The sequence below is a fragment of the Thermobia domestica genome, chromosome 3 (assembly GCF_964235325.1).
Source record: "Thermobia domestica chromosome 3, izTheDome1.hap1.1, whole genome shotgun sequence".
Classification (NCBI taxonomy): Eukaryota; Metazoa; Arthropoda; class Insecta; order Zygentoma; family Lepismatidae; genus Thermobia; species Thermobia domestica.
This window is the reverse complement of record NC_137456.1, coordinates 78455124-78599302: the sequence shown is the minus strand read 5'-3', so window position 1 is coordinate 78599302 and position 144179 is coordinate 78455124. Positions and strand designations below refer to the sequence as shown.

The 144179-nt window shown below is 35.3% G+C and overlaps 2 protein-coding genes across 2 annotated transcripts; one reads left to right on the top strand and one right to left on the bottom strand.

Moving 5' to 3' along the window:
* The first annotated feature begins 21619 nt into the window (after nucleotides 1–21619).
* LOC145681842 (uncharacterized) lies at nucleotides 21620–22447 on the top strand. The gene has a single exon (XM_081753451.1). It carries the CDS (start codon nucleotides 21620–21622, stop codon nucleotides 22445–22447), a length of 828 nt encoding a protein of 275 aa, XP_081609577.1.
* A 30345-nt stretch (nucleotides 22448–52792) lies between these two features.
* On the bottom strand, nucleotides 52793–100215 carry hfw (leucine-rich repeat domain-containing protein hfw). The gene is made up of 7 exons (XM_081751154.1): nucleotides 99631–100215; nucleotides 95397–95554; nucleotides 87284–87475; nucleotides 85636–85794; nucleotides 58100–58213; nucleotides 55151–55222; nucleotides 52793–53386 (listed from the first exon to the last, which is right to left on the bottom strand). The coding sequence occupies exons 1-7, from the start codon at nucleotides 100178–100180 to the stop codon at nucleotides 53177–53179; spliced, it is 1455 nt and encodes a 484-aa protein (XP_081607280.1). The 5' UTR covers nucleotides 100181–100215; the 3' UTR covers nucleotides 52793–53176.
* Between the last annotated feature and the right edge of the window lie 43964 nt (nucleotides 100216–144179).

Here is a 144179-nt window from a genome sequence, read left to right as displayed (position 1 = left end):
ATAGATGCGTTTTAATTAAGATAGGTTTGTGATCACTACCAAAATGGGTCAAAATGAATGTCCAGTCTGCTTGGATAAGATATTGAATTTTACATATACTAATATCAAGTACACTATTGCCTTCTAACTAAGGTAATTCTAGTGGCCGTTCTATTATTCAATGTTTGATGTGATGATTCTAATAAAATATTATTTAGTGTGTTTCCAGCCTTATTATTATGTGTAGCTCCCTAACAAAAGATTGAGTATTACAATCGCCCATAATGTAATCTATATCGTTTTCCAAGATTAGTTGAGACCAAAACCGGCAATCAGGTACAGTGGATGGCGGAATATAAATATTTACAAATTTGGTGCCATTTATTTCAAAACCATATAGTTGTATGTCTGTAAAATTATGATTAATATTGAGATTTAATGATTTAAAATTTGTTCTTTTTAATACAAGGCTAATCCTCCGTAACCATTCTCTCTTAGGTGTTCTATATTATAGTTATTTAATGTTAGTGGAAATTTTATTTCCCCCGACGTTTCCTGTAGTACGATAACATCCGGTGAAAAACTGTTAATTAAATGTAATATGGCATACTTTTTTGTATAATAACATTGACAGTTCCATTGCAATATCTTTAAACTATACTTCTTATCCATCATCAATAATGCGTAAATAAGAAAAAATGGATTTTTTCTTCTCTCTCCCTTTATTGGTGGATTTCATGTACGGAAGTAAATATAATGTAAAATTGTTTGAAAATTTTCTCGATGTATTTAGATGTTTCATTACAATTTAAAGAGATTAAGAAGCTGCCAAGTAATTGTTTGATTGCAAACATAGTTTTAGTTACTAAAATTCAACTTTCATTATCAATGATATTTTTATCTATTTCAGAATTATTATTTGAATTGCTACCACTATATATTGCTGTATTCTTTAGTTGTAGAGGTTGTTCTACACATGTCATGGTTTATTGTTTGTTGTTGCTATATCCTTTTTTAATTTCCTGATTGAATACGGATTTATTATTTGGAGAGATTTTATTGTAATCAAAGCCTTTACTATTTTGTTCATGCAAGGTTATCCTGTTTGTGGACCGAACATTCGATTGTTGAAAGCTGGTGCTAGGAAAATTGAATTCAAGCCCATTATTATTTGTATTACGAACACTATCATTTAGGTTAGAGTGAATATTATCTGTATTTCTTCTTCTTTTCCAAGGTGGAGATTCTTCTAATTGAATCACCTTTTTTTTCTATTAGTTGCAACGTTAGTATTATCCGTTGATTTAAATGTGTGCAAAGTAGTACTTATTTTGCTTTGCGATTGGGTAAGCGTATTTTCTGCTGCTTTTGATGTGCAGTTGAGAATTTCCCATTTATTATTTTGAGAATGTAATTTACCCACTTGCATGTTTGCTTTGTTAAAGGATAAATGTTCTCTAGCCATGACTATTAGTTTTCTTTGCCTGGCTCTTTCTGGACAGTCTTTATAGTCTGCTTCATGACCCATGCCACAACAAAAGCATTTAATAGTGTTAGTGCATTGTGTATTATTATGTAAGAAAGCACAATTTTTGCATGTTGAAGTTTTTGCTTTGCAAGTACGCTGTGTGTGTCCGTATCGTAGGCATATATTACTTTGCCTTATTGCGGTACGTATGTTTCAACTGGTAGTCTTAGATAAAATAATCTTTACATGCAGGGCCGGCCTTAAGCCGATTGGACCGATTGCTTCCAATCGGGCCCCGCGCCTCAGGGGGCCCCGCGCTATTGTGCCGTCTACTCTACTCTCCAGTGCTGTTTTAACAGTCTATTAGGTCCTAGAGCAAACAAGCGTTTTGTTGTCCCTATGACTAAATTTTGCACCTAATACATGTAATTAATACATGCCATTCCGCTCGCGGGGGTCCCAGGTCAAGTGTTATAGTACCGTACTCTCGGCTCTGCTACTCTCGGTTGTCAAGTACACACAACAACACACTGCAAACAGGTACATCAATGGATTTTACAAGGGAGGGTATGGCCTCTCCCTAACCAGTAAATGAATAGTTTGTATTAAGTTTCCGGGGATAATCAAGTATTTTCTGAATTTAATGCTGTAGTTTCTTTCTTTCTGTCTTTTTTTTTGGGGGGGGGAAGGGGGAATCAAAAAATCCAATAGGCCCTACATAAACTCAGGTAAAAAAAAATCTTGTAGGCCTTTTTACTACCACTTAACTCAGTATGATGTACATATTCCGCAAAAGAAAAAAAAAAACACGAAAACTCGATTTACGAGCCATCCAGAAGTTTTGTGGCTCCTGATCCAAAAAGTGAAATATATTTCATTCAATCAAACATTTTCTTGTACGCTCCATATATGGAGAACCACATATAGTGTACCCAAACCCGAACTTTCACTTAACTCAGCATGATGTGCTTATTCCGTTAAAAGAATATGAAAACTCGATTTAGGGGCCGTTCAAAAATGTTGTGGCCCCTGATCCAAAAAAACATTCAATGAAACATTTTCTTGTACTTCCCTTTTATGGAGAACTAAAAATACAGTGTAGTCAAACCCAAACTTTCACTCAATTTAGTGCCGATGATGTGCTTATGCCGTAAAAAAATTTTAAAAAACGAAAACTTGATTTAGGTGCCGTTCAAAAATTTTGTGGCCCCTGATCTAAAAAAAATCCAATATATTTCACTCAATCAAAATTTTTTGTCCGCCCCGTATATGAAGAACTACATATAATGTAGTCAAATCAAAACTATCACTTTACTTAGTGTGACATTCTTATTCCGTAAAAAATACGAAAGCTTGATTTAGGGGACGTTCAAAAATTTTGTGGCCCCTAATCTAAAAAATCCAATATATTTCATTCAATCAAACATTTTCTTGTATGCCCCCATATCTGGATAACTACATATAATGTAGCCAAACCCAAACTATCACTTAACTCAGTATAATGTACTTATTCTGTAGAAAAAAAAAAAAAAAACTGGATTTTGGGGAAGTTCAAAAACTTTGGTGGCCCCTTGATCCAAAAAAAAAACCAATAGGTTTCATTCAATCAAAAATTTTCTTATACGCCTTATATGTGGATAACTTCATATAGTGTAGCCAAACCCGAACTATCATTTAACTGAGTATGATGTGCTTATTCCGTAAAAAATGAGAAAACTCGATTTAGGCGCTGTTCCTCCTGATCCAAAAACTAATAATTGGCTCAGATCGCAATTTCTTGATGCATTGTTTTGGATCATTCCTAAAATTATTGGCCAAGATCGCAAGCTTTTGATTATTTTTTTTTGATCATTCCTAAAATTCTTGTTACAACTTCTACTGTAAAATAAGATATTATATCCAGAAAGTATTCTGCACACCCCCAACACCCCTAACATTTTCCCCTATGATGAATTCATTTTCTCATTCATTCATTCATTTTCAAGTATGCCTTTAGTAATGGGCGACTTTTCAGAAGAAATTACATGCAGATGTTATGTTTCGTTCAGTCAAATTAACACACAGTGCAAGTAGGGCCTATTATTTTAACCTTAAATTGCAAAAGGCCAAATTGAGGAAGAAATTATGGTTTATAGTTATTATGACACATTTAAGGCGTCATTCTGTTTTATTTTCCACAATATAAGGAATGTTGGTCACTTTTGCTAAATTTTTAAAACATGTCTTAAAGTCTAATTATTGTTGTATACATGGCCGCCCGCAGGATGAGGCAAGGGGCCAGTTATATAAACTATATTTTCGAAAAGTGTTCAATTTCTTCGAAATACATGTCAAAACTTGTTAGATTGGCTCGATGACACACTGGTGTATTTAATGGATTAGTACGAAATTCTATAGTACTATAGATATTTACTATATTTAATGCTACTACACAATGGCGTAGTCAGGATTTGATTTCGGGGTGAGTGAGGGGGTACTTCCCCAGAAAGTTTTCAGCAATGGAGAAACTAAAACGCAATTTTAGGGTTTCATTTAACAACTTTAAAATTTTCGAGGGTTCAATAAAACAAGTAGTATTATAACTATGTTCTTTTCAGATATGATATATTATTAATATTGCTGGTTGTAGATCTACATATATATACAGACGTATTCAAATTATTAGACTCAACGTTCAGTTTCTGAATATTTTACTGTTCTTACAATATTACGTGAGAAAATACGTTCGACCTTAGTATAAATTACTACTTTGTAACTCTGTCCTACTTTCTAGTGGATGTGGCTTATGCTTTTCAATATCAATAAAACAAATGCGCACGTAACATTCAAATATAATTACTATAAAGTGTGTATATCCAAATTGGAAACAAAAAAAAAAAAAAAAAAAAAAATGGAATACTCTTACAAGAAAATTATCTCTCACACAAATATTAATATTTTTTATGAAATCCCTTGTTCTTTATTAAATCTTTTATCCTTTGTGGCATCCTATGTACGAGTTTTAGCATATTTTGCCTTCAATTCAGCACCGTGATACCACAAATTGTTGATATTGATCAATTGAAGTTTGGTTCTAATGTACTTCTTCTCTAGCTTTTCTTTCATGAAGCTCCAGAAGTTTTCAATCGGGTTCATATCAGGACAAGTGCCTGGCCACGGAAGAACACTAATTTCGTTGTCCCCGAAAAATTTTGTCACAGCTTTGGCCCGGTAGCATGAGGCTCCATCATACATAAAAAGGAATTGTACGTCACCAAACCAGAGTACAGTCTGGGAAAGCAGTTCATCTTGAAGAACTTGTAGGTATTAGCCGTGCTTCATTGTCCTCTCTACGATATACAGTCTTCCCGGCCCGAAGACAGATCAGACCCCACACCATGACAGAAGTAGGATGCTTCACGATTTATTAAAGACATTCCAACTTGAATTTCTCCCAGGTCAACGTCGCACATATTGTCAACATTCATCAGACACAAAGATACATGATTCATCACTGAAACACACTATTATCCAATCGTCAGTAGTCCAATATTCTAGGCCGCGTGCCCATTCGAGGCGGTTCTTTGCCATGATTGGAGTATACTCTAATTTTTGTTTTCATTCTTGACCGTGTGCTTTTATTCCCTCGGCACAAAGAATCCTTCGAACACTTTCAGGTCAAATGTCTGCGCCATACTCAGCCATTTTTATGTTTAAGTCTATTAGAAGTTGCACTTCTGTTTCCCAGAGCCAATCTTTTTAGTTTTCTGATACCTCTTAGCGTTAGCTTTGGTTTTCGTCCACACTTCCCAACCCTATTTTGGCTCTTGTTCATTTCAACAGAGATTCTACTCACAGAGTTTTGTTTTCTATCCCAACTCTACTAGCAATGTATTGCCGTGTATATCTTATTTCCACCAGAAGTATTTTGTTAACTTTCATTTTACGCGAAGAAAGGTATTTTGCTTTTCTCATTATGCTGCGATTACAGAACTATACAGAATAAAAGATTGATACACGAAACACGTCACGATCATTTTAAACTGGCCCATTCGAACTGTGGAACGCTTTGAATGTCGTTAATTTCTTACGACAGCAACCACAACACTTCAGACTAACTTGTTGATAGGAATCACAATAGCTATCTACAACTGAAACAACACTTTCAGAGATCCCCCCCCTCTCACTAATACTATCTGCTGTTCAACGGTGATATCACCACTTCAACTGTGCAGTAAACAATTGAAGGATCGTATTTAGTGGTTTAACCATTAAAGTGTTTTAAAACTCTGAAATTAGGACTCCTACATCAATTTTGCATTTTTTGAGCGTGAGTCTAATAATTTGAAGGTCTGTATATAATTTTATATTGTAGTGTATCTTATATACACTGGCGTATTTAAGAAGAAGGGCTTTCAGGCTTAACCCCCCAGAAATTTTATTTACTATAATAAAGTAAATGAAATATCTTGCAGAATTTTCAATTTCCAGGACTAAAGTTAGCGAAGCCCTCCGAAACAAAATCGTAAATACGCTACTGCTTATATATGTTTAGTCTATTAATTTTCACGCACCATTTAAGCGCACATTTTGATTGTCATCCATTCTGACTGTAAAATCTCTGTTAAACTTTTGAAATGAAATGAAAAATATTTTTGTATGACGTCCCAAGATTTGTTCTTAGGAAGTGGATGATTAATGAAAGGGAGTGGATTATACAATTAAATTTTGTGTGCTTTCCCACCGGGAATCAAGGTCGAGACTATGTACATCACAGGAGCACGCACTAACCACTAGACCAGCAGAGAGAGCGCCATGCAGGGCTTGAAAAATCTACTCGCCAGTGACGAGTACTTTTTTCACATTTGGCGTGTAAAATCCGACATAAACACTGTGACTGCAAAATGGTCTGGGTAGTAGATTTTTTGGCTGGCTAGTACTTGCAAGCAAGATTTTTCAAGCCCTATATATATAGGTTCTACAGACCTTTGTGCAAGTTGTAAACCTGGGGCCCCGCAAAATGTTCCCAATCGGGCCCCGTAACACCTAAGGCCGGCCCTGTTTACATGTATTGGAAGCTGTTGTCCATTGAAAGTTACAATAATAGTGGAAGTAGGTATTTTTTCCCTTCTTGCATACGATAAATCCTTTTGATTGATACTATGGAAATTTCACTGTCTATTTCTTGAAGAAGTTCCTCTACAGGGACTTCTGGACCAACATTTTTTATTACCCCTGTCGTGTTAACAGCAAAGTTTGGAATGAATGTTATCCAATTTTGGCTTTTTAGGATTGGGTGTGTTAGGAAAGCATTAGCTGCTTTACCACTATCAAAGTATATTTTTATTAGATTCTTACCAATTTTGAAATTAGTAATACCTGCGATATCTGCTAAATATAATTTTCTGCTTACAGACATTAGGTATTTTGAGCCAAGCTCTTCTTCGTTAGATTTAAGGAATATATAGTATGGAGCTGTGTATTTCTCGCTAAAACGGTTTTCAAGTGAAGGGTTTGCATCCTTGATTTCAATTATGTTGGGTAATTTAGCTAACTTATTTTCTGTGAGTCTGTCATTTTCTACCGTTACTTTACTTGAATGAGTTTGATTATTTTAATCTGCTTGTATTTTCATATCTGATACTTCATTAGTCTCATTTTCGACCTCTGTAGGCCCTACTGATTTGATCTAATGATTCTTTATTGAACTGAATACTTTCCACCATATTCTTGTTGATAAAAAATGTTTGATTATTAGCTTAAAAAGAACATCTAACCTAAATTCACACAGTAAATAAACCACCTTAACACTTAAATCTTAACCACTAATACTATTTACACTAATTACAAAAGGTTCTGCATAAAATTTATTTGATCTCACCCAATCTGCCACTCAACCGACTTTTATAGTTTCTTATTCGTTAGGCCTATGAACTGTTTTGGGGGTTACACTAGAAAGTGTCACTGTGCCTTCACTATCACACTTTTGCACTTGTCAATAAGTAACACTTATTATTCAAAGAGATTTTCAGTATATCACTAATGATAATTATTTGTATAATTAGAAGAAGATGTCACTTTCGATTCATATGCTTATATCATTACAAGCTGCATCATCCTCTTTGCCCGTCATAATTTTTTTCCAACTCAATTTTCCACCCCCCACCTATTTACAAATTACCGTCAACCACAATCACGAGCCAGTACGGTACTTCAAATTCAGGGTTAAGTTTCAAAGTTGGGCATCCGTTTCCAGCAAAATTTTTAAAATTTACAGGAAAGATATGGATAATTTGATCGTTTGTGTGTTTGATAATATATGAGTCTCGAAAAATCTGTATATTTGTTATATATATGAGGTTATAAACATGGGACTATACGGCGAGCGGAGGGAACTACTTGGCGCAAGGTAACCAAACAGTTGCATTGTGGGAAAGAAACGAGCATTTATGTTATCAACATGGCGAAAGTACAAGGGCAATGAACTAACAGTTTTAACATTTGTGAAGCAATACGTTGATAACGAACAAAATCTTTTAAAAGTTTGTGAAGAGTACGGACTAATGAACCCAGTAACACATTCCAGAAAGTGTGCAAAGGAGATAACAGCGAAAAAAAACGTGGCGAAAGCGGACGCCCAACTTCGGAATAAATGCCTAAGTTCATATTTATATTAAAATCTTTTCTTTTTTTAGTTTGTTTATTATTCAACAAAAGAATAATTTATAACATCTATTTTTTAGGTCTTAGTTACTTTCTTCTTTTTTGTATGTTAGAATTTTATGGTGCAGAATTGTACATTTTTCGCCAATACTTGGAATGATTGTAGCTTTAACAACATTACGTTGAAACTTCAGAATAAAATTAAAAACTCAACTTAGTCATGATTATTGTAAACAAATAAAAACATGTTGAGTAATCATACAGCTATCTAGGAGTTTGTAATGCCATCACGAAACGTTGGCACAATATTATACTATAGAAACTGTCAACACCTGATTTCAAGGAAAATATTGTTTTCTTAAATTTCATATTTTTTTTCATTTTCTAAAATAATAAGATTATACCTAGTTATAAGTTTATTCTGAAAATAAACTGTAGAAGCTGTGCACATAATATTTTCTTTTAAGTAGAGTTGGGAATCTAGCCTATAGTTTTATGTAACTAAAGTACATTAAAGGATATAAATATGTTAAGGATTCAGAAAGTGAATAGAGCAATTATGAAATATTTTCAGTTTATAATGAAAGATTACAACTGTAAAATATCCAAAGGTTTTCTTAGTGCAACGGGAATTAGAGACAACCGAATCCTGAAGAAAACTTCGTCCTTTTAGTTTTCAAAATTCTAAGTTTGAGATTTTTTACATTGAACTAAAATTCTGGTTAAAACTTATTGTGATTTTTTTTTCTGGTGGGGCCATTACATATACAGTGCGGTACAAGAAATGATCCACCATCTTTTTGTTTTTTATCGTTTCAGGGGAACAAAAAATCGCAATGTACACTTTTACAGCAGTAGCAGTACAGTTTGGAGAAACAGTTGAAGAAAAAATTGATACCTAACACCCTGCCCCTCCCCCTAGAAGGCTAGTTTTCAAGATGACTGACAAGAGCAGACTGACCACAGAGCAGCGCTCAACAATCGTGCTTTTGTTCCATGAATCTAAAAGTGTTATTGTTGCTCAAAGGCGGATTCGAGAGACGTTTAATACCCGATGGGCTCCCTCCAACAAAACCATCCACAAACTGTATGAAAACTTTCAGAGGGAAGGAACAATATTGGAGCCGAAGCGTCCTCGACAGAAGCCTGTGTGTTCGCCTCAGAATATTGAAGCCGTTATAGTGTAGCGCCCCAGAGGAAGGCCCGGAACTTGTGAGCGCTTCAGAGCGGAAGGCATCTAACGTACTTAGAACGCAGACTAAAGAAATCCAGAAAACTGAGTATCAAGGGGTCGCCAGTCTGTGAAAGATGATATGGCAATGAAGTATAGGGCGCACAGACAACGTCCAACAACACGAGGCTTGCCCACACCAGCTCTACGAGAAGGCATGAACAAACCCCCCTTCCTCTCCTTGCTCCTGCATATACTATAATTCAGAAATAGCTAACCTTAAATTAAACTTATCTAGCTACTAGGGACTTGCACTTGAACAACAACACTAAAAATGGAGAAGATTATTTATTATTCGATCAAAAGCTGGTATTAGGGCCATGGAAGCCTGATATAGAACAGGTACTTCATAACAGATACATATACTATCATGCACGAGAACATATATTCGTATATTTATAAAAACTATAAAAAAAAGAAGTCATTCGTGAAGATATTCAGTTACTGATGCATGATTACATCAAAATTCTTGCAGCTATAAACAATTGAGGAGGGACAACCATCTTCACCTCCCTCGTATAATGATTGAAACATTAACACACTTCATAATAATATGCAAGTTAGATTCTTACCAAATTCCAGAAGAATTGTCACTTCTGAAGATGATGAATGAAATCGTTTAAATTTGTTATGCAAAAGATAATATCGTATCATAATTGTTAATTGTTATACATTGCAACTAGACTTCCAGAATAATAATATAGCTATAAGGTGCCAGCCAGCGTATACTCACCATCGGGTGCGCGCCGGCAAGTGCACTATCCAAACATAAGTGCAAAACTCGGTATTAAAATTGTTACCACTAAGAAAAGGTATGCAATAAAATTATACACATTCATCTAATACCCATTGAGACTGATTACCTGTCACTATGAGATTTACATTCCACATATGGGCATTCTGTGCCCTTTTCTTGATTGAACTGGCAATATTATGCTCCACCCCGGTGAGAGTGAAGCTGCCGTGAACACATATAGCGTTAAGTTTGTTTATTCAACATTGTGATTCTTACCTGAGGATATGCACAAAGCATACTCACTAATGAATGATGCATGTATTCAGGATTGATGCTCAATAAGATAATATAAGATAGAGACACTTTTGTGTAAACAACACAACTACACTAAACTGCGAGTGGCCAACATTATATGGAGATAATAAGGGACACCTAGCACCAGTGAGAACCCAAAACAGCTATTCTTGAAGTAGCACTGACAAAACGTAGAGGATACAGCTTACTGCAGCTAAGAAGCAGCATAGAAACAAGATAATTAAGTAGTACACCACACTGGTAAACACAGTTCTTCAAGGAACACCATTGAAATGAGCTCGGAGAGATAGCCGGAGGATTCACTATTATTATGAGAAAGCACTAGCTGATATGCCACTTTCACTCAACTCAGAGAGCACTGAACATTATAAACACTAAAGAGGGCTTAGAAAAAGTGAGCTTTCGAAGAGCTTAACTGGGCCTGATAAATTAACAGGCTATATCAAAGATGAGCTTTAATACGCACAAACATGCTCAAACATAATTGAACATAACTAAAATAACGTACTCGTCAAAAATGACTAATGTGGTTGCTACGAAGGCAACCTTTATCGGGAAAACACCTTTAAACTGCTCATCTTCATATACGAAACACTAACACCACGGCATCTCATCTCACCACCAGTTGATCCTGAGCCAAGGCTGGGCGGAGCTAAACCAAAGGGGGCTCCAAGGTAACTACTTAATAATGGAAAGGAGTATGAAAAACTCTGGAGAAATGTATTGTGGTGTAAAATAACATGTTCCAGAACTGCATTGTCGCTCTACTAAACACTGAGCGAGCGGCGGCGAAAATAACGGGTAAATTCTTCATGCTGCTCATTCACCTGGGCTATGGGCCACTAAAATGCCTCTAAATTATTCCAACTGAATTTATGCATTTGGCATAAATTCTGCACCACTCTACAAGCTGCTTGTTAACAGACTAACACTGCTCACTTAAGAGACTGCACTGGTTCACAACAACACATATGAAAGGATATTAGTTTGACATATTGCTACTAAAATGCCATAAGTAGCTATAGAATCCAATACTTGGTGCAGTAACAAGCACACCAGAATGTAAAGAAGCTATATTTTGTTGAAGTACATGTTTAAGTTCAAGGAAGTAGTGTTGTAGCAAATATATGAATAGGAATCAGCATGTAAGTCGTTTGCACGTGAAAACCAAGTTACTTCCTGGGAAGGTATATTGCTGATTCGTTGCAATCCTTGTAAAGATCTGGACTCTTGATAATTCTGTGCTAGAGGTTGAATACATTGCTTCCTTCACTGATATGATACCGGACAGAGCGTGCATGGGGCGGGTTCCCACAGAAGTTTTTAGTGCTTCATTATGATTTCATACATTATCACAACTAAGAAAGACTTCACGAAAATTGCTCTTATAGTATTAAGTGGAGAATGTCACTAGGACGATCACAGAAGCTTAAAATATAATTAATGGTGAGGCACACACTGACAGACAAAACTTGTAGCTGTAACAGAACACGTGGGAGACCACTTGCTCTTCTTTATAAATTCCTCTTGGAAATTGCACACCAAAATTATGATGAAAAAGCAATCGTAAAGCTTCCCTTACACTCAATGTTGCCCTGTCAAATCTGTTGATTACTAATGAAAGGAGGATGGCTACGAGAGGCCTAAATTAACTATAATTTTAGGCTTCATTTTTACAGATATCGAGAAGCCATGCGGTATCAATCTCTTTCTTCGTAGTACTCCAGAAGTCACCCGCTCGTCTTCCCTCCACCGAAGCGGAAGCATCAATGTTGCCAGATCTTACAAAAGAGAGTTAACAATATTACTTAAAAATATTACCATTATAAAATAACACAATTACTAAGGGCACTACATCCTCGCCCTAGTTGAATAAAAAAAAACTTTGCTGTCAAAGTTTGTTTTTTTTTTACAGGTAAGTGTTTACCAGCAATTCCTGTCTTTTCTGTAACGAACAGTTAAATAATTTTACATTATCTAAGTTTTGAGTACCAACCCATTCATTATTTAAATTTACTAGATCTACGGTATTGCTTTCCACACCAATTACCAAAAAGGGTCCAAGGTATTTAACAAAAAACTTACTGATGGTTTTATCTAACAATGAGCTATGCTTACGATTTTTAACAAATACGAGGTCACCGATTTTAATCTCAGTGCCTGTTTGTTTTACCTTGGTTTCATTCCTCTTATGACTTTTCTTAGTATTCAATAACACATGTTGATGCTGAAAGGCATGGTCTACATTACCAAATTCAGGAGGCCAATTTAGCTCCTTTTTAAAATTTTCCAAAGCTGAATGATTTAGAAAAAGTTCTGAAGGTGCGTACCCTGTGGTAAGTGACACAGAGTTGTTCAAGAGCGTTTGCACCTCAGATAAGTGTTGACTCCATTGAGTGTGATCATGACTTATAAATACCCTTAGTAACCTAGATATCTCTGAATGATAACGTTCCACCGGATTAGCTTTGGGGTTGTACGGACTCAAAAGTAAGTGATGTATACCATTCCTGCGACAAAAACGTCGCCAGAGGGACGAGAGGAACTGGGCGCCTCTGTCAGTTATGATTTCCTGAGGGATTGGAAAATGATAAAAGTATCTCCTAGGGATTATAGAAGTGATTTCCTTGGTGCTAGCATTCCTAACAGGGTATAATACAAGAAATTTACTGTAAACATCTAAGATAGATAATATATAATAATAACCATTACTTTTTGGTAACCTGCCAACGAGGTCCACACTCAGCTTGGCATGTGGGCTGTCAGCATCCACATGGCAAATTTGATGTACAAGGATTTGAGATTTACTTTTAGTTCTAGCACAAGTTTCACAATCATTAATGAACCTAGCTATATCTCGTTTCATATTCGGCCAGTGAAATAACTTTTTACAATGTAGATAACATTTGCGTGAGCCGAAATGAGCTTCCTTGTGAATTTCATCTATAACAATGTTTACTAGACTCTTAGGAATTATTAATTTCCAAGTATCATCTTGCTTAATATACACTAAATCTAAATGTTTACAAAAGTTAGGATTACCCTTTTCCAGTTTAGCAGAACATCTAGCTACAAACTCATCAGAGGTTTGTTCTTCCAATAACAGCTTAACAAAAGAAGATTGACTTAAATTTCGGAATACAGCGTTTACCATGAAAGTAGAATTAATCGTATTCTCCTCGTCAGGAGGATTGCGTGAAATAATGTCTGCAATACGGTTCTCTGCTGAGGAGAGCTGTTCAAACTTAAGGTTAAAATCTTGCAACTTTAATAATAGTCTAGTTGTTCTAACATCCAAATTTCTAATAGTTTTCAGATGAGTAATAGCTTTGTTATCTGTGTTAACAATTACCTCTCTTCCTAGAATGTAATCAGCAAAACGCTCGCATAAAAACACTACTGCTAATAGTTCAGTTTGAAAGATGGACAGAGATCTTTCCGTAGGTTTAATGCGCCTGCTGGCATACGAGATAACCTGAAAATCATCTCCTTCATACTGCCCTATATAGCCTCCAATGGCAATTATGGAGGAATCTGAGAACAAATGAAATGCCTTATTCATATCGGGGAGCACTAAAGCTGGCGGAGAAACCAACGCTTTCTTTAACAGTTCAAACGAATACATCTGTTCAGGACCAAAGTGAAACTTTACGCCCTTACGCAATAAAGATACCAAACTTTCGGTGAGGTCTGCATAATTGTGAATAAATTTCCTTCTCCAATTCGCTAGACCTAAAAATTGTCTCCATTGCTTACAATTCTTGGGAATTGGAAATCTCTGTATAGTTTCATTAAGTTTAGGATTAACTTTAACTTCTTTACCTGATATAATGTGACCTAAGAACAATAATTCGGAAAACATGAACTTACATTTCTGAAAATTTAAGGAAAAGTTTGTTATTCAAAGTATATAACACGAATTCCAAATGCTCAAAATGCTTACTGATAGAATCGGAAAAGCAAAGTAAGTCATCTAGATAACAAGAAACAAAATGCTTAGTGCTTAAATCGAAAATGCTATTCATTACAAATTGAAATAGACTAGTGGCAGATTTAAGTCCCATGACTAAATATTTGAAACAATATTGCCTACCTTCGAATAGAAATGCTGTTTTTTCATATGAATCTTCCTCTAAAGGCAAACAGTAGTAACCGTCTCGGCAATCAAAAGAAGAGAAAACTACTGAACCTTTGAGACGTGCTAATATGTCTTGAATTGGCTCTACCTTAACATTAAAAGATACCACTTTAGTATTTAGATGTCTTAAATCTAAGGTGGGTCTGACTGATTGTTTGTCAGCTTTATAAACACAATGAATTGGATTGAGATAAGGAGATAACCTTTCTTCGATTACTCCCCACTCAAGCCATTTTTGGATGAGCTTTCTGAAAGGTTCCCGCATAGCATATGGTATGGGGTACGGGTTACATACAACAGGTTCGTTGTCTGTTAATTCTATCTTTAAAGGCTTAACCTTAGCAGGCCTAGGGCGTTCAGAAAACAATGATCTATAACGAAGAAGTAGTTCCACTAATTTACTCTTAACTTCAGATGTTAACTCTGTTCTTTGGAAAATTGTATTTCGAATTTCACTTTCAGATACTAAGTAGTCTTCCTCTTTACTAACTTCCTGTATCAGAGGTTCAGATTCTACCGAACTAACCCAGAGAGAATTTAAATTTAATTTAACAGGTTTACCATCCAAATCATCCAACGTTAAGATTTGCTTTGAAAAATCAACTACACAATTATATCTGGTTAGGAAAGGAGTTCCTAACAAGACGTCCGACTTCATTCCTTCTACAATAAAGAAAGGAATTTCTAAAACATGATTTGAAAATTCTAAATATAGTATTTTCTGTCCTTTGACATTATACTTTTCATCACCTACAAAAGATTGCAATGTTACATTTCTAGCCGGAGATAACTTAGCATTAGGCAACGTTTCTACAATTCTTTTCCAAACACTAAAGTTTAATAAATTAGCTTCACAACCACTATCTATTATACATGAAAGAAAGATACCGGCTACTTTACCTGATAAGAATGGGGATTTGATAAAAGAACCAACGTCATCATTATCCAAAGATTCACTCTCTTTCAAAATGAAAAACACATTCATGGGCTTTTGGGTATACCAAGTGCCATTACATCTATTGGAAAAATTACCTTCTGGCCGCTGAGTTTCAGTTTGGCGGACTCCAGGCGACCATTCGGGAGCCTGCCTCACTGGTTTAACGCAGTGCTGCATTGAGCATAAGGCTCGGAAGAGGTGGAAGTGGTTGCACCAACCTCAGTATAGCTGCTTCTAAGGTTAGGACAATGAGCGCAAGCACAAGGTGCTACTCTGGATTCAAATTGATCACATGAATTAACTAAACATTGAGCCACAGAGCTATCAGTATGGTCAGAGTGAACATTGTTCTGATTCTGATTTCTTACATTTGCTCGTCTTACATTACCATTATTTGGCCTACCCCTAGGGCGATTGTTATTATTATTAGCAAAATTATTAGTATTTGGCCTAAAATTATTATTATTGCTTCGTTTGTTAAACCAAAACTTTTTCTTATTACTGTTGTAATTGGTATTAGGTTGCTTATTATCAATATATTCTTTGACACTAGGGTAACTAGTTTGAACCCATTTGTCCTTGGTTTGCGCCTTGCCTTGCTTATCATTAACTTGAACCGAACTAACCTGATCATCACCCGGTTCCTTGTCTACAACTGTAGCCAAGTTTACGTCAAAATGAACATTACGTTTCTTATTTTTGCTAGGATAATTATCTGAGTCCAATCCAACCTTACGCTTGGTACCTACAGATTCTAGTGAGATCAATGGACAATTCAATAACTTGGACTTGTCAGGAATTTCAAGTCTCATTAACCGTGCAGCTAATTCTGACACAGAGGAAATATCGACTTGGCTCAGAGTAAACTGATATTCCTGAGGTAAGGTATCAATGAGGTAGTCTACCAACTCTTCTTGAGGAATATTCCCTTTAAGCATTCTAATACCTTTGGACAGCTTCCACACGAACTCTGAAGCCTTACCGTGAACATTAGGATTGTACTTTGTAGACAATAGATATCGCAACTGGGCCCTACACACCTTAGGATTAAGGTACTGTGCAAGAAACAAACGTTTGAAATCATCGTATGAAAAGATTTGATCTTTAACCTGAGAAATCCAGCAAGCCGCTGACTCTTTCATAGACCTAACTGCAACCAAAATCTGGTACTCAGGGGACAAATTGGCTAACTTAAAGTGTTGCTCTAATTGCTGAAGGAAATCTAAAGGCGAAGTTTCTAACACATTTCCTGTAAATTCGGGAAAGTGACTAAGATCGGATAATTTCAATGACTTTTGACATTTATTGGACGAATCAGAAACAGCCAGTATGTGACAATTATCAGCCCCTAGAGAGGAACTGGGCATGTTCTCTCTCAACATTCCACCACAACCAGGATTAACATTATTCGCATTAGCAAATCACACACCAGGAACCTTATTCACACCTACTGTGCACGAGGAGACTACAGGATTTATAGAAATGCGACTGCTAATTCCAGAAAAGTTCCTATCCCCACTGTCTGACTGACCTCTATTCTGCGGAAAGCATAAATGAGTACAACAAGCGTGGCTTGGAGCATGAGAGAATGAAGTGTGAGTGTTATTACCACTATTAATCCTGTACGTATCCGTAACAACATCTAAACAAGAGGCTGGAAAACAAGATGTGGTAACAAATGAAGTGGTTCCCATTAATGGAGTGAAAACAACCACCGGGACCTTTGGAATGGTGTCATAAGAGTTACTTCTAGTATGAGAAATTCCCAAAAAACGGTCCACATCTTCAAAATGCCTAGGTTCCACATTTATAACTGAACCAGACTGTTCACCACTTTCTTCTTCTTCATCTTCACCTTGTTCAAATAAACCATCCAATTTCTGTTTCAACACCTCAAGGTCTTCCCTCATATTAAGACATGAATTAGTATTACGCTGAATTTCCTGCATCTGATTAGCCAAACTATTTAATTGACGCTTACTAGCACTGTTGTCCTTCAAGACATTTAGTAATGCTTCTTCTTGAGAGGCTAAATTTTCATTAACAATTTCAATTTGATGAGTAAGTTCTACAGTATTATTCTCCAAACGATTACTTAGAGAAGTAATTCTGTCATCCTGTTCCTTGAGATGACGATCAACAGTTTCTTTTAAACTAGACACTTCTTTATTTATAGCTACCTTTACTTGGGAAACCTCTTTATTTACCATCTCAGACATTTCACCAATGACCACTGTTTTTACCCGCGAGACTTCTTCAGTCACAGTGGCTTTCATCACTGAGACTTCTTCAGTTACGGCCACCTTTATTGAGTCTATTTGACTAGAAAGCTGAGACATCAATTCAGCAAAGTTGGAGGTATCACTACCTTTTTCACTAATAGTATCATCCTGATTCCTAGTAACTACGACTATAACATTTGAATCTCCATTCTCAGTGGAATCATTTATTGACCTACTGGGTTGTGCTACACATTTATTACAATCCCAGAGGACTTCAGGTTTACTTCTCTCACTAAATTCCTCTTCTGTTAACTCGGTGCAATGTCTACAGTACCAAGTGTTACAGGAGGTACACTCTAACAATGTGCCGGCATGGCCGCATTGTCGCGTTTTCTTTTTATTCTTATTCATTGTGACACTAATAGTTCAACACAATCAAAAAAAAAAAAGAAATAAAGTTCACTATATTAGCACTACACAATATTGTTTATATATATATATATATATATATATATATATATATATATATATATATATGTATATATATGTATGAACACCAATTCATGAAAATGGGGAACCCGTAACCCTTGCACTCCTGTTCCGTCTCAACAGCGATTAAGCAGCCTTGTTTTTTTTTGGGAATCACATTACTACATCAAACCAGAAATGATATTCAGAGGAATCTCAAAGAATATTTAACTATAAAGTATGACGCGTTGACGTAGAGAATGTTTACCTGCTTTCCATGGCCAACACAACTAAATAAACCCACTAATAACACGTGATAATTGACTCATAAACACAAGAAAAGAATCAAGACTTCCAGGCACCTCACCGCAAGTTATGACTAATAGGAACCATACCAATGAAAAAGAACGATCCAGCAAAGAACCTAGCTAAGGGGAGCCAGAGCAATGGTATGAGAAAGGGATCAGAAGATTTCAGCTGAAATCCTGGGTGAAGGTCGCCAAAAAACTTACACACCCTGTAGCGCCCCAGAGGATGGCCCGGAACTTGTGAGCGCTTCAGAGCGGAAGGCATCTAACGTACTTAGAACGCAGACTAAAGAAATCCAGAAAACTGAGTATCAAGGGGTCGCCAGTCTGTGAAAGATGATATGGCAATGAAGTATAGGGCGCACAGACAACGTCCAACAACACGAGGCTTGCCCACACCAGCTCTACGAGAAGGCATGAACAAACCCCCCTTCCTCTCCTTGCTCCTGCATATACTATAATTCAGAAATAGCTAACCTTAAATTAAACTTATCTAGCTACTAGGGACTTGCACTTGAACAACAACACTAAAAATGGAGAAGATTATTTATTATTCGATCAAAAGCTGGTATTAGGGCCATGGAAGCCTGATATAGAACAGGTACTTCATAACAGATACATATACTATCATGCACGAGAACATATATTCGTATATTTATAAAAACTATAAAAAAAAGAAGTCATTCGTGAAGATATTCAGTTACTGATGCATGATTACATCAAAATTCTTGCAGCTATAAACAATTGAGGAGGGACAACCATCTTCACCTCCCTCGTATAATGATTGAAACATTAACACACTTCATAATAATATGCAAGTTAGATTCTTACCAAATTCCAGAAGAATTGTCACTTCTGAAGATGATGAATGAAATCGTTTAAATTTGTTATGCAAAAGATAATATCGTATCATAATTGTTAATTGTTATACATTGCAACTAGACTTCCAGAATAATAATATAGCTATAAGGTGCCAGCCAGCGTATACTCACCATCGGGTGCGCGCCGGCAAGTGCACTATCCAAACATAAGTGCAAAACTCGGTATTAAAATTGTTACCACTAAGAAAAGGTATGCAATAAAATTATACACATTCATCTAATACCCATTGAGACTGATTACCTGTCACTATGAGATTTACATTCCACATATGGGCATTCTGTGCCCTTTTCTTGATTGAACTGGCAATATTATGCTCCACCCCGGTGAGAGTGAAGCTGCCGTGAACACATATAGCGTTAAGTTTGTTTATTCAACATTGTGATTCTTACCTGAGGATATGCACAAAGCATACTCACTAATGAATGATGCATGTATTCAGGATTGATGCTCAATAAGATAATATAAGATAGAGACACTTTTGTGTAAACAACACAACTGCACTAAACTGCGAGTGGCCAACATTATATGGAGATAATAAGGGACACCTAGCACCAGTGAGAATCCAAAACAGCTATTCTTGAAGTAGCACTGACAAAACGTAGAGGATACAGCTTACTGCAGCTAAGAAGCAGCATAGAAACAAGATAATTAAGTAGTACACCACACTGGTAAACACAGTTCTTCAAGGAACACCATTGAAATGAGCTCGGAGAGATAGCCGGAGGATTCACTATTATTATGAGAAAGCACTAGCTGATATGCCACTTTCACTCAACTCAGAGAGCACTGAACATTATAAACACTAAAGAGGGCTTAGAAAAAGTGAGCTTTCGAAGAGCTTAACTGGGCCTGATAAATTAACAGGCTATATCAAAGATGAGCTTTAATACGCACAAACATGCTCAAACATAATTGAACATAACTAAAATAACGTACTCGTCAAAAATGACTAATGTGGTTGCTACGAAGGCAACCTTTATCGGGAAAACACCTTTAAACTGCTCATCTTCATATACGAAACACTAACACCACGGCATCTCATCTCACCACCAGTTGATCCTGAGCCAAGGCTGGGCGGAGCTAAACCAAAGGGGGCTCCAAGGTAACTACTTAATAATGGAAAGGAGTATGAAAAACTCTGGAGAAATGTATTGTGGTGTAAAATAACATGTTCCAGAACTGCATTGTCGCTCTACTAAACACTGAGCGAGCGGCGGCGAAAATAACGGGTAAATTCTTCATGCTGCTCATTCACCTGGGCTATGGGCCACTAAAATGCCTCTAAATTATTCCAACTGAATTTATGCATTTGGCATAAATTCTGCACCACTCTACAAGCTGCTTGTTAACAGACTAACACTGCTCACTTAAGAGACTGCACTGGTTCACAACAACACATATGAAAGGATATTAGTTTGACATATTGCTACTAAAATGCCATAAGTAGCTATAGAATCCAATACTTGGTGCAGTAACAAGCACACCAGAATGTAAAGAAGCTATATTTTGTTGAAGTACATGTTTAAGTTCAAGGAAGTAGTGTTGTAGCAAATATATGAATAGGAATCAGCATGTAAGTCGTTTGCACGTGAAAACCAAGTTACTTCCTGGGAAGGTATATTGCTGATTCGTTGCAATCCTTGTAAAGATCTGGACTCTTGATAATTCTGTGCTAGAGGTTGAATACATTGCTTCCTTCACTGATATGATACCGGACAGAGCGTGCATGGGGCGGGTTCCCACAGAAGTTTTTAGTGCTTCATTATGATTTCATACATTATCACAACTAAGAAAGACTTCACGAAAATTGCTCTTATAGTATTAAGTGGAGAATGTCACTAGGACGATCACAGAAGCTTAAAATATAATTAATGGTGAGGCACACACTGACAGACAAAACTTGTAGCTGTAACAGAACACGTGGGAGACCACTTGCTCTTCTTTATAAATTCCTCTTGGAAATTGCACACCAAAATTATGATGAAAAAGCAATCGTAAAGCTTCCCTTACACTCAATGTTGCCCTGTCAAATCTGTTGATTACTAATGAAAGGAGGATGGCTACGAGAGGCCTAAATTAACTATAATTTTAGGCTTCATTTTTACAGATATCGAGAAGCCATGCGGTATCAATCTCTTTCTTCGTAGTACTCCAGAAGTCACCCGCTCGTCTTCCCTCCACCGAAGCGGAAGCATCAATGTTGCCAGATCTTACAAAAGAGAGTTAACAATATTACTTAAAAATATTACCATTATAAAATAACACAATTACTAAGGGCACTACAATAGTTCCAATGGAGAGGAGTCCCGGGAAGTTGACAAGAAAGGCAGCAGTGCAACTTGGCATATCAACATGTTCGGTTCAACGAATTCCGAAGAGTGACCTCCATTTTTATCAATACAAGATGTCCGTTGTGCAACGACTCACAAATGATCACAAGCAACAGAGATTAGTGTTCGCGCAATGGGCAGAGGGTAAGCAACGAATACTTCACAACGTTTGGTTTTCTGACGAGGCGCATTTCCATTTGGACGGAGTGGTCAACAAACAAAATGTGCGTTTTGGGGCCAATGAAAATCCACGGTTGATTAATGAAAAACAACACCACGCTCCCAGGATTACAGTGTGGGTTGCAATTTCCAGCCATGGGCTGATTGGGCCATTCTTTTTCAAAGAAACAGTAAACAGTGAGCGGTACTTGACTGTGCTCCGGAATAACTTTGTCTCGCAGTTATTTGCTACTGCTTCACCCATCAACACGCAGTGGTTCATGCAAGATGGAGCCAAACCGCACACTGCAAATTTGTCTTGGATTTCTTACCCAAAAATTTTTCACATTCGCGTTATTTCTGATCGATTTCCAGACCACTTTCATGCTGGACAATCTTGGCCACCTCATAGTCCTGATCTTAAGCCATGTGATTACTTTCTGTGGAAGTATTTGAAGGAAAAGATTTTTCCGAAACATCCCAACAGTTTGGTAGAGCTCAGACGACATCTTGTTCAGACTTGCAGTGAAATTGATGAAAACATGTGTCGTCGAGTAGTAAATAACCTCAGTGTTCGATTAAATGCAGTTCAGATCAACAATGGCGGCCACATTGAACATGTTTTGAATTAGAATATTTCTCCACAGTACACTCTTTCTTGTGGCATGCATTTCTTTCTGTTCTGATTGTGAATAAAGTTTTTATTTAGAAAGAAAATGGTGGATCATTTCGTGCGCCACCCTGTACATTCAGTTTCAGTAGTCATCATTGCCAACTTAACTGGGAGGTTGACATTCTGTGTCGGTGGTTTGGTGTCTGCAACCTTTCTCATGACGGGTTACTGACAACAGACTGCAGGCCTGAATGCTGAGCTTCGAGTTGTGATAGAAGATGCTCTGGAAAATCTTCTTTGGGCTAAATTTTAGTTCTATTTTCCGAGGACATATGGCCAGACGAATGTTTTATTAATTGCTGGTAGCACACCTCTCGGGTCCAGTAGGTATCGCGACCATCAGCCAACAATACATTTGGAGCGTCCATAGTCTTAAAAAAAATAAACATCGAAATACACAATAATACAAACATATTTATTTTATTTCTTTATATACATTATTACTTATATATTTTTAAGACATTCTTTTATTTTGTAATATTAAAAACTGAAGTATTTTCTTAATCTCTCGGGGAAACCAAAGAATAAACAAGTAAAAGTGAAATATTTTAAATAAAGTATCGAAAAACATCCTGGCAAAAATAGTGAAAGTTAAAAACAAATATTATAAACACGGAAGACTTTCACAAGGGAAAATAAACAATCCTATTTTCTCAAATCCCAAATAGAAAACGAAAGTATGGAAAATAAATATATATACTTTAGAAATCTTACAAAAATCATCACATTACAATCACAACTCAACCTCAACGCATTCGCACAACATCGTTTACAGTGGCGCTCTACAATCTTAGCGTTGGTGGTGTGCAGACTCAGCTGTCAATTGACTGTGCCTGATCATGGACTTCAGCCAAGTGTAAGTACGCAACCGTGAACTCTGTCCGTTATTATAATGAAATATGCATATGGCAGTCTTAACATAAGAACGAGAATATGTAACCCTGTGTAAATCGAATTATTATTTATTATCTTCTCCATACCCTCATTTACTTTAAATGTTAATCATTTCTCTCTTAACGTTTTGGTGACGGTCATACATTATGTACGCATATGCAATAAAGTCACGTTTTGTATTATTCTTTTAAGAATCTATTTGTCTCCTTTCAAGAACTATACTATCTGCCCTATGGCAATCAATCATGTTTTTTTACGTCTTATTTTTTATATTTTGTAAAATATTTTCACTTTCCTTTTAACACTTTGATTTTACATTTCGTCACTGCACCTCGAACAAACGCTATGTGACATTTTTGTCGAAAATGAATTATGAGGTGCAAATAAACCTGAAAGCTGTCAGGTAGCGTCCCATATAATCTGATAAGTGAATATTCAATTGTTTCGCCGCAACAATGAAAAAAACAATAGATTGAAATTAAAGGCTTTAGGTCCTCATCCCGTACGTATTGATTAATATATACAAATACTCTGTGTGCTTATAAAGGCACAACAGTAGTGCCCCCCCTTATGTCCATGACGCATCCCCCGCAATTGTCTATCCATAGGTGTTCTTCCATGAAAAAATCTTTTCTATGAATTTTTACACCTCCTCAAACATATTTATATAGATTTTTAACCCCCCCCAAATATTTCAATGACGCAGTTTGCGTCTGGGCACCCCTGTAATAGTCACAAAACAGTAATATAATATTGTTGAAGCAAGCTACAACAATGTCCAGTACATAATATACGCAGAACCAATTTTATTACGTTTTCCAAGTGTTTCCGTGTATTCGGCAAAATTTTAAGTTTGGAATGTTTTTTGCTTCTCCTAAAAAGTTGTGGTTTTAACACACAGCGATTCTTCAAGCCACAGCACGATTTTTCGTTTTTATTTATCTATCTTTACTCTTTCTGTTTTATTTTTTTAAAAAATTATTTGTCTTAACTTTCTTTTTTAAAATTTCTCTGGTCTAACATTTTTCTGTTCTACTTTCTTATTTTATTTTTGTTTTATCTTTTTATTTTAACTTTTTTGTTTTAACAATTTGTTTTCATTTTTCCTTTTATGTTTTACTTTTTCATTTTAAATTTTTGTGTTTTATCTTTCTATTTTAACATTTTCCTGTTTTACCTTTTAATTTTAACTCTTTTAACTTTTTACAATATTTTCTGTTCATTTTTTATTTTTCTGATTTTACTTTTTGGTTTAACATTTTTCTATTTTCACTTTTTCTTTAATTTTCTGTTTTAACTTTTATATTTTAAATTTTTCTATTTTAATTTTTTATAACAGTATAGGCTACTTTATTTTTCCTGTCTTAAGGACATTGTCAAAACAATTATTAATATTATTATTATTATTATTATTATTATTATTATTATTATTATTATTATTATTAATAATAATAATAATAATAATAATAATAATAATAATAATATCAGTGGCGTATTTACGATTTTGTTTCGGGAGGCTTTGCTAAATTTTGGGGGGCTTTGCCTGAAAATGTGAAAATTCTGCAAGATATTCATATACTTTACTATAGTAAGATTTCAGGGGGGCTTAAGCCCAGAAGTCCCCTAAATACGCTACTGATTATTATTATTATTATTATTATTATTATTATTATTATTATTATTATTATTATTATTATTATTATTATTATTATTATTATTATTATATCGAGAATGTACTTCTGGGTTTCCTCCTTAAAAAAAAAATACACACACTATTTCCAACTATGGTTATCTTACTTTTTACAAATTTGTCTAATTCAATATTGGTTTAAATAGTAGTTTTCAAGCTACGAGTTCTTTGGCTAACTGAATAGTGCACGCCCCTTCTGGCTCACTAGCCACTATTTAACATTAAATTTCAGATGTCTCGATATATTTGCATAAGTTTATTATTTCTAAAACAAACATTACGTACAAGGTCTATTCAAATTAATATCAAGTTTTTCTGACATGTGTATATTACGCATATCTTTCTTAATTTGCATTACTCACATTACCCCAGAGAACGAACAAATTTTAGAGTTCTGGTTTGAACTTCTCTTACAATAATAAGTAAATATACGAGGAACAAATTTACCATTATTGACGATGCCGAGGGGAGGAGATTTTCTGGACTAGAAAGGAATGTGTGCGGGTGCAGAGCAGAGGTCTGCACGGGCCGGAATTTTCAGCCCGGGCCCGGCCCGTGAATTTACAATGTGAGGCCCGACTCCAGTCCAAAATATGTCTTCGTATTTAGGCCCGAGCCCGGACTGAGCTCTGTGATAATCAAATGAGCCCGAAATAAGTCCTGTAACTTTTGCTGTTACAATGTTTGCAACAATTAGCTTTTTCTTTCGTTTTTGTAGAAAAATTTACAGTCCGAACCCAGGGGCGTCATTTAGGGGGCAGGGAGGGGCATTTGCCCCTCTGAGTTTGAGATTTATATATATTTTATCAATAGAATAGTAGTAAGTCAGTGAAAAACGCGAAATTTTACATATATCAAGGGGTCTTGCCCCCCCAAGCCAAATCTGAAATGACGCTACTGCCCGAACCCCTCCCGGGCCCCAAGTGATGCATGCTTTGTAGGCCCGAGCACGTGCAGACCTCTAGTGCAGAGGCGTTTCAAGTGGTGAGCGACTGCCCACGGCCTTGCATCTTTAGGGACCTCGCAAAGACCAACGAGCCTAAAACGATTTGGCACTCACTTTTGTCGATGCAACAATAGAAACAAATATGAATTCGGACTTATTTACAGAAGAACAATACATAAGGCTTCAAACTAACTTTTCATCTATTCGTATATATTAGATCGCTAGCATACGCGACAGGCGGCGAGTTTATTTTAAGATTGCAATAATGAATGTGTATAAGTCTTTATCGTTGAGATGAATTGTTTTCGATAAATTTTATTATAATTAGCAATTTTTAAAAAGGGGGGCAGGAAGGACTCGTAAACCTTACTCGCCTTGCTGTGCAGATGGTATGGTCAAAATCAATACTGGATAGTGAAAGTGTAAGTGTAAAGGCTAATATGGAACAGAGAAACAAAAGAGAACTTCTTCAGAAGGGAATTGAGAGGGGAGGGGAGGAGAGTACAATACTGTAACACTTGAAATGCGTCTTGATTTGTATATTTCAACAAACTTTTCTTATTAGATTACGCAATTTCTAATTTCTTACTCCGATTATTCAAAGTATTCAAATGTTCTCGGAGGGAGTGACCGCCCCTCCCTTTAATCCGTTCGTGGTGTCATTCAGTTTTGCTTTTTGCTACTAATTCAAAATGCTTTCCAAAACAAGTTGTCTTCTTATGACTGCAGGGGGTGGAAGAAAAAACAAACCGTGAAAGGAAGAAAGAAGTGGTTTTGGGCTCTTACAGTCCAGACCATTCTAACCACTGCAAAGTGAGAATCACAACGTGATTTTTCTGGTAAGAGCGTCCTTTTAAAAGCAGCTAACAAGCAAACAGATGGTCAGCCCTCTCCCCTCTGCAGCATACTTTTTATTCTCTGTTGCCAAACTTACTGAAGAATATATTACAATTAATCTAACTCATGTAACGTAAATTGGAGACCATGGTTAGATTTATATGGGTCTTGTGTATTTGTATTAAAAATTTCAAGTCATTACCTGCAATACTTTGTTAGAAATTACCATATTAAATTTTACATGTTATCAAATGGAGAGTTAGAAACCTAAGCGAAGAGGTATCAGATCCCCTTAACGTTTGTTATATAGTTCATATTAAGTTATAGTTTGTTTATGTTAAACTGTTTACGTTCTGTTTTTTTTTAAGTTCAATAATCTTTTACTGATAACTTTTAATTAATAGTTAAAAGTTCTAAAGTTTACATTTCCTAATTTAAATTTAATTTGAATTTGTACGATCTTTTTCTACAATTGAATAATACAATATTTATAATTAATCGAAAGTTTTCTCAGAAAACAAACACTTTAAAGAATAATTTGAACACAAACTTTGTGTTTATATAAACGTATAAAGTAATTTCAAAGTACGCTGTTAAAATGAAATAAGGTATGCTAAAAACTGTTTAGGAATTTTGCAAATAATGTCTGTCTACTGTACATCTTTATTGTGCACATCAAAATTTCCTTTACGAGAACATGCACTTGTAATTTTTTGGCAACTACGGACCCGTTTCCCGATACTTTCCGTATTTTCGGTAGACTTCAAAAATTTTGATAAGCTTTGTGATTGGAAATTAATACCTTCGATAACAACTTTCTTAGTTGAAATTTACGATCTTCACTTCGGTAATATTCAAGTCTTCGGAAATGTTTGGATTTTAACTTCTGGAATGTTTGATTATTTTCTAGATCTTGTTAGGGTATAAAAGAGACACATCTCTGTGATAATTTGAGAATATGTGTGCGCTTCAAAGTGGTATTTATGCTTTCTAGTTCTTGTGATAATTTGTAATTCACCGAACGTTGCAGTTATCATTCATCGGCTACTACACGAGCATTTCCCAATGCTTTGGTTATCTTCGGTAAATACTATGAATTGAGTTACATTATCTTTACTGACACACTTTGTCAATGTACAAAATTGTTACATTTTGAAAATATGAAATTATTAGTAAATATTAAAGCAATACTTCAGTGAAATTTCAAATTATATTAAATATAAAATTGGGCCAAAGGTAACAATTTGATGAATGATATGATCTCTTTTAGAAATGAATTTTAAGAAAGTCTGGAAAATTTAACTACAGCAAGTGAAGTATTTGTTTTACTTGTAATATCTAGAATGACAAGCTCTTTACCAGAGGTTACTACTGCGTACGTTTTGTTCCTGATATTATCTGTGACAGTTGCCTCTGCTGGAAGATCATTTTCAAAGTTAAAAATAATCAAGTCGTTTTTACGGTCTACTATGTCTCAAGAAAGGCTTGATGACTTGGCCATTATTTCAATAGAAAATGAGACTGCTATACTGGTGGATAAAGAAAAGTTAGTTGACAACTTTGCGACAATGAAAGCCCGTAAGTGTTCATTTTAATTCCCAGTGTAAACATAGAGGAGAATGCAGGAGTAAACTTGAAGAACACAGAGGACATACAAGACGTGGAGTTCGTCAGTGACTAACGTCTTATGTTCTTTTTCAAACTCTTCCACGTTTTATGATGTCTTTTTTTGTGCTTTTCAAACGTACTCCTGCCCGCCGGATCAAGTGATAGAAAATTAACGTTATCATCAACTATTGTGTGTCTTTTCTCAAAAATGTAAATTTTATTAAGAAGGATGTCCATTCCTTAAGGTTCGAGTATCTCTAGTTTATTCAGCTATTCTGTAACAAAGAGATAAATAAAACTATATATAGTAAATAAGCAAGTCGAGTTCAGTAGTTATTTAACAAAAGTATTCCATTATTTTAGTGTTTATCTCAAAATCTTTATTTGTTAAATACAACTCTTAAAACTGAGTCCTGATACCACTAAGATTCTTTGTACTTACCACCTAAGATAAGGGCTCACCACCTATATTGTCCACGGGCCTCACCTGTTCTTGTTACGTCACTGGTATGAGCTCCTCCTTGAGAGTCTGGGTGCGACATTGATTTGCAGCATCATCGAAAGTACAGTCTATAACTAGTGATGTTGAAAGTCCATACTTGTCATGACAATTGTCTTTCCAGCATCAACCAATTCCAGAAATCGAACTTTCAGTTCGCCATTCAATAGGTACATAACGAACATTTAGTGCTATCTTATGTTAGTGCTATCTTGCGTACAATCAATCTCAACACTGAATAAGCCTGCATCTTTTATTTCATTAAGAATATCAGTTTGGTGTAGAGATGCAAAAAAGCCGGCTTTTTTGAATCGATGGTTTTTTCACATATAAAGCCAGCTTTTTTGGAAATTTTGGCTTTTTTCATTTTCATGATTTTTCTATCCAAATAGCTTTCTGATAGTATATTCTAAAGTTAGATAAGAATTCCACGACCTAAATGCCGTATTTAGCTCTGTAATTCACCATCAAGATGGATGGAGCACATGTTTTACGAATTAAAGCTAACATGAAGAATGTAGTATTTGAGGGCAATTTTACAGGCTATTTAACTTTATTTTAACTTTTGAATTGTCGACATTTTTTCTTCTCTAGATCATTTTAGTTTGTCATCCGTGTTTCATTTCTAAGAGCTTAGTACCTTAGCTTCTAGCACAAAAGTTAAACTTACGTTTTTCTATATATCCGTCAAAGCATACGTTTTTCAATATGTCCGTCAAACCGTACTTCCACATTTCTGTTATACTGTAGTTGTGCAATGATTTAGCAATAATTTTCCGGATACAACCTTGAATACCAATTTATACAAATAATCAGTAGCGGATTTAAAAAAAGTACTTTGGGAGGGGTTTCTCTGATTGTTTCGTTTTCTAAAAAGTCCTAATTTTATTTGGGAGGTGCTTGAAGTTTATGAGTACAGCCATAACTAATATTTCGTTTCGTTTATATTTTTAGCAATAATTTTCCGGATACAACCTTGAAAATTATTTTATACTGAGAATCAGTGGCGAATTTAGAAAAGTATTTTGGGAGGGGTTTTCTTACTACTAATGTTTAGTTTTTCTAAACATTCGTGATTTTTATTTGACGGGAGCTTAAAGTTTATGACTAAAGGCATAACTAATAGATATATCGTTCGTTTTAGACATTCCGCAACTTTGGGGAACAAGCTTCAGTCCGGAAGACCGACCCCCTAACCTTCGCAAAACCGTCACTGCTGGTAATTAGTAATAATAACGATTTAAAAACAATAAGAAAGGAAGTCGGCCAACTCCTACACTCCTAGTCGGCCAGTACACGCACTATTTCTACATTCACAGATGGAATGAAGGAAAGCTTTGTCAGAATGGTCGAATGCTGGGTGGAATCCCGGACTTCCCGATAGAAGCGCAAAAGCCAACCACTCAGTCATGTTTGTTGTGCAGTTGTATTTAGCTTAACTTAAATATATTCCATCCGTAGCCCTTTTTGGGGGGGGTAGTTCCGTAATATGTTGAATCCCTCTTGTTCAGAAAACTTGAGGACTGGGTAAACCGTGATGGTGGTCAAGGGCGCCCATGTTGTGGTTTCCAAGGGGGGAGCAAGTATAAGCGACGTTTCAAAAATAGTTTCAAATTTTGCTGTAACTAATGTAAAAATTCTATTGGATTTTCGATATTCTGAAGTACATTTTCCTCTAGGGGGGCGAGCGCCCCCTTGCCCCCCTGATGGGCGCCTTTGATGGTGGTTATAAAAAAACTTAACTGTAGAATTTCAAGAATATACAGAACCAAAAGTTCCAGATGTGCAGTCTTTAATTGTATCATATAAATCAAAGTATTTATCTTATGATTTATTTTAATTTTATTTTGTTTCAAAAAGAGGGTATGGAATATTTTGAAGTAAAAATACTACATACAATTTTGCTAGTTATTTGTATATTTTTTAAAAAGAAGTTTTTACTTTTAGGGTTGGCTCGTTTACACCAGCTTTTTTTAAAAAAATAACTGATTTAAACCAAAATAATAATAATAATAATAATAATAATAATAATAATAATAATAATAATAATAAGAACAAAAATGCGAATCGTGTGAACTTCATGGTGACGTTTCCACATGTCAAACCATCTGCATTAGTCTTATTTCCTTTTCACCTTTTAATCAAGGTGTCCCATGTTCAATTCTCCGTCGAGCCAAGTAGTTGTGGGCAAACTACTCGCCCAAATGAATATTCATGAGTGTGTACTTTTTTGACATTTTAGCACTTCCTAATGCACGTTTAAAAAAATGGATACACCCTTTTACGCATACTAATGACACATAATGTATGCAGGTGCATCCGGAGGTAACATGACATATAATAAATGTTTCCGGTTAAAAGAAATGTTAATGGGACAAGCAGAATACAGAAAAGACCTTTTCGGAAATAAAATATGCAGATCACACACGTAGAACAAGGTAATTCATTAATATTCAGCACATGTAACGCGACAGCTGCTGCTGGAGAACATTCTAGAAATTTGGATCGTTGGTATGGGATATCACGTGATGGACGAAGCATATTAAATAGCCGGTGTTTTAGTGAAAAGGAGTTATAGATTGGTTTTAAAGCATGGATTCAATGAAACCGTTGGATCTTAGTACAAGAGGTGAAAGCGATCTCGCAGAATCATCATCTTTGCCGGGGACAGAGGTTTTATCCCAACCGGTGGTGAGCCCGCATTTTCCGCCATTGGAAACAGAAGCTACTCCGTCTAACTTGGATGTATTACCGGGAACAGAAGTTTTATCCCAACCGGTGGTGAACCCGCAACCTCCGCCACTGGAAACAGAAGTTACCCCGGCCAACTTGGATGTATTACCGGGAACAGAATTTTTATCCCAACCGGTGGTGAGCCCGCAACCTCCGCCACTGGAAACAGAAGTTTTCCCGTTACTTGATATTGAAAACGAAATAGAAGAATATCCCCCTACACCTTCACCAACAGTGAGTAATTCCCCGGTGGAGAATTGGGAGTTGGAAGAATTTTTGAATTTGCCATGTGAGTGTACTGTGGAACGTACATCATTGGATTGTATAAAGACTGTATAATATACTGGAAACCAGACGATATTTGTATTTGTTTTGCTTGCGGGTTCGGAGACGGCAGTCAATGGACACATGATTGTTTGGTGTTGGATACGGAATCTCTTGAACGGAAAGCTATAGAAGCTGTAACGAAATTTGAAGTTCGTGAAGAATTATTATCAATTTACAGAAAAAAGCATGGACAGCCTTTTGCGATGATATGGAATTTCATTGAACGTTTCCGAGATCTTGTGTGGGACTTTGAATACAGACCCATTCTATTAAAAATTTTACTAGAAAAAGATTATGGGAAATACGTGGACATATGTTAAATTGTGTATTGTTTGATTTCCTTTTATTAGTAATCATGTATTGTGATAGTGAGAATTGTGGACAAAACATTAGTGAAAATTGTGTGTTAGAAACGATAAGTGTATACTTACGCTCAAATGGAATAAGTGGTATGCAGCATAATCCTGGAACTTTTCTTGAAAAGCACTTGTTGAATGATAAGACTTTAGTAGAACTCTTTGAAATTTTTCATGAACGGCATCGTGAAATTTCAATCACAAACTTTATGTTAAAAACTGGTGAATGTTTAAAAAATACTGAATTTATTGGACAACTTATTCCAGTTGTCATGGAACGTTCGTGTGAAATTTCAGTTTGCCATAAAATGTATATTGTAGACATACAGGGATTTAAGATTTCCCCGAATGAATTTGTGATACGTGAATTTTGTCTTACTGCGTGTGATGATACTTTAAATTTTCATTGTTTAGTAAAAGTACCATGCGAATTTAACGATTTACCAATAGGTTGCCAAAAACAAATCGATTGGCTTACAAACCACTTGCATGGCTTGTCATGGTCTAGTAAGACTGGCTATCTCGTATCACATATTCGGAATATTATATATGAATTTTGTGCATCAGATGCAACTTTCCTTTGTAAAGGTGGGGAAAAATCCATTTGGATAAAGAAAATCTTTGCGTTAGCAAACGTTGTGGATCTGGAAAGAAAAGGTTGTCCACCATTAGCAGAATTACAAGGTACCGTTTGTAATGAAATTTGTTCATTTCATAAGCAAGTAGAATCAAAATCGGCATGTGCATATCGAAATGCACAACAATTGAATTATTGGTGGAAAAATGAGCGATCCACAACCCTTACTAAGGGCATAGCAAGTTTAATGTTTTCATTGTAATCTTAAAACTATTGTAAGGAAGATATATTTTATGGAGAAATAAAAATATAAAAGTTTAAAAAATTGGTATTTATTTATTTCTAAAAAAATCTACAAACATCTACTTTTTTTCTTTTTCATTATGTTTTCTACATGTTTTTTGACAAGCTTATCATTATTTTTTAATTTTTCATGATTAAACATTGCAATACATTTGTCAAATGAAACACCACGTATCATATAATACAGAAAATATAATACAAAATATCCACACATGATAGAATGATTATCTTGAACTTGTACACTATTTACAAAATAGAGTTTACAATTCCTTTGTAGGAACTGTTGAATTAGTTTAGGCACACCCTGTGCTAGAGAATCAAAATAGTATCCATGTTTATTGTTATTGATATAGATCGCTACCCAATGGCTACCAGGTAAATCAGACTTGTCCAAATTAATAATCAGTCCTACAGGGTGTTGAACAAGTATAGGTAAACGATCAATGGGATAAATTCCAGTCACATTTGCACCGGTAATACAGTCCTTTAGTAACACTTGTAATACTTGATCACTATACATGTTTATTAGTCTATTTCATCCTTACTTTCCTCCTCTTGTTTTATTTTTGATGGAACATACGTTGCACTATTTGGATTTACGTATAAAACATAACCATAGACTTTTAAGTATTCGGCATATAATAAAGCTTCACGCACACAACACTTAAATTGTCCAAATCTATGTTTTAAATAAGCACAAGAGTAAACATGAAATCCCAAGGAAGACGCTTTTGGGCACTGTAAATCTTCTAAATTCACAACAGTCCGTTCCAATAGTTGCTGCAGATAGTCCTGACGTGTTTTACCATAAGTATACAAGGTACAGGTATTAGCACAATATTGTTTCAATATAGTAGGTAACAATGAGTAATCTACATCGCCATTGTACCAGTCAATACCATAATCATGTTGTACTAGATGTTTATTCGAAAGTATGAGCGGCACACGTAATTCATGTAATGGATATGGTGGTTTAAAAATCCAGCTTTGTACAAAGGGGATATCCGGATTTACAATTGCAAGTTCTTTAATAATAATATGATCATCATTATCGTTGAACGCGGAGAAGTGAACAATAACCCTCATGGCACTCAAATGACGAAATTTTACATTGTATGATCAGTATATACATTCCTGTCTTTATCGATTTGAATGAGAGAGTCAAATTGAGCGTACACAATACATGTAATGGAATTTTGTAGAGGTTGAGAAAATGATAATTTTAAATTGACAGGGGAATCACGTATAACATCCCACGTAGAATCATCTAATGTTCCTGTTGGAGATAGAATGAACGGGTACAAAGTGTATCCATGTCGAAATTCTTCACGGGAAATTGTATGTGAATGATCTTGATAATATATACCGGTACCGGAAAACAGAGTGGAATATGTTTGAACATATAATCCATTTTCAAAATTAGGAGTGAGGGGTGTCGGTGGAAATGATTTTGAACCAACTTGTAATTGCAGTTTGTTAACGTTAAAATGTTGAAATTCAAAAGGATTTACATGTGGTTGACCATTAAATGCAGCGTTTGATACAAAACCTATAACAACACCTTTTGGTACTTTACCCAAAAATAAATTATCGAGATTATATGAACTTACTTCTGCGGGAATGGTATAGGTACGAGTTTCAACACGAGTAAGAGGTATGCTGGCCGGAGTGTGTTCCATGCCAGCATTGATTTGCATAGCTAAGTCGGCAGCAATATCTAGACGCCGCACGTGAAGTGTTACGTCTTCAAGTTTGACTTTATATGCTGTATTTTCAGCAGACATTAAACAAAACGTATCTTTTGTACGATGTAATTTTACACGTAAGCTTACTTTATTAGGAAGCATACATCCCACACCGGCAATATCAGCATGGATACGGCCATACATATCGAATGATGCACTATTTCTAACATACTGGGCACGATTTGTAAATCCAGTATTTGCATTACCTAATACATTAAATTGGTTTGCAGTATCTTTATACCATAATCCCCCAGTTAAATGGGTTCGAGCGGCATCACTACCATAATTTAATAATGTTTCGATATAAGCACGGTACGGATATGAACCAGATGATGAACTAATTAATTTATCGTTTAATAAAACATCAACTTGACTAAATAACGAATGAAGAAAATTATTTACAGGTGCAACAATATCCGCCGCAACTAAATTTGTATTATCGTTTTTTGTAATTTTACATTTTACATAGAGATACAAGTATGCAGTGTGAATAAAATCACCAGTTTCACCAGGTACAACAAATTCAATTGGTCCTTCTGACGATAAAGTAGAAACCGGACGATATTCAACAGCGGAAGATGACTCAATAGCAGTTTGAGTCATTGGAATAGTAAACAAATCAAGTTCACTTGTACAACATTCAGGACTACTTCCACTGAGTAAAGCCATGATTAACTAAATATATCACCGGAATATTTTCGATTACGTTTGACCGGAGGACCGAATTGTACAATAGCAGGAGCCTTACGTTTTCGTGGACGTCTCTTACCACTACCGGTTAACAACTGACTAAGTTTATTTGCAGCTTTAGTTTTTAATGTTTCTCCAGCTTCTTCTACGCGAGCACGAACGGATTCTTTAAATGGACGGTCTTCTAGTACATCACCTGCAACTTGTATACCGGTTTGTAACGCTTGCCGGCCTACAGCTTTGGCACCTTGTTTTAATAAAGGCAATGCAAAACGAAATAAACCTTTAAAGAAACTACCAATCCCATGACCCCGTTGATAAACTGGACCTGAAAAGAAGGGAAGGCCACGTCCCCGCTGATAATACGTATGTTGCTTTTTCATTTTCCAGGAGAACGTTTAAAATGAAGTGTCACTGTCAATGTCCCGGAACGAAATGGTAAATTTCGTCCTGCGTGGTCCTTTAGTAGTATTTCAACACTGTTAAAGCAAAATTTAGAGAGTGGTATATAGTGAATATCTTGATATCGTAACGTTTGAACTTTTCCATAAGTCATATTGCCAACAGTTGCAATACGTAGTAAGGGAGCTTGCGTATCTCCCACCAATTGATATTCAATAAGATCAGTATACACAAAAATTTGAAAAGGATATCCAATATCTAAGTATGGTTGTTTAAATCCCTGTTTTTGAATAATGAGGTCATTTTTTTCATGAAAACCTAGTTGTATAGCCAAAGTAGGTGAATGTGTTATAAATTCAACGTTTGGTTCAGAAGTAACATGAATAATATTGGAAGCGTTAAATCGTATAAATTCTGAAACTTTATTTAATTCTTCCAGTATGTGTTCAATGTTTGCATAATATCCAGGAGTAATTTTACTTTTCATAATTTCATGACCTTGTAATTTGTACCAAACGATATTTTCATCTTCGGTGACATTATGACACGTTAAAGGAATATGTATTTCACTTAATCCGACACACCAATCCGTATCTGTTAAACGTACAGTATTTTTCAAATTATTAATGAAATGAGTTGGACTATTTTTAGGATAAACATCTGTACTTGCATTTGAAACCAGTGTAATGTAGAAGCTGTCTTCAATGCTTTCAGAAATCATTTTCGTTTAAAGTGAAGTGTCAAGTTCGAAGTTCCAAAACGAAATGGTAAGTTTATACCGAGTTCATCTTTTAAGTTTACTTCTATCGTATCAAAATATTTCTTTTCAACTTTCACGTACTGCGGGTTATGAAATAAAATATTTTTGATTCGTCCATACCGCTCGTAAAATATACTAATTTTACGAAGTAAAGGTCCAATTTCTTCTTGTTGTTTTACAATATCCACACATACGTTAACTTCTGTTGGAATATTATAATCAAGGTTACAGGGATATTTTCCCTGAGGAGCCAAAAATTGTTCCCTATGATGATCTTTTATATACACCACTGAATTATAAAAATTTGAATTTTCATTCATAAAACCGAGTATATGTTGTAAACCTTTTGTTATGTCTAGAATACACCGATCACGTGACCGGAAGGAATGTTGAATATACACTTGATTCTTAAAATAATTATATTTTATTATACGTACTTTCTCGGGAATTAGATTTAAGATGGCTTTAATGGATGCATAATATCCCTCCGTTACTTTAACAGGATATCGAATATATTCACCATCAATAAATGTATCGATTGTAATTTGTTCACCCGGACCAACATTATAAAAACTCCACGGTATATTAATTTGTGTTAAGCCCACAACCCACTCTCCGTCCGTTAAATCTATGGCCCTTGCAAGTTTTACTCGAAATGAGGATGTTGTATTATCAAAAAGTGTACTACTTGCATTGGAAGGTAACGTCACGTAAAAACCGTGTTTCAATGACGAATTCATTATGCAGACTGAATACTAGATACTCGAATCCACGAATTCATACTTTCTGGGTAGCCTAACCATTTTACGAAAACCCACCCCTTCTTACGTTGAAGAACTTTTTCAATTAAATAGGTTTTGTTTGAGCTTAGAAATATTTTTTGTAATTCTTCAGCATAAAATATTCCTTTAATTTCATCACCATTCCAGTCTTTTAATTTATAAGTTACAGGATTTGATTTTATACATTTATCAACGAGAAATATTTCTCGAGACCAATTGGGCAAATATCCTTTTTCAAGCTTATGTTTATATTTAGTAATACGAACATAATCTCCTGCTTGAAATTTACAAGTTAATTTCTTCTTATGTACAGTCTTTCCGTACAGCGTATTCCACACTTGATTGATATTTGAATCATTTACTTCTGCGGGTGCCATTTTAATAGTTGAATGATAACTATGATTATAATTGTGTACAATTTGATCCAAGACATCAATGTACCGATACGTATTTTCTGCAGTAAAATAACGATATATTTTACTTTTAATGGTACGAATTACTCTTTCTACTAACGCACATTTCATTTCCGAATGTACACTATAATGATTAATCCCAAAATCTTTAAACACTTTCTTTACATGGCGATTATAAAATTCTGACCCTAAATCAGTTTGAACGTGAACCAGTAATGGCACTTGATTTAAAATTGAAGTTATTGCATTAGCCATTTCAGGCCCTTTCTTTGTTTTCACAGGAATGCATACAAGTACCGCGAAAAAATGTCAATTGCACATAAAATATAGCGATATCCGTCATTATACTTTGCAATATTTTGCATGTCCGCCAAATCGCATTGTAATGTTTCATTAGGACCACTAACATAATATTGTTTCCGTGGAAATGTTTTTCGTATTGGAGCGTGCATTGTATATGCATCTTGTGATGCTAACCATTTTTTAATTTTCTCTCGGGATAATTTTGTTTTACGTTCTAATGTACTAACACTGGATAAAGATGCAGGATCTGAATACTTGTAATAGATTTTTGATAATTTTGTCATTTCTTATTTACATTTTATATTCTTTCCAATACCGAAATACGTTAGCTGCAATTGCGGGAGATACTGCAGTCGAAGAAGAATGCCGTTTTCGAATTTTACTGCCAGTCACTTTCGGGGTTGTAAAAGCAGGTGAAGGCGGTCCTGGTGTACGTGAACTAATAAATTCCCGAGGAACATTAATATCATCCAATAACGTTTTAAATGGCTGTAATCCTACTGGTTGTGTTGAATATTTTCGTGTACGAACGACATCATTTACTAAATCGATAATATTGGAACCGGGAATGATATTTCCATCGATAGCTACTGTACCTGTTTGATCCCACGAGATTTTCTGTGAATTAATGAGTTGTTTAAGTAATAAATCCGTTTTCCTTCGAAGTGTTTTTGGTACTGATTGTAATATATCGGGTACAAGAGTTAAAATACCACTATCTGTACGACTACTTGCATTTTCTGAGTCAACAATGGGTAAGGCAATAGGATTTTCCGGTGTGGGACCCGATTTATAATGTAAATATTGATGTAATACTTGCTGATACAATTTCCATTTTTGTTCTCTACTCAAATCTGTACGATGTAAGATTTCGCTCATATCTTTATCTAGTCTTGATTGATGTGCTTCATGCGTCTTTAAATTAGATTGTATTCTATGAAGTGCATTTTCTGGAACTAATAGCATTTTACGTAATTCCGACATGTTATCTTCCAAAAATTGTTGAGGCTAAGGCACCAATGAGTGGCCCGAGAATTAATGGAAGTAATGCACCACCTTTCTGTAGTAATAATTTCTTTTTCTTTTTAAGAGAAAGTTTTGAGGAGAGAGCACGTAAGATCTTCTTATGTCTACGGAGCCTTTGCTTCTGAATTAATGATATGGGGATATTTCCTTTTATAGTATTTTTTGCTACTTGTGATATGGTACGAATCAAATCACCCGGTGCGTTTTGAAGAATAACTTTCCGATCGGATGGCTTGCATTTCGCAAGCGTGCAGAGCGTATTGTAATGATGTTTTACCTTCAACATCTTGATGCCAACTAAACATAAAACGGTGTGGCCGCGTTTTTAACACTACTGTACACATGCATTATTTCTCCGGGAAATATATTTGTTCTCAGTCGTAGGGCATCATGTGTTTGTTGTGTAAGATCAAACAATAAATACGTGTGTGGTTTTTGTGTAATTTCCTCAAAGACATTTACGAGTTGTTTGCTTTCACGAGGCATAATTTGTCTTGCTAAATATTCAATTTGTAACTTATCACGTGGATTCTTAAATACCACTATATAATGTGCATTTAAACTAATATCTCGAGCATGCCGGTTTTTTGGAAATAAATTTTGAACAATAAATATTACGGTTAATTTCTTGTGGTGAGCGTACTTGGTAAATAATTTGGCCACATCATCATTTGTTTCTGACATTAAATCATCTAATATGAGTAATGAATTTTCACTTATATCAAAAGTATTTATATCGGGGATTCCTTCCAGAAAACGTATTTTTGCATCAACGTCCAAGTTTGGTATAACTGCGCCATAACACCATACAATTTCTTTAAAGGAAACATTAAACATATCATTTCTTTCTTTGATTAATCGATTCACAAAGTGAGTTTTACCAGCACGGGAAGGGCCGGCTATGAGAATAGTGCACGGATGTTTAAAACGTAACATCTTCGTTGCAAATGACACAATGTGATAGAAACTCTGCTTTTTATTCCCCAAAAAACGAGTCTCTGGCCAATCATTTATGAGATCTATAGCCATACGGAACAGTAACACTTTTTGGTACGTCAGTCACAATGTCAGCGTCTATTCGTCTGCGTTTACTGGTCACCATTTGATGTGTCTTTAGTTCTCTTCGAGAAAAGATGCGCAAATCTGGTTTCCGAACAATTTTGGATGGCATTTCGATTACAGTTGCCTCCCGATTCCCCGTCACTAAATCATAAAAACTATCAAAATTAATTTTATCACTTGTTCTGTGATTTAATGTTATTCCACGTATTTTATAGACATATTTCATTTCCCCACTAGCATTGCGTAAAGCGTAGGCGTAATTCTTTGCACCTAATGCTATTACTTTACGTATTTCCCAACCTTCGGGAACTTCATTTGTTAACCCACCCAAATACGAACTTAATTTTAATGGGAGTTGCTCATCTTTTCTTTGTATAAACATGATACTGTCCGTATCGCAATAGATTACATTCTGTTCTCCAACACTTGTTAGTAGATCATACAGCCACAGTCGTGCCCATGAGGTTATAAATGCTGCCAGCACAACATTTGAAAATGCTAATGGGATATTTTCACTCTCACAGTCTTTATATTGAACAATTAAATGAGTTTCACCAACTGGTGTTACAGCTTGAATTTCATATTTAGGATCTGTTAAAATTTTTAAAAAATCTTCTGCTGTATCAACCATTGTGCACTGTGAAAGGTCTGTTCTTTGTCCCCATTTCCCGTACAGCGAATTCAAAAACAGTTTCGCTGTACTGCGCAGGCCTGGATTATATTCTATGTTCTCATAATTTAACTGTATCCCCTCATGCCTGAAATATTCTTGAATGTACTTTTCCTGCTCTTCTTTTGTAGTGCATTCTGCAGGAAAGCCTGAAGCTTCTTGTTTCATTTGTAAAAAGGATTTCACATATGACCCAAATAATCCTTCACAAACATCTTTTTCCGGGACTAATAAATCAAACTCCCATATTTCATGAATTTCAATTAGCTCATACCCATTGTCTAATGCTTTGTGCAGTTCGGGGGTACAAAACGTACCGGTAATGATACGTTCAAGATCTATGTGCGTACATTCATCATCATTTTGTTCATCCATGCATGATTTACACAATCCAAAGATTAATCTTCCTCCCGCAACATAAGGTAGGATTGGAAAATATAAATCGGAGGGTGGAAGAACACTGCATTTTACAAGTCCATGAATGTTTCGCACATTGGGGAAATTGGGGCCATTGTGTACTTTAGGTACATTCACAGGCATGCCTCGTTTACACATTGTTGCGGGATAAAGCGAAGTGACATCTACGTAAACTACGTATTCGTCCTCTGCACAGTCTACATATAACTTAAAATTTTCTGTTCTACCTCCTTGATAGGCAGATTTCGGAATGAGAGGATCACGAATATGTTTGCACCGTTGTTCGAGGATCTTCTGTATATGTTTATCACGTTTTACCATTGCATCCCATTCACATTCCCAAATTTCTATTAAATTATAACCTAATTTTTTCAAATAGTTGCGGCAGTGCACTGTTTGTTCGTATCTCTTTTCAAAAGTGTTGTACGCACCATTTTCTTTGCATAAAATGCTATTTCTATTATCTTTATAACAGCTTTTACAGGAATGCCAGTAACATCCCATGAACTGATATATAGTGTTTGTTTTAGCGTCAAAACCATCGACTTTATATCTGCCAAACCGTTCCTCCAACGCATTATTCGAAGTAACAATAGATCTCTTTGTTATATGTTCCATATACTTCAACCATTTTAATGCTTTAATACTCTGTTGTTGAGTAAGTTGGAACCCGTTTGGAGGAATAACTGGAATTGTGTTTTCAATCAGGTGATGACACCGGTACGTCAACATTGCTAGACTAGCGATCGTTGTGCTGGAAATAAAACATTGAATACCATTTGTTTTCTCTTCAATCATTGAGGTAAATTTAATTACTGCCTCCGCCAATATACGCACATCGTTCCGGCAGTACTCCATCAATTCTTTCTGAAAATCAAAAATATCACCATTCCGTACTCGCTCTTCATGCCACAGCATAAGTTCTGCCCGGTCTGCCGTACTACGTGAGTCTGGGTCATAATAATGCAATGCCGGCCATTCTCCAACATAATTTTGATGTTCCTCTGTATTAAAGAGGTATGGAAAATCTCCTTTTTTCAATTCCACATTCAATCCTAAGGTTTTCGGTAATTTGGATAATTTTACACCAAGATAAAGAAAAGTGTCCCGAAAATAAAAACGATTACTAATACTAATTTGAAATATCTTTTGACCGTGCATAAGAACATGTGGAGTTATTTTTTGTTTCTCAATAAGTGTCCGCACACAAAATAGACCATCATATCGCGAATTATTGTGAGCAAGTGCCACAATAATCTGATACTCTGGTCTTTCCATAAGCACATGTTCAATAAACGCCTCCATGGTTGTGAAAGAAAACATACGGTCCCCGGATATTTTATCTCCGCACTTGAAACACAAACTATCTACTCCAGTATTTATACAGTGAAAACATACATTCAAACAACAACATAAATTTACGGCATGCTCCCGTTCACCTTTCTCATTTGGTGCTAATAGCATGGTTTCCACATCAAATATAATATACAAAAACCGTTCAGTGCGTTTTAGTTTACACTTTTGAACGAAACATCGATGGCCAACAGTTACGTGCACTTTACAAAGACTACAATAGTAGTCGCCGCATACATGAGCTGATTTTCTTTTTCTCACATCATAAATTACACCACATGCGTTACACAATTTTACGTAATCACATGTGGATTTCTTTACTTTATTTAGTGTTAAATGGTTATTAAAGCAAATGCCTTCAGCAAAGTTTCTATTACATTGTGTACAATGTACCAATTTCGCGTTAGTTTCTTTACTATGAAAATGTTCACAGTACGAACATCTCATCTGACATTGGTGAGCACTACGATCTGATCTAAATCCTTCCAAGCACGAAAAGCAGAAATTTCTCTTACCCATAAACGAAGTAATATTCTTAATGGGCTGGAAATGGCCCACAGTATCCCCTCTTTGATACAGAATAAATATCTTTTTCTCAGCATTTATTCCTGGGTAGCGTACCACAGGTGTTCTGGAATTTTCCGGTAATTCATATACTACAATTTGATAATTCTTTTCACTAAATAATTTTGAAAAGCAACTACATCTTCTAAATCAAATCCCTGTTTCCGTTCAACGTACATTTTCGCATCGTTACACAATTGTTGTGCTTTATTAACCCATGTTTTCTTCGTAGGCAAGGTCATATTGTATAGTGCATCCTTACTTTGTTCATGTTTCGTAATCCAATATACTATGGATTTTGGCAGACAAAGAAAATCGCTAGCCTTTGTGGCCACCACATGATCCTTGAAAAAAATACTCATTTCTGCATATTTTCTTACCGCTGCGCGTTTAGATATACCCTGTCCGTGTAATCCATCAACGATGTCAAACCGGAATTCTAATTGATTCCCTAAAAGAAATGATTCATTGCTATTTAATACGTTTTCCACCGTTCTAAGAACCACATCGGTATTCAAATTTTGACGTTTTCGCCATGGAACAAACACTTCTTTATTCAAGAGATTTCTGTCGGAATTTATTCTTAAACCGACAAAATCGTGGGGACGTGTATCCCTCAGAACGGTAGAAAGCGCATAATCCATCATGGACGTAATATAATCCATGGGATTTGTAATTATATGTTGTACAGTTGGTTTTACAATAATTTCCACCCCTTTCATATTGAAACGCGGGTACTCTCTCACATTTCTCCCCACAATTTCAAACATATTACACTCTCTTTCATTTCCTCCATACCCTCGCAATGGAGGGTGCTGAGAAGTTGTGGGCCGCATATCTTCTGAATAATGTGCATTATTCAGACGATCAACACGCGCATTTTCTTCCTCAATTTCTTGTAATTTTTGCCACAACATCTCTGTAAAGTCAGTTTCGGAATTTTGAATTTCTACTGGTTCATCCAAATTAATTTCATTTAATAGTGCCCAATCAATATGTAATAAGTCATCTTCATCATTATGTTCTGATTGAACATTTTCTCGATTTCCCGTAAATGAAAAGAACGCGGATACACTTTTGTCACTCACTCGCTCTAACTGCCCCTTCTCAGAGGCCATATAATTTAAATATGACATAAATGCCACATCATACAGTCGATCTTCACGGAAAAATCCGTGGTCAAAAAGCTCTATAATATCCGCTGCTGAGCGAACATTATTCAGAATGATATATTGATTATTTTTATAATATAGGTACAAAAGCGATAGTAGATCACTTACAATTTCAGACGATCCAACATACCCTGCTGCTTGCAGGTCCACTACTTGTTGCCAAGTCTGTAAAACACGTTCAGCACTATCCAAGCCTCTCAGTCTTCCCTGGAAAATGGTTTCATCAATCACGTTAAATTCCTCAAAGTAAAACTCCATTTTTTTCTGTAAAATACAAGACAAAAAAAGTGCAATCAATATATGTATACAATGACTAAAAAACCTGAAAACAAACAAAATTTTGAAAATAATAATAATAATAATAATAATAATAATAATAATAATAATAATAATAATAATAATAATAATAATAATAATAATAATAATAATACTTACCGAATAATAGTTTATCTCTGTTTAAGTGATAATCCAATTGAAATCCACGTCTTTCGTGCTCTCTGCTTTTTCTCGATTCTATCACTTATTTGCTTCAGCACCTAAAACAAAAAAAGAAAAAAAGTGTACTTAGTTACCGTATTACGACTTTTCAAATTACAAAATATGATATTCAACGTAACACTAACGCTCAACCATATTGGCTTTGCATGTAAGAGAGCCATGGTTCGATTCGCGATGCAGATTCTGTTAACTACCTATCCAATATAAGATAGCCCTGGTTCGAGTTCCGGCAGTATCATGGCTCCCTGCTCAATAAAATTTCCCATATACTTTCTAAATACCTGTTATATCTTACACAATTCATAGTTACATACAAGTAACAACACCTGCTAAGCAAAATGTTTGTCGTACGGCTTTTCACGTGGTAAAGCTCTGGTTCGATTCCCGGGGGCGCATTCTGCTAACTTTCTATACAATATAATTTATATATACCTGTTATGTCATACACAATTCGTAGCTATATATAAGTAACAAGTTCACACTGCAAGCATAAAAATTAGCGTACGGTTCTCCACTTGGGAAAATACTCATTCGAGTCCCGGGGGGCGCATTCTGCTAACTTTCTGTACAATATAATTTATATATACCTGAATGTGTTTAAACACAATAAATAGCTATGTATAAGTAACAAGTTCGCACTGCAAGCAAAAATATTTAGCGTACGGTTCTCCACGTGGGAGAATACTCATTCGAGTCCCGGTGCTATCATTAATGATGATTCCCTACATATTACATTATACTATATCTTAGTCACGTTATAATTCCATAAAAGTACACCGAGTCATATCATTTTTCAATGCCGGAAAATCCGCAATCAATTTCCGATAAAACCAAACAGTTCCGTCCCCCTTATACTCCAAACAATTACAATATGTCCCTTTCCCATATAAAAAATGAACAAGTATAATACAAGAAAACTACAACGTTAGTACTTACCAATCTTCCAATCTCTCCTAGTAATAAAATATCTTCTTCGCAAAGTTAACACTTGATGTTCTTGGTGCCCTCTTCTTTCTAAATGTACACATCATGCAAATGCATCAGTATTTATATGCCCTTCAATCTTTCCAGAAGTTTCGAGTGTGTTCTTTCCCCTATTCCAACAATAATAAATTAAAAAAGAGATCTGGAAGTTTCCAGTGCTTTCTTTCACTCATACCAACGACCCAAATTTCTAGCATATTCTCCAGCAGCAGCTGTCGCGTTACATGTGCTGAATATTAATGAATTACCTTGTTCTACGTGTGTGATCTGCATATTTTATTTCCGAAAAGGTTTTTTCTGTATTCTGCTTGTCCAATTAACATTTCTTTTGACCGGAAACCATTTATTATATGTCATGTTACCTCCGGCTGCACCTGCATACATTATGTGTCATTAGTATGCGGAAAAAAAGGGTGTATCCATTTTTCACACTGTCAACCGAGTGTGTATTACGAAGTGCTAAAATGTCAGAAAAGTAAACACTCATGAATATTCATGAGTGTTTACTAGTTTTCCCATAACTACTGAGCCACAACCCTACTTTCATGTGTAAACCAAGTAGCGGTTCGGATGTCACTTTCACTGAAAGTCTTCTCCTTGATAACCTTACGTAAGGATGTTAAGCCTAAACATACAAAACGAAAGCAATATTTCTGCATGCCTGTTGTTTTATAAAGAAGCTAAGATTGCTTAAATATATTGATTGAAATTGGTAAAATTTATCGATTGCCTACGTAGCTTCCAACATTAGCTTGGATTGGACTTCCAATGATATCTACATACTAAATTTGTAATTTAATACCTCAATTTAGCGTACTGATTATAATACGTTGACCTTTAAATTTTACATGGAAAACAATAACAGGATTTTCCCGTTATTGTTTTACATTTAAAATAATGACGGGATTTTCCCGATGGTTAGGGCGGGAGTTTCTCAATTTAAGAAATTTGCTGACCGGACTTCTTTAAGCTTATGGGACCTCTTCCAGCACAACCCCGTTGTTGCATAATGACACCAAGGCGAAACAAACTTATTTCTGTGAATATGTAATATAAATACATAAAGCAAAATATCTAAATTAAAAAACCTGGTTTAAACTGCCCCCCAAAAACAGGTTTTTGGCATTTTCAGAATCAACTATGATTTTTGCCAACTCTGCTTACTTTTGTATATAGGAGGTTATTTTTTTTTATTATATACATTGGTTAATCCTTTGGAATTCATAATGTAAAAATGTTGAAGTAAAATTGTTTAAAATATCTTTTCGAAATTCATGGTTTATTTTCGAGTTTTTATATTATTATCGGCATCAACCACTAATTAAATGACTTTTTGTGTTATAGAGAAGCGAAACAAAGTCTGCTTTATCAATTTAAAGCAGAAGTTTGAAAAAAGCCCAAAATTTCCCAAACAAAAAAGCGAAGCAGAAAAAAACCGAGTTTTTTCCAAAAAAGCCGGTTTTTTTCCGAGCCCTTGCATCTCTAGTTTGGTGAGCGAGACGAGGTTATATACGCTCGTATACATATATGAATTGGGTAAATATGCCTAATTTCGCAGTATCACATAATGTGAAGAATTTGGAACTTTGGAAAGGTTATGAAAGTAGTTCTCCGCATGTATAATATATGGCAGGTAATCCTTTATGATAAGAAATGTTGTCCTGCTTTGCCACCTGCCGGGTTTCTCAGAAACTAGATGAAATAGAAAAAGCAGTGGGATTTTTCGTGCTCGTTTGGACGTGAAGTACAGCTACTCATTCACGAGGGGTTTGTAGCATATATATACCTACGTAAATGTGTAGAGGAAATCACAAGGAATGTAATGATATATTCAAAATATATAGCCATCGTATAAAGTTTAGTACAGGCTTCAGTTTCGTGTCGGTATGGCTATTTGTAGCTCCGGTACACGAGCAAACAAAGGCAAGTAGACTTTGTTGTAACAAGCTCTCTAGAAGGCAACGTTGTCAAACCTAACACATAGCATTGTGGGATATTTTGTTGTAGAAACGTTACTGCTGTAAACGCTTGTTGCCATTTAAAATGATTATTCCGACATTTTAGAATTTTGCTGAGGGGAAGGGGGGAGGATGCGACATAGACAGACACCTGCTCCGAAGGCTCGAAAATTCTGTGAAAGACCTAAATCAGCAAGATAAATGCCACAGGGAACATTCAGAATAGAAGCTACTCCTAAGCGTGCCCCAACCAGAAGAATTGCAGAAGTGAGAAACAATAACATCTGCCAGTCATGTGGAGGACATTCTAAACATGGCAAAGAAGGTGTGAAATGGACCCAGTGTCTCCATTGCTTGGATTAGTTCCATGAATTTTGTCAAGGCTTAACGTGCTATCCGCCTGATTTCATGTGCGTTGGTTCCAGGGAGAAAGATGTCTTGTGCTTTGAAAATTTGGTTCTCTTTCACTTGATCTTACCTAAGCCTGGTTTGTTTATAGCCTTACTGGAGCACTCAATTCTCTTGGTGTTCTATTGTTTTATATTGTAGCTCTTTCATCAACTTCAATGTTTTTGAATTTGTTTCAGTAGTAGCTTTTGTTTAGTTAAATTAATTTGATTTCTTGTATTTTGACCATTTGAAATTCTAACGTTTGCTCTGTCATGTGGGTTAGATAATGTTTAGCTACGTAAGTCTGTTTTGTTTCTAGCTTTGCTGTATTTAATATTACAACTGAACCCTATGTCATCATGTGTAATATTTCTGAATTGGTTTCAGTAGTCGTTTTATTTTTTGTTTAGCTTAGCTAATTTACATAAAATGATTAACGTTTTTACTTAATAATAATAATGATCAATACCTAGGTAAAATGTAGCTATTATGAAAAAATATCGGTGTGTTCATATATATAAATCAGACCCTATCAGTTGGTAACACATATGTCAAATAAGCTTATAGGATAGTGAAAGTAGTAACAAACAGGCAGTACTGCGAAATTAGGTACACCTATTGCGAAATTAGGACATATAACTAGACTTCGGATTTTTGCATATTTGCATGTTTTTTTCCTGATGTGATATTGATATGCTCTTTAAACAGAAATTCGTTTCAGCTGTTTTGGGGTAAAATAGTAGAGTTTTATAGTGCATATATTTGCATATTTCGGAGGTTAGTGCATGTTTATGTCGTTATTGCATATAAATGCATATTTAAAGAAACGACCAAATTCATAATTTTTAACGTGCAATAACTTTCGTCATAAATGGAATTCAAAGTTTCTAAAATAAATAAACTCAAGATCTTGAAATGGTTCTTTGTTATCGGCTTCGAATATCTTCCAAGGTCATGTAAAAGGAGAATAAGAAAGGGGCGAGTGATTCATCCTCCCGGCAGTGATGCATGCTTGTCATCTTTTATATATGATATATATAAGATATAAATAACGGTGCCAAATCACCTAGAACATAATTTCCACGTCATCCATCTCGGAAGTTAAAGTTACTACTGTTGTGTGTGTGTGTGTGTGTGTGTAGATTTGAAATTGTGTGGTCCTGTGGCAGTATAAAAATACCGAAAGAAAAATCTTCTAGAAATTATCTCCTGAAACAGGGTACATTTAGTTGAAGTGTCCATTCTTGTCCGATGAAAAACTTCACGTAAAATTCAAGTAAAAGAGGGAGGGCCATTTCAAAATTTGGCCACTTCGATCACCTGTAGTGACAGATCTTCAAATTCGAAATTTAACTAGCTCACAATTTTGTCCAATTTTCGTCCATTTTAGTTCACAGAAAAAAAAATTTGTACCATTCAAATAAACGAGGGAGGGCCACTTCAAGATTTGCCCACTTCAATCACCTGTAATGCAACAAGTTCAAAATCTGAATTTTAAATAGCTCATAATTTTGTCCGATTTTTGTACATTTTTGTACTACCAAGAAAAAATATGTACCATTGAAACAAACGAGAGAGGGCCATTTGAAATTTTGGCCACATCGATCAGTGTAACATGCTCAAATTCGCATTTTAACAAGCTTAGAAGTTTGTCCAATCTTTGTACCACATACAAAACATTGTGTACCATCCAAATAAACGAGGAGGGTCGTATCAAAACTTGACTAAGGTGATCGATGTGGCCAAAATTTTAAATGGCTCTCTGTCGTTTGTTTCGATTATAAAAAAAAAATCTTCGTGGTTCATCAATGTACAAAAACGGGACAAAATTATGATCTAATTAAAATTCGAACTTGAAGATGTCGCACTAAAAGTGATGCAACTGGCCAAATTTTGAAATGGGCCTACTTTGTTAATTTAAATGGGGCAAAATTTTTTCTTGAATTGAAAAAAAGGATAATAATTGGACAAAATTCTGAACTAGTTAAAATTCGAATTTGGAGATGTCGGCCGACAGGTGATCGAAGTGGCCCAAATTTTGAAATGGCCGTCCGTCGTTTATTTAAATGATACAAAATTTTTCTTGGGTGGAAAAAAATGGACACAATTCTGCTCTAGTTAAAATTGAAATTTGAAGGTGTAGCACTACAATTATTGGACCTTCTGAAACAATGAATTGAAGTCGAGAGACGTTAACAATTCAAGAAGATATATTTTGCAAAGTGTATGCTAAACAAGTAATATTTTCAAAGTAAGTATGCTTGTTTTTAGAAGAGGACATTTCCATTTTGTTCGATAGCAAAAGCTTAAACTTCAGCAGCGCCCTATTTTTTGGCCTTCTTATATAGCAGTTTCAAGTCTGGTAATGAGTTCTACAAGTATGAAACAACCCACGTGTGGATTTTTATTTATTTATTTATTTATTTTATTTTATTTTTATTTTTTAATTTATTTATTTATTTTTGCATACTCGACAGAGTTCATCCCAAAAAAACCCTTTAAAATGTATTTCGGGACGAAATGAACAACCCTTTTGAAAATAAACTCTGTAATTAATTTAAATATTTGCTTTACAAAATCTAAAACTTGTCGCAGCAGTTACTTTTTGAGATAAGTTTCCGAGTTTTCCTTTAAGGAGTTTATGAGATTATTTAAATATAAGGTTGTGTTGCTTTGATAACCCCAGTCTTTCGAAACGTAACTTACCTACTAAGTCTTCTGTTATGTTTTCGGCGATGACTAGGACTTTGTAGTGATTTGAGCTGTTTGATTCAATAACGAAACAGGCTCCGCCAAGACCAATCGGACAAACATATTTTCAAAAACCACAGTCAATAGACGAGAAAAATCCTGGCATAAAATTCTAGTCTAATGCAAATAAAGTGTTCCTGGGAACAACGACGCACGAATTGCAGATTTATCGGCAAGAAACATTGCTTCTTTGAAATACTGTCCCTTAACGACCTGTAACACGGAAGGAACATTTTCGATGTACAGTAATGTTTTGACTGACAAATGCAGGCTTTTGCCAGAAAATACCGAAAACTACATAGTTGTCTATTGTAGCGTGAATGCATCATAGTTGTACACCAAGTATATGTAGTTCAAATAATACAACTTTTTTCTTTAAAAATAAACAAATTTCTCATTTAACTTTAGTTTTTGATTGGTGCATATTTATCCTTTTCAGTGCATATTTGCATATTTTCAGTGCATATTTTCGTGATTTTTAGCGCATATTTGCATGCATATATTGCCGTTTTTTAGTGCATATCGATCCGAAGTCTACATATAACTGCGAAATTGATACCAATTGTATTTTGTAGTTCGACGGAACATTACTAAATATCTAAACACAGCAAGAAAGTATCAACATATATATTTAGTCAGGTTAATATGTACCTCCAAACTGTCAAGTCTGCTGTTATTTGCAAATTATATATTTGGTAATATGTATGAAAATATGGAATTTATTGCGAAATTAGGCATACTTGCCCTATTTCAACGAACATTTAATTAATGAACATCTTTCCTATGATCATGTTTTTCAGTTGGTTTTCATTCTACATACTTTGATGTTATCTTTCTTCTGTGATGCTGTTGATGCTTTTGTACAGCCACCATTACATGACTTTAGAATTTGATTATATTTCCTCACCAACAAGACTAATTCAAAGAAATTACTATGATGAACACTTCTATTGTTCACATCTACAACGGCTTCCTCTTGCTTTCCTCTATAAGCCAAAGCTTGTCTTTTGAGAAACCAATAATATCAATTGTGAGCATTAAAACTTTCCCAAAAGAGTTCTGAAGAGCTCAAGAATGTTCAAATGTCATATTATTACATTTTTTTTTTAAAAAATATTTTATTCTATCTTTAAATTGTAAAAAAAAGTGCAAAATACAGGAAAGCGGATAAAAAAAATAAAGTGGTAGCATTTCCGATAATCAAACCGCTCCCTCCTCCGATTTTTAAAACCCTATTCATGGGAGAATTGTACACAGCCTAGCACTATATGTTGAATGCATCTATCTAGCACTAATAATTAGGGTAAAAATATTCGAATAAAATATTTTTCCTAGAAGTAGGCACATTCGTCTTAATCGTGTTGGCTTATCCAACTGTACTCCTGTGTAAAACTCTGCTTTCTATAATAATAATAATAATAATAATAATAATAATAATAATAATAATAATAATAATAATAATAATAATAATAATAATAATAATAATAATAATGTAGTCAATGTGCATTCGTGCCTCACATGAGACACGTTGGTTCAACAGGTATATATAGGTCTATATATGACAATATAATTATATGTGACAATAAAATAAAAATTTCAGAAAAGAAAAAGAAACATGTATTGTCATGTTTAGAGCTCTAAATACAGTACAAATATAATTTATTTACAATACAAATTATTATCACAGATCAGGTCCCAATTTGACACACTTACTCATTATGTTACGTCGAGTTCATCTTGAATAACACAGACGAAAGCAAAACGTATTTATACCCAACCTAAATTTGTTGAGTTTCAGTTCAATAAAAAGAATGCCACCAAGAATAGAAATGCACCAGTCATTTTTGGTTATGCTTTCTCCATACACTGGGCTGTTGAACTTCATACATACACAGAAAGACACAGACACGTTGTCATGAGAAATAAATATGACACAAAGAGACAGAAATACTGAATTTTTAAAGAAAGTCGTACTTTTTCAGGCTTCGAAAACCCAGTCACAAGGTAACTTTGGCATTCTAGAAGCTGGCCATGGCAAATAACCAGCGGTTTTAAATACCCAATAATCATACGACACTTTCACAACTAGAAACACAAGAAGTCCCACTTCCGCTGCAATGATGTAGTAAATATAGTCTGTCCAATCAGAGGGATGAACACATACTAAGTTTGGATCCAGTAGCTCAATCTAAACAAAATAATAATAAATATAATTAGTGTTTAAAATCCATAGCCAAAGTATCTATATATAGACATAGTGTGCAGTCATAAAGACGAATTAAATGGTTATTATGTAATTAAATTTATATTTCATATGAATAATAATATAGCATTAAAATATCGCTACTATGAACCACGGACGCCGATCCTGGGGCTGAGGTGGCCCGCCCCTTCAAGTTTGCTGGGGCTTCCTTAGTTATATTAAAATTTTCATTAATTTCTTAGGTATCAGATAATGAAACACTAACTGAATGCCGTCCACCGACCATAATGTTATACAGAAATCGGTGCCATTGAAGAACCAACTTCGACTATCCACGTTGCGCTGTAGCAAACACTTCCCAAAGTAAATTGTAATACTAAACGGTAAACTCTAAGACTGCGCGTTACGCTAATTCTAATATTACAGTCACACTAATGGATGTTGTTACATGCGCTATCAGGTGTTGAACTTCGCAGGCAATTTGCATATTTAAAACTATTGCGACGATTTATTTGCATAGCTTGAAAGCTTGCATTGTTTGAATTGAATTAATTCAAAGTAGGGCAAGGACCGTAGCCATATTTAAATTTGAGGATTAATATTTATGTAACGCATGTTTGGCCACTTAATATCCTGTATTTGATACATATTTTGATTTGTTGCTCTTTGATGAGCAGTGGAAGTTGGGTGCAGGCAGAACAACTAATTTATGTAGTAGGATAACTCCCTATGCTGTGCATGGTTTCAAAATATTGGTGCTGCAGCCTAGACGCTTGTTTTGCTACTATGATTTAGTCATGTGAGTCGAAAAAGAGCATCATTGGAAACTAAAAGAACAAATTTAGTTTGCTCGATTTAGCAATGGAGTGCGTTTTACTCATTTTTTTTTTTTTTAAAAATCTAAAATATTACATGTACTTGAACGAATTGTAACGACATGTACTTGAATCAGGTTGCAACAGAATGATTTTTCTTAACTTTTCCCCTTGGCTCTATATTTAAAAGCACCCAGTAGGAATTCACATATCTGGCCCAAAGCTACTAGATACACAAAAACAAAGTAATGGAAGATGACAGTAATCAAAATATGGAGCATACCAAACATGAGGTATTCAAGAAGTTAATCCAGAACGTGTGACTACCCCGAGTGGCCATATAATCACCTGTTCGGTCAGATAACTGGTCGTGCAAATCCTGAACATGTCTGCAGTATACTATCCCACGGTTGATGTAAATCTTAGTGCAGCTATGCGATGGTTATTGCCAGAATCTGGTTGACGTTAAGATGTTTAGGTCCGGAGATCTAGCAGGTCCGATGGAAGATCGCTTTTCTGTCGACTAGGGTGTTCCGAGAGATCCTTTGCCTAGATTTTTCCAGGTGCGTCAAGAGAGCACTGAGATGACCACATCAGTTGTGTGGGAACCATGTGTTTCTCATCGTCGGTATAGTGTATTACTATGCTATACAATATATAGCGATGGACGATTAACACATCACGAATCACATAATTCTGCGGCATCAAGCAATTAACGCGATGTTAACTAGCATTTAAGTGTGTATTAATTTTAACAATTGTTGGTGACACTGGAAATATAGTATTTTCAGACATTCCTTGTATATGAATTTGTTAAAAATACATTCTTTATTTATTTAACATAGCCAAGATGTTAGAGTATCAATTGATTATATTAGCATTAGGAGATAAAATGTTTTATATTTCTAAAGAATAGAACCCAACAGATACTTACAGGTTCATTTATATCATCACAGATAATATCCTGATAATCTTGAATTTTTTTCGAGTTCTGCTTCAGCCATACCTGGAAAAAGAATTACAAAGTAGCAGCAAAAATATCGATAGAGCTAAATCTAAAGTCATTGGGCCGTATGCAGAGTTGTTTTGACGTATGATTAGCGTCATACTAAAGACCTGACTACTGCAGAAAACATATGTTAGTTGAACTCTTTAGTGTGGCACTAATCACGCGTCAGGACGACTCTGCATAAGGCCCATTATTGTTTAATAATACTAAGTAGACTATACTATTGTTTAATAATACTAGTATTTATTATCTTTTAACCTGCTGTAAACAATATGATTTATCTTTTATATATAATTTAACTCTTTATTTTAATATTAGACAAATACAATCCTGATGATTAAGGCTATTTTAGTACTTTTGTCTAACCTACGATATTTTAATATTCCACTTACGTACCGTACTTAACATAAAATTGGATACTTTATATTAGTTTTGGGCAGCAATGTATTATCTTGTATATCACAATGCTATACTTAGCTGATACTGTTCTTAGCACTTCAAGCGTGTAATTAATATTATTATTACAATGTTTTATCCGTGCACAGTACTTCGCTCCTTACAAACTCAATCTTTACGAAGTAGACTTAGGCTGACACATGACAGGGAAAGAGGTATGGCCAAATTCCCACCCCTTTAAGTTCTCCGTAAATACTTTGCCGTCTCTTCTGTACAGAAGGGATTAGTATTTTGTATTTTATCACATCGTAAGTGCTTTATGATATTTATGTTGACTTTTCTGTGTAGGTAGGACTCAATCAAGAATGCGGAATATATACCGCAACTAACCCAAATTTGGAGAAAACTAACCGCAACTAACCCTATACTCTAACCCAAATTTGGAGAAAATATCTTTTTAGAACTTAGAAAGCACAAACTAGAGTAGTAAGAATTTTCGAAACGACACGAGAATTCTACGAAAATTTACAAGACGAGACGAGCAAATTTTACTTCTTGTCTCGTTTCAACCCCTAAAAAACAATAAATACATTTTAGAAGATAACTACACAGGTAAAGGAAAATGAATCTACCGTTGACAGTAAGTTATGTTGTAATGATTAGCGACATTGCTGAATTCTGAGAATAAGTGGTGGGTAGGGAAGCAGAACAAATTACCTATTTTCATAAGAAACCAATGACGAAATTTCGAGAACAGCTGAAGGTGGGGCTAGTAGAATGGCCAGCTGTATTTGTTGTGAAAAAAGTTGATTGAAAATCTATGGATGGAAAACAAGTTACAGAAGAGGAAACACATCATCGTAACTGATTCTTCACGAAGAACTAAAATTCTGAAATACATTCACAAACTGCAGATCGAAATATTTTCCTCTGAATGTTGTTTTCGTGTGTGTGTGTATGTGTGTGTGTGTGTGTGTGTGTGTATGCTCGTGTTTATTACTGTGTGTGCTACTGTTCAAATGTTTAGTATTTAAAGATCTGCTAAAGCAGTACATTCATTATAAACTGCATTGTAATTGCCAATTCAAGATAATATGTTTCTATATGAAGATACTGCAAAAGTATTCAACAATACCAACACGATATGTAAGTATGTTCTGCATATAATATAGTGTATTGATACATGTCTTAGTATTGTATTATTTGTTATGTAACATGGCTATGACACAAACCTCTATCTCTTTATCTTGGACACTCCTCTAACTTGAGCAGTTTTTGAAGGAACGGCAGGTGTCCAATTAAGTTCGCTGTAGTATTTTAAATAATTGAAGACTATTAACAATACTAAATAATAATACATTAGAATAATAAACTATTAGAATCCATGTAATCTTCGCCTTATTAAACTGTATGATCTACTAATAATAATGTACTTAAAATTGTATAATATGTAATATTATTTATATAATCTACACATGTTAAAGATTCTCAACTAAAGTGTGATTCGCAATTAACTGGGATTTAATTTCTCTGTCGTTTTAGGATTATTGTTCAATTTAAGAGAGACATAAGTAGGCATGTACGCAGGAATTTATTTCGGAAGGGGTCCAAAATCAATATGAGGATAAATTATATTAAAATTTGTAAAATTACCCCTAAAATTAGACCAAATTTACAGAAAAATCAGGATTTAGGGGAGTGAAGTCGACCTTCTGTGTACGTTCCTGGGCATAACTCAAGGACCGCAGCTTCAGAAATGCTGTCTTAAATTATTTACAAAGTAGTATACGGTATAATTGAAGGTTCCAAAGAATTTCAAATAAAGAGTTTGTAATTTCTTCTTTTATGCGTTCCAATATTTGAATTTGTTGTAATGAAATTAGCCCACGTGAAATTCTAAAGATTAAACAGCCCCAATTAGCTCGCATGAATTATCCGACACGAGATGAATCCTTCGTTATATCTTCCGAATTTGGATGACGTAGATATTATGGAGTATTAGGTAATCGAACAATATTTGGTATTATCAACCTTTGGCTTCTCCCAGGATCTTACGTTACATTGATTATTATCAACGGGTGTTATGCAGAAATAATCGAAAACGACCGATAAGAATTATTAGTGCCTCAGGGTCACTGAGATAAATAGTGGCACTCCTGATGTCGTTTAAGTTCAACATCCATTGGTGGGATGGGGTGGAAAGGGATACATTATGGATTTTTAATACACTTCCATTGAAATGCTTATACTAAGGGGGGAGGAGTTCAAATATTTTCCATACCCTTTTTTTTTCCTTGCAAAGAATGTGCTTTCAGCTAGTACATAAACATATATTTTTAACTAGTATGTTTTTGTTCAACCTTTTGACATTGCTCAATTACAAAACTTCTTTACTTAATTATTTCAAACATCAATCAATTGGAAAATTAATTATTTCAGAACTTATATAACTTATTTTCGATTTGTGATAGGTCTTACCTTGGTCATTTGAGCATCAACACAATCGCACCTTAAGCGATTTTGGCCCAGAAGAACTTTTTCTATGTTGCTTTTCTCAAGTACTTTCGACAGAATATGGCGGAATGTATGAAGCTGTAAAAACAAGGATGGGTATTAATATTGTTTGTACGAGTAGCTACGCATTATAAATACACTTAATAAAATAATAATAATAATAATAATAATAATAATAATAATAATAATAATAATAATAATAATAATAAACACTCCAGCTATATGTTGCTCAATGATTTGTTACATTTACATAGACCAAGGTATATATATATCGGGTGTTCTAAAAATGGCGCCCACGGACCACAGAGCACTATTCTACAAGTCAAAATAAAGCAAAAAATTATATATATTTATATACCTTTCGAGCCTTCGTCTGGAGACACAAATTGCACTATGTGGCAACGTCGCAAATAAAGAACCATAGATTAGATTTACCAATCTATCAAAAAATTACATCGATTCTTTCCAGATGGCAGCTAAAGTCGATATTGATTGACACTAGCATCACTTATTAGTGAAGCAATCGATTTAACTGCTTGTTGTATTCGTAGAGTAATGCTAATGGCTGCAAATTAATCTGCGACGTTGCCACATTGTGAAATTTTGATTCCCCATAGTGGCTGAAGTAGGCCCCGGAGGGCAAATCATCATATAAAATTTTCGCTTCATTTTGGTCTGTAGAATAGTGCTCTGTGGTCCGTGGACGCACTTTTAGAACACTCGATATATATATATATATATATATATATATATATATATATATATATATATATATTACATGTAAGCCGCAAGTCAAAAACTATACAAGTCTCAGTGATCAAATTTTAACCAGTTGTTATTACAAAAATAAGGATTGTTTTGTACAAAATTCAGATTATTCAAGGTGTCCGTTTTGAGATGTTTCTGCTTGAACACAGCCCGGATTTCGAAATATTGGGATGTTTAAAGATATATATATATATATATATATATATATATATATATATATATATATATATATATATATGTGTGTGTGTGTGTGTGTGTGAGTGTGTGCGTGTGTGTAAAAAGGGTGAACCGTAAAAAGATGAGGTTCTTAGGTATCAACTTTTCTTACTCTTTCCATGAAACTTAAGTCTAGAAAAGTAATTGATTTTTAGTCTTATTTTTCCTTAAAATTTTAAACTTCAAATATGACAATTTGCGTTTTTCAAACTTTCAAAATATTTTTAAAGGTATTTATAGTGTAGTACTTTAAATGCACTGAACATAAAATATGCATTTAGTTCTCTTTCAAATAGTTTCACTTTGAAATTAATACTTTTAAAAATAAGAGGTGTAGCATTTCTTAATTATTTTTTTTTAAGTAGTAGTTGCATTCTTGGATGCTCTGGGTTTGGATTCACTTTAGAAAGGCTTAACCGTTATAGATATAACATAAATACAGCGTTTGGACGTATGCCATAAGAACTACAGTGCAAGAAACAAACCAACCTGTGTTCATTAGAAAGTACAAATGATATCTAACCGAGTTTGGATAGAGAGAAGCTTGTGAGCCCGCGCCGGGGTGCGTTCGTAGGGAGCAGGCTCATCAGCAACGGTGAATATATATGTAAGCTATTTTATGAAATAACACTGTGTTCCTCATGTTGCTAGATGCCTTACCTGTCGGACAATTGTATCGTTATGGATTATAACGAAAAACATTGAATTCACATACAAATTCAATCCATCGTGGCTTTCTTATAGAATATTACGTGGTTAAAAATGTATACTTTAACATTATTAGGGATGTCAGAGGATATGACACACATTTATTTTGATTAGTTACGTATTCCTCTTTTGATATAATAGCTATTTCCTCTGTGAATTTTACGATAAACATCCGACCATGTTACCAGTAAAAAAGGTCCACGTTTGGGTAACTTTCTAATTGTGCTTTTTATACTAATTTGAGGACGCTGCATCCAAAAGAACTATTTTTATACTTCTCTGTTCATGATGTCACAAGAAAAATGACCTCAAAGTGGTTTTTGAAATACCACTTACGCCATTAGTAAAGTACCCACGTTTCAATACATTTCTAATTTAATTTTTATTTTTTTTTTATATATTGAGGATGCTGAATACAATGAAACTACTTTTAAACTTGTCCCTCTATGAAGGTCTAGCGAAAAGGACCTCAAAATCGGGATCTTTGAAGTACCGCTTAAGCCAACGATAAAAGTAAAAGTAGTTTCTTCGAATTCAGTGTTCTGAAATTAATATGAAAAACGCAAGTAGAAAATTATCCAAGCGTGGGCACTTTTTACTAGTGGCATGATCGGATGTTGTATAGTAGGCTATTCGTAAACTGGGATAGCACCTTAATTGCTCTTGTTTAATTAATAAGTAGGGCAACCCAAAAGCATAAAAAGCATAATAGCAATTTACACATACGTTTGGTACCTTGAGCATGGTTGTGGTTGTCTAAGGGTCCAGAAGAACCTAATTTTGAACGCATAATAAAGCATAATTTCAGAAAATCTATATATATAAAAGAGAACGCACAAAATCCTTTGTCCGCTCATCACGCTAATACGGCTGAACCGATTTCTTTCATTTTTGGGGGGTTGTTAGGATTTGGACCCTAGATGGTTTTTATCATATCACTTTAATTTTCAATTAGCAGTGTCTTGAGATAATTGACCAATCAGGTGTTCATACGTAGAAAAAATCCTTTGTCCGCTCATCACGCTAATACGGTTGAACCGATTTCTTTCATTTTTGGGGGGTTGTTAGGATTTGGACCCTAGATGGTTTTTATCATATCACTTTAATTTTCAATTACCAGTGTCTTGAGATAATTGACCATTCAGGTGTCCATACGTACAAATCCTTTGTTATTAGTTCATCATATAAAAATAAACGTACTTATATGCAACCCGCATGACCCTGTGACTCGGCGGGTTAACATAAATGACAGGCGCTATAAATCACTTGAAAGCGAAAAAGTAAAAATTATCTAAGTAACAAAGTTTATTGCGTTCCGGGATGACCGCAGCGAAGCGGGGCGGGTTGGGGTGACCGCAGCGAAGCGGGGCGGGTTAACATAAATGACAGGCGATATAATGTTAACATTAGTGCAATCTTCTATGGTTTTTATCATATCACTTGAAAGCGAAAAAGTAAAAATTATCTAAGTAACAAAGTTTATTGCGTTCCGGGGTGACCGCAGCGAAGCGGGGTGAACGCTGCTAGTCTATATTATAAAAGAGAACGTACAAATCCTTTGTTCCCTCATCACGCTAATACGGCTGAACCAATTTCTTTTATTTTTGGGGGGTTATTAGGATTTGGACCCTAGATGGTTTTTATCATATCACTTTAATTTTTAATTACCAGTGTCTTCAGATAATTGACCATTCAAGTGTCCATAACGTACAAATCCTTTGTTAGTTCATCATAGGTAAAAATAAACGTATTTATATGCAACCCGTATGACCGTGTCACTCGGCGGGTTAACATAAATGACAGGCGCTATAATGTTAACATTTACTGCAATTTGAAAGCGAAAAAGTAAAAATTATCTAAGTAACAAAGTTTATTGCGTTCCGGGGTGACCGCAGCGAAGCGGGGTGAACGCTGCTAGTAAAACATAAAGCATAATCTAAAATATATATGTAGTACAATTCTTGGAAAATTCTATTAGAACAATTCTTGGAAAATTCTGCTTAACTACAAGTTTAACATACTGTATTAATGTTTTTTAAAACCAATATTTACAATTCAAAATCTTTGAGAACATAACAATGCAACAAAATGAAAAGCTTATTTTTATTTCTGTAAATTTTTCAGTGTAATCCTTTAAAATGGAGAAAAGAAACAAGGAAAAGAAGAAGAGAACTTTCCGCCAACAATGAATAAACAATAGTTTTCTTCTAGGTGTAACTGCAGTTATGTAAGATGATTCGAAATGTATATACAAAAAGTGTACAAGAACTCTATACTATATTGTTATGTATACCTCTTGAACTTGACCACTTTCTGTACTTTTTGGTGGCATCTTTTACTTTCCCTTTCTGTATATATGTACCTCTAAGGCGCACACAAGTGATAGAGAAAACTGACTCGATTAAAGCATATCTCTATGCAGTGCATTAAGTAGAAAGTTCATTAACTGGTTGCATAAAATATTAATAAATAGATCAAGATATTTAACATATTTAATGTATAGTAAATATTATACATTATACACGATTAATGTAAAACAATGATTGAAATTAACAATAAAGCATAATTTGAAAAAAAATAAAGCATAATGTGGATTGCTCTATTAATAAGTATAACCAGTAATCCGTAAGGAATGCAGTACACTTGGTACCCACGTAATCATTTGTATGGAAGTATTTGCCCACCTCTTTATCCCAAAAATGGGTGAACAGCTTTGAAGTGCCTATCTGCTAATAGTCATAAAGTTTTGATGATTAGGGATGCGCACGAGTCCGAGACATACTTTGTAAAATTCGAGACGAGTCGAGACAAACGTATTTCTCGACTCGAATTTTCGAGTCGACACACGAGTCGAATCGAGACAGCTCCTAAAAATCTCGGCTCGACTCGAATGTCTCGAAAATCTTTCTATAACTTTTAATATTATTTTGAAGGAATTACCGTACTCATTCAGAAACACTCGGCACGAGAATTTCGGAAACTGCAGGACTTGTCAGGTGTTCGAGGATTGTTGTGGTGAGTGTCTTCAACAAGTGGCGAAACTAAGGGGAAACGACGTCCAAACGTCGAGGGGTTGGGCGCCCCCCACCTCATTACATTTGTCCGACGTCGTAGGCTGGGCAGACTGGTAAAACAGGACAGGCAGCGAACTGCGTCGGAACCAACATCAGAGTTTAATGCTGGGCAAAGTACAAGTATGTCTGAACTAACTAATTAACTCTATGGCCTATGGAACCCGGAGGTTCAATGCCGCGTTCACAAAAGCTCTCCACTGACTTCTATCCTTAGCCAATTGGATCCAGTTTCTACTTTGTATTCCTATCTCTGCGAGATTCATCTTAATATTGTCCTCAGTAGTAGTGGTCCGCGTGTGGCTCGCCGAGTCAGCAAAAATTTTCGTGACGTCATAGGTCAAAGGTCAATGACCTTGGCCCGGGGTCAATGACCGAGGGGTACCTAGGACCACCCCCTCTAAATTTTGGCAGGGGTACCATGGCCCACCCCCTAAATTTTGGCAGGGGTACATAGGACCACCCCCCTTAAATTTTGGAAATTGTCAAATCTAAAAATTGGGTGTGGTAGCCTAGGACCATAGTATGTACCTCTATCAGTATTGGGTGTCTATGTCGTTCCCTTTCATGGGTAAAAAATTGCCAAAAAAGTCAAATTTCGGGGGTTTTTGATCTAATTTATCCCCTTGGATGAGGTATTATTACCCTATATAGTTATATGGGCGTATACAGGGGTCCATTCCCTTTCATAAGACATGGGTATATTAATGCACCCCTTGAAAAATTTGGGAGGGGTACCATGGCCCACCCCTTAAATTTTGGAAATTGACCAATTTAAACATTGGGTATTTTAGTACTGGACCCTAATATCTATTAGGTTAAATTTGGGTGGTCCACCTCGTTCCCTTCTAGGGGTACAAAATTGCCAAAAATATAAACGTAAGGAATACGTAGTACCAGGTGTTTGGTTTTTGGTCGATTTTATCCCCTTTGATGACGTGTTATTATCCTATATAGTTATATGGTCATGTATAGGGGTCCATTACCTTTCATAAGATATGGGTATATTTGTGCACTCCTTTAAAAATTTGGGAGGGGTACTTTGGCCCACCCCTTAAATTTTGGAAATTGCTCATTTTATATATTTGGTATTATAGTACTGGACCCTAACATGTATTATAATAAATTTGGGTGGTCCACTTCGTTCCCTTTTAGGGGTACAAAATTGCCAAAATATAAACGTAAGCAATACGTTGTACCACGTGTTTGGTTTCGACCCAAGTTATCCCCTTGGATGAGGTCCTATTACCTTATATGGTTATATGGTCATGTATAGGGGTCCATTCCCTATCATAAGACATAGGTACATTTGTGCACCCCTTTAAAAATTTGGGAGGGGTACATTGGCCCACCCCTTAAATTTTAGAAATTGACCATTTTACATATTTGGTATAATAGTATAGGACCCTAATATATAAATATTACTATAAATTTGGGTGGTCCACCTCGTTCCCTTTCATGGGTACGAAATTGCCAAATTGTTAGTACAACCACGTGTTTCGTTTTTGACCTAATTTATTCCCTTGGATGAGGTCCTATTACCTTATATGGTTATATGGTCATGTATAGGGGTCTATTACCTATCATAAGACATAGGTACATTTGTGCACCCCTTTAAATTTTTGGGAGGGGTACCTTGGCCCACCCCTTTAATTTTGGAAATTACCCATTTAATATATTTGGTATTATAGTATAGGACCCTAATAGAGATTACTATAAATTTGGTTGTTCCACCTCGTTCCCTTCTAGGGGTACAAAATTGCCAAAATATAAACGTAAGCAATACGTTATACCACGTGTTTGGTTTTTGGTTGATTTTATTCTCTTTGATGAGGTGTTATTACCTTATATGTTCACATGAGCGTATACAGGAGTCTATTACCTTTCATAAGACATGGGTATATTGATGCACCCCTTGAAAAATTTGGGAGGGGTACCTTGGCCCAACCCTTTAATTTTAAAAATTGCTTAATTTCATCATGTGGTGTCATAGTACTGGATCCTAATATGTATCATGATAAATTTGGATGGTCCACCTCGTTCCCTTTTAGGGGTATAAAATTGCCAAATTTTAGTACAACCACGTGTTTGATTTTGACCTAATTTATTTCCTTGATCAGGTCCTATTACATCATATAGTTATATGGTCACGTATGGGGATTCATTTCCTATCATAAGACATAGGTACATTTGTGCACCCCTTTAATTTTGGAAATTGTCCCTTTTATATGTTTGGTATTATAGTATAGGACCCTAATATAAATTACTACAAATTTTGGTGGTTCACCTCGTTTCCTTTCATGGGTACGAAATTGCCAAATTTTAGTACAACCACTTGTTTGGTTTTGGCTCAATTTATCCCCTTGGATGAGGTCGTATTACCTTATATGGTTATATGGTCATGTATATATTGGTCCATTTCCTATTATAAGACATGGGTACATTGATGCACCCTTTAAATTTTTGGAAGGGGTACCATGGCCAACCCCCTTAAATTTTGGAAATTTTCCAATTTGAGCATTTGGTATCATAGTACATGCCTCAACATGTATCATGATAAATTTGGGTGGTCCATCTTGTTCCCTTTCATGGGTAAAAATTGCCAAAATATAAACATAAGCAATATGTTGTACCATGTGTTTGGTTTTTGGCCCAATTTCTTCCCTTTGATGAGGTTCTATTACCTTATATGGTTATATGGTAATGTATATGGGTTCATTTCCTATCATAAGACATGGGTACATTGACGCACCCTTTAAAAATTTGGGAGGGGTATCTTGGCTCATTCACTCGGTTTTAGAAATTGTTTAATATAAGCATTTGGTATTATAGTACAGGACTCCAATATGGACCACTATAAAATTGGATGGTCCACATCGTTACCTTTTCATAGGTAAAGAACTACCAAAAAATCAAATTTTGGAGGTTATTGACCCCTATTTAGCATGTTATATGGGTATGTACAGAGGTTTATTACCTTTATATGTTTATGTTCCCTTTTAAATTTGGGAATTATCAAATAACAAAATTCGGTAAACGTTTTCTAGGACCCATTGGTGTTCCTCTTATGGCCAAATATTCAAAATTTAAAGGTTATTGACCGGCTTTATTATTGAATAAGTACAGGATTTATTACTTTTTCATAAGACACATGCGTATTTGTGTACCAATCTTAAATTTTGGGAGGGGTACATTTCTTATTGTCATATCAATAATTGGTAATTGGATAGTATCTCATTCATTGGGTAAATCATTATGATCACGTGATCAGTTATTAACCTATGATGGGATTAGGAGTCCAGGACATTGGTACATTGAAACTTTGTAGGATAATTTGAGAATGTGTCATTGGTTTTGATTATTCCCGCCAAATATAAACGTAAGCAAGACGTTGTACCACGTGATTGTCCTTGATGAGGTAGTGTACAGGGATTCATTTCCTTTGTTGTGGTACTTCTTAAGTTTGAGTACACACTTAAACAGTTGGTTCTACTCAGGTAAACAATTGACGGACATTATTGACCTTATTGAACATATAATGATATGATTAACTCTAAGACTTAGGTATATCAAGAGAAGTATTCTTTCAATTTGGGAATGGTGATAAACAGAATTTTAACATAAGGTGCGAAATTTGAAACAATACATTGAACTTTAGTCACAGCTCATAGTCTAAGATCATTGGTGGTGATTGATTTGAAATCTGATAGCTAACCTTATTGAATCTTATGACTCATAGACGAAAGGCAATACATGCTACAACAGTTTGAAATTTAATCATAAGGTGATGTAATCTGACACTAGCAAAGTTATTGTTAATGCAATTTGATTGGATGATCACTATCTTTCCTGCAATCTGATTGGTTGATCACTATCTTTCGTGCAATCTGATTGGTTGATGATTTTCAAATCTTTGCTGTATTCAGTTTTAAGTTTTGTTTAACATTTAAAAATCTTGGTTTCGTTCAACATTTTGCACTCACTGAAACCGTTTATTTGTTAATCGAATAGTTAAAAACCGGATAAAGTTTGACGGTTAACCGTGAAACGTAAAATTTTTTTAGTTTGAAATTTTTTTGTTTGAAACTTTTTGTTTCGAAATTTTGTTTGAAATTTTTTTTGACAACTTTTGTTTCAAAATTTTTTTGTTTGAAATTTTTTTCGTTTCAAATTTTTGTTTAAAATTTTTGTTTGAAATTTTTCGTTTCCAAATTTTGTTTGAAATTTTTTGTTTCAAAATTTTGTTTGAAATTTTTTTTTGTTTCAAAATTTTGTTTGAATTTCTTTCGTTTGAAATTTTTTTTGTTTGAATGTTTTTCGTTTCAAAATTTTGTTTCAAAGATTTTTGTTTGAAATTTTTTGTTTCAAAGTTTGGTTTGACATTTTTAAAAGTTTGTGCACTCATTAGTAAAGAACCGGAACTGTTTAGAACTAAAACCTCTGGCAACATTGTGGTGCAATAGTACACGTTAGAACATGGTGCAATAGTACACGTCAGAATATGGGGTTGTACTTGAAATGAAAAAAACACAATTCATTGAAATGGATCATTTTATTACACTCCACATACATCCATACCAGATAGTGGTTCTGGATATTGTCGATACAATGTATTTTGAACTTCTTGCACTAGTTTGTCTTTAGCATATAATTTTAATTCCAGTTGAAGTCTTTTAAGGTCTATTGCGATATCAATTGGTGGAAACTCAATGTCCATTTGATCACAAATAAACTGTTTATCAATACAATTATGCACCCACGAACGATGTCGACAACCATCACAATATCTAGATACATGTTGTACAATATGCATAAATAGTACTTTTTCAGGAATATACTAGTTTTGTTGCACACTTCCACTGCATGTTTCACACACTGAAATACGCTGATGAATTTGTTCCATTCCGTTTGCGTTAGATACACCATGTTGCGAGGGGCATGAAATGTACTCTTTTTACGTAACAACACCATCTTCTCTTCGAGGACTGTACGCAGCACCACTTCATGATTTGAGCCTAATGATTTGACTATGGTCACATTTAGCTCATCATGAAAATAATCGTTCATTTGGTCGATTCGTGAACATAATATTTGCCATTCTTCACAGGTCAGTTGTACACCAAATTGTTCTGCTTTGCCCAATCGAATCAGTGGTTCAAATGTTCTAGCACTGATACCAATCATCACATGTTTTGTTTATTGGATAATAGCTTGCGAAGATGAACTCTTTATCGTTAGAAGTACACATCTTTCCTGCTGAAACGCACTTGCTCAAATGATTTCGTGGGATGACACTGTATTGGTTGATTTATAGAACTACGGCTGACGTCATGTGCTGACGTTTGAATTCATGGTTTCATCACACTTGCTGACGTCATGCTGACCAACCACATTCATACAACTATGCCTGATGTGCTGACGTTTGAATTCATGATTTGCTGACGAATCCGGCTGTGTACTAAATTCAAGTTGATGACTTCGACCCAAGAGTCTTTTATAGCATAAAGATACAGATCCAGTATTTAAGAAACGCAGCAGTTCTTCTTGTTTTGATGCTTCCATGGGTAAATATCTTGCTGGTAAAATTATATTCTTATCATTTTCAAGCTTCACTACGATTCTTAATCCAAACTCTGTAGGGATCATTTGGCTAGCTAAGATTCTATAAGGTACATTCTGTTGTAAATCAGTAATCTTGGTAAATGATTTCATCACATCACGCGTGTTTAGAAACTGCAGACAAGTAGCCATGATGATGTTATCATGAATACTAACTCGAACGATACTTATATATGATGCAAAACTGATGACGTTGCGTTATCATGCTCTGACGTGTACTATTGCACCACAATGTTGCCAGAGGTTTTAGTTCTAAACAGTTTCGGTTCTTTACCAATGAGTGCACAAACTTTTAAAAATGTCAAACCAAAATTTTGAAACAAACATTTCAAACAAAAATCTTTGAAACAAAATTTTGAAACGAAAAAAATTCAAACAAAAAATTTCAAACGAAAAAATTCAAACAAAATTTTGAAACGAAAAAAAATTTCAAACAAAATTTTGAAACAAAAAATTTCAAACAAAAAAATTTGGAAACGAAAAATTTCAAACAAAAACTTTAAACAAAATTTTGAAACGAAAAATTTTTAAACAAAAAATTTTGAAACAAAAGTTGTCAAAAAAAATTTCAAACAAAATTTCGAAACAAAAAGTTTCAAACAAAAAAATTTCAAACTAAAAAAATTTTACGTTTCACGGTTAACCGTCAAACTTTATCCGGTTTTTAACTATTCGATTAACAAATAAACGGTTTCAGTGAGTGCAAAATGTTGAACGAAACCAAGATTTTTAAATGTTAAACAAAACTTAAAACTGAATACAGCAAAGATTTGAAAATCATCAACCAATCAGATTGCACGAAAGATAGTGATCAACCAATCAGATTGCAGGAAAGATAGTGATCATCCAATCAAATTGCATTAACAATAACTTTGCTAGTGTCAGATTACATCACCTTATGATTAAATTTCAAACTGTTGTAGCATGTATTGCCTTTCGTCTATGAGTCATAAGATTCAATAAGGTTAGCTATCAGATTTCAAATCAATCACCACCAATGATCTTAGACTATGAGCTGTGACTAAAGTTCAATGTATTGTTTCAAATTTCGCACCTTATGTTAAAATTCTGTTTATCACCATTCCCAAATTGAAAGAATACTTCTCTTGATATACCTAAGTCTTAGAGTTAATCATATCATTATATGTTCAATAAGGTCAATAATGTCCGTCAATTGTTTACCTGAGTAGAACCAACTGTTTAAGTGTGTACTCAAACTTAAGAAGTACCACAACAAAGGAACTGAATCCCTGTACACTACCTCATCAAGGACAATCACGTGGTACAACGTCTTGCTTACGTTTATATTTGGCGGGAATAATCAAAACCAATGACACATTCTCAAATTATCCTACAAAGTTTCAATGTACCAATGTCCTGGACTCCTAATCCCATCATAGGTTAATAACTGATCACGTGATCATAATGATTTACCCAATGAATGAGATACTATCCAATTACCAATTATTGATATGACAATAAGAAATGTACCCCTCCCAAAATTTAAGATTGGTACACAAATACGCATGTGTCTTATGAAAAAGTAATAAATCCTGTACTTATTCAATAATAAAGCCGGTCAATAACCTTTAAATTTTGAATATTTGGCCATAAGAGGAACACCAATGGGTCCTAGAAAACGTTTACCGAATTTTGTTATTTGATAATTCCCAAATTTAAAAGGGAACATAAACATATAAAGGTAATAAACCTCTGTACATACCCATATAACATGCTAAATAGGGGTCAATAACCTCCAAAATTTGATTTTTTGGTAGTTCTTTACCTATGAAAAGGTAACGATGTGGACCATCCAATTTTATAGTGGTCCATATTGGAGTCCTGTACTATAATACCAAATGCTTATATTAAACAATTTCTAAAACCGAGTGAATGAGCCAAGATACCCCTCCCAAATTTTTAAAGGGTGCGTCAATGTACCCATGTCTTATGATAGGAAATGAACCCATATACATTACCATATAACCATATAAGGTAATAGAACCTCATCAAAGGGAAGAAATTGGGCCAAAAACCAAACACATGGTACAACATATTGCTTATGTTTATATTTTGGCAATTTTTACCCATGAAAGGGAACAAGATGGACCACCCAAATTTATCATGATACATGTTGAGGCATGTACTATGATACCAAATGCTCAAATTGGAAAATTTCCAAAATTTAAGGGGGTTGGCCATGGTACCCCTTCCAAAAATTTAAAGGGTGCATCAATGTACCCATGTCTTATAATAGGAAATGGACCAATATATACATGACCATATAACCATATAAGGTAATACGACCTCATCCAAGGGGATAAATTGAGCCAAAACCAAACACGTGGTTGTACTAAAATTTGGCAATTTCGTACCATGAAAGGAAACGAGGTGAACCACCAAAATTTATAGTAATTTATATTAGGGTCCTATACTATAATACCAAACATATAAATGGGACAATTTCCAAAATTAAAGGGGTGCACAAATGTACCTATGTCTTATGATAGGAAATGAATCCCCATACGTGACCATATAACTATATGATGTAATAGGACCTGATCAAGGAAATAAATTAGGTCAAAATCAAACACGTGGTTGTACTAAAATTTGGCAATTTTGTACCCCTAAAAGGGAACGAGGTGGACCACCCAAATTTATCATGATACATATTAGGATCCAGTACTATGACACCACATGATGAAATTAAGCAATTTCCAAAATTAAAGGGGTGGGCCAAGATACCCCTCCTGGGGGTGCGTCAATGTACCCATGTCTTATGAAAGGTAATAGACTCCTGTATACGCTCATTAAACATATAAGGTAATAACACCTCATCAAATGGAATAAAATCGACCAAAAACCAAACACGTGGTATAACGTATTGCTTACGTTTATATTTTGGCAATTTTGTACCCCTAAAAGGGAACGAGGTGGACCACCCAAATTTATCATAATACATGTTAGGGTCCAGTACTATAATACCAAATATATAAAATGAGCAATTTCTAAAATTTAAGGGGTGGGCCAAGGTACCCCTCCCAAAAATTTAAAGGAGTGCATCAATATACCCATGTCTTATGAAAGGTAATAGACTCGTATACATAACCATATAACCATATAAGGTAATAACACCTCATCCAAGGGGATAAATTGGGCCAAAAGACCAAACACGTGGTACAACGTATTGCTTACGTTTATATTTTGACAATTTGGTACCCCTAGAAGAAAATGAGGTGGACCACCCAAATTTATCATAATACATGTTAGGGTCCGGTACTATAATACCAAATGTTTAAATTGGGCAATTTCCAAAATTTAAGGGGTGGGCCAAGGTACCCCTCCCAAATTTTTAAAGGAGTGCACAAATATATCCATATCTTGTGAAAGGTAATGAACCCCTATACATGACCATATAACTATATAGGATAATAACACGTCATCAACGGGGATAAAATCGACCAAAAAACCAAGCACGTGGTACTACGTATTGCTTACGTTTATATTTTTGGCAATTTTGTACCCCTAGAAGGGAATGAGGTGGACCACCCAAATTTATCATGATACATATTAGGGTCCTGTACTATAATACCCAATGTTGAAATTGGTCAATTTCCAAAATTTAAGGGGTGGGCCAAAGTACCCCTCCCAAATTTTTGAAGGGGTGCAATAATATACCCATATCTTATGATAGGAAATGGACCCCTATACATGACCATATAACTATATAGGATAATAACACCTCATCAAAGGGGATAAAATCGACCAAAAACCAAACACGTGGTATAATATACGTACGTGTTTGGTTTTTGGTCGAATTTTGTACCCCTAGAAGGGAATGAGGTGGACCGCCCAAATTTATCACGATACATATTAGGGTCCTGTGCTATAATACCCAATGTTTAAATTGGTCAATTTCCAAAATTTAAGGGGTGGGCCAAGGTACCCCTCCCAAATTTTTAAAGGAGTGCACAAATATACCCATATCTTATGAAAGGTAATGGACCCCTGTATACGCCCATATAACTATATAAGGTAATAACACCTCATCCAAGGGGATAAATTAGGTCAAAAAACCCCGAAATTTGAATTTTTGGCAATTTTTTACCCATGAAAGGGAACGACATAGACACCCAATACTGATAGAGGTACATACTATGGTCCTAGGCTACCATACCAAATTTTTAGATTTGGCAATTTCCAAAATTTAAGGGGGGGTGGTCCTATGTACCCCTGCCAAAATTTAGGGGGTGGGCCATCCAAAAATTTAAAGGGGTGCACAAATGTACCTATGTCTTATGAAAGGAATGGACCCCTATACATGACCATATAATCATATAAGGTAATAGGACCTCATCCAAGGAGATAAATTAGGTCGAAAACCAAACACGTGGTACAACGTATTGCTTACGTTTATATTTTGGCAATTTTGTATCCCTAGAAGGGAATGAGGTGGACCACCCAAATTTATCATGATACATATTAGGGTCCTGTACTATAATACCCAATGTTGAAATTGGTCAATTTCCAAAATTTAAGGGGTGGGCCATGGTACCCCTCCCAAATTTTTCAAGGGGTGCATTAATATACCCATGTCTTATAAAAGGTAATGAACCCCTGTATACGCCCATATAACTATATAAGGTAATAACACCTCATCCAAGGGGATAAATTAGGTCAAAAACCCCCGAAATTTGAATTTTTGGCAATTTTTTACCCATAAAAGGGAACGACATAGACACCCAATACTGATAGAGGTACATACTATGGTCCTACCCTACCATACCAAATTTTTAGATTTGGCAATTTCCAAAATTTAAGGGGGGTGGTCCTATGTACCCCTGCCAAAATTTAGGGGGTGGGGCATGGTACCCCTGCCAAAATTTAGAGGGGGTGGTCCTAGGTACCCCTAGGTCATTGACCCCTGGCCAAGGTCATTGACCTTTGACCTATGACGTCACAAAAATTTTTGCTGACTCGGCGAGCCATACGCGGACCACTACTACTTCCTCCCATCTGCGCCTAGGTCTTCCTAATGGTCGTTTTCCGATTGGTCTTCCAGTCAAGACTTTGAAAGCGTTTCTACTTTCTTCCATTCTAGCTACATGACCTGCCCACCTAAGCCTCCTAGAGTTGACGACCCTAACAATGTTGGGTAAACCGTATAAATTATGTAGTTCCTCGTTATGAAGTTTCCGCCATTCCCCATTCCCGTTCCTCTTGGGTTCGAGTATGTCTGAACTAGTGTTGTAAAATTTCCGGACAATTTGAACATGTTGGTAAAAAAACGTTTTTTTTCAATTTATTTTTTGAAAAATTGGAAAAAATGAATAAATTAAAATATTTGTATTAGGTTAATGATTACTAGTAATCATATATTTTTTCTTCAAACGCGTGAAAAATATAAGTTCAAAAATTTCAATATTGCCAATATTAAAAAATAGCACTCGAAAATAAAACTATTCCAATCATTATCCATATATTAAAATACTAGATTTACGCGTATATATGTTTGTCTCCAGTTCTTCCGACAATGAGATCTTGAACCCACAAGTGCTAGAAACATGAAGTTGTCATTGGTCGATTCCAAATTTTGTGTAAATTGTCCAGTTCTAATTGAATATTTAAAAAAAAAAAACAAAAAAAAACATGGCCATTAGTTCTTTATTACATTTTTAGGAGTACCGTTGGAAGTACTGAAATTTTTGAAAAAGTAAAGCATCATACCCTATGAGTTTATAACAAAATACTTTGGCTTGTGTAATATTTACCTGTACCTTGGGCAGAAAGTACTCATACATATGCACTATACTTAGTAGAACGTTAATTTCCTATTAACGTAAGAAGAATGTTTTTAATATATGTATGAGATTATTATGGAATAGTTGTTGATATGGACATGTTTTATGGTTACCTAGTCAGTGAATTTGTGTACTTAACAGTTTTAAGAAAAGGATATTTAAGTTATATCAAATAATAAACCAGTTTAACACTGTTTATAGACATTGTCATTTTTATTAAAAAGGTGAGATTAATGGTATTAAAATATCGAAGCTAATATTTTTATGCCAAAGAATTACTACCACTTCGGATTTTTATCTCAGCAAACGAACCAGGTTTACGACTATCTTATTGATAAGTCGTTATAAAAATTTGGTTTACCTCACCCGGGACTTTGTAAATTCAGTTCCCGAAGAAGAAGAGTAAGGTTGAATTTACTTTTATATTACAGTTAATGAATACGAACTTAACCATATTGCGAAGTGGTAAAGTAATCATAAGAAAAATGGACAACGAAACAATGCAGCAGGAATCAAATACTAGTGACCAAGGTGAAACTAGTGTAACGCCCGGTTTGTCATCAGAGGATCGACTCTTGTTAGCTGTACAGCGACAATTAATGCAGATGTCTACCGAGATAAAGAAGCAAAATGAAGAATTAAAGCAGACCATGGAACAGAAATTCAACGAATCTAACAAGACCATGGAACAGAAGATAGAACTGAAGTTTGACGAAATGGAACAGAAGTTCGACCAAGCTAACAAGCAATATGAAGAATTAAGTAGACGGATAGAACAGAAATCAGATGAAACAAAACAGACAATTGTCCAGGTGGTGAACGACATATCCTCACAGTTCGAGGAAAAGTTAAAAAGGATATCCGATGATTGTCAAGAAAAGCACAATCACCAAAATCAAGAAATCTGTGCTGTAAAAAAAGATTTAGAAGTAATAGAATCTTCCATTAAACAGCAAAAGATCCAGGTCAGCAACAACTCTAATAACATACGTGTAAATACACAGTTGTTAGCTACTATTCAAGAAGAGATTAGAACGTTACAGGCGAAAGACAACATTTACCGTAATAACTTGGGTAGTGATCGCTTTGAATTTCCCCACTCACCAGAGATGAACTCGCCTTCGCCGGGGTCTGATGAAGATATTATACTAGAAGAAAGTTGTCCGAAGAGTACTGATGAGCGAAACATAGATGGTGTGACGACACAGCATGCCACGGATAGGAACTATCACTCAACAAGAACAAGGAATGAGAAAAAGAAGGTCAAATTAAGTGTTAAAATGAGTGAAATTCGAGCTATGAGCAAATTCAGTGGTAAGTGTAATGAGAATGCTACTTCTTTCTTAGAGAAATTCCAAGACGAATGCAATATAATGTCTATCGATCGATCACAATATATGAAATTAATACCCCATGTATTACTCCCACCTTGTTCCTTATGGTTTAAGGCAATACGTGATCACATTAGTACATATGAGGAATTCAAAGCGGCCTTAATCTCAAATTATGAAAATGACTTTTTGCTGGCAAATAGAGATGCCACCCTTAGAAATCAACACTTCAATCCTCGATTGCACAAATCTGTTGTAGAATTTGTTGTAAATGTCTACAACGAATTAAAGGTCGTTAATCCTTTGCAATCGGAATCGAGAATAATAGCATCGATTCGAAATTTGCTTCCATTTAAATTGCAACAGATCTTATTTTCCACACAGTGTATGAGTTTCAGCCATTTATTGATGCTTGTCCAATGCTACGAAACTCAATACCATGCCATGAATCCACAATCAGGAATAGGTAAAAATAAGAATAATTCAGATCATTTGGTGCCTGTTCGGAATTTAAATATTCGGAGTGTGAATAATACAGAACCTAACCTAAGCCGAGTATACTCTAGCAATCAAAATGCGCAAAATAGACAAGGTTATGTAGAGAATCCGCCTAACCTAATTAATCGTAGCAATTCATATGTTAGACCATATAGTCAAAATAGATTTAAAAATCGACGTAATGTATGGCGAAATTCCAGAAATACAGCGAACTACGCGGATAGACGTAATGGAAGGACAAGAGATGGCACTTCGCATCAAGATCCAGGCATTGAAGTAATTTCTGTACAGAACAATAATACAGGACATAATCACGATTGTGCTGTACAGTGTACCTTATTGGAACCATACACGAGTATGAATTTAAACTAATCGCGGCTGATGTGGTAGGGGTTAAATCCATGTCAGCTGTAGATTCTCATGAACATTTATCTAAAAATTTAAACAATAATTCTTACGAACATTTATCTTCCAATTTACATGTTCATGCTAATTATGAAAATGATTTTGGCTTAAGTTTAGAGTTGCCCCTCCAGTCTGAAGTTGCCCTTGGACTTTGTAACATACAAAAAACAGTGCTTAAAGTATTAAAAATTGTTACATTTCACTTAACTTCAGTACTCCGTGTGTTTCACAATAATTTAAAAGGTTTTCTTCATTATTTTTGCGCATCCGTTACACCTCTTCACCATATTCGCCATATTTTACAACTACCATGCTGCTGAAACCTTCCGCAGTGCTTCCGCATTCGGCAAATAGTACTAACCTCCACATATATTTTCTCGTATTATACATAACTCTCCTGCCGAACTTACATTTCTATACATCAAATAAAAACTTCAAATTATCATTTCTTACCTCATTTCTCCTGTAAATTTTACTGATTTTTATAAAAAGCGGAGGGGTAACTCTAAACTTAACCCATGATTTTTCACATGACGTCACTGTAAATAATTATTCTGAAATAGCAATTAATAGGTGTCAGTACCAATTTATACCGGTTGTAAATCGTTGTTGGTTTGAAGATGATACTGTCAATGATGGTTTTAATATTGAAGAAAATTTTGTATTTTTAAAGTCATATAGTACAGCTAAAATACCTATTAAAGTCAATGGGTTAAGTACCGAAGCTCTACTTGATACAGGAGCAAATGCCTCTCTATTATCGTATTCATTGTGGAAAGCAATTACTAGTAATTATTCGAATCCTAAGTTACAAAAGGCTGAGAATCTTATTATAGTTGATTTTACCGGTAAACATAAAAAGAGAGTAGCAGGAATTACTCGTGTGACAATATCTATTCAAGATTTTGAAATATCAATCCCTATTCTGGTAATAAAGGATCTTAACGAGAAATTAATTATGGGCTTAGATTTATTATCCCAATTACGTGTCATGCTTGATTTTAAAAACCAAACGTTGACGATACCAGGTATACCGCAGGAAATCGTTCAGAAACTGCTTCCTAAATTAGATAATCTTGCTTGCCAATATAATGATATGTCTTCTGTAGTGAATAATGTTTCTATTAGTGCAAAAAGTGATAAATTAAATGATCAACGATTGGAAAAGACACAAAATTTGATGAATGTAAAGGATGACGTATTATTTTCTGAACATGTTAAATCACTCGAAAGCAGCCTTGATTTTGCTGATAATACAGTAATAGCCGACTTTAAGAACATCTTATATAAACATAGAAATGTCTTTTCAGAACGTCCTGGACGTTGCAAGGATTTTGTTTATTCTTTTAAAGTTAAAACAGACAAACCCATAGTAACCAAGCCCTATATAATTCCATATAGGTACAGGGAGAATGTACGGCAGCAAATTGCAAATATGTTAAGAGATGGGATCATTAGGCCTTCAAGAAGCGTCCACCTTAATCCATTACATGTTGTTCCCAAGAAAAATGGTTCTCTACGTGTGGTATTAGATTTGAGACGCACTAACAGTCACATTGATCTGGAACAAGTGAGGTATCCTCCAGTAGAAGAAATACTAGCTTCTTTACAAGGGAACACTGTATTCGGAAATCTAGATCTAGTGATGGCGTATAATCAGGTCGAGTTACATGAAGATTCAAAACCATACACAGCATTTAGTTTTGAAGGTCACTTGTACGAATACAATCGTGTAGTCTTTGGGCCTATCAATGGTAGTGCAGCATTAGCATCCTGCTTGAACAAAGTTCTAGGTCAAGACTTACGTAGCAACGTGATAACGTATGCTGATGACATCTTAATCATGGGGAAAAATCCACATGAATACCTGAAGTACTTAGATATAGTTTTAAACAGATTGGAAAGTTCAGGCCTTACTATCAATCTACAGAAATCCAAATTTCTGCAGAATTCTATAGAATTTCTTGGGTATCAAATTGATGCCTCTGGTTTACAATTCAGTCAATCTAAAGTTCAAGCCATAGAAGATCTACCTGCGCCAGTAAATGTGAAACAGACACGACAAATATTAGGACTCTTTAATTGGTTTCGCAAAGCCATCCCGCGATTCGCTGAGATAGCCCAGCCTTTATTTATGATCATAAAGAAAGGAGTACCATGGCAATGGGGTCCGATTCAGGAACACAGTTTTAATAAGTTGAAGGAGTGCGTAAAACGAAACATCCATTTGAATCACCCCAGATATGACGTTCCTTTCTATGTACAGTGTGACGGTTCTCAACTTGGAATCTCTGCAGTACTCTGGCAACCTAACCCAACTATTCAGGAACCAGCTGTTATACATTGCGCTAGCCGTACTCTAAAGAAAGCTGAAAAGGGATACACCACGACAGAAATTGAACTTTTGGCTATACGTTTTGCAATACAAAAATTCGCTCCATATCTTAGCGGATGTCATTTTATAGTACTTACCGACCATAATTCATTGCGATATCTTAATAGCGTACAAGGATATAACAACAGATTACTTCGCTGGTCGTTAGATCTTCAAGCTTATGATTTCGAAGTACAACACATTAAAGGGGTAGATAATGGGCCCGTAGATACCTTATCACGTCTGTTCCCTGGAGAAGAGCAACATATTTTGTCCATTAACGAATTTAAGATCTTACAGGATGAAATAGCTACCATTTCAATAGAAGATTTGAGAGAACATCAAATGAAGTATCATGAATATAAACAAATCATGGAACATTTATCTTCATGTGACGAGGGATGTAGTTGTCCCAAACACTGGAATTCCAGATTTAAATTAAACAACGGGATTTTACTTATTAAAGATTTCAAATTCAAATCTAGGAATAAAATTTGCATTCCACCTACATTAACAACACGCATACTAAAGGCCTACCATGATGATTTCGGACATTTTGGGTATGTGAAGGTATGTGCCTTAGTTAATAAATCTTTTTACTGGAAGGGAATGAGAGCTCAGGTCAAAAATTATATCAATGACTGCATTGAGTGTATGTAAATTAAGCATAATTATCAGGCTATACAAAAACCAATGCTCTCAATAACACCTGAGAGACCACATTCATTTCTATCGATTGATTTATATGGACCGTTACCCAGAGCAGCTACTGGAGAAGTTTATTTGTTAACAACTATGGATATCTTTTCACGATATGTGGTAGCCTATCCCTTGCGTAAAGCAACCTCCGCTGCTATCGTGAATAAAATTCTGAATGTATACATTCCACATTGTGGCCCTATCGAGCATATATTATGCGATAACGGTTCACAATTCAAAAGTGATGTGTTTCTCAAAGCCATGAACAAGGCGAACATTAAAATTCATTTTGTGACTCCGTACCATCCAAGTAGCTCCGTGGTAGAAAATGTACATCGCAATTTTGGTATGTTGTTTCGGCACTTTTGTAAGGATAAACATACTGAATGGATTAAGCATGTCATCCAAATTACGTACCTTTTGAACCATTCTATATCAGACACTTTAGGTGTGTCTCCTGCTAATGTTCATAATGGCTCTGATTTGATTGACATGCTTAATCCATTCAGTATGTTTATCCTTACAAAAGTGCCGAAACAACATACCAAAATTGCGATGTACATTTTCTACCACGGAGCTACTTGGATGGTACGGAGTCACAAAATGAATTTTAATGTTCGCCTTGTTCATGGCTTTGAGAAACACATCACTTTTGAATTGTGAACCGTTATCGCATAATATATGCTCGATAGGGCCACAATGTGGAATGTATACATTCAGAATTTTATTCACGATAGCAGCGGAGGTTGCTTTACGCAAGGGATAGGCTACCACATATCGTGAAAAGATATCCATAGTTGTTAACAAATAAACTTCTCCAGTAGCTGCTCTGGGTAACGGTCCATATAAATCAATCGATAGAAATGAATGTGGTCTCTCAGGTGTTATTGAGAGCATTGGTTTTTGTATAGCCTGATAATTATGCTTAATTTGCATACACTCAATGCAGTCATTGATATAATTTTTGACCTGAGCTCTCATTCCCTTCCAGTAAAAAGATTTATTAACTAAGGCACATACCTTCACATACCCAAAATGTCCGAAATCATCATGGTAGGCCTTTAGTATGCGTGTTGTTAATGTAGGTGGAATGCAAATTTTATTCCTAGATTTGAATTTGAAATCTTTAATAAGTAAAATCCCGTTGTTTAATTTAAATCTGGAATTCCAGTGTTTGGGACAACTACATCCCTCGTCACATGAAGATAAATGTTCCATGATTTGTTTATATTCATGATACTTCATTTGATGTTCTCTCAAATCTTCTATTGAAATGGTAGCTATTTCATCCTGTAAGATCTTAAATTCGTTAATGGACAAAATATGTTGCTCTTCTCCAGGGAACAGACGTGATAAGGTATCTACGGGCCCATTATCTACCCCTTTAATGTGTTGTACTTCGAAATCATAAGCTTGAAGATCTAACGACCAGCGAAGTAATCTGTTGTTATATCCTTGTACGCTATTAAGATATCGCAATGAATTATGGTCGGTAAGTACTATAAAATGACATCCGCTAAGATATGGAGCGAATTTTTGTATTGCAAAACGTATAGCCAAAAGTTCAATTTCTGTCGTGGTGTATCCCTTTTCAGCTTTCTTTAGAGTACGGCTAGCGCAATGTATAACAGCTGGTTCCTGAATAGTTGGGTTAGGTTGCCAGAGTACTTTCTGCCCAAGGTACAGGTAAATATTACACAAGCCAAAGTATTTTGTTATATAAAAAGTAAGGATAAACATACTGAATGGATTAAGCATGTCAACCAAATTACGTACCTTTTGAACCATTCTATATCAGACACTTTAGGTGTGTCTCCTGCTAATGTTCATAATGGCTCTGATTTGATTTTCCCTGTGGAACAACATTTTGATGTCAAATTGGAAGATTCGACAATTATAGATTCATCCAATCTAGTGAATATGGTAAAGATCCGAAGACATAACAAGTTTTTGAAACGTAATTCGCAAGTAGAGTCTTTGCAGGAAGGAAAATATCGGATCAAGGTCAATGACTTAGTTTTTGTTAAACAACATCCGCAAAGTAATATGTTGCTAAAGAAGATTTACAAATTTTGTGACATTTTCTCAGGTCCTTATTTATGTTTTAAGGAAATAAATCCTAAAGTTTTCGAATTGTTGAACGCTAAAACGGGGATGTCAATTGGACTTCGCAATATAGATGAGTTAAAGGTTTGGAAACCTACTCCGTATACAAAGGAAAAATGGATGCATCTAGTGAAAGAATTAGTAGCACCTGACATTCTTGCTCAAATAAATAGGAATGAAAAATAATAATAATAATAATAAAAATGTATTTATATAATAACAAAAGGGTGTCTTTTGTTTCTGTAAAAAAAATAGATTTATTTACTTACATGTGCTTATTCAAACGTAGATTGTGTTTGATTTTTGATCTTTGTTCAATTATGTTTTCTTCGATTTTTATTCATCAACGATAAGTTTACAATGACTTGAATTCTTTCTTATTAACGTGAAGGATTATAATTTAATTCATGATTAATCAAGCACAAAAATTGTTTTCATTATATTAATTTGTGTTAAAACTTTATTGTTAAAAATAGGTATTGATGAAGTGTAAGATTTGTTTAATGTATATGTGAAATGTAATGAATAGATATACAAGGTGCGATTAAAATATGTTGGACACAAGCTATGTAAGAACATTAATGTAAACGGACCAGTGGTTCTTGAAGATAAAAGCCAAGCCTACTCATGACTTTTATATTCAGTCCCTTTGTCGAGCGACATTTTTATATAACAAAATACTTTGGCTTGTGTAATATTTACCTGTACCTTGGGCAGAAAGTACTCATACATATGCACTATACTTAGTAGAACGTTAATTTCCTATTAACGTAAGAAGAATGTTTTTAATATATGTATGAGATTATTATGGAATAGTTGTTGATATGGACATGTTTTATGGTTACCTAGTCAGTGAATTTGTGTACTTAACAGTTTTAAGAAAAGGATATTTAAGTTATATCAAATAATAAACCAGTTTAACACTGTTTATAGACATTGTCATTTTTATTAAAAAGGTGAGATTAATGGTATTAAAATATCGAAGCTAATATTTTTATGCCAAAGAATTACTACCACTTCGGATTTTTATCTCAGCAAACGAACCAGGTTTACGACTATCTTATTGATAAGTCGTTATAAGTTCTATATTCCAACATCGCATAGTTGTATATCCTCAGGCGTTTGTTTTATGGCCAAATTATAAGAAAACGAAGGATAACCATTTCTCCAGTCTAAGATGAATCTTCATTGTTTGGGGAGTTTTTTCTTTCACAATGAACTCCGTATATCTCTGACATAATTATATATGTGTGTAATTTATTTACTTATTACATAATGCATGCAAAAAGAAAGGAAGCATTGTTCATATGTGAATTAGAAATTCCAACTACAAGTGGGCTCAAATCTTGCGAACGGTGCGAAATATTGAAAAAAAAATAATCGAAAAAAATTCCCGTTTATGAAACTCCTTGCCGATTTTTATGAAGGCGTCCTTCACTTGTATCTGTACAGTGACATGTACAGATATGAGGAATGAGAAGGAGATTCATGCTCATAATGTATGTGAATGATGCGCTGTGTAGAGAGCGCAGGTTCAGCTAGATGAAAATTAATAGTCTGCACTTATTTCTATTGTCATTTATTCGTGAATGTGCATTAATTACAAAACTTTTACAGTTACATACAAGCCTACCAACATGAAGTGTTTCTGTTGCAACAAGTAGGTCTCTTGAATGAAACTATGCTCTTTGATCTAGGGAAGTTTTGTTATTTTAACCAAATCACTTCTTAAGAGAAAGAGCACTAGGCAAACTTCACTAATACTCATGCACTAAAACATAATTTCTATTATTTAATATTTTAATATAGACACTTATATAAACTTTAGGATGTACAAAATCCTGTATGTAAACAAACACATGTTTTCTAGGTAGACAGATTATATACTACAATCAAAATGAAAGTGACTATGTTTCTAACTTAATGACTCCTGAATCATCAGACCGACCTCCATAAAATTTTCAACATAGATGAGGTTCGGGATGATTTTTATCACTTCACTAAGAAGGTGCACCTTTAGGGAAGGGGAGAGGATAGTGTCGAATCCATAATTTTCGGGGTCGCTGAGATGAACAGTGACTCTTCCGGCCGTTTAAATCCAAATTCACACACACACACACACACACACACACACATATATATATATATATATATATATATATATATATATATATATATATGTGTGTGTGTGTGTGTGTGTGTGTAGAGAGAGAGAGAGAGACATGATCGAAAATGGCCGTCGAATCCATACTTTTCGGGGTCTCTGAGATGAACAGAAGATGCCGTTTAAATCCACAAATTCAGCCCCACTAGTACTCCTAAGGGGAGACGGGAACATGTAAAGGTAATTGAAAATTATCGACAGTAGTGTCGAATTCATAATTTTGGGGCTCTATAAGTTCATTGGTGACACTTTTGGTGCCCTTTATGTTCAAAATGAAACGTATTCTCCCCATGCAAGTTATTCGGCTAGTCTGTAATAATAACGAACGGAAGTTTCACATATTCAATCCTTTGATATATTTGTCGCTGCTTAAATTTACTCACTTGTGCGGTATGTGTGTATATGTGTAAATAAGATCATTTCCTATTCTAATACAAGAAACATAAGTACTCAATTATCTTAACTATAAACTAGTAAATACAAAACACTTTTAATTTTGAAAGCATAATATAATAAAATATTCAAAAATTTCAATTTTACCCAAATTTTCCAGTTTTTTCCAAGTTCGGTAAAACCGTAAAAAACATTTTTTACCCAAAATTTCCGTTCTTTTTTCAGGTCTTCACAACACTAGTCTGAACACACATTGCACCGAACACTCCTAACGATAGACCTCCGCAGTCGATGACCCATTTATGTGGGAATGTTAACACCACGACATCGGCAACTACGACTGAAATGAACACGTGACCATCTCCAATAGACCTTGACACAGTGGCAGAGCGTTGCATTGTCTGATGAATCCCGATACCTCCTTCATCTTGGCGATGGGAGGGTGCGAATCCGTCGTATTCCAAGGGAACACTCCTTGACACTTGTACTGCGAGACGGAGACAAGCGGGCTACGAATTAATTATTATCTGGGGAACATTCACGTGAGCATCCATGTGTCTAGTGGAGCTCGAGCAAGGCAGCTTGACGGCCGAGGCGTATCGCACACTGCTTGCAGACTACGGACACTCCTTCATGACGATCATGTTTCCCAACGGTAGTAGTATTTTTCGACAAGATAATGCACCATGTCACAAGGCCAGGAATGTGATGGGGTGGTTCTAGGAACACAGGAGCGAGTTCCAAGTGATGTGCTGGCCCCCGACTCGCCGGATCTGAACCCAATCGCACACATCTGGAATGTGATTGAACGTGACGTCACGGCACATCGCCCCCTTCCCGGAATTTACGGGAATTAGGTGACCTGTGTGTGCATATGTGGTGTCAACTCTCTCCGGCGACCTACCACGGATCATTGCGTCCATGCCAAGACACGTCACCGTTGTTATCCGTTCCAAAGGTCGACATACTGATAATTAGGTAGGTAGTCATAATGGTCTGGCTGATGTGTCCGTATATTTTAACTCGTACAATTTGTCTCGACTCGAATTCGAGTCGAGTCGAGACAGAGAGTGTCGAGTCGAGACAGAAACATATTTTCGAGTCGAGACAACATTTTCTCGAGACGAGTCGAGACAACATTTTCTCGAGACGAGTCGAGACAGGCTTAAATCTCGACTCGACTCGACTCGTGCGCATCCCTATTGATGATAAACAAGCAATATTAGATTATAAAATACCTACTGTGTATTTTCACTTGAACCTATGGTTAATTTACTTTTATTGCAAATTTCTGTCTGTAGAATCTATAGTAGTCTATTTTGAGTAGCCTCTCTATAATGTACTTACCGTCGTAATGTTGTTAGACTTCAAACTCAGGCGATTGAATTCATTAATGAATTTTGATCCTTCCAAAGGTTGAATCGAGGATATATTGTTGTGGTCGGCAACGAATACTAACACGTGTGAATAATTAGGATTCGTTGCCAATGGAGTAAGGTCACTTATCTGAAATTAAGGAACGAGAAATTAGTATTTATAATCTGATATGGAATTAAATGCATGCCTGATCTGAATATCTTAGATTGGCGTTTCTCAGACTTTCTCAAGTGGAAACCACTTTTATTTATAAGAATGTTCTACGGACCATTCTACTCATGTTCCTTCTTGTACCTTAAAGCAAATTTATCTTTAAAAAAAAAAAAAAAAATTGAGCATTATCAGGATACTTATATTTTTCAATTAGCACTATTAATTAGAACTATCTTAATTTTATATTGATATTAAAGAAGAAAATAAATATAAAAAAACAATTAATTTGGTTTCCCAAAAGTCTTCTGTATATTTACTCTGTTCGTGTGCCCCTCCGGGACACCAAAAATCGCAAGAACCACTTGATGATCAGGATGTACAGGTCCAGAAGTTAAAAAATGAGTCCGTTGATGGGGATAGTATTCAAACTCAGATAGTTTGAAAACAATAATTTCTGGTTTTAACATTTATTATTATACAGCAGAAACATAATACATAACAAGTGATTTCCTGCAATGGATTAAGAGCCCCAAGAGATCTTCCATATCCACTCTAATCTCTGCACTACAACTGGAAAATTATAGAAATCTACTACTACTTTCAGTTTCAATACTAAGAAAATATCACGTCATATACAAACCAAACTCCTTCCCGTTATGTACATGCCACTGCTACTTATTGAAAGTTATCAAGAAATACATCTACATAAACTATTAAAATTTGCATAATGTTTACCTTAATAAATAGAAAACCTGTTATCTATATAATCTATAGAAATGCCTATTTAAGATTCTCACTATAGTGTGTGATACGCAATTTACTTGAATTGTAAGTTTTTCCGTCTTTTTAAGACTAATGTTCAATATAAGAGATCACAAGGGTACACCTTAAGGACTACTTGTGGTTCGCGAATCACAGTTTGAGAAGCGCTGTCCTAGATGACAAAATACTTTGAAATGCGCAGTAAAAGTTGGAGTAAAAGTTCGTGTTTGGAAGGCTTCGTTTTGTCTAATATTCTGACTATAGGCAGTTTTATCCCACAAGCAAATATATTCGAAATCTTGTCAAAAATTAGCTTCTAATGATATCACTAGCTCTAAGTAAAATCTTCAGGAAACACTTTGCTCGTCATTCCGTTCTCAAAAACAAATTAAACTTTTTACGAAAACAACTAAAAATTTGTGGATTTCTTATGCATCAAAACTCAGATACGAAAATCATTAAGATGTTTATCATCTGTAAGTCATAGGCCAGTCATTACCATATGGTCAATGTATAACGTAGGAGCAAGCTTTTGCAATCATAGAGATATTCTGAGAAGCTAATCAAAGGAGGGCGATAGATGAAGTACGAAAATAGAATAAGCAAGTGTTATAACTGTAGGAATAATCATGGCTTCACGAGTAATGTAACTTAACGATTACGGTACCGATCCCTGAAAAATTAATAATATTTAGTTACTTACATTGTTATATGAAACATCTAAGTAAGCAGTATTTTCTGGAATATCTGGAGGTAGATGGTCGAGTCCTTGTCTGGAGCAATCAACTATGGCCATTAATTTTCCCATGTGACCCATGCCTTCCTTATAAAAGAATCGAGACTCACACTTGCATTTGAATTTGTTTTCTTCTTGTGGGCATGATTTTACAATTTCCTTTAAAAAAAAGAAAGAGAAGAAAAATATTGTCAAAAAACACTCTAAAAACGATTTTGTTAATATTATTAATTTAGCGACAACTACCTAAAGTACACCAAAAATACCAAAAAACATTGCAAAAGCAACAAAACTGTAAGCTAACCAAATGCATTGCAAAAGTAAAAAAGTATAAGCTAATTTTTCTCAATACCCCAACATTCATGTAGTATGGTTAAGACAATAGCATTGTTAATATAATAACTATATTCATATAGTTGTCCAAGTCACACTAAATCTTTAGTATTGCATAAAACTAACGAAGTGTAAGCTAACCAAAGATATTGCAAAAGTAGCAAACTGTAAGCTAACCAAACGTATTGCAAAAGTTTTTAAAAACTGTAATCCAACAACACATTTCAGGAATAGTGTACGAGACGTGAAGACACTGCCAGGAACGAACATTCATTCGGATCACAATCTACTGGTGGCGGAAGTGCAAACCTGGTAATAATCGATCAAGAAAAATCAAGAATGGAACTTAGAGCGACTACGAAATATCGATGATGATATGAAAGAAGAGATTGAAGAAAAATTCTGTGCAATGGGCGATATGGTCGACAATATAGAAAATAGTTGGGGAAAAGTTAAACAGATCCTACTTGACACACTCCACAATAACATTGGCAGGATAGAAAGAGCACCAAGAAAAATATGTATAACTGAAGCAATGCTTAAGAAGATGCACAGGAGAGCGAACATACGGACATCAAGGAATACAGAAGGTTGAATAATGAATTGAGAAGAGGAACGGACAAAGGCAAAGAAAAATACATGGAACAGACATGTGAAGAAATAATGGAACTTCAACAGCACGGCAGATATTATTTGATGTACCAGAAAGCACAAGAATTAGGAGAGAAAGCTAACAAAAGTATACGAACGTTTGGCATCGAAGATTAACAAGGTAATGTAATCACTGATCATTAAAAAATCCTTAGAATTCGGGAGGAATACATAAAAGATCTGTATGATCAGAAGAACCGTCAAACAGATATTGCGATCGAAGCAGAGGAAGAGGTGGATGATGATGAAAAAGGACCCAGTATATTGAAAAATGATGTAGACAAGCAATCACAGACATGTGAAGGAGACGACATACCAATAGATTTGCTTGGCCAAAGTATATTCTTGATGTTACAATGATTGCATTGCCCAAGGAAAACAAAGCAAAGAAGTGCAGCGATCACAGAACCATTACCCTGATTTCCCACACGGGAAAAATTATTGCACACATACTGCACAGGCGGCTGGAAAGTAAGATAGATGAGAGGATAGAAGAAGATCAATTTAGATTCCGGAAAGGAAAAGGCACCAGAGATGCTATTGGATTGAAGAATTCTTGATGTAAAGGAAGAGTTGTGTTTGTGCTTCATCGACTGGCGATAAGCTTTCGACCGAGTCAATTGGACGAAACTTCTGAAAATACTTAAAGAAATCGGAGTCAACTGGAGAGATCGACGACTCATTCAAAACCTGTACATAGGACAACGAGTGAAGTTTCGCTTGGATGAAGGAGAAATCAATAGTGTGGAGCAGGGCCTAAAATTGAGTAGAGTACTCCACACTTTGTGGAACTAAAGGAAAGGAGTGTGGAGCTATAATTCTTGAAGTGTGGAGTGGTGTTAATGTGAGTACCTTACTTTTCTCGGATTATGCATTTAAACGCGTTTAGTGTGTCAAACTAAGTCTTACTGGTTCAATACATTCATTATGCAATGGGTTACTCAATTCCATGTAACTGCCAGGATATGACACTAAGCCAGAGTTAATACGTATAGGTGTCTCCTAGATGGTAGGGAAACCATTGCCAATTTTGAGGTGAAGGAACCTTTTAACTTTATTTAGTTTTCAAACGTTTTCGGTTGCATTCATATAGTTTTAAAATATGCAACTAACTGCACGTTTATCTGTTGTTTCAATAAGACATTACACTTTTCGGATATAATGAAATATGTTGTTTTGTAGATAAAAATTACACGATCCTTTGAATCCGTTATAGAAATATGTACTACCAGAGATAACATACATCAATAACCGCCAAAAATTTAGCCGAAGCACAGCGTTACGAAAATCAGTAGAAAGAGTAATGTTTCCCAGAGTGACTTCGATAGTTACTGATAATGAAAACATGAATACAGGAGAACACAAAGGAATGTGGAAATTGTTAACTGATGAAATATTGCTTCATGTGAAACGTTGCCTCTGTTGGAACTTTGGTGTGCTGCCCATCGCATTAATTTAGCATGGAAAGATGTCACTAAAGTTTCGTCTCTCATACAAGCAGCATCTGGACTGTGTGCTTTCTATCACTCTTTAGGGCAGCGAACGAAAGGTTTAACGATGGTAGTTTCAGAAAATAAGTTAGAAGTTTTGCACTACCCAGAATATTTTGACGTCATGTGGACAGAATTTTCATTCACTACTCTCCTAAAAAAAAATTGGTATCCAAGCTGCCTTTACTTGCAAACGGAAAGCTATGGATGTAATAAAGCCAATGGTCATCTGCGTAAATGGATAGAAGTAGATCGCCTTCATCTTCTGAGTCTTGTGACAGACGCTCTATATGTTTTCAAGAACTGTCAGCAGGAGTTTGAGAGTGATGATAATGACAAATAAAAATAGAACTGTAGCACAATTGAAGAGTATGAAAGAGAAACCTCTTTTAGGCGGGTTGGAAGGAACATTTTTAAACGAACGTGTGCAAGAGAACGTCAAGGGAAAAATACAGTACTCATTACATGGTATTCAACTTCATCGCAACACACGTCGCAATAAATCCCATAACAAATATGTCAGTGAGAAAAGATATTTTACTGTAGTACGCTACGAAGTCCTGGATTCCATGATTAACTTTGTTAGTCAGCGTTTGCTGTATGAAGACAGTATTATTGCTTTGGAGCCTTTGCGTGTTTTGCAAAGAGGATGTAACTGATGATACCCTAAGAGAATGCCACACAGTTATTTGTCCTGATACAGATCTTTTGCAGTTCGCAATGCAGTATAGAGAGGCATCATCGTGCAGTATGTTGAAAGGTCTGGATGCTAAAAGTCTTCTCATGAAAATCTGTGGAAATCAGTCATTGCATGCTCTGTCAACAAGTATAGCCCGAGTTGTTGCTTCGAAACCATCTTCTTCCGATGTTGAAAGACTTATAAGTGACTACAACATATTGAAAACAGACTCTCTTTGGCTCCTACTAGTATGAAAAATTACCTTCACGTTAATATAAATATGGGTCCGTTGGAAGATTTTAGCCCAACTCCTGCTGTTATGAAATGACTGGCCAGAAAGGAAAGGCGTTTTGAAATTGGTAGGAAGTCAAAGGAACAGTCCTGATATAACAGTGTATTTGCCTCGGCAGAAAACAGACAGACAGCGTGATGATCACGGAAAAATGACAGTGAAATTCTTATGGAAGAAAAAGTGACTTTTTTCTTCCAGTGTGACTATTTTTCCTATCGGTTTGTTTCCTGTATTTTATGGTTTAATACAATACAATTAAATATGTATCCTAATGTGCCTTTAATTTTGTTTGCTCTGGATGCCAAAATTTTCCTAAATAATAATAATAATAATAATAATAATAATAATAATAATTTTTGGTCGCAGGTAAACATGATGTACTGGACAGAACACTGATTATATGTCTAAACAAATGCTGACTAAACTAGTTTTTCTATACTATATAAAATTTTTACCAGTGTGGAGCTGTGATTTCGTTGAATTTTAGGCCCTGGTGTGGAGATTGGAAGAAAAGTCAGACAAGGATGTAGTTTGTCGCACCAATTATTCAACATTTACAGTGAATGTTCAATGAAGGAAGCATTAATGGGAATTGAAAATTTCAAGATTGGAAGGCAGATCATTAACAAGATCAGGTATGCAGATGATACGGTTGTAGTAGCTAAAAACCGAAGGAGGACTACAGGAGATGATTGGCAAAATAGTTGACACTGAAAAACTGTATGGAATGGAAATTAACATCGAAAAGTCGAAAGTCATGAGAATATCCCATGGAGACACGCCCTTACGAATCAGAGTAGAACAAAGAGAACTTGAAGAGGTCGATAATTTCAAGTATCTGGGAAGTATTTTGACGAGAGACGCTTACTGCACCAAAGATATCAGGTCAAGAATTACCATAGCTAAAGAAACATTCAACAAGAAAAAATCACTCTTAACTAGCAGGCTCAATATTGGACTAAAGAAGAAGTTGGTCAAGTGCTATATATGGAGCATTGAGCTGTATAGTTGAGAGACTTGGACATTACGGAAGTTAGAGACCAAATATTTGGAGAGCTTCGAAATGTGGTGTTGGAGGAAGATGGAGAAGAAAACATGGACAGAGAGAGCAACAAACGAAGATGTTTTAAAACGGATTGGAGAGAAGATAACACTTCTAGCCACCATTCTTCGTAGAAAGGCCAATTGGATTGAGGAGAAATCGTCTTCTTCACACCGCCATAGAAGGAAAGATGGAAGGGCAGTGAGGAATAGGAAAAAGAATAACACAGCGGATCGATGATTTGAAAAATTGGAGAAAATATTGGGAGTTAAAAAAGGAAACTGAAGATCGAGAAATGTGGAAGAGACATTTCCAGGCCCAAATCTAAAATTGAAAAAGAAAAATTCTCATTAGTGCCAGGACCTGCCAAAAGGCAGGATGTTTTGCTACTACTACTACTACTACTACTACTACTACTACTACTACTACTACTAATAATAATAATAATAATAATAATAATAATAATAATAATAATAATAATAATAATAATAATAGTAATAATAATAATAATAATAATAATAATAATAATAATAATAATAATCCAACTTCATGTATTGCAAAAGTAACAAAAGTACACACTAATTTTGTAGTGCCCATTATTTAAATTCTTTGGTTAGGACAATGGCATTGCTAATATAAAGACAATTATGCGGTTCATATAATTTTCCTAACCATACCTGGAGTATTGCAAATATATCAAAACGGATTGTAAAAGTACAAAATCACAAGGTAAACACAAAATATTGCAAAAGTAACAGAAGTATAAGTTAATTTTTACAATAATCTAATTTTATATAGTATGGTTAGGACAATGACATTGAGTATATTCATATAGTTGTTCAAGCCGTACTAAATCCTGAGGTATTGCAAAAACGTATTGTAAAAGTAACAAAGTGTAACTTAACTAAACATATTACAAAAGTAACAAATTGTAAGCTAATCAAACGTATCGCAAAAGTAATAAAAGTATTAGCTAAGTTTTGTAATACTCCAATACTTACAGTAGCTAGGTGAATAATATATGGCTATTGACAAATCTGTTTCCTGGTCGCACTGATTTACCGCTTATTGAGAGTTCACAAAGTACAGTAGTGACGAGTTTGGTCAGTATATTAGATGAGTGACTACTCGCGAAAAACCACATGATGTTGGCAGTGCGGTGTTCACGGAGCTCGGGGAAGAAGAGCGACTAAAAAGATAGAAATATGCAGCAGACGCCCAGCAGGGGTGGATCCAGGACCGGCTTCTGGGGGGGACGGTGGGTTGTCATACTGCTACTTTTAAGGGCTCCAAACTTTGGGGTGTGTTTTATTTATATATATAAAATAAGAAAGATTTCTCTTCTGGTGGGGGGGGGGGGGCAAAATCATCTCCAGAACTCGTGATGTATTGACCACCCATTCCGCCATTTCAAATAAGCCGAATGGTCTATTTTACAGTATCATCAGACACTGAACCTGATATCAGTTTACAGCCGGACAATCAAATCAAAACTAAGTTATTCGGGAGAAAATTTAAACGCTTAGTTACATAGTCTGCGTGAATGCTTTAAGCGAGTCATGGTCAAACTGCGACCAGCGGTTTTCATCCAATATGCAAATAAAAATAAAAAATGAAGGATTTTTTATTCTCTTAACTCTATACGGGTAACAGGAGAGTAGCTGACCATCATAATATACCTGAATCGACACCTGACTTTTAACGTGAAAGTACTATCTTTAACCTGTTGGTAACCAAGCCATTTAGAAAAATGCAGATTTCATAGAAATACTTTCAAATATTGGTAGCTAAAGACCTATAAAGGAGACCAAGAAAGTTATGTCGCTTTTTCACCCACCACCTTCGAACATCGATATTTCACGTAAGACGTACCTGGAAGATAAAAAAAAAATAGTCCCCATCAGTATCGACGACCTTCTGCCAACGTTCTGGAAGGCCATGGGTCCATGGCGGTAGAACTTGGTGGGTCGTGAAGCGAAGAAGGTATTAAGTGCATTTTGCTCCTATACTAAGGATTTGAACTGGCGTCCTCTAAGGTGATTGTCCAAGGATAATCGGGGAGTATGGCGGATGCAATCGTGTTTCACATCCAAGGCGCGTAGAATGGTGTCCTGCGTCATCCTAGCCACGTGGGCTTAGTGTTGTCCTGTAAAGGAGGACCCCTTTGCGATTCAGAAGTGCTGGCTCCAGAGTTTTGATTTTTTCTTCAACACGGTTCAACTTCTGACAGTACACAGTTGCATCGATGCTCTGACCAGCTAGTAGCAGTTCCGATGCACGATGCCGCGAGCAATCCATCAAACACAAAGGAGAACTTTCTTTTGGTGTAGAGCTGGTTTCAGCTGATTTAGAACCATTCATGGAATTTTAACCAATTATGACAGCGCCGTGGAGCTTCGTACAAGACCCACCTATCAACATTCTCTCCAGAAATTGCTCCTTTCTCAGACGAGACAGCAAAGAAACAAAGGTGTCTGCTCGCGTTGCTTTCTGGCTCGGAGTCAAATCATGTGGAACCCATCGACCCAACTTGTAGTGCTTCTCAATTTGATGGAGGTGCTGCCGAATGGTTTCCTCAGTCACACTGAATTTTAGTCCCAGTTCCTCACATGTCTGGCTACTGTTCGCTTCAATTGCTGCCTGAAGATTTTCATTTTATACATGTGTTGGTCTTCCGGAACGTGGTGTGTCTTCGAGTGTTTCACCACCGTTCTTAAACTTGTTAAACTCCCGCTGCATTGTCTGTGTAGTCACGGCACTCTCATCAAAGGCCTGGCATATCTCCTGCTCTGCTGCAGCGGCGTTTGACCCCAGTTTGAACTCGTACAGCATACACGCCCTTCCGGCCCGTAGCCAGCCCAAAAATGTAGGGGGGCCCGGCTGAAGTTAGGTGGGGCCCGATCCAACCATATTATAGTTCATTTGCAAGCCTACCGTGAAATTTTAGGGGGCAGCAAAAATTTAGGGGACGCCTGACGCCCTTATGACGCTCTGTGGACATTCCATGTTCACTCTGTCCTTTCGCAAGTTCACGGTGTAACTAAACTGCCACAACCAGGTAGTATGTTTGATATACCCACACCAACAACTGACCTTCGCCTTACTCCATTCGCATTCAACTCACGATGTGAGGGCCAATTGGAAAGAGACCTCCAAGTATGATTCTTGATTTTGTACTGGCCCGCAGTGCATTATTAATTGGATATCGCTAATCAGGAAATTAGGAATTTGCTCAGCTTTGCATCACAGTATATCTTACAACTCCGTCTTTTGTCCACCAAAGTAACTTAACATAAACTAGGGAGTTCCTTCGTGGCTAAGCGGTTAGCATACGCGCCTTTGGCGTGGGAGACAAGGCTTTGATTTCCGCCGGGAGCTCATGTGGTTCGGATTCCACGTCAATCAGTAGGTCCCGTCTCATATAGCCTCGCTGCTGAACGGAACGTTAAACTCAAACTTAACTCAACTCAACCTAACATAAACTAATCTAGATTCAAGGAGCAAATAATTTTGTGATAATGCCAGTTAATTTAACTTACACAAGGATGTATACTCTTAATACAGACTTGAAAAAGAAAAGTGGAATGACTAACCTCATTCTGTAGAACAGCAAACACGTGATGACTATCTTTTTCGTACCAAGCTTTTTGGTACCTTGTGCATATTGTAGAATTTCGATTTCTATATTGGATTTGTTCTCCCAATGTCAACACTAAGTCCCACGTTTTGGCACAGTCCAATCCATTGTTTTCTGTTAATAATAAGAATCAAAGATTTAAAAAGAAAATTAAATTAATTGTTTATTCTGTTTCAAGCATATTGAAGAATTATTCAGACTCACGTGTTGAACAGCACAGTGCACTGAAGAAATTAGTAAATAGATGAAACGGTGAATTACCATGTACTTGTGATAACTTTATACAGTAGATTAAGTTCTTGAATTAAATTTGTCATTTATAAAATAATTGACCTTGTTCAAACTCTTTCGCTGAGTTCAGTTAACGGAAATAGATCTGACAATAAATGTATTATAACTAAAGACCAGATGTTTAGGCATTAAAGTCTTGGAAAATAGGCAGGCAAATAGGCACTTAAAATTTAAAAATAGGTAGTAAAATAGGCACTAAAATATAACTAGAAATACTGAAGATAAATACTCAATACAATTAAAAAATAAATTCAAGTCATAGATAATGTTCAAAGAATATAGAAACATACCTGTTTGTTAATATCTTCTTTTACTTTATATACAAAAACGGAGCTTTACATGTATTTCATGTATATTTGGTAAATACATTCTCTACAGCACTTTATCATTACACATAACAGTCCAAATTTTATAAACTTTATCAGTACAGACAGAAGTCCAAAATTTACTCCACTTTAACAGTACACATAGCTTGTCCAAAAGTTTTACGGCATCTTATTACTACAAACAACACATATTTCTCGGAAGAGACAAGATGCTTTCTTCAATACTAAATTATATATTTTTCTCAATAAAATCCTACTTTAAGAAAATGCATAGAATAGGCAACATTAGGCACTATAGCAATTATTTAGGCAGAAACGGGCGAAATAGGCAAGATAAAATTGGCTTAAATTGAAACTGTAACCCTCCCCCCAATAAACTTTAAAACGTTATTTTTGATATCTTTAATATTAAAGAATAGACGTTTTGACTAACATTTGGTCTCTAATTATAACTTATAAAAATGGAAAAAAAAAAGATCTTGTTTGTGATCATAGGTAAAACGGCTGAAAAGTTTGAAATTAATTTTTGGATGTAGTTATTACCATGGTCGCCCAAAAGGGAAGGGCAGGGTGCCCCTCGGCTCAAGAAAATGTACACGTAATAAATTATAGCAAACCACGTTATATTAAATACCAGGTATAATATAGTAACCATGGAGATGGGTCCCTCTCTAGAAATTTTTTTCGGGCGCCCCTGGTTATCACCACAGAGTTACTAAACTAACCACTAGAATAACAATTAGTAGACCCCTACTGCAAAACGCGTTACCCTTTCAACTGTACTGCTCTATGGCAATAGCGCGCTTATATGCCACAACGTTATAAATGGCGTTTGTTTGGAGTTAGAAAATCCCAATTTCTTGGATGGTTTCTAGGTGCAGAGCTCTAAAAGAGAAAATGATACACCGTTTCACGCTTAAGTTATACATATCTTTAAATATAGAAAAAAAATATGCGCCTTATGCAGAGTCATTTTGAAGTATGATTAGCATCATACTAAATGCTTGACTACTGCAGGAAACATATGGTAGTCGAACTATTTAGTGTGGCACTAATCACGCGTCAGAACGATTCTGCATAAGGCCCTATATGTCTGCGAAAGAGTTTTAATGCTTAAAATCAAGATAATTGTCGTGGTCAACTTACTGGTTTCTCAATAGGGGCCTTGCTCAATTGCTGAAGAAGCTAAAGTTCGTATTATTTTAATCATATATGAGAAGTTTTTAATTCTCCAGAAAACTTAAAAGCAATCGGTAACTTAAATACCGAAGATTAATGACCTGTATATATATGTATATGTATTTCCAATTGATTGATTGATTAATTGGACTTCAACTTTTTCGGCACCGAGGTTATATGAGACGGGACCAACTGCTAAAAGTGGTATCCGAGCTAATACTCGAATTTTTATTCTACCAAGGATTGAACTCATAATCAAACGCAAAGCTCCGTAGCTATATGGTTAGCCTACGCATCTTTGATGCGGAAGTCCCGGGTTCAATTCCTGGTGGAGCTCATGTGGTTCGGAACCCATGTTAATCTCCAGGCCCAATCATGTTACACTTCTTATGCTTCTGGTCTGTTATAATAATAAAATAATGCTGCTTATATCTAAACAGAAAATTACATATGAAATTTAGTGTGTTTTATACTAGGAGAATAGATTTTATTAACACGTTGTATTTATATATAGCAAGTATTTTACTTTAAAGCACTCTCTGAAGCATTCAATGCGGCTCAATGAGAGACCAGATATATAATATCACACGCCAAACAGCCTGTTTTTGTTGTCATGACATAAACAGCGCGTTTTTGTGCTGTTTGAACCTTTGTATCGTCGTAACTAAGAAATCTTTTCCTGAGATTTTTTTTTTTTTTGGTATGTGCTATATGCAACACTAGTTCTACACGAAGTTGTGCAAGTTCCTGATCTGAACTCTGGACCTTCTTGATGATTGGCCAGATGACAAACGCAGATGACATACTCATCAGCTTTGATGTGGTTTCTCTCTTTACGAGTGTACCACTAGAAGAATCTATTAAACTCCTGGAATCGCACTTCAGCAAGGATATAGTACATCTCTTCAGACACACCCTAACGTCTACCTACTTCAGTTACCAAGACAATTTCTATGAACAAAGCGATGGTGTGGCAATGGGCTCTCCTCTCTCTCCAGTAATAGCGAACTTCTATATGGAGCATTTTGAACACAAAGCGCTAGAAACAGCAACATACAAACCTAAAGTATTATTTAAAATTTTATGTTTTAAAGTGGGCATTTTCTGTAATTCCTTTCTTCACATTAAAAGTGATGTTGCTTGTTGTTTGTGATCTCATAACAGAAACGGTTGAACAATTTGAAATGGATTTTGGAACGAAGTTCATATTTACCTCAAGCTGTTGTTTTTTTAAATGTAATTTTAATTGAAGGAAATATCCTAGGGAAGAGAGGAGGCTCAAATATTTTCTATAAGATTGTTGCACCAGAGATCAAATCAAGAACTCCTACAGTCAATGAGTCATTCAACAAGAAAAGATCACTCTTTACTAGCAGACTTAATCAGGGGCGGATCCAGGGCGGACTTCGGGGGGGGTTGTAATACTGCTATTTGGAGCTACTTTTAAGAGCTCCAAACTTTGAGATGGGTTTTATTTATATATAAAATAACAAAGTTCCCTCTTCTTGGGGGGGGCGATTGCCCCGATCGTCCTCCCTTGGATCCGCCCCTGGACTTAATATTGGACTAAAAAAGAAGTTGGTCAAATGCTATATATGGAGTATTGGACTGTATGGTTCAAAGACTTCGACATTACGTAAGTTAGGGAAGAAATATTTAGAGAATTTATAAATGTAGTGTTGGAGGAAGATAGAGAAGATAAAATGGATAGAAAGAGAGTAACATACGAAGATGTTTTAGACTGGATAGGAGAGAAGAGGACGCTTTTAGCCAATATCCTTCGAAGGAAAGCCAAATGGATAGGACACATCTTACGAAGAAACTGTATTCTTCATACCGCCATAGAAGGAAAGATGGAAGGAAAGCGAGGAATAAAAAGAACAACAACTGATCGATGATTTGAAGAAAATATTGGGAGTTAAAAGACGAAACTGAAGATCGAGAAACGTGGAAGAAACATTTCTAGGCCTATAACTTGTAAAATAATAATAATAAAATAAAACTCATTAGTCCAGGATCTGCTAAAAGTCAGAATAAATAATAATAATAATAATAATAATAATAATAATAATAATAATAATAATAATAATAATAATAATAATAATAATGATAATAATAATAATAATAATAATAATAATAATAATAATAATAATAATAATAATAATCCAATTTTCCCCCTGGAAAGAACATGCATACGGGTATTTCAACTAGTACATACACGTTTTCAAACTTATTTATTATCAAAAGTATTTGTGACGAATTCAATTTTAAAAACTCATTGTTAATAGACCGTGTCCGTACAAATACTGTTTTGCATAGCGGTTCCATACAATATATTCCTGTCTAGATATCACAATATTTCATATTAGAAAAAAAAAAGACCGAGACACTTACCTGAAATATCTAATACAAAACTGCTATTTCTTGCATTCATTTCTAGAGAGGTTAAGTTATTTCGAGAGAGATCAAGAATTTGTAAGTTATTCAACTTATTCAATGTTTCACTTTCAATTGTCTCCAACGCATTATCAGATAAATTAAGACATGTTAAAGAAGTATCAACAGGAAATTGCCCCACAACATCCTTTAATAATTTACTTTCAGTCACTGCTAAAGACTTTAGAAACTTCCAATTGTCTGAAGTAGCATTTAACACTTCGATTTCCCAGTCAATAATATGAAGATTTTTGGCATTTTGAAGCTTCCGAGAGCAAATTTCGAGATCCGTGTCGTTCTGTAGATGGCAGCACAGTAAAGAATCTTTATCTATTTCAGCACATTTACACTCCGTCGTGCTGGTCCTGTTAGGACATCTGCTGTTCGATAGATGGAAGCACTGTTCACTGGTAATGTCTTCGAATGATGCTGAAGGAAGTAGGAGCGACAAAATGCAGAATGTTATTGGTGATAAAAACTTTGGCTTCCGGCCGAATGGTAGTGACATCTGTAAAAGAAGAAGAAAAAAACCAATCGAAGATTAGTTCATATTTTGCAGATTTTCTGTTTTAAATTCAAGTTGGATCAAATAAATATAATAGAACACTTAATTATAGCGTAATATATGATTAATTATTTAGTCAGTTTTTTTAAATACTGTACCCAAAATTTACACGAATAACTCCATTTATATTCGCAATAAAAATTATTTTTTTAAAACTTTTAATTTCAGAGTGGAAACCGTATTTTAGTATTTAACCTATTATGACTATTCTGGCTAAAGAAGACGGATAATTAATGTAGGTGAATTATTATGAAATAACTGGAATAAAAGCCACGGACACAATTCTCTCCACCATAAACTCGCGTGGCCGAAGTTCCAACCAGGAATCTCACATCCGCTCTAGCATTGAGCACCGTACCCTCTTAGTCCCAGTTTGTTTCTCATCATCGTAAGAATTCTGCCTACCCTTAAATTGATATTTCATGCACTATTTCCCCCACCAAATCCGTAACAGTCGCTAACTTCAACAAACGCTTTAACACATCATGAGTTTTCTTTAAAAATAATAATGTTTAAATGTTTATTAGGGACAAACAGCTACAGCCACAAAGTGCCCCCAAGAAAGATTATACAAATATAGGGCGCTTATATTTAATCATAACATAAAAATGAAACATGCAGAAAACATGCAATGGGTATTACATATAAACATACAATGAAAATCATAATGAAAAAACAAATAAACATAATTATCATCCCAAGTACATCTCAAACAAAGTACACCCAGTCATGAGACTAAAATAATAACATATTGATATGATTATACAATAGGGAAAAAGTATATAACATATTAAAAGGAACATACATATAATCATAAAGTTACAAATGAAAATACATGAAAATCATCAAAGAATATAAGCATAATTTTCAAATCAATTAACACCTTAATTAAAATACACTCACTCAAAAGACAAAGGATACAAAATAAGCATATGACATGTAAAACTCATAACCAAGATAAAAAAAAAAAGAAAAAAAGAAGTGTAGTATCCAAAAAAGAAGCAAGGATAAAAGTGAAAAAGATGATAGGAAAAGAGAAAGAAAGTTGAAAGAGAGAGCAAGAAAAACAACCTAAAAAACCTGAAAAAATTCTCAAATGGCACCTTACAAGTTAAGGAGAAAAAAATTTATATATCCTTTAGAATTTTAATTAATTGTGAACGGATTTTAACAAAATTACTTTGAAAGATAGGCCTTATCTATAGCATAGTAATACTTATTGGCTGTATCTATAGTTTTATAAATTGAACATTTCAGGGTAGGAACATTCGAAACAAAAGGTACAAAATTTCTAACATTGCGATATGGAATTCTTATGGACCATAGACCATCAATAGAAAAGACACCTTGAATAATAATAATAATAATAATAATAATAATAATAATAATAATAATAATAATAATAATAATAATAATAATAATAATAATAATAATAATAATAATAATAATAATAATAATATAATTATTGATACAATAGCATAAAGCTACTTGTGCACCAATAGAAAAATACGCATGCAATGCTGATTTCATCATTGTACTATACATAATAAAATAAATATACAAATGAAGTACAATACAGTATCTTATATATAAAAGAGAACGTACAAATCCTTTGTTCCCTCATCACGCTAATACGGCTGAACCAATTTCTTTCATTTTTGGGGGGTTATTAGGATTTGGACCCTAGATGGTTTTTATCATATCACTTTAATTTTCAATTACCAGTGTCTTGAGATAATTGACCATTCAAGTGTCCATAACGTACAAATCCTTTGTTAGTTCATCATAGGTAAAAATAAACGTATTTATATGCAACCCGCATGACCGTGTCACTCGGCGGGTTAACATAAATGACAGGCGATATAATGTTAACATTAGTGCAATCTACTATGGTTTTTATCATATCACTTGAAAGCGAAAAAGTAAAAATTATCTAAGTAACAAAGTTTATTGCGTTCCGGGGTGACCGCAGCGAAGCGGGGTGAACGCTGCTAGTTAGAAATACAATAAAGAATAACAATATATACTGTAGATGAGAAAGCAGATAATTAGTGAATATAAATTTGAAGTTGTTGCATAACATTCATAAAAAACAAAACTCGCATAATAATAATAATAATAATAATAATAATAATAATAATAATAATAATAATAATAATAATAATAATAATTATTATTATTATTATTATTATTATTATTATTATTATTATTATTATTATTATTATTATTATTATTTGGTGAAAAAGGAAGAAATGGGATACTCAGAATAGTATACATACAGTATATAACAAACATTTTTATGTTTTCACATAGCAACGTGAAATAATTTTAATTTAATTGGATAGTGGGCCAGTTTCATTATAAAAATAATTCGAATACTTAAAACAGACACAAAAAATGCATTTTAAAGCTCTCTCGTGGCTACATGGTTAGTGTACGCACCCTTGATACAGGAAACCCAGATTCGATTCTCAGTGGAAGCTCATGTGGTTCGAATTCAATTTTAAGCTGTAGATCTTCGTCTCATATAGCCTTTGGTGCTGAAAGGGAGACTAAACTAAATCCAATCAAATATATTAAAAACAAATCATTGTCATCTTTTAATTGTGTCTTAATGAAGATTTTACATCTCTTACAGTCCCACAAACGTTTTTTTTTTTATACATTCAAAAATATTTTGCAAGACATAGTGAAATACAAAACCATTTGAGCTCTGCTTTTATTAATTTACGGTAGCTTCTATTCCTATGATCAAATCACGAGCGATCGAAATTGAGCTTTGATTGAGACGATATGGACGGGTGAAGGCAAAAGTGCTAAAATCAAATCAGTGTTAAACAGAGGTTGGAGTACCGGTTAAATAGGGGATAAAAACACAACGTGTAGCATTTCCACTCTAAATACTAAGTTACAGAACTGGGTTGTGTTATTAACAGTGTGTGTGCGAAATCAGTTCCTCGAATTAGTTTCCTTTCCATAGTAACTTGAAGAAGATTTAAAATTGTCCAGGACTTACTGTATTTGTTTAAAACAGGGCTGTAGTCGAGGGTAAACGGTGGTAGACGCCGTATACCCTCTGCTTAACATTAGTCATCAGAGTGTACCTTCTGCTTGAAAGCGTATAGCACTTTCTACTTTTGTTTCCTTTATATTTACTTCATCGAGGCATGACTCCAATGATAAAGTGACTATATCACTTTTTTTTTCTGTTACGTTCTTAGCAGGTATTCAAATATATGAACTAACTAACTAACTCTATGGCGTATGGAACCCGGAGGTTCAATGCCGCGTTCACAAAAGCTCTCCACTGACTTCTATCCTTGGCTAACTGCATCCAGTTTCTACTTTGTATTCCAATCTCTGCGAGATCCATCTTAATATTGTCCTCCCATCTGCGACTAGGTCTTCCTAATGGTCGTTTTCCGATTGGTCTTCCAGTCAAGACTTTGAAAGCGTTTCTACTTTCTTCCATTCTAGCTACATGACCTGCCCACCTAAGCCTCCTAGACTTGATGACCCTAACAATGTTGGGTAGACCATATAAATTATGTAGTTCCTCGTTATGAAGTTTCCGCCATTCCCCATTCCCGTTCCTCTTGGGTCCGAATATTCGTCTCAGGATCTTGTTCTCAAATACTTTCAGTCTATGTTCTTCCCTCAGAGTAAGTGACCATGCTTCGCAGTCATACAGAACAACAGGCATAATTATCGTTTTGTATATTTTAAGCTTCAAATTCCTCGACAGAATTCGCGACGACAAGAGATTTTGAACCGAATAGTAACACGAATTCCCTGCTTTTAGTCGACATTTAATTTCTTCGTGAATATGATTTTCGTCTGTTAATATTAATCCTAGATATTTGAAACTATCCACTTTATCAAAAGTATTATTTAATATTTTAACGCGTCCATAATTTCCTGTATTCCGGTCCCGACGCACTTCCATGTATTTAGTTTTCTCTGCAGTTACCTCTAAATCCATGTCCCTGCAAGCGTTTAATAAGATCTCTGCATTTCTTTCTATTGTTCTCCTATCATCCCCTATTAAATTTACATCATCAGCATATCCCATAACCTGGTGAATACCGTTCAACTCTAGGCCCTGGATGCTATCTTTGATTTTCCTTATAGCGTATTCCAGAACGAAGTTAAATAATAATAATGAGTACTCATTATTCAAATATATCAGTACTTATTATTTAGGAAGGAACCAAAACACAAGATTGTTAGTTTTAAGATGATGGGATAGATCGATGCATGTTTGTTCTGACAGGATATCAAAGTGTTTTAAGGTCGATGGCTGTAATATTTCAATTGCTTAATACCTTGTTCTATGCAGAAGAAAATCAAACTTGTTCGATATTTTAAAACTAAGGTATGAATACTTTCAATGTCATGCCGATGGTAATACGTAACTTTGAGCAATATAGTACCTATTGTTGAAAAGAAAAGACTTAATAATTTTATAGAGTTAAATTTGGGCACAATTTTCTTATTTCTGACACATCGGGTGCGATTTGTTTTGTTTCTTCTTGGAGTGAGTCGGTTCCTTCCCCATACTTACATCCATTTATGTTATTAATAGTGTGATTTAAGTAAAGAGTATCATCAAGAGGATAGCATAAAATGCTTTTGACTCTAATACGTAATGTATCCTTTATATTTTAAATGAATTAACTAATACATGCATTTTACATTATTCATTAAGATAATACCTTCTATGTCTTTATTGATAATCATAGATAATCACAAAACAGCGTATACCCTCTGAAAATTTTAGGAATACAGCACTGGTTTAAAAACGGAAGAAATAGTTTTACGTCGAAAATAATAATAATAAAGTATAACATAAAACGTGCCAGAAAAGCGTAAAAACTCACAGGAAATCTAAGATCTGTCAACTCTATGCTCACTTTCAGTACAAGTTTGCATACTCAAAACTTGGTTGTGCTATGTCGACTGACTATTGGAAAAAGTAGGTCTGCAGTAGTAAATCTTACTTTATTTTATTATTTCACCAATTATTTCAAAATAAATTACTTACCTTTGATATCGCCAATATTTGGCTAAAAGATAAGAGAGCTTTTGTAAACATAAATTTGATTACCAATTTGATACGTCAGGAGAGTGCCAGGTACCGGATTACAGCCACTACTGTAATCTACAATTTTGTTCTAGTAATACTCAATGATAACACTACAGTTTATATTCTTAATGAAAAGTTCACGAAGGTGACAGTGTATAATGAGGAATACCTAAAAACAGTTTCATGTGGTGTAGTGATGAGGGATATCCCATATTGGAGTGTTTAATGGTGAAAATAAAAAGACATTGAATGGGTGTCGTATAAAATTGTTCCTACTAGGAAGTGTCGACATAAAGAAAAGGTTTCGAAAAGCACTGTTTAGAATTTGTACAGTTGTAGCAAGTACAAAAGAAAATCGCGTCCGTGCACATAAAGTCTTCTCTTATACACGGGTTTATAGTATTAAATTACCCCTATATTTATGCAACTACTACGCTTGAATGTTTGTCAATGTTGTATACCTTCTAGGAGTAAAAAGTTGAACATTCTGAGGATTTTCTTCATGATCCACCGGAAAGCGCATAAGATAGCGAGCAAAGGTAGGCGAGTAGTACAGAAGGTTAGGGTCTGAAGCCGCAGGGACTGGAGTTATTTGTAGTCATTGTCAAAGTGTTTAATATCGTGTTCAAGTTTAATAGTGAATATGGAAAAACACATTAAAGGAAGTTCAGAAGCTTCGCTCAAACGTTGGCTTTTGATATCTTACCTAGTATTAATTAGTTTATAGAACTCTGGAATTACGCAAACAATGGAACAAGATAATTAGATAATAATTAGCCTGCTGTGGAATAATGTAGACAAGAATATCATTGTTGATAAATTAAAAATATGAAACTTTTCCTAAGTATTTCCAGTCCATTTATGGCTCTACTTTGCCTAACATAAACTCAGATGATACTTTTTCAAGTGAAGTTCTATCAGTAAGAGATATAACGGTTTTAGATATGATTTCTGAAGCTGAAGTCAATAAAGCGACAGATAAACCAAAAGGCAGTTCTCGAATAGCATTCGGCATCCTATATAGTTGTGTATGCGTGTGTGTGTTATTAAAATTATTTATTAAATCTTTGACTTATTTATGGATGACCCAGTAGACTATTACTACCATGAAAGTATCACTCAGTGTGAGACCAGTTTGAATAGACCAGAAATCTGGGCAAACAACACCATTTATTGGAACAAGAATAATTTCATGTACGCTTCTTGAAGACAAATCTAAATCTGTACGCCAAGTAAGGTTTTTGAATACGAGCTATTCTGTTACCATTTATAGCGTAGAATATGCATAGAAATGCAGTGTCTTCAAATTTATGGTGTTCTACAATACATTCAAGAAAGAAAGTTTAAGTTCTAGCTAAACTCAACTGAAAGGGGAATAAAATGTAAATAAAGTGATAACTATCCAGGTTCGGAGTTGGTATCACTTGAAGATAGGTACTACGGAAGATATATTATTTTATTTTTTTATTTTCTTCTTCACTTATGGAGAAGAAACCTGTTTGGTCAGTGAAGTCAGCTGCTATCTGCATGTAGAGCCAAAGTGACGAGGCAACAAGCCAAACTACCCACCTTGCTGTGAGATAGAAGCTATTTTGAAAGTCCTTACGTTAAGATATCACAGACATTCCATCAACGTGTTTCTAAAATAACAAACACATTTCCTTTTTTAAAAGTGGCGGAGCCTGTTGATGGCTCGAATGAGTCTGTCTAGATCACTGAGTTATTGTGTAATCATGTCCCATGGTTTAGTAAGGCTCAAGACAGAAATAGTAGTACTGTATAAATTCTTTTATTTTATGTCAGAGGAAAAGAGGAAAATTCCAAGAAACATAAGTACATGAGATCTTTTAACGTATCGGTATCTATTTACACTATGCTTTCTTTAAAATATAACATAAAGCTACTGAGGAATATTTTATATAGGTCTCAATAAAAAAAAATCTCACACAACAGGACAGTAATTTATTATTATTATTATTATTATTATTATTATTATTATTATTATTATTATTATTATTATTATTATTATTATTATTATTATTATTATTATTATTATTATTATTATTATTATTGCCTTCACGTACTTAACGGTGGCTCAGTGGTCAAATACTCATGGAGAGAAAAGTCGTACGCATTTAGAAGGAAAATCCGTAGATTCCGGCTACAGTGGCTTTCCTGACGCTGCTCCTGCCACGGTATAACTCCAACCCTAGAAAATCCGTAGTATATTCCGGCTACAGACGGCTTTCCTGGCGCTGCTCCTGCCACAGCAGGAGAACTGCAATCCTAGAAAATCCGTAGTATATTCCGGCTACAGGCGGCTTTCCTGGCGCTGCTCTTACCACAGCAGAAGAACTGCAATCCTAGAAAATCCGTAGTATATTCCGGCTCAGGCGGCTTTCCTGGCGCTGCTCCTGCCACAGCAGAACTGCAATCCTAGAAAATCCGTAGTATATTCCGGCTACAGGCGGCTTTCCTGTCGCTGCTCTTGCCACAGCAGGAGAACTGCAATCCTAGAAAATCCGTAGAATTCCGGCTACAGACGACTTTCCTGGCGCTGTTCCTGCCACAGCAGGAGAACTGCAATTCTAGGAAATCCATAGATTCCAGCTACAAACAGCTTTCCTGGTGCTCCTCCTGCAACGACAGAACTGCAATCCTAGAAAATCTGAATTCTGGCGTAGATGTCCTGGACTGTGTTGTGTCTGTATACAAGCAGATAGTGTTCATCAAAACACTAACCATGATTTTTTTTGTGTCCTGCAAGTGTCAATGGAGAACACATCATTTCCGCCTATTTGTGTTTGTATAGATTTGTCCTCACTAAGCAATAAACTTGTGCATAGGCTGGTAGAGAAAATTTTGTACCTGATACGGAATCGTGCTAAATTTTGGCTCTCTGGATTCTCTCTATTCTATTTCGTTATTAAATTTAAGGATTACACAAATAGTCGGTACCTGCAACACAAAATGTTATTAGTTCGCGTTGTGGTCAAGTATAGTGTAGTCAAGTGGGCTGATGCATTGGATTGTGGAGAGTGTGAGAAGAAACCTATCGAGCGAGGGTTTCAGTTCCACTAAAGAGCATGGGAGTTCTTAAAATGGTCTTCGATGTGTCTGTGTTCGTATTCTTATCACGTTCGGTAGTAATTCAAAGCATAAATGAAGAGTAAATAAGGGCAATAGGAATCTTGAAGTATGATCAGTTCAGTTAAGAAAAAATAGTGGCTAACGCACTTGCTTTTTGCATGTATTGTTTCGGGTTCCATTCCTAGTGGATGCACTTAATAATGATAGTGAATGATCATGGAAGAATGGGAGAATGAGTAAGTGGGAAAGAAACAGGACAAGCCGGACGAAACCTACGGACAAAACGTTTCACACTAATGTTGCCCATTAGACGAGACGAGATGAGAAATAAAGTTTTCTCGTCTTATTTCGTTTCGTAAAATTTGTAGAAGTCTCGTCTCGAATCAATTCTCAAGGAATTTTTTCTCGCTTCGTCTCGATTTTTTAAAAAATTTCCATCTTATTTTGTAAATTTATTCCTATTTCCTTGATTTCTTCCTTAAATTCATCTAGAAGTAATCAGAATTCTTCCGAATCATGAGAGGTCCACGAAGGATGTGATATAGCAGCATTTAAATTAATTTATAATTGGAATATATTGTGTATCCAATTACGTCTCTAAAAAAAAGTTGATAATAAATATTCTTCATTGTGTTCGTACAATCATTTTATCAATGTAGTTTTTTTTTTAATATTATGCATTATGTAGCACCATTGCCGTGCCTTGGGTGGGCGAGTGGGGCGAGGGTCCCGGGTGCCGAGGTAAGGGGCGCAAAATTCGGCAGTAAAAAAGAAAAGAAGGGAAGAAAAAGAGAGAAAAATTATGTACGGGGGCACCGTTGTGTACTCTCGCCCCGGGCGCCGATTTTCCACAGCACGGCACTGTGTAACACTAAAACTGTGTTTGAGAGCTAAAAAAACTTGGGTGAATTAGTGTTGTGCACAAGGCTCAAAAAAATAATTTCTCGTCTCTTCTCGATTCTTACCTTGAAAATGAGACAAGAATTGACATGTATCTAATCTCGTTTCGAATTTAAAAAGTACACTTATCACTCACGCAAGTAGAACTTAGGTTGGTGTAAAGGGACAAGTTTTGCCGATAGATGTCACTACAGTCTTCGTATCTCTCTCATGTATTTTTTTTACCTTTCACAAAAAAATCACGATTTCTCTTCTAAATTTCAACTTACAGACTTCAAACTTTGAGAGAAGGAACTTCATAACCTATCAAAGGCAACAATCCGTGCCGATTTTTTTATTTGTGATTTTCTTCATTGTTGAAATAGCTTGATTGTTGAAATGGATATCCTAACCTTTAATAATGGAACTGTTTCAACAATGAAGAAAATTATAAACAAAAAATCGGCACGGATTGTCGCCTTCGGTAGGTTATGAAGTTTCTCCTCTAAAAATTTGAAGTCTCTAGGTTGAAAGTTGTAAGAGAAATTGTAAATTTTCGTGAAAGGTAAAAAAAAAAAAAAAATACAGGAGAGAGATACGAAGACCGTAGTGACATCTATCGGTAAAACCTGTCTCTTTACACCAACCTTAAAGATTGTAGTGTTAGTATCCATGTACGAGGGCAAGTAAAAATTATCCAGAATGTAGCTATAACTTTTCTTATATTGTTCATACTGACTCTGTTCAAGTTATATTTTATTATTATGCTGTTGTGGTCATGCTATGAAAGTTTGATCCTAATTTCTCCATTTGCCTTCCTTTTGTTTCAGATAGATCATAGCCGCTTTATTAGAAGTTTGCACCAAAGAGGAACAACGAGTAGTGATCCAGTTTTAGTGATCGGAAAGTGTATCTGGGGCCGCAATAGATCAAAGACTTTCGACACAATAAGGAAACAATGTCTTGGCGCAACGGAGTGTCTACGAATGTATTGAGAACAAATGTTACACACGAGGAAGGAGCCGGATAAGTTATTTTATGAAATCCAACTCTGTTGTAAATAATTTCGTACGCAGAACCGTGACTTAATCTCCAGACGATGTGCTCCTTTATCAATAGTCATTCGTCTGTCTAACAGAGCGATGTCACGTTTACTGCTCGTTGTTTCTCTTTGGTGCAAACTTCTAATGGAGCCCCCCATGACCTATCTGTAATAAAAAAATAGACAAGTGGAGGAATTAGGATCAAACTTTCATGGTATGACCACAACAGCATAACAATAAAATAAACAAGGATAGGTCAGTACGAAAAATGTAAGAAAAGTTATAGCTACATTGCGGATAATTTTTGATTTACCCTCGTACATCCACAGTTCATTACTCCGCTCGATAACTCTTGAAATAAAACGAATTTTTGAATTATGTTTTCTGAAATAAATAGCTATATCGATTATTTCGGACGAGTTCGTTAATGGAGTAAATCCGTTAACATCTGCACGAGTAACGGTGACTTTAACGGTGGCTATCCATGTCCCACTTTTCTACTATTGAAACAATGGTGTACTATTTGTAGAATGCTAGAAATTACACATCACGCCGTTAGATGGCAGCAAACATCCTCCAGCAGTCCACACCTACCGGACGAAATGGAAACTTCGCATTAATTTCGCCACTCTCTTTAGCAGCGTTTATTATTACACTTGATAATGTCTGGAAGAAAGCAACAGAAATAGACACGTAAAGAAGATGAAATTAACAGCCCACAAGAAACAAAGATTGCCTATTTGTTCTTGAACTTCCTCATAGTTAGCGAACAGGCGCGGGAGATCCAGGTTCGGTTTTCGGTGGTAACTCATGTGGTTCAGATCTCATGTTAAGCTGTAGGTCTACGTCTCATATAGTCTCAGTGCTTAACGGAACTCTTAAAACTCCAAATCACCCTACTCATTTTCACTTTTGTTCCTTGGAGATGAAAAAAAAAAAAACATTTTGATACAGTCAGGGAAACTGGTGTTTTTTTTCTCTCTTTAAGAAAAGGCATTTTAACGATTATTAAAGGGGTGAAGAAGAAATGGTCTCGAAAACAGGATGTACCTCCCCCCCAAAAAAAAATGGGTAATTTGTTACTCAAGTGACCATCTTAAAGTATTCTAACTTCTAGATGTTCAAAAAATTCCAAAAAAAAGCTACATTTCATTGGCCAATAGAAATGCGTAAATACACGTAACAATACAGTAAAATCTGCCTCTGGCGAAATCGAACGGGACTCAAAAAAAAAATCCGTTAAAGAAACGTTGCAGCTAATGAAGGTAGTAAATCTATGCTTTAAAAAAAAGTAAATAAATAGAACATGTGCATGCATATAATGGACATACTGATATAAAACAAAATGTTATGCATATATTCATCAGTTACATTATTTATTTCTACTATGAAAAGAAATACGCAAAATTTTCCATGAACAGAAAAGATACTGTGTACACGTTTTCAGTATTTTTTTCCCAGTAGTTAAGGGACGTTTTCTATGTGAATTTGCTGCTCGACTTTCCACAAACACTTTAGCACGAGAAACGCCAAACTAAGTGTATTGTTACGGGATATGAAGTCAGGACAAGCTAGAACATCTTTATTTCATGTGGAAATTCAACCAACCATCAATGGAAGCCAAGCAGCCTTCAAGAGTTCACTGTCTGATGTTATTAACACCAATATTCTGTTGTACGTCGCTGGCTGACTTTACATCAAAAGATAAATTAACTATTGCTTTGCTGTTATTGAGGAAGTCTTTGTACTTGTAATTTGTAATAAACACTGGTAGCAACTTCCTATTATCTTTTGCCTACCAAACAGTCTCACACGCGACGCTTTTAATTTGTTTTGTTAGATTAATTGCTTCTCTCAATTGGTTCGACCTCATTGGCCCCTCATAGTCAGGCTACTGCAAGACATTGTCCGTTTCTTTCGTTTACCCACGACACGATGTTACAACAAGGAAGTAATAAATACAGAAGCAAGTACTTTGACTCAGGTGAATCTCTTTTTAGTTCGTTTACTTGACAACGTTAGCAATCTCAGGAGCAAGTTTGAGAACTTTGTGTTGAGTCGACGATATGTAGAAACATGGACTTGGTCAATGTCAGTTTTGGGTAATCGACCACGCTCAGGAAACTCTGTGGTGTCACCATCATCTCATTCTGACGTCAGGTCAAAAGCAATTGAGAGAGCACGATCTTAGTCTTTTGGATCTCAACCACGACGCGAGACACATCGGGGTCTCCCTGCCTTTGGGGTCCGGCATTCAATGCCATGGTTGATTGTCGGACAAGTTTTCATCATGGACTTCATCAGGACAACCCAACCTGCAAGTCACTAGAACTTCGAGGACAGCGCCTAAACACCACCTATGAGTAAGAGGGAGAAGATTGTAACTACTTCGAATTAGGGTGAGGCTGTTCAAAATTAGTTGCTATTCCTTCGCTCTACCATCTATTCCTTAACACCCTTATTGCTACCAATTTTCAATGAAAATACATTGGTTATTTTCAAATTATTTTAACACTAAATTCATATTCATTATCTTGTCTAATTTTGCTCATAGTTCTGGTCGCCTAAGACTAGTGGTGAAGTCGCCCCCATTTAGCATGTGCTTTACTGCTATAAATTTGGTATTGTTATCCCGCACCTCTTAGGTGCCTCTCGTTTCTATCCCGACAGTTAAGTGGTGGCGGAACAGTATCGTCATTTCGCTGTAAGGCAAATTTCTGAAGTATCTTTAAACTTTTAACAGTATGTTGATAAATCTTTGGTTTACACTCTTCTTCCAACTCATCGTCTTTGTATTCTTTAGACCAATTAGAGCATCAGTTACTTTCATTTGAAGATAACACTATGAAAATTGCATTTCGTCCTAAAGGTTGCGCTGGTGGAATGAGCTTGGTCGACTAAACGTTAAATATGTAAGTAAGGTAGGGTACAGCGGGGTAATTCGAATAGGCGGGGAATTTGAATAATGTTAAGCATTTTGCCAGGTGGAGTGGAAACGCGGCTCGCCATGTTACTGAACCTGTGGTGGATTTGTAGGTGGTGGTTTGCAGAAGTCGCTTTCAGAAATACAAACTATTCCTTCGGTTCTGAAGGCTTATACAATTTTTTGTTTGCTGCAAGGTAAGTACGAATGTGTGTATTTTTAGGTCGTTATAATTTTCAACGTTGTTTCCTTAAGCTTTCCTTATTATTAACTGGATAAAATGAAACCGCTCTGGATTATAATCGTATCAGTAGCATGTGGGGCATTGATATACTGTACGCTGGCATCAACTAATCAACAGTTTTCATACCACGTTCTGAATGGAATATTCGTCGACTGCGGGGCAATTTGGATAATTCAAAACGGGGCAATTTGAATAGGTGAAATTAGAACTATAGGCCTGCTATTTTATATTTGTTTGTCAAAAGCGAGAGCTTCTAGTGTTAACAAGGAAACTCCGAATTCCTATTTTGACTTACTGGGAAAATTAATGAACGAGTATGATCTCCATAAACCATCGTAACCGTATTTATAATATGGACGAAAGTAATCTTCCTCTAAATAACAGACCCCTAAAATTTTTGCAGAAAAGGGTAGAAAAGAGGTGGTAAGTTTAACATCTGTTGAGCGAGGGGAAAATATAAAGGTGATAGCATGCTGCAATACCAGAAGGTCTTTTATACCTCCTGTAGTAATATTCAAAGGCGTACGCCTAAATCCGGACTTTAAAACCCAAAATCTCACTCACAACGTTTGTCCTTAGAGTTCTACCAGTCACGACATCGAAATGCTTTACCTACTTCCACACAACACACGTATTATAACCACTCTATCGCTCTGTTTGTAAGGCCCTTAAAGTCAATTACCACCAAGAGGCAACTATCTGGATTCACTAAAACCCGAGGTCAGTGATTAGTAAATCTCAGTTCTGCATTTTGTTCACTGAAGCCTAGAAGTGGACAGCTTCTGTTGGATTGGCAGTCAATGGGTTTTCATGTACTGGTATCTACCCGTTTAGTTCACAAACTATTGACGAATTTCGATGCGCCCCTTCGGAAACGTATGGCCTTATTATACATTTTGAGGAGCAGTCTTCTCGGGAAGAAGATCTTACCAACGCGCCTTCTTCTTCCGGTCATGGCTCTCAAAACTTTGTCCCAACGAAGCCTATAGATGAACCCATACAACAAGTGCTTCCAAGCCCAGAGAAAGTTTAAGTGCAGAAGAGACGTCGTGTCGCAGGAAAATCATGCACTCAACTTCTGAAAATATTCGGGCAATGAGAATAAAACACCTCCGAGGAAAGACCCAAGCATCGGGTGCAACAAAATCCAAAGACACTACAAGAAAGAAGAGTGCTAATACAGAACCTACCAAGAAAAAAACAAATGAATGCTCGAAAGAAACTGATATCCTCTACCCCTTCCAGTGACGAAAATGTAGGCCTAAGGCTAAAAATGGCTGCAGGCAATGAAAGTCAAACAAGGAATTGCTGTTTTTGCCTTCTTAATTACTATTCAGAACGTTCTGCTAGAAAGGGAGACTGGGTTCGTTGCCAGCGTTGTAAGACATAATTCTACGAAGTCTGTTTCGGTGCAGAAGATCGAAAACAGTTTATCTGTTGTTGTTGTCGTTAAATACGAACGATGGAAGATGAATTAAACAATTACGGCTCTTTGCCTTAGACAGTGTTTTGAACATTTTTTTTAGTGTAGGCCTACATTCAAAAAGATAGCAATAGGCGACGCATATTTACAATTTATGTAGGCCTACTTCTTTTCATTCAAAACTAGCATATTTCAACTACCGTAGAAACTGCAATCTAACTATTAAATAGTTTATACATTATTGCTATAAGACTTGTTTATTTTGTTGGTTATTCATATTACCCCACTCGTTATTCAAATTGCCCCTCACATTTACGTTTTTCGAAATTTCGGCGGGGAAATTGAATACCCAAATTTCACAATGATGTATCTCAGATACTATCTTAAGAAAAATTGTTAAGTAATAGAAAGGTTCAAAGCTTTTGTTCACAATTTTATATTTGAATACCAATTACAGTTTCCGAGATATATGAGAAAATGTCTGAAATTATTCAAATTACCCCGCTGTACCCTAATAAATGAATGATTTTTTTTTCAAAGACAACGTAGTGTACATACCTAATCTCTTACAGAATGTCTAAAAATTTTCTGAATACTCCATTCTGGAACTTTAAAGTTTCCTTTAAAGGTTTATTTTGATTTCCGTTATCCACGTAACATAGTTTCCCTTGAATGAAGGGAATTTAACACATTTTTCACCACTAAATTCAGGGAACCATGAAATATTTTCGTTTAAGTGAAGTTTCCGTTTAATAAGGGGTCCGTTGAAGACAATTTTTACTGTATTCGATTCGTCTTCGCACACCATTTTCCCTAGTCTTCCACCTTTAGTAAACCAACACATAACGAAGTTAAAGTGTTTGCTAAAGCTGCGAAATATCCTATTAAAGCTGATTTAAAGTCAGCTCACAGTCAGACGCTCCATCAAAGTCAACGCACAGCTCTTAATGTGACCTCGAACGATCCGCAACACAAAGCTAAACATATTGCGTGTATCACATGACAATTTTTTCTGCCTCAATTCAGCCAACAAGAAGGCATGATACGTGGTGAACAAGAGAGGAAAAACAAATCCCTAAATGTGTTTGCGCGGCGGGGAGAGAGAGAGAGAGAGAGAACTTGAGTGATGAAAATGAATTGGATGGCACCGGGTAGGGACAGTGAATCCAATTTTGTTGCTGTTAATATCTTTAGCTGGTGTACAGTTACCAATGGCTCACATCGACCATTTATTACAGCATCCACAAGAGACAAAAAAACGAAATGATTCTTTAGTCATCTTGACAGACCATTAGAAAGGGTAACTTGATTCACTTGTTTATAACACCCCAAGGTCATACAGCTTAATCTGGTAACCTTTTAATTTTTTTCTTAAAACAAAGCAAACAAGTCACCATCATAATAATTATCCATACCTTTTTTAATTTTAAACTGTAAAGAGCAGGTTAATACAGGACAGAGTTGTTATTTGTGTACGTTCTTTCTATAAATAAACAAGGTCAGGAGGCAGGTTTCAGTTAGTAGATCTTGTTCTGTTATGAAATCACTGAATAATCATTGCCCGGGGTTTACTATTTTACTTTTACAATAATTCATTATGTATTACCCGAATAGTCATGTTTGTCAACTCCTGATTTCGTTCATGCTAAACATATAGTATATTCCACATTTTCAATGGAACAGTCCTACGCTGCCTCTATTTTGTGTTGGCTTTCGAAAAAAAAAAAATCACAAAATGCTTATAGGGTAATTTAAAGGCACTGTTTGATTATGCAGGTTCTAAACCATAAGAGTGCCAAAAAGAAGTTGTACGCTAGCGCTTATTTTGTACAGAATAAATGTTATGTTAAGAAGCCTACGTGATTGATCTTGTTACACTATATAAACAATAGTGTTTATCCAGATTTCCGGTTTATTCGAACTGAATTCTCGAGGCGCATACTATACTGCTGGCCGTATTTAAGTCTTCCGAATTACAGGATGATCCATAAATAACTGAAAGTTGATTTTTTTAAAAAAATTACACCATTAAAAACATAACAATATAGCATGTCATCATGACTAATTCACCTATTATATTTCAGTTTATATATCGTTTTATAGATTAACTTCAGATTTCATATTTTGAAACCATTATAACCCCTACTGAGAGAACTTTACTTGAAAGAATATCAACTATATTCATGTTAGGCGAAGCAGTGCTATAAAGGGAATTAAAATACGAATGTATGTAGCAAAAATGTAGCAAAAATTTCATACCTTGATTTCTTATGATAGTTTCAAGAACAATCACAAATGACGAACGATATTTTCAACATTATACCACAATAAAGTGATTAATGTTTAATTACCTTCTGTTGTTTGTGTAACTCTAGAATTGGTCCCTGGTTCGATCCCAGCTCGCGCACTGTGGACTTTGTAGTGGACAAATACCGTGCTCGTGGGTTTTCTCGGGGTTCTCCCGTTTCCTCCCACTTTCTTCATTCCACCATTTCACTCATCTCTCATCATCACAGTTTCCGTTAGCCTTACCGGCATAAGTGTGGGACGTAAAACTTCAAGATTTCATTTTCATTTTTTCAACTCTAGAATTGTTTAAATTCATTGATATGTTATTCTACTTCAATAACACTAGGAAAATTTGTCAAAAGACAAAGTTTGAGCGAATCTAATGAACTTCCTTTACTGCGTTTCCCTATATTTGCTATAAAAGTTAAACATCTTTGACAATGACTTCAAATACTACCTAAACACTCTATGTTACTCGCCTACCTCCTCAATGTTAAACATTTACTCCTAGAAGTTATATAATACTGAAATTGCACATGTTTGAATGGTTGCATAATGTTTAGATGTACTTACACAACTAATTTTCATGAGAGAAGAATTTCGCTATATTCATCAGTGGTTCAATTAAGCGATAAATAGTAAATAGTACGTACACTGTCCAGATCTGTGTATCGAAAATCGTTATCGACCACAATACATTGAAATATCAAGTGATACAAATTTGAAATAATGTTTAATATTTAACCTCCGCAAATTCACTTGCATGTTACCGCCACGATCAATATTTTTCGCTCTTCACTCTCTTCTCCGCTCCTACATCATCCGCATGAGTACTTAAAACTGAATCATAGATCATACTCTCTTACCCAGAAAGCTTTCTTGTATTACAATTTTATTCCTTTAAACTCATTGCTTCAAAACAAATATATACTAATAATAATTTCCTCTCCACCCCTCATTGGGGTAGAATTTCCTAAATTCGTTCAAATGACTGATATAGTCATTTTGTATGTATCAAAAGTGTTTAACCAATGTATCAAATTTCGTACCTTCATGTCTAGACGCTCGAAAGCAATACAAAACAATAATGACATTAGATATCTTTTTTTCTTTACTGGGATGGAATTAACAAAAATTTGGTTATGGATATACCTATCACCTGTCATAGGAAACCAAAAATCGTCGTACTAAAACTTACGGGAATACGATGGTTCAGTGGTAGAACGCTCAGTAAGAGATACTTGGTTCGATCCCAGACCATGTGAACTTGTGGTGGATAGTATCATGTCTGTGGGTTTTCTCGAGGTTCTCTCTTTTCTCCCACATTCTAGTTCCACAAATTCTTTCATAATTACTCACTTCCGGTAATCTCCTGTGTTTAAGAGCCTATTGGATATAACAGAGAGGGGTTAAACTAAAAATTTCATTTTATTTTCTCATACCAAAAACAATCACAAGCTAACTTTTTTTTGGCGCACGTGGGGAAGGGATCCGACACGTGTTCTCTTTCTTGTAATAGATTCTTCCGAATTGTATGACATATTGACATAATCCCAAATGCATCAAATATATCACACAGATTCACACTGAGGATAATTAGAATGAAAAAATAAAACGCTTTTCATCAAATATCATAAAAAGATTATATATATATACGGTGTTTCAAAACAACACCGACAACGTTTGGTGATTCCTGACATTAAGACGAGACAAAATGTATAGACCAACCTGGATGCACTAATGCTTCTTTTAGGAGTTATAGGCTGCCGAAAACATGAAGTTTAAAGGTCCATAGCTCCAAAACTATGGGACCTACCGTAGTCGGGTCAAGACTTCACTTAGGAACTAATATGTGGACTATCCAAATATCCAAGTTTCAGAATCCTGAGGTACTCACGGAACAATTTTTATAGAGGGAGTTTGGAACGGGTATATAATTTCAAGTACTCACCAACTTCTATAAAGAAACAAAAGTAGGCCTATCGCTGTGGATGTGTGAATATAGCTGTGTAGCACCAATGTGTGTCTTCGTTCCCGGCTTTGATTTTGGATAAATATGTAATCAACAACCATTTCTAGTTGTCTTTTAAAAGATATTTGGTTTATCAACAACACACCTGTATATATTTAACAGTCTGTCCGTGTGTCCGGGAAATAAAACCATGTATGTCCGTGTATCGGTCCGTCCGGGACACAAAAATCTCAAGAACTACTTCATGGTTCACTATCAGGTTTGGCCAGCATGTAGAGACAAAACTTAGAAATCGAGTTCCTTGATGGGAGTGATTCATCCTTTGACTGTGGTAGAAATAACCTAAATATTTTTTAACGTTGATCACTATAGAGCAAAACTGATAATAGATAATTAAAAGCGGTAGTACGAATACATTTCATCTCCATCCTCAATTCTTTACTAAAACCGGAAGTGATAGAAAACCAGTACAACTTCTGGTTTCAATAATAAACATAGAGAAAAATGATAAGAAATTGAGAAGCAGGTATTTTGAAATCGATTTAGCGTTCTAACAATAGGTGCCACTTTCTCCCTTAACTTCTATTCAAACCGGAAGTGGTAGCAGTCAACCATTTCCTGTTTCAAAATCGATCACTACAGAGTAAAAACGGTAATAGATAGCGAGAAGTAGTTTTCTGCAATCAACACGTGTCCCAAGAATATATATTTCGTCTCCACTCTAACCACTATCCTAAAACCGGAAGTGGCAGAAATCTATTACCATTTCCGGTTTCAATGGTAATTGAGAGAACATCACCAATTACAAACCAAATTCCTTTACATGGTGTACACGTGGCACTCTTACTTGTTTTTAAAGCGTATTCGGCACAATTTTTCAGTGGTTTATGCTGTCTGCTTGCCTCTTACGACTCCCTTTCCTTATTTTGGGCATTAGTGATCTAGATGCAGAATTTCGAGAAGGAAGTCAATTGTCTATTTTGCTTTTCTACTTCTAAAACAAAATTTTACCTATCTTTGAAAGTGCGCTATTTACTTGAAAAAAAATATATAATTTACGTCAGAACTTCGTGAATGAAATTTTCCTTTAATTGAATTTCCCTCCAGATTTTCTTGCTTCCTGTATTCCATTTCCCAAGTTCTCTTAACTAAACACGAATTCTTTCTTGCGTCTACTGTATATTTCTTTCCCCCACTTTCGACATTCGAGCGACAGGAACGATGTCTCTTCTTTTCAGTTTTTCTTTCTTTTCTTTCTGTACTAGAAATTCTCTGAACTACGACAGCAGGAGCAAAATGGAAATTCCTCCCGCTGAGCGTTGTGCAGTATTCGAAATTGGAATGCTGCGCTATAATTATAACAAGAGAAATGGGATGGTGCAGGCATTCACCTGCTCTCAATCTTAGAAACTAGAATCTAGGAAGGAATTGCGTTACAAGTCTTGGGTAACTTTTTTAAAAAGTATCCTGATGAGTATGTAAACAAATAGGCATATTTGTTTTACAGGAAACATTATTTATAGGATATAAATTGAATTTACACAAGTGTTTAAAATATTAGATTGTGACATAAGAAATATTTATTATTTGTTAACTTTTTATGCCAATTAAACGTTAAAAAGATATTAAGTTAATTTTTAAATTAAATACAATGGAGCTCTTCTGATCATTCATTTCATTTTTTAAGTGGACATTTCTTTTTCTTCTTCTTTTTCTTTCATAAACTCAATTTAAGTTTTATAACTTTAGGCGCAGACCTAGGTCCTAAACACCTATATCGGTAGAAGATGTAAGTAATTGTTTTGTAGCGCTAAATGAAAATATACATGTGAATGAAGGATGATGAAAAATGGCGGATGAATCTCGCTTCGGGTGGATTTTTCCTAAAACTAAAAAGTTATTTATGTATCTTAGAAATTGACAACATTCGATAAGAAATTAAATAATGGCAATTGATTTTATTACACTTGTTCAAATTGACATCTCAGCTGCAATGCTTTTAAAGCTCGACCAACTATGGACTTGGGATTTGGTAATATCTACACCTCTGAAATCAAGTTGTAGTTTTTCGCCGTAGTTTCGTGCTCAAAAATATGAGATCGTCTTGCTTTCACGACATATTATATGGAGTGTTTCTTTACTGAACAGAATCACGAGTTTCAATTAAGTTTTAACTTTTCCTCGTCTACTGCTTTAGCCTTGAACGTTCGCAGATTCAGTGGACCTTTCCAGTGAAAAAGACTAAGGAAGATACGTATCTGATAGGATTGTTAGTGTATTTTTATAGTAAGTTCCGAAAATATACACAGTATGATGTTAATGCATTTTTGTAATCCGAGAGTCATCTTCGATTCAGAAATATATGTCTGTAATACTGAAAAAACATTCAGAGGTGGTTTCAGAAATTTCATTCAGATAATATGGCCCCAGATACAGACCATTTCTTTCAGTTTTACGTCCCACGATTAAGCCGTCTAGACTAAAGGAGACGGTGATGATAAGAAATTAATGACATGGTGGAATGAAATGGAAGAAGTCTGAGAAAACCCACGCACACGGTGTTCGTCCACCACAAAGTTCACTTGGCGCGAGCTGGGATCGAACGAAGGACCCGATGCACCAGAGGTGAACGCTCTATCACTGGGCCACCACGCCCCCCAAATGCTTTGAAGTTTGGATATTAAAGTTACAGAGTGAGATGATGTTTTATAAATTGGAAAGACTTACAAATTATAATGGTATAAACCTATAAGTTTATACGAAGTAGTGACTTTATGTAGTACTTAGCATTGTTGATGCTACTGGAGACATTGGCTGATAACAGCCTGTCTCAAAATTTATTTTAACTAATTATTTATTAAACGCTTAAAATATATGAAACGATAATCAAGCCTATTATTCTGTGTGGTGGCGAAACATTGTCGCTTACTCTGAGGGAAGAACGTAGACTGAAAGTATCTGAGACCAAGATCCTGCGACGAATATTCGGATCCAAGAGGAACGGGAATGGGGAATGGCGGAAACTTCATAACGACGAGGAACTACATAATCTATACGGTTTACCAAACATTGTTAAACTCATCAAATCTAGGAGGTTCAGGTGGGCATGTCATGTAGTCAGGATAGAAGAAAGTAGGAACACTTTCAAAGTCTTAACTGGAAGACCAATGAGAAAACGACCATTAGGAAGACCTAGGCGCAGATGGAAGGACAATATTAAGATGGATCTCGCAGAAATAGGAATACAAGTAGAAACTGGATACAGTTGGCTAAGCATGGAAGTCAGTGGAGAGATTTTGCGAACGCGGCATTGAACCTCCGAGTTCCATAGGCCATAGAGTTAGTTAGTTAGTTATTAAATGCTTAATTACTTTTTTAATTTCTAAGATCTCGCGATACACCACGAAACACCGCTTAAAAACGGCTGATTTAGGGAATGTAACAAGTTCGAGACTCAATATCCTTGCAGATACTCTTGAAAAGTAGCTAATTTTATCTTTACCAAATGCCAGCCTAAGACTTTATGTCCAGTACTTTGAATCTAAAATATTAATATGAAGACATACGGAGGCAAATCAGTATCGCGTTCTCCAAATAGAGGATTTCCAACAGTTTCTTTTACAATTCTATGAAAAGATGTCGATACTACAGGTCATTGCGTACTGCAGGAAGGAAAAGCATTGCCTGAGGGAAACATGAAATACATCAAAGTGCAAGAAAGAAAAAAGTGAACAACGTATTCATAAAGACAAGAATTTATACATGCACCATAAGCAACTGTACCAAACTGTTGTGTTGCTCTGTATGTTCGTCATGACAGATTATGTTAAAAAAAGTAGCCAGCCATTTTAGCTAGCAGTTTGAAACGACGATGTAGGTTATAAATGTAAGATACAGCGAAGAAAATTGCTCCTTTTTTTCATGTTTCTAATAAAAAGAAATAAATATGCTGAAAGAAAGAATATAAATAGACAAGTCACAAAACTTCGTGACAAAATAGAAGGAAAAGAAATAAAGACAAACAGCGAAACAAATGACATGCGAAAATTTAATTGCATATCCTTTGGGAATCTACACATTTACTTGCTGTAGGTTTGTGTCTGTGTGTTCACGAATTTTTCCTGTATTCTCCTTGCAACTTAAGATTTATACATTCAAAGAAAGAAAGAAAGAAAGAGTTACAAAGTGTATTTACATAAATGACTTGCTGATTGTCTGAGTAGGCACCCTCCAAGCGAGGCTTCAAGGACTACAGAAATACTGTGTAAACAGTAATTTTCGTAAAGCGTAAAGAAGAAACGCAAAACAGAAAGAAAGGAAAGTATTTGAAAGAACATTTTGTTGAATTTGTTTTTACCTTTTTCTTTTCATTTTTATGAAAACCGATGAAACAGTTAAAATGTTTGGGTCCAGTGTTTCTTTTAGAAACGAAGTTCCGGGGGACATACTTAGTATACCGGGAGGGTAGGGATGCGCACGAGACAAGATTTGAGGCTGTCTTGTCTCGAAAATGTGCTGTAAAAGCGACATCTCGACTCAAAAAATGTATATTTCTCTATTGGAAGAGCCTTGTCTCGACTCGAATTTTGTCAGAAAAATTCTGTCTCGACCCGTCTCGTGCGCATCCCTACGGGAGGGCACTGCTGGTACTATTCTATTTATTATTATATTATAGACGTATGATTTTGGTCTCCTCCGGGGACACTCTCAGAGCTCCGCGGGGGGGGGGCAGTGCCTTCCCCCCAAAAAAAACGTGTGGTTACTGTTTGGGTCTAGTACAGAAATGGCGTGGATCAATAAAAACTTGATCCATGGCCCACTGACCTACCACCCACCATGATCCACTCTGACCCACCACCCAGCAAAACCTATCGTCATTAACTCTGACCCACGACCCGAACTCTTCTCTCCATTGACTAAAGTGTTTACACTTGTAATAAAAGAAGACTGTGAAATTATCACTAATCGGAGTTTGAATTTCTATAGTCAACCACTGAAGCACCGCTCTGTTGGAATATCGATACCGGTGGACAGTGGCGTATTTAGGGGGGGGGGGCTTCCGGGCTTAAGCCCCCCCCGAAATCTTACTATAGTAAAGTATATGAAATATCTTGCACAATTTTCAGATTTTCATGCAAAGCCCCCCCCCGAAACTTAGCAAAGCCCTCCCCGAAACAAAATCGTAAATACGCCACTGCCGGTGGATCTGACCTTTACGATATAAAATGGTAAAACGTTTCTCATGAGCCATATTACAATGAATTTCAATTTAATTATCATATATAGCTAATTATTATTTCCTTGTTGAATTACAGATATTTTTCAGTGGAAAATAGGATGAAATTTGAAAGTCTCAAATCAAGGTAAAATACGCCAACGTAAAGAAAAAGATAAGTGTAAAATTTGACTGTGTCTCGAAAGCCAAATAGTAAGTCCTATTGCTATTATTACAATTACAAATATCAATATCCAAAAGCGTCTGAAGTTCCTTTTTCCCTTATATATAGCCTACTCATCTCAGATAAGTAAATAGAAATAAATGAAAAGAGGGAGAAAAATGGAGGACTTGAAAATAAACCGTAGACAAATCCACGTGTTCAGAAGATGCTGTCTGCAATACATTGCGCAGAGTTATAACGAAATACTTTGGATAGTTTAATAATTACCTGTACCTTGGGCAGAAAGTGCTCATACATAAGCAATATACTTAATAGAATGCTAATTTAATAACAACAAAAGAAGAATGTTTTTAATATATGTAAAAAAAATATATTATGGGATAGTGTTATGTAATTAGTTGCTATGTAGTTGTTGTTTATGGATACCTAATCATCTTGTATGTGTGCATGACGTTTTGAATAAAAATACATAAAAGCGTATCAACTAATAAACCATTTGATACCGTTCATCGACTTTATAATTCTTATAGAAAAGGTGAGAATAATAGTATATATAATTATTAAAGATATTTTTACATGCAAACTATTACTACCACTCAAGATTCCTATATCATCGATCGAACCAGGTTGACGACTACCCTTGGTGAGTCGTTATAGAGTGGATAAGAGTGGGTCGGTGGGTCTGAATCTGTAGTGGGTCACATTAGGTTATGTTCTGTTGACCCATGACCCACGATCCACTGACCCACTCCATCTCTGGACTAGTATCAGTAAACATAAAACTCGTATTTGATATATTTTTGATAAGAAATTTCGTGCATCCTGCTTTAATTTAGTATTCGACATACACTTTCGAGCGTAAGTGCGGTATTCTCATGCGAGAATCTGGTAGAAATTAGAACAATTCTAAGCCTTAAACCGGGATTCACAGAAAACTTATTCAGTAGACTCACTGCAAATAATATTGAAAATCGTGTTATGATTGCACCATTCTTAAAACTAAAACGGTGTATACGACATGGAGAATATAGTTGGTATTAAAATAAATGAAACTTGATCGTTATTATTATTATTACTATTATTATTATTATTATTATTATTATTATTATTATTATTATTATTATTATTATACTTCCAAACTAAGCTAAGCTACGAATAAGTATCGAAACTCTTATGGAATAGCTATGTTCGGCCGTCTATCCGCCCGTCGGTTGGTGGGTACCAGAGCAAAAACGGTAAGAGATATTGAGATGCGGCTTTTTGCAGTTGATTTAGTGTCTCAAGGATAGCTTCCATCTCCTTCATTAACTCTTTATTCAAACCAGAACTGTTTCAAATTAGTCATGTCCGGTTTCAACATTTATCGTCATAAAGCGAAAACGGCAACAGATACTGAGAAGCGGTCTTTTGCAAACGATTTGGCGTCTCAAGGCAATGTATCAAACACTCTTCCGAAATCGTAAGTGTAGTTCAAATTTAATATTACTTCCAGCTTTTTCAATACCGATTTCCATAGAGCATAAATGATAAGAGAAATCGAGATGCGGTTTTCTGCAATCGATTTAGCGTAACAAGAATAGTTTATGTCTTCTCTATTCAAATAGAAAATTAAAAAAATAACTATTTCCGGTTTCAACATTTATCGCCACAGAACGAAAATGTTAATCGTATATAGCGACAAGTGGGTTTCTGCAATCCATTTAGGGTGTCAAGTGAACAAACCATCACAAACTGCAAACTCTACCAAAATCGGAAGTGGTTGTAATTTACTTATTTCAATACTGATTTCCGTAGAGCAAAATCGGTAAGAGATATGAAGATGAACTTTGTCCAATAGATTCATTTTCACAAGAGTAGGTTCTATCTCTTCCCTTAACCATCTATTCAAACCAGAAGTAGTTTAATTAACTATTTTCAGTTTCAATCTTTATCGCTATAGAACAAAAATAGTAAGGGATAGCAAATAATGGCTTTTAGATATGGATTCATTACCCGAGGATCAGGTTCTATCTTTGATCTTATTAATCTATTGCAACCAGTAGTTATAGAGGTATTATTCGAAGTTTAAGTATTGAATTCTCATAGATTGGAAGTCTACCGTAGCTTCATATTGTCAAACGAAACTCACATATTATTATTATTATTATTATTATTATTATTATTATTATTATTATTATTATTATTATTATTATTATTATTATTATTATTATTATTATTATTAGTGGTGGTGGTGGTGGTAGTAGTAGTAGTTAGTGTTTCCCACTGGACGAAAAGTAAACATTCTTTTTAAGAGTCTTCATCCCGGCGAAATTAAAATACCGCTAATTTCACAGTAATTATGTGATATCTTCAAATAGATAAAAGATAATTGAAATATGGAACAAGAGCGCCCTAGACAATATTATTTTGCGTTAGGCACTGTTATCACAAGTCACCTAGCGACTTTCCGTTTTCAGCTGTTTAGAAACGCGAAAATAAATGCCGATTTTCAAAATGGCTAGAAAATCGAAAGCAGATAAGTGAGACGTGATAACGGTTTCTCATGTAAAATAATATTGTCTAGGGCGCTCTTGTTCCACATTTCGATTATCTTTTATCTATTTGAAGATATCACATAATTAATGTAAAATTAGCGGTATTTTAATTTCGCCGGGATGAAGACTCTTAAGTTTTAAATTCAAATGAGACGAGAAATTTCTCGAGTCTCATGGACAGCACTAATTCACCAAAGTCTTATATTTATATCTGAAAAACTGTTGTAATGTTACATGAATCATACTTTAAACACTATAAATTCATAAATTGTTGGTACGGACATTACGAAGAGCATTTATCAATGTTTAAAGATACGCAAGTGATCACACAATATACTCCAATAATAAATATGGTTTAAGTGTTGTTATATCACATCCTTCCTGAATCTTTCGTAACGCGGAAGGGATCTAATCTTCTAGATGAAATTAAGAATTAAAAAAGTCAGGGCATATACATTTTGTACATAAATTTACCAAACCAGACGAAACGAGTACATATTTTCCAAAAATCGAGACGAGATGAGAAAACTTTATTTCTCGTCTCGTCTCGTCTCATGGGTAACATTACTAGTAGGAATCTAAGCAATCGATTCAATATGAACCAAATCCTTTATGTTCCTAGATTGTAAGTTCACAACCGTATAATGGCAGTATGTTTGTTTATTAAACTTACTCCATCGCTTTTTAACCCAATACATTCTTTCCCTGACTTTGCACAGCCTGGTTGAAAACGTATTTAGATTGGTTGATCTGTATTTTTATATATATATATATATATATATATATATATATATATATATATATATATATATATACAGGGTGGGCCATTTTAATTAATCCACGGGAATATCTGAAAAATGATAAAACATAGAAGAAATGTTTGAAGTACACGTTATATATTGCTAAGGGGGAAAACCAATTCCGCCAAAAGTACCCCTCCTCGCCCCCCGTAAATGGGGGTAACGGGGGGTAACTTTGAAATGTCAAATGGGAACATGGGTCGAGTAATACCTCGTTCGAAAGGTCTTGGAAAACTAAGTAACGCTGTACCAAAAGATGTTTCATATTGTGCACCAGTTTCAAAATGGCCGCCATGATATGGTTCGGAAACTCTAGTATCCGTAGTATGGAAACCATGGAAGGTAAATGAATGGAACAAAATTGAAATACGTAAATATCATAGGATGATCCCTGTGATCCCAGTGGCCTCCCTGAAGGGGTCTTGGGAGCTAACTTCAAAATTTCAAATAGTAACATGAGTCGAGTGGTACCTCGTTCGATAAATCTTGCAAAATCAAACATCTTGCAGGAGAAAACGATTGAGGTGAAATGGCAGTGTTCTCAAAAGGCCGCTAATAGTTACTCAAAATGTAACTATGGCCATCCGCATTAACTCAGTGCACCAATTCTCTATCCATGAAGTCTGCCTTCCAAACAGCATTGGGTAGGTCAAGCGTACGCCCGAACCGTTGTCCGGTCGGACATTGAAATTTTGAAGTTAGCCCCCAAGACCCTTCAGGGAGGCCACTGGGATCACAGGGATCATCCTATGATATTTATGTATTTCAATTTTGTTCCATTCATTTACCTTCCATGGTTTCCATACTACGGGTGCTGGAGTTTCCGAATCATATCATGGCGGCCATTTTGAAACTGGTGCACAATATGAAACATCTTTTGGTACAGCGTTACTTAGTTTTCCAAGACCTTTCGAACGAGGTATTACTCGACCCATGTTCCCATTTGACATTTCAAAGTTACCCCCCGTTACCCCCATTTACGGGGGGCGAGGAGGGGTACTTTTGGCGGAATTGGTTTCCCCCTTAGCAATATATAACGTGTACTTCAAACATTTCTTCTATGTTTTATCATTTTTCAGATATTTCCGTGGATTAATTAAAATGGCCCACCCTGTATATATATATATATATATATATATATATATATATAGCAATAAGGTAGTATTGGACGAGACTTATAATTAAAAGCAGAATCTAAACTAATGTTGTGCGCTAAAATAATGAAAATTATATATTGTATATATTTTGCCAATTTACAATTTAGAATTAATCAAGCGTCAGTACCCTTTTGTTTTCTGGTAGCAATTTTCACTACTCAGAAAGCAGATAGATTCTATGCTCTCTCAGCGGGAAGCAAACCAGGGTCCTCCTGCGCCAAAGGTACGCCTATTAGCTACTAGACAAGGGATGAGCAAAACACATTTACGGTTACTATTCAATTCGCATATAGGCCTATAAAGGTTGGTCAAAATGTAACGCACAATCTACTGTAGTTCGGTTGGTAAGCACTTGAGAAATGAAATTTTGTAAGTAGAAGCATTGGTTCTTTGGAAATGTCACTCAATAGGTCTCTATGATCCATTTGCTTAACTGTACTACAATCATCTTTCACTCTATGACACGAACATATGTTCCTAAAACTCTTAAAGTTAAACCACTTTTTCGCACATGCGATGAGCTCGTTGTCATCTCGAAAAACTGTTTCCTAAGCAGATGAGTCTTCAGTCGCATCACACGTGATGATTTCATAAAAGTATTCTGGACAGTCCGCAGAGAAAAGTGCAAAATATCATTAAGCACGTTCTTTCTGGTTTGCATTATCTCCCTTGTCAAGAGCGGTGCAACCCACTGAGCACAATGTTTTCTGTATCCCAATCGATGGAATAATATTAACACAGCTTACTGTGAATCGATGTTGTTGAGTTATGCCTGGAGTTATAGAGGAATTCGATCACTGGACGCAGGCGTACTAAGATGTCACTTTGATCATTCGTGATGACTTAAAACAACAAGGAAATAAAAATTAGACACAAGTTAGGTGGGGGATGAACAATGATTATACCAACAAAATTCCATTTCTCTAATACTTACCATTACCGAGCTAAAATGGATTGTGCCTTAATTTTTGAAAAACCCTTGTGTATATGTTGACTTAATATGTCACCAACTGGCTTAAATATTTAAGCTATTTTGTTTTCAACTGCCTTAAAATTTCAATGATACATTTCGCGTTGGTTCAGCGATGGCTGAGATCTGCAGAAAATTCTTGTTCAAGTGTGTATGATGAAGATACGTATGGACAGATCCTCTATTTTATAACATCCTTGGTTAGATGTGTCAATTGCGGATATGTCGAACTGTTAGCTTCAATTCGACTCCATTCAACTTATTATGAATCCATTTCAGTTGGACCAGATATATATATATAATGTGCAAGTCCAATAATAATATTAATAATAATAATAATCAGAACTTTTGCTGGAGTTCAACATTTTAAAACCTCTAAAAGGTTGTCTTTCTACAACTTCTCAAAGAATAGTTTTGCTAAGCCTGTCAACTTCATTAAATTTGAGGAAACTTTATCTTGAATGGAATAAGCTCTTTAAATACGTATTGTGTGTCAACTCATTTTCAGCATTGTTTTTAAAAATAAATTTCGTGAGGCTTCTTTAACTTATTTTGTTCATTTCATGACTATTAATTAGAAACACTATTTAATTAATATTTTCTTCACGTTACTACCAACGAAAAGAAAATATTTGAAACTCAAAATAAATTTAGCTACATCTCATTTATTAGTGAATGGCCATTTTAAAAATTCAAACTGAATTTATAAAATAGTTCCGATTAAACAATATGGAGAAACATTTGGGGCCAATTACAAGCGAGAATTCATTGACATTACTTAGTCTCGACCAATCAGAAACAAGTATTTATTGACGTTTTGAGCTCCAATTTTGCAGTATTTATCATACTTCATCTTTCAGAATCGAATACGGAATCATGCGCACAGAAGGCGAGCACATTAACCATTTGGTTATGAAGGGGCATACCATTGACTGTAGTTTAGTCTATCACAAGCTTCGATACCTAACCTAAATCGTGCTTTTGGGTATTAGGGACTATTGTATTTGGAAGATACCCAAGTTAGAAAGAAATGCTGACACTGTTAATTGACCGTGCTGCATCAAGTATCCATGTGCTTCATTACTGTAGCGCTAGAAAGATTATTTTATCCAGGAGGTGTAAATGACTTCTCTATTTCATCATATTAGATTTTAACATACACTACAAAATGTGTAATAGAGCATACACGTAGAATGCTTAATTTGAAGGAACCAATGTTGACTGTATCAAGAACCATCATAAACTTTACTAGCCAGCAGATGATACTACATTTTAATCATGAGAGAGGAAGATAGATCATTCCACGTCAGTGCGTTCTGTTTATAGAATGTTTTAATGTAAAGAGTTACCAAGAAAAGCAAACATGAACTTGGTGATTCGCCATATCACCCTCAAAAACTAAATTAGATTTGATGTTTCCGTTCACTACAGAACAAGTTTAAATAGAAAAAGTCTAATTTCTTTTTCGTATCGTGAAATTGCTCGCGTATGTAGGGATAAAGGGTGTTATGTCAGTGTTATTAACAAATGAAATACACATGTACTAATATCCAAATTTTCAGTGAGGGAAACTACAAAGCAACAATTACTACAAAGCAAACCACAAAGCCACGAATTAATAAACGTTTATTTATCTTGTAGAAAGTAATTTTTTAATAGTGTCGAAGAAAACGTTCATATGTCGAATTGACTCTACAATACCGTTTCCGTAGTTTCATTTTTAATTGCTCTGCTAGTGATACGCGAACAAAATTTTATGATTCAGGTTTAACTAGGATCGAATATAGTTTATCTTATGATCCTCTGTTCCAACACCATGGAAGCAAATGTGGATTTGCCAAACATTTTTAACAGTATATATTAACGTATGTTTTCCGAATTCGCAATAAATTTGACGTATAACATTTCTATATGGCTATTCCCAAAGGATAACATTAGTGGTTCTTTATTAATATGAATTTGACTCTGATTAAACGTAAAAATGCAGTGTTTGTTTGCATTCCATATTTTCTAAAGTTTCAATGTGAAACAGTGGCGAATCTAGAAGGTACGAAGTGGGGGCAGCCACTATGATAGGTATATCGTGAGTTTACTATAAATTTTCAAAAATATTTAAATAATAGCTTAAAAAAAATGTGTCACTTAAAAACTGGGAGACCTAAGCCCCCCGGCCCCAGGCTACATCCCCTTCAGGTGTGAAATCCTTCAGAAACCCGAATTTGCCAAAGGAATTTTCAGTGAGGGATGTTACACTTCCACATCCTCTATAAGTTTGTCCCTAGTGTTGTGTATTGTTTAACTCGTTTAAATAGGGTACTGCCTCTTTAGACACGATAACAGACGACGCTCAATCTGAAAGAGCGTCTACATACGTGCTTAACAATATAAAAATATTTTCCTCTCCCCGGAGAGTGTGCTTCGATAGTTGTGTCATCTGCTGTTTGATTGTGAAGTTCCGTTTATTGTTGATTTGAATGGTCATCTTTTGTATTATGGTCGTTGTTTATATGAATCGGTATTCTTTGTAACCTTATTTATTGTTCAATAGAAGTCAAAGTCATTGTTTGTGAAGCTCTGTTTGTTGTTTAACAGAATGGTCATCTGAAGTTCTATTAACTATTTATTAAATTGATCATTGTTAGCGAAGAGCATTGTTTATGATGTAGTAGACTGGTCACCATCGTACGGTAAGTTTTAGGCATGTGCATAAAAGTGTATGAGTGCCACCACTGAGAAAAGACAAACAATAGAAACAAACTACAGTAATAATGTACCTGTATTTTGCTACAGATGCAGTATACAAATAAAATAAAAGAACGCAATTTGTTTCAGCAAATTAAAAACTGTCCATTATCATTGGCAACGATCCATACACTTTTTGGCGCCACAAAAGGTCATTTTTCTACTGTCTCGAAAACTACACATTTGAATTTCCCCAGAAACATGTTATAGGTCTATTGTTCAACTCTATGTGATCCATCAATTGAAGACTGAAGTATATCTTTTTAATTAAACAGAAATCAAACTTTATGAGTTAATTAATACTTTTAGGCCATATCTCATTAACTGTACTTTGTATTGTCCTTGTGCTAGTGTTTGTAGTGAAGAACTTAATTACAGTACATTTCAGTATGAGTGTCACCTTACTAAGTGTTATGTTCTCGTGCACTTAAGTTTACGAAAAAATTCATTTTTTTTTCATTTTTCAAAAACTACGCATGACTCACGTATATCATTTTGTTTAGGTTAGTGAGATCAATCGATTGGTTTGTGTGTCTCATCTTTGGACATATTTTCCTTGATATTGAAGATTTTTTAAAAAAAATGAAGTTGTCAATATTTGCGAAGTTGTTGTTGTTGTTGTTTTTAAATTATTATTCTGTAATGTTTCTCAAACAACACAATGTCACAAATGTATCTACTTCTTCACAGTGATTAACATGTAGCACTAACTCAAATTTTATGAAAAAAACAACAAAGATTTATTTTTTTATTTTATTTATTTATTTATTTTGAAATTTTGTAAGCGAGTTGGCATGCAGTCAAACGACAAACGTACTTGCTTTTGAAGCATATGATCCCGGTAGGGATGCGCACGAGTCGAGTCAAGCCTGTCTCGACTCGCCTCGAGAATGTTGTCTCGACTCGAAAATATATTTCTGTCTCTGTCTCGACTCGACTTGAATTCAAGACGAGACGTCTCGAAATTCGAGTCGAGACAAAATATACCAGTTAAAATATAAGCACACATCAGCCAGAACATTATGTCTACCTACCTACTTGTCAGTATGTCCACCTTTGACACGGATAGCAACGGCGACGTGTCTTGGCATGGACGCAATGATCGTTGGTAGCTCGCTGAGGATAATTGGCACCACATGTGGACACACAGGTCATCAAATTTCCGTAAATTCCGTGGAGGGGGCGATGCGCTCTGAGGTCGCGTTCAATCACATCCCAGATTGTTCGATTGTGATCGGATCTGGCGAGTTGGGGGGCTAGCACATCACTTGGAACTCGCCCCTGTGTTTCTCGAACCACTCCATCACACTCCTGGCCTTGTGACATGGTGCATTATTATTATTATTATTATTATTATTATTATTATTATTATTATTATTATTATTATTATTATTATTATTATTATTATTATTATTATTATTTATTTATTTATTTATTTATTTATTTGAAGTACAATCAAATATCACTACATTAATTATGTTTTAATTAACTGAATTGAGCTGAAAAATAAATCTTGATCTAGAGATTAAGTATTAAGTTTATGCGTTCTATACCTTTCTAAAGTAATAAATGCTGGAATTGGTTTAAAGGCTGTTTCTGAGTAAATACTTTCTTCAAAATAATATTAAAAATTATAGAAAGATTTTCGCGACATTCGAGTCAAGTCGAGATTTTTACGAGCAGTCTCAACTCGATTAGCGTCTTAACTCGAAAATTAAAGTCGAGAAATACATTTGTCTCGACCAATCTCGAATTTTACAAAGTGTGTCTCGACTCGTGCACATCCCTAGATCCCGAGTTCGACCAAGTTTATCGAAATCAACTGATAATAATAGCAGGTGAGTCTTGCATATTAAATATGCAAGAAAATCAACTACTGTATATATATATATATATATATATATATATATATATATATATATATATATATATATATATATATATATATATATATAATTCAAGCCAATAAGTCAGGACAAGTCGAACTCATTGTCAGCACTTTTTTTAGCCGAATAATTTCATATTAACAAATGAAAAAAAATTATTGAAACTTCTGAAGGGCTTTTGGAAATCCTATTGGGATACACGAATGCATTACAGACTTGAAAGTCAATATTTATTGCGGTCTATCAAAGTACTATTTGCGACATACTCACATAAACATTGTAATGATTACAGTACAACAGTATGCAAGTTACTCCAAGAAACATACTTACGAAGAATTCTGCAATTATCTTAACCGTGCATCTCTTTTATTTCCAGACACTATGTATATCATATCTAATTAGTTTTCTTTTTCTTTATTCCAAATGAACATGTAGAAAAGATTGCGTAATTTTCACATTTTCGACAGAGATGGCATCCGAGTTTGCCTTGTTCGCAGAACAAAGAACCATTCGTTCAAGTTTCCATTATGATCTGAGTTCTTAGAATGCATTTGCTGGAGAATCTTCAAAGTAGAAGACATCCATTTTTCATCATGAATAAGGTTACAGATACGCTCCTACCGAGAAACAAATGACTGATGATTACGTTTATGGAGCCCTCGTTTACAAGAAAAGAAAAACTGGAAGGAATATTCATTATTATTGTAACAGAAAGAGAAAAGTAGTCGAGGAAAAAGAAAAAGTAGAAATAAGCATCTCTGTTGCTAAGCAACGGCTGTTGCCACAAACACAGGAGAAACGTAGCCATTAGAAGGTATAAGCTTTACTAAAAAAAGAGGTATCTTAAGCAGCATAAATTAGTTGCAAATAGAATAGTACGTATGCCGTGCGCAAAGAACTCTCCATGCTAAAAGTAAGTCAGGGGTTCTCTTTTTTTTTAGAAACTTAAACTTCCTGTTGAATCAATAATGATACTCCGCACATGTATGCATTTATGATTCTGAATTATGTACGCAAGGCATTGATCCTTCTTCTAAAAACAAGACACCAAGTGAAACGTAGAAGTAAAACCAAGGTAGGTTGTTGTTCTTGTAACGCCGTCTTGTGTACCGTCTTTGAAATTTCTTCATCGCTATAGATATTCTGTCATTATTTACAGGTTATTTGCCACAAAAATGAGAAGCTTGCACGCACCATAGCCCTCAAATAACGTTAGCCTCCTTCGCCCTTTCCTCTTTTTCTTGCCAATCTCGTATCTATCATCTTTCTCTTATGATACAGTTTCTTCTCAGACGATATTCTAACCAGTTTCTCTTCCCCCCTTTTTTTAATTATATCTAAAATTATTCTTTATTATTTCTAACACTTTATTATTTGTTTTCCGTTCGACCCAGCTAATGCTCTCCATTCTTCTCCACACCCTTAGATCGAAAGTCTCCAGTCTTTTTTACATTACTTTCGCGTAATGTCCATCTTTATTCAAGGATGCACAAAATAGATCTTTTCCTTCCGTCTAAGTGCTTCCATCGCATTTCTGTCCTTGCTTTGATTTCACGTTCTCACTTTAAGTCCTGAAACTAACAATATTACTCAGGTACCGAAAACTAGTTACGTGATCTATTGTGTTTTCTTCTCTTCTATAGTTGGTATCGACTTGTCGTTCCAATCACTATTGCTTTTGACTTCCATTCTACTTTACTTTTTTAACTCATTTTCCTCAAGATTCCTAACATCTTATTAATTTTCACCTCACTGATTTCGAATCCAAAATTTCTTTTGCGTCTCTTCTAAATTACACAAAGTGGAATTTTCTAGTTTTCTTAGTCCATGTATTAATTTTATCAACTCTTAGAACGTACGAAATCAATTTAATAGTCTAAAAGTTTAGACATAACTTTTAGATATAACTTTTTTACATTGAAACAAATGGGTTCCGTTTCACATTGTGACGGTGGACTTTCAGATATGATAATTCAATACTGAAAGCACTAAGTAGTAAGATCTATGATTTTCATTTCAATAGGAAGATAATGTTGAAGATGAAATCTGTTCTTGGGACGCTGAATGCACATCAAAATCCGTTTCTCGTTCCTTGTACCATTTTGTTACTCTATGGGAATCAATCCTAAAATCGGAAGTTATAGTAAATTTGTATCGGACCCAAATCATCATATTTCTCCCCCCCAAAAAAAATCGAATCGGATTATTGAGGGGGACAGTCCCCCCAGTTTCAATATTGGAGGGGATATGTCCCTCTCATCCCCTCGAGATTTGCGCCAGTTCGCTCGTAAACAGCTATCTTAATCTATATGAGTGCTCACTAAGTTACGACCACCTCTCCACACAAATGGATTAGCAGCTGAAGCTGATTACATGACCACTTCAACTGGTAGTATTACAGAGAAACAACACATTTGAGGCTACATGTTAGCAGACAGCGCACTGTTACAATGAAAGGTGGGCAGAATTTATCCAGATTCCAATAGGGTTAAGATAGTAGGTGCCCGAGCAGGTGGGTAGATGCGTCAATAACCCAGACAGTAATACTTGTTGGATGCGCCCGTTCCTGTATTGTGAAGGTGTACAACGAGTGGAAAGAAAATGGGGTAATTGTTTCCAAGACATGGAACTGTAGAGACGTACGGAGGTTCAAAACGTAAAGTAAGCGTAGCGTCAAACAGCTCGTAACAGCCAAATGAATCATCAGTGTCCTGGAATTACGTGACCAATACAAAGGCGGAAGCACAACACCCATATCCCATGCAATTATACAGCGTACACAGGCACGCACGAAGTCTCCCAGTAGATCGTCATTCACTCCTTACAATTCGTAACCTCCGACTTCGTCGCGCTTGGCACAGGAACACGCTAATTGTACCGTAGATGATTGGAAAAGGGAGTATTCGTCCGATAAATCACGTTTGTGCTACTCCTCTCGGACAAGTATGTGCACGTGTGGCGTCAACAGCACAAAGTATGGATCCCTCATGCATGGTGCGTACTGTATAAGCAGGTGGGGACGGCTGTATGATTTGGGGATGTTTCTGTTTGTATGGACTGGAACCATTCTTGTACATGGATCACAGCGAGACATCCGTTCTGTAGGATCACATACACCCTACAATGCAACACTTCTACCATTTCCAGGATGACAATGCATGGTGCCAGGACTGTACCTGTTTTGCTTAAGAAACATTCCACGAAGCTGTAGCATATGAATTGTCTCCCTAATTCATCGGATTTTAATCCTATAGAATATTTATTGGATGTTGTAGAACGAGCTTTTCGCAGCATGACTCCTGCACCGACATCAGTGGGCTCATTACGGGAAGGCATCAGGAATATATGGTGTCCGATCTACGTGGAAACATATCAGCAACTATCAGAATCTTCTGCGAGCTACTTTCCATGATGCCTTCTGAACAAAGTACAAAGAATAAAGAAACTAAGTATATTGAAGAAAGGGCTACAATGAATTCCTTTCAGAATCTGCTCAGTTCCAATGGCATCAGATGGGCACGACCACACTGTTCTATTACGTGACTAACGAGATACTGTTGCTTCCCTCGTGGCAATCTTACGGCGGTGGGTTCCGTAAGCGCGGTCGGTACAGTTGCACATTGACTTCGGCTCAATATAAGTGAATCAACCTCTGTATTTACTGTATAAATAAAAAAAAATACACCGTTAAGTAGCAGATATTATTTATTGCTGTTTGTCTTCATCTAATGGTGATATACACACATTTCTAACAGTGACGTATATTATCCTAGCAGTGATGCATTTTACTACTTGTAAAATGCATTATACTGTATATGTAGCATATTATTTGTCCCATCTTCTTTAAAGGAAAGATATAAAAGACCACTCGCTTCACAACAGTCAGTGATGTCAACTGCATGACATTAAAAACGATGGGGAAATAGAAGAAATAGAAGGCAAGTAGAGACGAGGGAAAATATAGGAAAAGTGAGTGAATTCTAAAACAGAAATTTTCTAGCGATTTTATCGATCTTCACTTCCTTGTCAACATATATTCATAACACTTCATAAACCGCAACGAAAAAGGAAATGAGAATTCAGTTTGTCCTGTCTTCCTAACGAGCATGACAACGACATGCGTTCATCCACTGGAGGAAAGATATCTGTATATATGAGAATTACAATACAATATGCTGAACTCTCTTTCCTCTTCTGTTCATATTAAGTTCGGTGGAACATACTTTATTATAGAATTATAACGAGATAATACAAATCTATATCTCTATATTATTATTATAAATATTATGAGCAACAGCACTTTTATACGATATTAAGAGCTTACACTTCTTTTATTCTGGAAGATGATTACACGTACTCACTATATCACAAAATATTTGTCGAATATATATATCATCAACTATCTATCTCCATGACAATCATACCTCCTTGACAACCTCATCAACAACTAATCAACAAACCTTTTCTTTTTCAATATACCTAATTCTGTTCAATTATTGCGCCTCTGATCATATACCTAAAACAGGTACAGATTGATAATGTCGTTTACATCGTTATATAAAATATTATTAATATATAGTGCATATTCGGCAAATACGATGTAATGTATTTTCGTTTATTCGTATCTTGTTTTTCAGCGTTAAAAACTCAGGGATAGAACAAACAAACATCGAAGACTTTACTTCTTGTACTAATGTTGTTGGATACTTGTGCCATCTACTTTTTTATCCCATTGATTTAATATGGTGAATATTTTCTCTATTTTCTATTTTAAATGAACTGAATTTTAATACAGATTTTATTTTAAGGAATTCTTCAAATCAGTGGCGAATCTAGCCCAGGGCCGGGGGTCTAGGCCCCCAAGTTTTTTGACTGACAAAAATAATTTAAGCTATTATTTATATATTTTTGAAAGTTTATAGTGAACTCATGATATATCTGTCATAGTCTGGGTTCCGGCTGCCCCCCCCCCACCTCCAGTTCTTACCGTTTAGATCCGTCACTGCTTCAAATCTGTTTTGTATCTAATGCAAATTCGTTCAGGAGGAGCAAGGAAGCAGTAAGATCACATCATTAAAGATGTAGTTCATTTCAATGGTCACTGAACAATAATTTCCCGTCTAAATCAACGGACTAAAAACTCAAAAAATTTCATAAATATTTAGCATCAATGGAGTATACAGAGAGGGGCTACCGGGGTTTAAACTCCCTTTCTGCAATATATTATGAAAAAGAATACAATTTAGCAGATCAAGATATGTAAAAGAACCGCTCATGAACTGAAGCGATATGAACTTTGGTTCTTGTACTCCCCCCATTGATGGCATTCTGTGTACGCTACTCCGTAACACAGTTAATATACTAAATGTTTGAAGCAATATGGTAGATTTTATATGCTTTCTTTTGGTTCTGAATGGAAAGGAATAAGTGGTGAGATATGAGAATTACCAAACGAGATACAATGATTTATAATTCTCTTACAAGTAAGAAGAAATTAGCTGAAATACACGTTTTTCGCACAAGAAAAATGCTTCTATAAAAATTTTAATAGATATATTTTAAACCACTTCTCTCCTTAGAAATATATATATATATATATATATATATATATATATATATATATATATATATATATATATATATATATATATATATATATATATATATATATAAATGTAGCATGACAAAAGCCCGGTCAGCCAAGTGCTAACAGTTGTTCGAAATTCATTTCAAACGGCTCACCTGTTTTCCTGTGATGACGAAACAGAAAACGTCGAAAATAATATAGGAATTGTCCCCTTTCCCCTCTTAGAACTCTGAGGTCCTTGACCACTTATTTTTAATCAGGAGTTTTATATGTTAATCAGGAGGTATATATGCTAACGGAAGGTTATATGTTAAGCTTCATCTTCCTAAGTTCACAAGATATTCTATTATCGAAAAAAAAAAAAGATCTTTATCCCTCTTAGGATACGTATTAAAAACCCTTTTCTTTTCAATTGCTTTCTTGACGAAATCAATTTTCTACCCAAATTTCACATTTTCATCTTTAGTAGTATGATCTGATGGATGGTTTCCTTTAGATATGGTATGGTCTCTTTTAGATAATACTATACCTGTAGATTAGTATGGCCTGGATGTTGAATAAATCACTTTTTTCTTATTATAGGTTGTCTTCTTTTCCCCTTTTTAAAGAGTACGTTTGTTTTATCTTGGCACACTTTCCGCCAGTGCACTTGGTTGGCTTTTAAAGATTTTCTGCTAACACTCACGTGAACGTTTTTAATCCAATAGACGTCTTATTGGCTTTGTCGTGTAGGTGACGTTAGTTGTCAGCCAGCTCATCAAATGATGCCATTGCTATTTGGCAGGTATTTGAAGTGCTTAGTTGCCATACGCGAACAAGTGTGTTACAGGGACTTGTAACTGGTGTGGCGTTTTGCTGTTTCCTAGCGTATTGTAACTGTCAACTTAACCGTGGCATGGCAACAATCCGTTGCAGACAGATCCATTCTTTAGGCGAGAAGTGTGCCAAGATAAAACAAACGTACTCTAGGAGCGGAAGTTTCGAAAACGCTGAAATACGTATTCAGACATTTAAAAGGAAGTTTATATGTCAACTTTCATTTCCTACCCTTGCTTTTGTGAACAAATTAATTTTCTTTTCAAATTTCAAGTTTTCGCCAATAGTAGTATAGACTGGACGATGATGAGCCACCCACTTTGTTTACATACATATTCATGTTGCAATTTTACATCCTGGATGACAATGAAGGAAATGTGAAAAGAAGGAAGGGATAGGCTATAGTAAATCTGAAGAAATTCTACATTATTAACACCACAGAAAAGGAATGTCAAAAGATGATACATAATATGCTTCGTTATATTACAGTAGTGTATAAGCCGGACAATATTCTTCTCGTATTTCTCTCCCAGTGGTCTTAAATTATTCTAATATTCGTTATTTGCAGGGATGTCATTTAGGGGGGCAGGAGGGGGCAATTGCTCCCCCAAGAGTTTGAGAAATACATATGCTTTAATCGACTGTCTACTAATATACTAGTACATAACGTGTAAATCCTATGTCGGTGGTGCTCTTGCCCCGCTCAAGCGAAGTCTGAAATGACGCCCCTGGTTATTCGATAATTTTTCTGGTATTGTTCGAATATCGGAATATTTGTTTTCAATATTCGTACAACTCTAGATAATTATAAGTATAACGAATATTGTTTGAATAATCGAATAACGGATATTTAAATAATCCGTTACTCGAATATTAGAATAATGAATTATTCGAATTTAACAGATCTAATATTTAACAAAAGACAAATTCTGACCAAAGCATATACTATCTAATAAATACTAGCGTTACAGTTTCGGCAAAGTATCTTTGCCTTCATCAGATACATTACATGTCTAGGAAATAATGAGTCCATCCTTTCATTATAAACATTTTTTCTAAAAATGAAAAAGAAAACAAAAAGGAAAACAAAAAGAGAGAAAGAAAAAGAAGAAAAAGGACAAAATTGTTTAAAATGAAAGGACGGATCTTATTGGTTCCTAGATATTACCTCCTCTCATTTTCAGAGATATATAAACTGTAGTCTTAGAATTTGTAGTTCATAATACTCTGATGAAGGCAAAGATAATTTGCCGAAACTTAACGCTATTTTTATTATATGGTGTATGCTTTGGTCAAAATGTGTCTTTCATTTTATACAAGAAGTTCCAAAATTATAATGAATGTTATTCTCAAGTATTTATAGTAAAAATTCGCTATAATCAACGAAGGACGATTTTTTTTTCTTCTGCAATTGGAAAACTTATGCTTGTTATCCCGTAGTATCTGAAATCTTAAAATAAGAATTTGAGCTCTTACATTGCAATACTACAAGAATAAATTTAACAGGAAAAAAGAGTTTTTTTTTTTTTTTTTTTTAAATAAGGAAACTATCTCAAGAGGCACATTTTATTTCTAGGAACCAAAAATGAGTCACAGAGACTCTCATCTCAACCCGACAAGTTGATATTTTAAAATAGATATTCACTTTTACTTCTGACAGTGATGAAGGAACTCTATTTTTAACACCACCCGAGAGAAAGAAAGCAGCTCGTAGTGTTTCTGGAGCACGTGCATCCTTTTATTATATTGTTACTTTGATTTCTTTCCATAAACGCTCACCACATAATGTAGAACATATAAATCACCATTCCCTTAACTCCCTATGATTCTCATTATTAGCCGTAAAGAAAGATTAAAAAAAAGAAAAGAAAAAGAAACAAGACACACTCTCATCACATCCTCAATAAAGTTTGCTGTTAAATAACCTTGGATGCCGGCCATATCATATGGCTTGTGGTTTTAGAATTGTGTGCAATAAATGGTAGGAAGCACTCTGAAACTCTATAATCAGCAAGTTTCTTTTGAGATCCTTCAAACGAGATACTATTATTAAATAACCTCGAAATGGCTTTTCTTTTTCCCTTGCGTTCAATGTTTCAGCAAGCAATAACTGTATGGTTGCACTCAATGCGTTTTGTTGGGTGTTGCTGTACTGAATCTACCATACCTAGCTATTAAATGACTTTGCTTTTGCTCAAACTTGACGCAATAAAATTGAGTCTTTTTGTTGACCTCTTGATATGGCAGGTTAGGTGATTTTTAAAGATTTAAATCATGATTAAAGCACCAACCAGTATTGCGACAAAACTATAGTTAGAATCACAGTTTAATGAAAATAGGATAAGTTAATGAATTGAACCAATAGAAACTAATGTTACCGCTTGACGAAAGAACACCATCAGATAGCTCGTATAGTTGCTCGTAGTACAAAATAACTAAATATCCCGAAATGTGACAGCAATGTGTAGTTTTCATACGCTATTAGCAGCTGGTTTCAGTACATGGTTAACTCCCATGCCTTCAGCCTAGCAGATCAAGGTTCTATTCCCGGTCAGAGCTAACGTGCTTCGAATTCAACATTAATATGTAGGTTTAGGGGACATGGTGGCTCAGTGGTAGAGCGCTCAGCACTGATATAAGGGATCCTTGATTCGATCTCAGGTCATATATGTTTATAGTGGACAATAACGTGTTTGTAGTTTTGTCGAGGTACTCATTCCACCAGTTCAATCATTATCACCCACTTTCATTAATCATTCGCTTCCATTAGCCAAATGTGTGAGGAGATACAGTCTGTATCATATCTGAGGATTTGAAAACCTCAGTTTGGAAGTCCATACCCATTATCACAGTATAGCAACGATTTTACGACATCCAGGTTTCAAAGACGTATGCAGGACATTAAAAAGGGCGGGAAGAGATACGATGTAGAATCAGTTTTAAATAAACAAGATGAAAAAGGAACACAAAATCACTTTCCGTGAATTGCAATAAATTTAACACATTACTGTCATCCAATAAAAATCTTTCGAGCAGCTAACAGTGAGTTAGGAGGGCTGGTTCATCCACGCCAATATGCCTATACACCTATGCCTTATATAA

Bases quoted from the DNA above. Each gene is read 5' to 3' on its own strand.
- LOC145681842 (XM_081753451.1), top strand. From the start codon at position 21,620: ATGGAGAGGAGTCCCGGGAAGTTGACAAGAAAGGCAGCAGTGCAACTT.
- hfw (XM_081751154.1), bottom strand. From the start codon at position 100,180: ATGTCACTACCATTCGGCCGGAAGCCAAAGTTTTTATCACCAATAACA. The intron at 95,555-99,630 runs GTAAGTGTCTCG...TATTATTAACAG, and splicing joins TTTTGTATTAGATATTTCAG to AAAACAATGGATTGGACTGT. The intron at 55,223-58,099 runs GTAAGACCTATC...TTCTTTTTCCAG, and splicing joins TTGATGCTCAAATGACCAAG to GTATGGCTGAAGCAGAACTC.